This window comes from Urocitellus parryii, chromosome 5 (genome assembly GCF_045843805.1).
Source record: "Urocitellus parryii isolate mUroPar1 chromosome 5, mUroPar1.hap1, whole genome shotgun sequence".
In the NCBI taxonomy this organism is placed as follows: domain Eukaryota; kingdom Metazoa; phylum Chordata; class Mammalia; order Rodentia; family Sciuridae; genus Urocitellus; species Urocitellus parryii.
The window spans coordinates 110,386,801-110,508,696 of record NC_135535.1 but is presented as its reverse complement, the minus strand read 5'-3'; the positions used below and the strand labels follow the sequence as shown (position 1 = coordinate 110,508,696).

Below are 121,896 nucleotides of genomic sequence, written 5' to 3'. Positions count from 1 at the left end.
GGCCAAAGTGGATTTTCAGGCATGGGGGTCCTGGGGCCAATCATAGTGACCTATCATATCCTGCTCCCCCAGGGTCACAGAACCCTTCAGGATCTGAATCCCTATGGTCGTGCCCAGAGTGAGGCTCTGCAGACAAAAGAGACACTGTGTCCATCTTAGAGCCCAGCAACAATGGGTGCTCAATATGGGAGAGGGCAAGAAGGCAGAAAAGGGCCTCAATGGAAGAGGAGGGGACAGCATCATCCCCTAGAGCCCGTCCCCGCCCAGGGTGGCTCTGGGGGTGCACATGATCTGAGGCCCCAGAATGGGGTGGGGAGAGACATCTCTGTCCTGATGCTGATGTCCACATGGGCATGAGATTCCCACCCCACCCTGTTTGAGAGTTCTCACTGTGGTGTCAACCTTATCATGGAAGTGTGCCTGAGCCTCTCTGCCAGGGGGCCTGGCTGTCACCTTGAAGCACGCCAGACTTCCGCACCAACTTGCAAATGTGCAGGGCTGCGAGGAATGGCTCTGTCCGACCTGAGAGGGGTGTCGGGGCTGCCGCTATCTTGCGAGGTCCCTGAAGGACACTTTGTACCTGAGTGCCAGGCTGACAGCTTGCTTCAGAGCCCGAGGACTATGGGATGCTGAGCAGAGGGGCCTGGGCTTCCTTGGGTCCACTTGGCGGAGGTCCATGACGACAGCCATCACCACAGACAGGCAGGGCCCCTGACGTGGCTGAGCCTTAATGGTCTCATTTGCAAAATGGGGAAATCAGTACCTCTCACTGGGGTCACTGCAAGGTCATGTATTTAATGGCAACTAACCCATTCTAAGTGCACCGGAGACCCTCAGTGAACATTCCTCAAGTGGCCATGCCAGAGGGACTCCTGGAGTCAGGGCTACAGTGAAGGGGAGGGAAGGAGAAAGACGCTCACTGGGGTAAACATCTCAACTCTCACCACGGCCAGGTTTCATTCCTTCCCCTCCCTGGTCATCCAGGGACTTGGGGATCTGCTCTGCTCTTTGTGTTGCCCTTGGGAGCTTAGGGCAGGGTGCTTAGTCTGCTCAAGGCAAGAATATGCCAACCCAAGCTTCAGGGACCCCAGGACACTTTGTGTCCCTGTCCCCTAGGACTGAGGATCTGATTTTCTGCAGGCATATTTTTCTCTCTTTCCAAGGAACTTGAGACTATGACAGCCTCCAAGCAAGAACAGGAGGAGGCATCTCAGGCATGGATCTGCATCCCTGTCAGAGGGAGGGGCACATCTGACCAAGGATCATAACCTGACAGCTCTGGATGGCAGCCGTCATGTGCCCTTAGGCAGAAGGTGCTGTATTCTGGGGCTCTGTTTCCTCTGACCCTGTCTCATGTCGACCCTGTGGGCATGAATAAGGAGGTCATGTTTCCCAAAAGCTCTGGGCTGTCCTCCACTCTGCAGCTCCAACCAGTCGTGCCCCCATCTGCACAGGATGGTGCCCAGGGAGGGAATCACAGCTGATCCTGTCCCCAGTAAGGTTGGCCTTACTTTGGGGCTAGGGGCCGATGAGTCAGGCTCTCCTGACCTGTGTCAGTGACAAGACTGTGCAAATGGTGCCCACTTGTCACCTTTGTCCCCATCTCCCTGAGAATTAAGGGAGCCCACAGGGGCAGATGGAGAAGGCCACAGAATATCCCTGCCCACGACCGTCTCCCCTGTGGTCCCTCTGCGGGAAGGACTGGTCCCAGTCCAGCACTCTTTTTCTCCACCCTCCCTCTGCAAGCCTGGGAGTCACCACAAGTTTTGATTATCTGCATGAGTCTCAGGAAGTTGGAGGGCAGCTAAGATAACCACCGCTTCTCTTGGCTGTGGTGCAGTCTGGGCTTGCTGGGAGAGCTTGTCTTCTTTTTATTGAATTTGCATCAGCAACCCCAGAGCCCTCTAGGCAGATGAGATAAACCAGCCCAGGCTGTGAGGAGCCCCTGGGGAATCTGGAGTGGAGAAAGCAATGTGCCCCCAGAGCCTGGTCTAAACTCTGTCCACATGGCTCCTTCCTGTTCTGAGGATGCAGTGTCTGAACCATTCAGGACTACATTGATGACAGCAGTGAGTGGCCCCTAGGGCACCCCTAAGTATAGAAGAGAATGTCCCTCCTCCAGGATGAGCCTGGGTCAGCAAGAGCTGTGCTCATCAGAATGAGGGCTGGATAGGGTGGGAGGGAAGGTGGTCTCCGCCTCAGTGTAACAAAGTGCCACCCCTTCTTGCTGGGGAAGTAGGAGGGTCCCCTAGGTGGGCAGAAGTGTAGGACCTTGGAAGGATGGAAACCAGGAGTGGGATTCTTATGTTATGAGCTGCCCAAGTAACAGTCATATGGGGCCCCGGGTGGTTCCCGATGGGGGTCTAGGAGTTGATACATACTCTACCCTATGTTTTCTAGAATCTTCTTTCTGGTCTCCCTTAGCATTTGGCAAAATTCTTCCTGAAAATTCCCTGACTCAATCATTGATGCACAAGAGAACCCAAGGAAGGGACTGTGTCTGCTCTGGGGCAGTAGAAAAGGAAGCAGAGTGAGGCTCTTGGAAAGAACAGGGTGATGACCATGTGGTCAGGGAGAGAGGGACTCAGGAAAAGTGGGGTCCAGGCAGGGTACCCCTCCTCAGAACTTCCCTTTTTCTGTGGCTCTGACTTTTTAGGCCTGATTTGGTCCACTTGGGGAGGGCTTTTAAATCCTCGGATGTTAGCAGCTAGATGGTTGAAAACCTGGCTTTTCTGACAATAAGCCTTGGAACAGGAGTTATGTGCATATTACTGGAGGCTGGAGCTTGGGGCCATGGTCTCCAGGGGGAATCTCTTCCACGAAGGAGGCGTGGCAGGGTTCAGGGCTCTTACTCCTTTCCTGGCAGCACTACCAGGTGGCCCACCTCAGGCCTCCCTTCCCAGCCCTGCAGGCAGCAATGCAGATAGGAGACAGTGTGGGGAACAGTCAGGCCAGGGACTGGCTAGTTTTACTAGGAGGCAGCCATTCCTAACTGCCCCACCAGGAGGTCCCTGGCATGAGCCAGATGCAGGCTGCTCAGCACCCAACGCAATGCAGGGGTCCCAGAGGGACCCAGATTCCAGCCTTCCTTCCAGGTTCCAGCTATAAGGGGACCAAGTGAAGAGCTCTCACCTTCCTACTGTCCTGGACACTCCATGCCTGGCAAGGGGCTCTGGCTATGTCCTGGCAGGATCATTCCTGCCCAGGATTCTGGCAGTGAATGCTCAGAAGTGCAGGGGTGGGGGCTGAGGGTCCCTGCCTAGGTGGGGAGAGCAGGAGTCACCATCCAGGCACTTGGTGGGCTCCCAGGCCTGGGCCCAGGGTAAAGGTAGTCCATGGCTCTAGTCAGGCCTGCTGATGGATGTGGAGATGTAGGCCCTTGTACTTGTGAGGGACAGCCAGAAGGGGACAGGGTTGACCATTAATAAAAGTGCCGCTGGAGCCTCCGGTGCAAGCAGCAGGTGAGAATCATCCCGCAGATCTGCCAGGAGGGAGAGAGCAGAGAGCAAAGGGAAATCAGAACCCCATGAGCTCACTGGCTGCGGTGCCCTGAGCAGGCTGCTCGGCTAGAGGGCATGACGGGATCCCAGGGCCCTTCTCCCTCTGCAGGCTTGGGGTGGGCCTGCGTTGCTCACCTGCTCCCAGGTGATGCTGGTGTGTAGGGGAGAACCGCACTCTGAGAACTACTGTCTAAGAGCATGTTTTTGACACTCTGATGGGCATGAATCACCTGGGGGCATATTACAACCCCAGCAGCCTGAGCGAGGGCCTGAGGACCTGCATCTCTCTAGTAAGTGCTCCCAGGAGATGTTGCTGGCACGAGATCCCAGGTCTGCTCTGGAGGCCTGATTTAATTAGCTACTCAGTGGTGATATTTCCATTCCCTCCTTAGAGCTGAAGTGTCTTTCTCTCTAGTCCACCTCAAGTCTGCTGCTCTTGGACTCCAGAGCATCATCCAGGCTTTGGCTGATATTCAGAAGCCACCAGGAAGCTGAGACTTTGGGAGGAGCACTGGTGTGTCCTGTCAATCATCTCGGGATGCAGACCCAGGGCCTAGGAGTCCTTCCTGACAGCCCCTCTGTGGGCAGGCACTCACCAAAGAGGAAGGGGCTACCACACCCCGCCTGGGGCACACGGAGTCTTAGGAAAGTCACCTCCCACCCCAGGTCTCAGGCTCCCCGTTTCCAAAATGTAGAGGACCTTTACTCTTCCTTTTTGCTCTTCATGGGGTCTCCTCCTCCCTCTTCCTCCTCCTCTCAACCAAGGATGCATTAAGGAGAAGGAGATGGGGATGTGTCAGACCAAGAAGCCCTGTGACGGTCGTCATAATTTTGATAATGAAAATGACATGTTGGATCTTGACTCTCTGTCCACAGGAGAGGGGCATTGTGCCTGAACAGCCCCATGATCGTCCCATAGCACAGAGGTGATGGTAGATTTCCTTATATACAGGAACAATGCTCTGAATTCCCCCAACTCCCCACCCCCATCCCTCTAATCTTGGCAATGCAGACCTGGGTGGCCACAGGGCTCCAGCCAGAGGGAGAAGGATTGGCTGATGAAGATGTGCATGGCCAGGTGCATGAACGAGCTGAGTTCCCTGGTACACACATCTGTGCAGGAGATGTGGGTTTCCCAGGACAGGCACAGTAAGGCAGAGGTGTGTGGGCCACACACTAATTGATGTGTGTCCACATGAACACACATGTGACATGCACACACATACATGCACACGCACCCACCCCGAATCATGCAGAGGGGTTAACAATGCTCTCATGAAGGTGTGTGTACACGAACACACACACACACACACACACGCACACACACTTCACACCCTGAATCATGCAAAGAGGTAAAGGATAATAACGAAAGGGGTACTGAACAAGCATCAGCGTCTCCCAGACACAGGACAAGCTGACTGCAGGAGCTGGACACGGCAGAGGGGAGGCTGGGCCAGGCCTGCGTGGGCACAGTGCTTTCTTCTGGGAGCGCCTGGGCAGAGCACTTGGCCACGTATAGGATATTTTTAACAAGCAGGCCATCATGCTCTCAGCCTTCTTGACATTTCCAAGCCAGCACCTCATTAGAGAGCTGGGAGGAAGGGCCAGGAAGATTCTGGGAGGTCATTTCCAAAGGACCTTTTGGTTTTCCTTCTCACGACCTATAGATCCCAACGTTGGCTGTCCTGTGAGTTTTCGGGGCTCTGGAACATGCCTGCGTCCAATCACGAGGAAAGTTGGGGTGCTAGAGGGCTGCATTCTATGTGGGGTAAGCACTGATGGGCTGTGTGACCTAGGGGGACATTTCCATCTCTCTCTGAGCCTTACATCTCACTCCATCAGTAAAAAAGCTCCCAGTCTGTTCACTGGTCCAGAGTAAGGTGCTTTAAAAACCAGGATGACAAAAATCAAACAAAAAACCCCAACAAAAAACTAGGACCCTCCTCACCCCTAAGCCAGACAGCATCCCTAACCTGGGCCCTGAGCATATCCCCCACCTCCGCCATCCAGCCAGGCCCATGCTGTTCCCTCACCTGGTTCTTTCCCCATTTCTGTTACTTTCTGTGAATAAGATGGGCCTAGGGGTTCTCTACCCCAAATGTACATTTGAATCAATGCGACACTAAAACATACCCATAGATGGGACTCCTCCCAGGCCAACAGGAGCAGGGTATTTAGAAATGTGCCATCAGAACTGACGGCAGTCAGCAGGGCCTTCTTTGGTCTGGGAGTCTATGATGTGGGGGCACCTCAAGAGCCTCATGGTCACTACCTGGTCTGACATGGCCTGCAGTATGGCAAGTTTCATGGTCAGGGTGGACAGAGGAGCCCGTGGGTCCTGCTGGAAGGATCAGGTGCCCTCCCAGTAGGCCTTGTCTTTGATAAAACACATTCTTCCATTTAGCATCCGCACTGGCCCCAACCTCTGTCCCAGCCGGCAGCCCCAGAGAACTCAGGGCTCTGCAAGGACCACTGTGGGCTAATTGCAGTTGTTAAAAAGGTCTCCAGTCTGTCTCCTTGTAAGTTCCACCTACAGCTCCTGCCCGTCTCCTGGAGCCACCTGGGAACAGTCTCCTCCCTCCCCCACATGACTGCTGTGGTTTAGAGACACCAGGAGGAGTGCCCTCTTCTGCCATCTCCTGACGCTGCCCACACCTGGCTTCCAGCCCACCTGTCCTCACTCTGGACCTGACTGTACTAAGGAACCACTCAGGAGCTTAGCGGACACACCGAGGCCTGGGGGCCAGTCTCAGACCATTTTATTTACTTGTGCTGGGGTGTGGTCTGGGCCTTGGGGGGTTTGAAAGCTTGCCAGGGGATCTGATGTGCAGGCAAGTTGGGGACCACCACCCTGGAGTCTCTGTAGAGGTCTCATCCCACTGGGAAGGTGGGGCTGGAACCAGAGCATAGGGCCTTGGTGTGGCTTGAGTTGGCACCTTAGCATCCTGGCTCTCTTGCTGATTTCTACCAGTGGCCCTCCAGGCTGCATCGGCATCAGACAACCCAGGCAGAATATCCCCCCGCTCTGTGTCGTAGGCTGGATGCAAAGCAAGGCAAGACTTAAATGTGAGGACTCGAACTCCCTTTCAGTCCGTCTCCTCCACCCACCGAGCTCTTTCTTCCCTGCTGGCTTTATCTCGGACAGACCGGCTCTCTCTGCAGATGTGGCCCATTATCAGAGTTGATCGGCAACCCTGGGCCATCCCTGAGATCATAGGAAAACTAGGAAGAGGTGGTCTGAGGCTGAAGGCCAGGCTGACACTGATCTCATTTCCCTCTCCCAGTGTGCTCATCCAGTGGTCACAATTTCTCCTAAACCCATAAGTGCCCCGTGTCTGGTCTGCAAGGCGACATTCACACGTGGCCCGATACCTGGCTGAAGTCAGGGCTGGCCACACTCCGTGAACTTTCTGCTTGGTTTCAGAGTGTTCACAAGTTATCTGCTTTAACATTCCTGCCTGTTGCAGGACATCCATCCCAAGGTAACTGGTTACTGAGAAGGGAATCTTACCCCCAAAAATCACACATTAGAGTCAGAAGGTTCCTGAGAGACGGATTGGGCCAGTGGTTTTTAAACTGCACCAGAAATCCCAAGAGTAGCTCAGGGTTATGAGAGAAGTGAGGGTGGCTGTCACGAAAGTCCTGTCTCCTGTGTCAATCCTAACAGCTGCTCTGCCGTCTGTGTTTAATGGAGAGTGGGGTCCTATGTGGAAACTCCATTAAAAAGTGGATGCTGGGGCTGGGATTATGGCTCAGTGGTAGAGCGCTCGCCTAGCACGGGCAAGACCCGGGTTCTATCCTCAGACCACATACAAATAAAGGCATTGTATTGTGTCCTAGGAAATAAATGCTTTTTAAAAAAAAAGAAAAAAGAAAAAGTGGATGCTGCGGCTTAATAAAGGCTAAAAAAATGTTCAATCCCTCCACTCTATATGGCTCAGAGAAGGAATGGAATGTCACACATGTAAATCACCAGAATTTTTGCCGAGCATATAACAGGTGTTCAGTCACACAGCAAGGTCACACAGCAAGGTCACACAGCAAGAGGGGGAGCTATGTGTAGAATCCAGGCCCTCTGACTCCCAAACATGATTTCCTCCAGTTCTGGGGACCAGGAAACATTGTGAAACCATCTTATGCTTGACATCCTGAAATGTGGGGGTCTCTAAAGTGCCATGATGAGTGTGTGAGGAAGATCCCTGGTGTCTGCTCTGGCTCTGAGGAGGATATGGGTCTGGGGAAGAGGCTTCAGCCCACTTAGAGGACTGGGGCAGCTTAGTGCCCAGCTCTGGCCAGCAGAGGGAGCTCTAACCTGAGCCTTGGTTACTGCAGGGTAGGCTCAGTGGCTTGCAGAGGGGAACACTGGGTAAGGGGTTGAGATCCACAGCCGCGGCCAGGTGAAACTCCCCCTCAGCCTTCCAGGTTGGGGGCTGTGAGTGGGAGGAAACTTCAGTGGGCTTGTGAAGCACTGCCCAGTAAAGTTCCACCTTGACCTGGGGCTTGAGGCATTTGCTGTCCCTACTCGACATCCCTGGTTTCTGTACCTTTGGCTATGGCTTCTCTGGACAGATGGATCATGAAGAAATGTGCAGAAGTACACCAGGCCTGGTCTGTATCCATATAGAGCAGGCCCCCCCAACTGCTGGAGTAACAGGTTTCTGAAAACCTCAGCTGAGCCAGGATCTGGAGCTCAGAGTAGCCCCTTCCCTGGGTTCCAGTGGTGACTCTTCTGGTTTCAGCAAATGGGACAGAAGGTCTGTGCTGGGGAGTGCACCAAAGTCCACCTGGGGCTCCCTGGGCCACGCAGGTAAATGGGCACATAGAGGCAGGCCGCTCTTGCCAGGGAACCACTGGAGATTTTTTTTTTTTGAAACAATGTGTCCATGTAGAAATCATGAAAATGATGAGCCTCATTTACTGAACACCTGTTATATGCTCGGCAATAATTCTGGTGATTTACATGCATATTGCTAATTCTCATGATCCCACCAAAGAGTAAGTACACCAGTTTACAAATGAGTAACTGGGGCTCAGAGGTGAAATAACTGGCCCTAGGACACATGATTTGTAGGTGGCAGAACCAAGAAGGGTCTTCCTCCAAATGCTGGGGACCTTCTTCTCAGCCTGAAAGACTGCAGCTGGGTCTTCGAGGTCCGCACACTGTTGTGTATGGATAGCACCTGTTCTGGAAGGATCCTACACCAGAAGTCTCCTGAAGCCAGGTGACATGGGCACTCTAAGTGTCCATAGACCTCTGTGTGGGGGTTAGGGGTTTGGGAAAGCAAAGAACCAAATCCAGGAGATCTCTGTGTCCGGTCAGGGTGTGACACCTTACTTACGTGGCCTCTCCAGATCTCATTCCTGATCTCCTCCCCACCTGGCTTGGGTCTCAGGTTATTGTGAGGCTCTGATGAAAGGAAGCCACTGAAAATATTCTAAAGTTCACAGGTAACTGGAGAAGACAGCTTCCACTTATGGAGGCCTTTGTAAGTGCCATGTGCCCTGAGTGGGTGACATGCAACCTGTAATTCTTATTTAGACTTTACGAGGTTGGAGAAATGACCCGCATTCTGCAGATGAAGTTGAAGGACAGCTTAAAAGCTTAACTCAAGATCCCACAGGAGCAGAGCCAGGACTGGATCAGGTGTTCTGACTCCAGAGCCCCTGGCCTTCCCTAGATGCTACTACGGCAGGACTGCAGGATGTGAAGCTCCCTCTAGAAGGACCTTCCATCAGGATACAAGTGCCAGGTGAGGGTGAGGTGGGGACCTAAGGGACCTGAGCTCACTGTATCTGCCCAGCCCCTAAGAGTCCCCTCCTGGCTCCTCTTCTTTGGGCCCTTGACTAGAGCAACTGATGTCAATGATGCCAGCTTCCTGGGTGGTGGCTGGGGGGTGGTGTGGAGGGAAGCGACAGGACCAAGGGTAATGCCCATCCTCGGGGAGAGAGCTGGGTGTACAAGAGGAGAACACGTGCACACACACACACACATCATGGGAGTGCTGGTACACATGCACACACACACATATATGCACAAGCACATCTCAGCACGTGTGCGGCACACATCCCAACCAGGCAGACCCAGGTGCATGCAGACGCTCAAGGACCCACAGCAGGCTGTACACACGCAGGGTGCACACACATACCTGAGCCCACACTCAGACTCCTCCCAGGTCCCTGTTCCTTCTAAGTTCAAGTTCAGTGTTCCCTGGGGAAGAGACTGACCTTGTGGTTCATCCTTGGTTGCAAAGGGAAGGGGAGAGAAGACAGGTAGGGCAGGGCAGGGCAGGGCAGGCTATGGGTGCATAAAGGGCCACTTATTTCGGTCAATGGGAGAGGGCCTCCAAGTGCTTCCACACAGCTCCTGTGCTGATTCCCACCGCAACTCACCTGCAGGCAGGCTACCCCGATGCCCACCGCCCCCATGAGCAGTAGGTGGTCAGCCAGGAACTGCTCCAGCTTCGTGATGCAGCCTCCCTGCAATGGAGCCAAGGGTTACATGAGCCTCGGCCCAGCAGGGGCGAGGCCGGGCTGGCTGTCCACTAGGTTCAGCGGAGGCTGAAGAAAGCCAGAGATTAGAGGGCCGGGATCCAGCCTTGGAATCACTCCCAGGCTTCTTGAGGGGCCCCAGGGTTCACGCCATGATTTCTGGGGTTCTCCCAGTAGGAGCTGCTTGTCTCAGGGCTCTGAGACCCTTGGAGGCCCCAAGCACCATTCCCATCTGCCTGAGATGGCCTTTCTGGCCCCCACCGTGCCCTAACTGGAGCTGGGCCACTCACCTCCACCTTGTAGATGTTGGAGGGGTGGACCCGCTGGCCGCAGCGTGTCACCACTGTCTTGCAGCAACTGTCGGGCACCCGGCGGCCCTCGGCCTCTCGAGACAGGATGTAGGAGCTGTGCTGCCAGTCAGCCGAGCTGTTGCTCCCACAGCACTTGAACTAGAGGGAGAGTGAGGCCGGAGGTGAGGGGGGCTTGGGTGGGCCCCATGGGCCCCCGGGTCACGGGGCTGCAGGGCTCGGGATTCCATAGATTCAACCCCTACATCCTCTCCCTGCCATCCTCCCCTTCCCCAGTTTCGAGCAGGAAACAGGTCCCTCTGGGGTCCTCTCCACAGGACACCTGTTTGTTACCTTGGGAAGCCACCCAGTCCTTTAAGAAGACTATGTTGGGGACTGTAGGGGTAGATAGCGGCTGGGGTCCTGGGAGGTTGGGGCTGTGGGCCACTGGGTGGCAAAGCCAGGACCCACTGAGGCAAAACAACAAGGGGGACATTTCCTGGTCATCTGTGAGGCAGGACCTGGGGACAGGCATCCATCCTTGCCAGAGGTTCCTGGGTCCCCATTCTGGCTTTGAAGTTATCAGAGTCCCCATACCCCAGGGGCACAGAGTGTCCCAGAGCCCACGCATAATATGGCAGCTCAGCATTGAGCACAGGGCTGCTGTGTGCCGAGCAGGACCTAGGTTGTTTTCAGTGCCCAGGGGACGGAAATGCCAGCCCAGGCTGAATGTGATTCAAAGAATGGACACGGATCACTTCTTATCCCTATGAGTCAAGGCACTGAGATGCTAAATCCTCTATAGGCTGGGGGACACGGCTGTGGTCTCTGCAGTATGGCATGGGTGGGTGGCAGGCAGGTACTTCATAGTTCAGGGAGTAAGAGTTTCTTAGGCACCTACTATGTGCCAGGAGTGAAGCTGGGGACTGAGCTCAAAGATAAGTCAGCTGGAGATCCTGCCCTGGGGGAGCTTCTCATTACTGTTATTTAGTAGGAGAGATAACAGAAGCCCGTGTGTGGCCCAGAGGAGGAAGGGGGCCAGGGACAGTGCAAGGGGGAGTCGCACAGGAGTTGTACATGGTGCGTCTCTGCATGTGTGTGTGTATGCCTGGCTATTCCTGCGCCACTTGTAAAATGGGGACAACAAAAGCCACCCAACAGGGCTGTTCTGAGCACACGTTGCAAGGTAAGCACTTAGGAAAGGGTCTGGGGAGAGCTAGCTATTAACAAGGGACTTGGAGTCACCATCTTCCTCGAGTGACCTGTAGTACAAGGGCACCTGTCATTTGCATACATGTGGTGCCGCTGAAGTGGCTCTGAAGCCACTACTGTCTTGGGGCTTGGTCTCTCTTGCCTGCCATGTGGGCTAGGGAGCCCTATCCTTGGTGAGTCTGAGGCCCACATCCACATGTCCTTGTCCACACAGATCCTGGTCAGCAACGTGGCATTTGCTCTCAGAGGGGCCCTTCCTCACACGTCCCCACCCTGACCTGCGGCTCCCCCTGTCCACTTAGGCCAACCCTGACCTGCTTCCTGGCTACCTCCAGTCAGTCTCCCCTATAAACCCCTCTCCCTTCCCCTCTAGTCCCAGGGAACCCCAGCCAAGCACCCAGCACGTCATCTGCTGTGTGCTGAGCTTCCAGAGTAAGTGCCTGGGGCAGGGATTCTGTCTCGCACAGTTCTTCCCCTGGGAGGCCCAGCAGGTGCACACTGAGCTCGGGACAGGGTGACCAGCAGCCTGTGCTGCCCACCCTGGTTCCTGGCTAAGTGTGTTGTGTGTGTGTCTGTGTGTATACCTGTGTCCCTGGTCCCTGTTTGAGAGAAGAGACTTCTCCCTGTGACCCTGACTGGGAGCTGAACCTGAGCCTTAGGGGAAGGAGGTGGGGAAGGGCTGAGCCATGGCACCTGGGCACTCAGGACCCACTGACTTCCTCTACTTGCCTGATGCTTATGGGTCCCAGAGCAAGGCCCTGGGCCTGGGTGGGGTGGCTGGATGGCAGAGGGACTGGGAGCATAGTGGTCACTTAGAGCTGCTTGGAATTTTCCATCATGGAACCAGTAGGACAGGGCTGTCCAATAGAATTGGGAAATATCCTACATCTGTGCCACTAGCCATGTGTGGTCATTGAGCCCTTGAATTGTGACAAGCATGAGACGAACTGAGTTTTGCATTTAAGTATAAAAGTGACCTATGACTAGTGGCCACCATTTTGGACAGCACAGGTCTGAGGTCACTTGCCCATTCCCGACCTCTGGCTGGGACTGTGGGATCAGCTGCATCTCTTTTGGGGAAGGAAAGATGCTCTCTGTTCTGTTCTGTGGCAGTTCTGTGGCCACCTCACTGAGAGCCTGTCACAGCTCTTTCTCCTGGCGTCTTGGCCCCCAGGTCCCCGAGGAAGGAGAAAAGGCAGCTCATGGATAGAAGGGCCTGGAGAGGAGCTTCTTACCTTTGTCCTAAGCAGATAGAGTTCTGCTGGCCTGGCCTGCTTCCTGCTCCAGGGGACCCAAGTGGGAAGTCAGCATGAGGGATTTGGGGGAAGAGGTCAGGGGAAGCTATGGAGAGGTCAAGGCAGAGGAGGATGAAGGAAAGGAACAGGGTTCAGAAAGCACGTTTCATGTGCTGGGTGTGGTCAGAGTTACAGCTCACATTCCCCATGAGGTTCATGGGGAACAACCTAGGCCAGCCTGGCCCTGCTTCCTGGCTACCTCCAGTCAGTCTCCCCTAGGGACGTGGCAATGGAAGCTCCGAAGGGTGAGGAACACGCCAGGGTCACACAGGTGGGAAAGAACAGAGTCAGGTTGTGAACCTGGGTCTGCCTGGCGCCTTACATCTTGCTGTAGACGGTCCACGGAGGCTGTGATCTCCACGGCCCTGGGCTGCCCATAGTTCTCAGTCAAGGTGCGATTCAGGTGCTGCTTCAGTTCATCACTCAGCTGAGGAGGGAGCAGCACAAGGCAGGTGTCAGGAGAACCCCAACTCCCACTCCAGGGCCCAGGTGTGCTCCGAAGTCCTGCCAGCTAAGTCCAGGACACTGTGGGTGAGGGCGCTGCCATGGTAGGGTCCCTCAGACAGTGTCAAAGGACCCTCCGCAGAGACAGCATTGAGGACGTGCACGGAGAGGATGCTGCAAAAATCAGGGTCACCGTGAGGGCCCTGGCATGATGGGCAGAGAGGAGCAGAGGTGGGGGAACAGACACCAAGGGTCACCAAGGGTCAGTCAGAGCTACGAGGCTAGCATCGGCTGCTTTCCAATAGCTGTGGATCTGAATTTGATTACAAGGTTATCTTCAAAGCATTACCAATTGCTACCCTGTGGGCACTGTGTGGACACTGGTTCAATTAACCAGCATGGTGGTACACCCTCTAGCAACCCCAAATCACCTTGCATGTGACCTCAAACCCCTGATTCCCAGGCCACAGCAGGGGAGAGGACCAGACTGATCACTTTACCTTGTTCATTCTGGGCAGGAAAAGCCTGAACTCATTTTTAAAAATTATTTTTTTTAGCTGCAGATGGACACAATATCTTTATTGATTCATTTATTTTTCACGTGGTGCTGAGGATCGAACCCAGTGCGTCACACATCTAAGGCAAGCGCTCTACCCCTGAGCCCCAGCCCCAGCCCCCAGAACTCCCTTTTATGGTCTTGCACGCCACCCTGCCCCAAGCCCTTCCCCTGGATGTCTTTGACAGATGGATTCAACCTCTAACTATCCTTGGAAGGGAGAGGGATGCCCAGCCTCCCACGGGGAACTCCCATCACCCCCAGCTCCCACGTGGCACCCATCAGCATCAGCAGAGAATGGCTGGAACCCAGAGAGGAAGATGGGATCCAGATGTGCAGAGGGTCCTTGGGCCTGGGAACCAGGACCACCCGTGTGGGACAGCCTCAGTGCCCCCTGGCTGTTGTTTCTTCAGGGCACTGGCAGAGAATGGGCCCTCGGATTCCACTTACCCTCTGGTAGTACACATGGGCCAGGACGCCTGCCACCAGCTCCACCAGGAAGATGACAAGCAACAGGCAGAAATACTAGGACCAAGGAGAGAGGACAGTCACCACCAGGGATCAGAGCATTCCTGGGACAAATGTCCCCCCCAAAACAAATAGGAGCAGTAGAGACACCAGCTGGGGACCGCCATCACCTACCATCCTCCTTCTCTTACCAGGAGGACGTCACGACCTCTGCTGGCACCAAGTGCCCCACTCACTCCTCCACCCATGGCCATTGCTCTGCTGTGATCCAGTCATCCGCACTGGATGCCCACCGGGGTCCAGGTGCCAGCTGTCATAATAAGGTGGTTATTGCCCTCAAAGTTTGTGGTAGGGGATAGACAAATAAGTGATGACAATGTCGTGCTATCAATACTACTGTAGGGAAAGCTCTAGAAACGGTGAGAGGATCCTGGTGGGGTGAGCAGCCAGAGAAGGCTTCCTGGAGGTGGCGATATCGGAGCAGCATCTCATTTTCAGGTGGAGGAGGAAGCAGGGGTAGAGCGTGTGCCTGAGGACTGAGAAAGTACTCAGGGAGTGGCCAGGGCCCAGGTGGCTAGAGAATGGGGGGCCATAAACCTTGACGTGGCTGTGTCCCCGTAGTATGCTGTTTTTAAGTCCTTTGGGTATAGTCCAAGGAGAGGAATAGCTGGTTCAAATGGTGGTTCCATTCCCAATTTTCCAAGGATCTCATACTGCTTTCCATATCGGCTGCACCATTTTGCAGTCCCACCAGCAGTGTTATGAGTGTACCTTTTCCCCGCATCCTCGCCAACACTTATTGTTGTTTGTATGCATAATAGCTGCCATTCTGACTGGAGTGAGATGAGATCTTAGAGTGGTTTTGATTTGCATTTCTCTAATTGCTACACTAATTGCTAGTGATGATGAACATTTTTTCATATATTTGCTGATTGTGTATCCTCTTCTGAGAAGTGTCTGTTCATGTCCTTGGCCCATTTATTGACTGGGTTATTTGTTTTTTTGATGCTTAGCTTTTTGAGTTCTTTATAGACCCTAGAGATAGCAGCACAATTCACAATAGCTAAACTGTGGAACCAACCTAGATGCCCTTCAATAGATGAATGGATTTAAAAAATGTGGCATATATACACAATGGAATTTTACTCAGCAATAAGACAGAATAAAATCATGGCATTTGCAGATAAATGGATGGCGTTGGAGAAGATAATGCTAAGTGAAGTGAGCCAATCCCAAAAAACCAAATGCCAAATGTTTTCTCTGATATAAGGAGGCTGATTCATAGTGGAGTAGGGAGGGGAAGCATGGGAGGAATAGATGAACTCTAGATAGGACAGAGGGGTGGGAGGGGTGGGAGGGGTGGGAGGTTATTAATGATGGTGGAATGTGATGGACATCATTATCCAAAGTACATGTATGAAGAGATGAATTGGTGTGAATATACTTTATATACAGAGATATGAAAAATTATGCTTTATATGTGTAATAGGAATTATAATACATTTTGCTGTCATGTATTTAAAAGATAAAATCAATTTAAAAAAGAGAATGGGGGGCCACAGGGGCAGGCTGGGCGGTGCAACCAAGACTCAGGAGAAGGCCCAGGCTGATGTCCAGGAGGCTCCTGGGCCCCTTCCTGCCCCATGCTGCCTCCCAGCCTTCGCAGCCCTGCGGTCTGTTCTTCCCGTCACCATGTCGACCTCCTCCAGGCCCAGGGCAGCTCTTCAGCTCCGCTCCTGCTGGGGCTTCCTGGCTGTGCACTGTGACCAGCAGGACAGGCCCGCCCTCCTCCCCTCCCACCAGGCCTTGCACTGTTAAGGAGCCTCTGGACACAGCTGGACCCTGGTGTGTTCTTATAGGAGTCAAGAAGGCAGGCCCACATGGGCTGGGAGGACCAGGGAGAGGGAGATAAAGAGGTGGGGGGTGAAGGGAGGAGGGGAGAGGAGGGCTGGGTTGGTGGAGCACAGGGTGCCGACCAGGGGTCCACATTCCAGTGGCTCCCCAGCTGCAGGGCAGACCCTTCGTGGAGGCTTAGGCCATCTGGACAGGAGATCCCAAGCTCCCGGGTACTGGGATGAGGATGGCAGAGGGAGGCAGGTTCCATGAGGGCATGTTCCCTGGGCCCCATGGTCTACAGATGGTTCTGAATGGGACCCCAGGGTAAGCTCAGGCAGGGAGCTGGCAGGTGGGTCTGTGGATGGTCCCCCTCTGCCTTCTGAACTCAAGCCCAAAAACCTGGTCTGAAAGGCTGGTGGCCAATCAACCAATGGGGCTTGAGTCCGGTGCCGCCACTCTCTGGCTCTGGTTGGGTGACCATGAATGCCTTACTGTAAATTAGGAAAATGTTCTCCAGTGAGAAGACTGTGGCTCAGTGGGAGCTGTTCAGGCTGGATTTCATCCTTGACTGGTCACCTTTGGAGGATGCAAGCTTTAGGGCCATGCATGGTGGCCCTGACTGTGGGACCGGCCTCCCTTTCCTCACCAGTGGATAATGGCTCTATGGCCTGCCCTGCCCACCCTGAGTGTTGGGAGGACTACAGGAGGGGAAATGTGCTTCATGATGCTCTTCCCTCCTCCTTCCCTCCCAGGGCTCACAGCCCAAAGCTGTGAGGTGAACAGTGCTTGAGAGCCAGAGGCAGCGCGGTCATCCCAGGCCATGTGTGGAGCTGCCCATCCCAACAGACAGTGTTGGAGTGTGGCTGCATCGTCACTCAGGGTCTTCCCTCTCCTCCACCTCATGTTCCTCAGGGCCCCTGGGTACTGGGTCCCTAAATTCTCTCTGATGTGGCTGTCCTTTCTGCTGGTTCCAAGTGCCCTCCTCTCCCTTGCCCTACCGTGGTTCTGAGGTCACACAGGACCTGTGGGCCCTGAGGGCTGGCTACCTCCAGGCCACCTGGTGCACACCTGTGTGCCCCCCAAGGTGGGAGGAAGGAGTGGAGGAGCCTGTAACTGTCAGGAAGAAGCCGCAGCTGCTGGCAGTGACAAGGGCAGCATCTGCCCCCCCCACCCCCCGCCTTCCCTCCATCAGTGCTGTCAGCTGTAACTGGCACACGGGTGATCGTCCTGAAGATGTGGACATGTCACGCTGCTCCCCTGGGGAAGCCACTGCTACGGTTGCTGCTGAAGACAGGTGGGGAAGAGAGGGGGGAAAGGGAGAGACAGGGACGCACACTGCTCGAATTAATGGCAGGCTAGCTCCCCAGAGACTTGTCCGGGGCATCCCACGGACTAGTAATCGACAGGCCGACAGTGGGAGGGGAGGGGCATCAGTGCTGAGCGGAGTGAGGGGCTCCAGAGTGTGAAGATGCCGTGGGAGGAAGGTGAGGGCCAGGCCTGGGGATCTGAGGGGAACGAAGCCAGGGTGCTTGGTGGGCATGCGCTCTGGCTCCAGGAAGCAGATTCCGTGCAGATTGGCTGCAGGTGTGTGACTCACCTGGGCAGGGGAGGCCCTGAGTCACAGCTCCCTGTGTGACAGCTCCCAGGAGGCAAAGGGTGGTACTCATTGAAATCCTCGGGCTCAAGGGTCCTGGCAGCCCTGCCCGTGGCTGGCTGAAGTCCCCTGGTAATGAGGCTAGGTCGCTGAGATTTTCACCTTGTGTGGTCATGGGTTCTAACAAACGCCTCACCTCTGCCCTTTCACTGAAGGGTGGCAGTCCTTCCAGACACCAAGTCCAGTGGACTTGTCTCAGGACTCCTAACTGCTGTCTGTGCAAATCTGAGAAGCATTCCTGATGTTCCTGAGTACAGTTCCCTTCAGTACAGGCCACACTGTCCAGCCTTGGAGGATTTGACCTCTCTGGTCCCCCTGTCTGGAATTCCAGTGCCTGCTGTCCTTCAATGCCCCAGCTAGTCCACTAAGCCATCCCTGGTTGGCAGTGCCAAGCTCCTGCCAATGCTCGCAGTGCTTCATCTGCCTGCTTCCTGTCCGACAAGCACTTTCTGCTTGCTCCTTCCCTCTGAACTGGGAGTCCCTGCCTGCCCGCCACGCTGCTCCCTGGGGTTGGCCTTCCCTGGTAGAAGCACACAATTGTACCCACTGCTTGGTCTCAGTTGATTTGGCTGCAGGTTTCAACCTCTGATGGCAGCTTCTGGGAAATGGGGCCACTCCCTAGATTCTTCTGGCTCCTCCACAGTGGCTAGAATGGTCTTGGGTCTAGACATCTGCTTAGGAAACACCCCCTGGTTTAGATGGAGAAGTATGTTGCTTACAAAGTATGCCTCTGAGATAGCAGGAGCTGGACAGAACCCACCAGAACAGCCTGGCATGGTTTTCCTCCTGGAGGCCATTCAGCAATGTCTGGAGACATTATTTTGTGGTCACATCTGGGAGAAGGCAGTACTACCGGCACGTAAAAGGTAGAGGCCAAGATGCTGTTGACCATCCAGTCGTGCACGGGGCACTTCCCACAATAGAGAATTATTTGATTGAAAAGGCCAACAGGGTCAAGGTTGAGAAAACCTGAGCTAGATATTTGCCTTCTAATTCTAAGGCTGATGCTGGGATCTGATTTGCATAAGTGTCTCTGTGCACTTTGGGAGGCACAAAAAGAAGATCTTGGAAACGTTCCCTAACTTCTGAGAAGCCAAGAACTGAACACAGAATCAATCCTCCTGCCTGGGAGGGCAGGAAGTTGCTCACCTTGACCCAAGCAAGGGCCAGGAAAGTCTAAACTGCTTCAGCTCACATCCCCAGAGGATCTGGAGGCTGGAGAGGGAGTTTCATGGGGCTAGGGACATTCCTCACACTGCTGAAGGGTTCCCCAGGGGCGAGTCTTCTCTTCTGAAATAGTTGTAGATCTCCCCAGTTGCTTTTAGTGAGCAGAGAAGGGATGTACTACCATTAAAGTTTGTGGAAGAGATTAACTCTAGGAAGCCTGAAGAAGGTTCTGGAGTCACTTCTTGTCTTCTTTTACATTTGGTTTGGTATTGGTTTTTGAATTATTAAACAAAAACCAATAAGGAACTTTCAGCTAATTTGTCATTTGGGTGAGTTCTATTTGAATGCAATTTAGTGTTTAACTTTTGCTGTCCTGCTTTCCTAGCTAGCCGTGCCAGGGAGAGCCCGCTGTTCTCTTGAGGGGGCCCCCAGAATTGTTGGCATATGGCTTAGGAGGTGTGTTGGCCATGCACGCGTAGGCACCGACAGAGGGCATGCAGTTTTACTTCAGTGGCGAGGCATCCCTTCCATTAAAAGAAAGAAAAAATTAACCTTTCCTAGGCAGAATCAGTGCCTTCTTCATCTGAGCAGCCCCTGAGTACCCCAGTGGGTGCTCTCCAGCAATCACAGCCAACCCTTTTGAGCTCTCCCCAGGTGCCAGCCCATCTCCACAGTGCTCCACGCCATCTCCCCGCCACCCTGGAATGAGTACTAGTGTTACTCATCTCACTGCCGCGTGAGCGTTAGTCTCAGGCTCATCTTATAGACCAGGACACGTGCTTGGAGGAGCTAAATAGCTTGTCTGAGGTCACACGGCAAGTCCATGGCTGAGCGAGGAAATGTAGGCAGGAGTTTTGGCACAGACCTCAGTCTCCCGGTGGCTGAGTGGTATTGTCCCCACTAAACAGCTGATGGGCACATGGATGAGCTCGTGTAGGGTGAATTCTGCATGTGGGGGGGGTTGGCTCTGGTGGACATGGGGGTGGCAGCAGATGAGAAAGTGGGTGGGTAAAGGTGGAGACACAAAAGAGGAAGTCCAGGAAGCCCTCCTCAGGCCCAGAGCACCCCTCTCTGCCCCACACTTAGTCCCCTGCCAGCTGCTCTGAGTGCCAGAGAGGTAGACCAAACGTGCTCCACGTGGTCCTCCCCTGGCTGGGCTGCCCTCCTCCCTGAGAGTAATGTTGCAAGAAAGTCCTCCACCTGCCCCTCCTGGGCTCCCATGCCTCTCTCTGCCCCCTCTGCCCTTCCCAGCCAGCTCATCTTGGAAGCCAGTAACTGTGGGGACAAATCTGTGTGCACACAAAGCCTGGACCCCAGGGAAACCTCCAGTTCTGAGCTTTTGCTCTTGCTGTCCCACTGCCTGGAATCCCCTGCCTGACTCCTGTTCTGCTCATTGGCAGCGGAGCCTCCGACACTCAGCTGTGGCATTGCCTCCACGCAGCCCGCCCTGAGCCGGAAGTTTCTGACCTGTGAGCTCCTTGCTGGTGTCACGTCTTGTCAGGCTCCTTGGGACTCTGTGGACTCGAGCCCTGCTTGCTCTCCTGGCTCTGATCTGTACCCAGTCCCTGTGAACCCAGGGGACACCTGAACCTGTCACTTCAACCTCCAGCCCAAAGTCCAGCTCCACTTGGACTTGGGTGACTGGCCTGCTTCTGCCGACTCAGGGTAGCCCTGAACTTTCCAGAAGTGATCACCTCTGTCTAGATCTGGGGAGACTGGTAACGAGAATTTCAAAGAAAGGTCATGTAGCATCTGTCCCCATGGCCTCCTTAAGAAACATCCCATTTCAAAACATGCCACACTGGTCCCAAACCATAAAAGGAACCAGTGTATGAAGCCCAGAGTGAGCCCCACACATTAATCCCTCCTCCTGCTTTATATATCAAAGTGTTTTTTTTCATTAATTCTTTAATGGAACAGTTTGAACTAGAAGCAGAATTGAATACTTTCTAAAATTATAGGTCCAAAAGGAAACCGGGGACAGTATAGCATTCTCTGGACCAGATCAGTACATTCTCTCAGAGGCTCTGCAGGAAATATGCAGAAATATTTCTCCTTGTGGCATTCAGGTGATTAATTAGGAATCCAGTCTTTGGATGGACTTACGCCACATGGGGGCAAGCTGAGCCCTGGTTAATTTCTGGGACAGATTTGCTGGGCATTCGACACGGGCCAGCTCAGCCTCAGCTGGTGCCATCTCTGTGGTTAAGTTTTAAGCACTTCATAAAATTGGAATTTCAGACTTTCTCCACTGGACAGATTTTGCCAAAAAGAAGGGAGCTTGGTGGAAGTGTCCCTCTGTTGTCTCTCCCACCGTTCTGCATGATCAGACAAAGAAACGGTGGTAAAGTTTCCTGCCAGGCCTCAACCTGACAATGAGGCTCCGTGTCCAGGTAGGCTTGGCTGGGCAGGAGGTACCGGCCTCTTCTCAGAACAGTGCCGTAGCACACAGAAGAATCCAGATAGGCCAAGGTTAAGTTGCAGGGAGAAGAGCCCACGAGGCTCCCAGCCGGCTGTGAGAGGATTACAGAAGCAGGCAGAGGGGGGGTCAGAGAGCTCAGAGCAGCCAAACAGGAAAAGATGGAGCCAGCTGTTTAAGCAGCAGTGACCTCGGGGCAAATTATTTTTCTGGCAATTAACCACAGGCTGGGGGCAGTCAGCTATTAGTGCAGAAGACAGAGGATGTGGACTGGGAAGCCTCAAGCCATTCTTGGATCGAGATGTCGCAGTTGGAAAGATGAAGGTGACCTCTCCCCATCCTGGCACCAGCCCAGGACTCACAGGCTGGGCTGCAGGGCCACGGCCACACTGGATGTTGGACCTCAGCCATTTCGCCTGGAGCTGCTCTACACTGAAGAGGCGAGGTGTGCCCCGGACACTGGCTGATCCTGACACCCAGTTCTGCTGAGTTCTGCTGGAAGCCGAGATGTGGACCAGGGCTGGGCCGACGACAGCTGGGAGAGGGCAGGGCAGGGACTGTCTGGGCCCTGGGGAGGCAGGAGGCATTCCAGAGGCACAAGAAGTTGTAGCAATGGCCATCCAAGTCCAAGCCAAACTGTTGGGGGTCCATGAGGACCACACTGCATGCCTGTGTTGGGGGTGGGGGATATGGAAGGAGAATATGGTTCCAGAAATTCAAACCACAGATAGATGTCCACTAGGGGGCTACTCAGAGTTCATCTGAATGGGCTGAGCAGGGTCCACAGTGGGTGGCAGGGCCTGGCTAGCTGACTGCTGGGGTGAGGACCAGGTTCTGCGTGGGGACACATGGCCCGGGGAACACAGAGGCTGCTGTTGCCCAGTGGACTCAGACATGGGGAAGGAACTGATCCCTGGAAGGGCCTAGCTTTCCCAATGGCTCTCTTCTCACAGGCCGGTGGGGAGGAGGTACGGCTATGGAACAGAGGGCCTGGGCAGAGGGCAGGGGCAGGGACCCCAGGAGAGGGTCCATGGCAGTGGCAATTCTAGGATGAGACTAACGACAGGAGGAAGGCTGAGGAGGAGAACTTCCAAACAAAACCTAGAGGCAGGAAACACCAGGCTCCAGGGAACAGGCAGCCGGGAGGTTAGGAAATGTCCTGGGCTTACGTCGGTCAGAGCTTCTGAGCAAGTCCAAGGATGAATTCAGACCACTTACAGGGCCTTTACCTTCCAGTACAGGCATCTTGTATTCCTCACTAGACTTCAGACAAGGACAGAGTCCCCGTCCCCTGTCCTCCCTCTGCTTCTCACCCTGCCAGTGCCCAGCAGAGCAGGACAGGCTGGGAGAATGTGCTGGAAACGCTTGTTGAGGTCGATGGATTAGGCAGCCCCATCCGTGGCATATGGAGCATTACACAGGAGGGGAGGTGATGGAGGAAGTTAATCGACTGTAAAAACTGCCCATATAGAGAATGCTGCGGCAGGTGGCAATGGCCAGGTGTATCCGCTGCAGCCCGAGGGCACAGAACAGTGCTGGTCAGGGAGAAGAGATGACACAGAAGGTACCCTGGCCAGCGAGTCTTGGATCAGCTTGCTTCTGTGTCAAGATGCTGTGTGACCAGGGCAAACCATTCACCCTTTCTGGGTCTTCTACATAAAATACAAGCTTAGATGGGAAGGATGTCTTGGTGCAGTACCTCCATCAGCCCCGAAGAGCCAGGACCAAGCCTCCTCCTTCCTGCTTCCTGTCTGCTGAGCAGGGATGTCTATGGAAACACCTGGGCTTCTCCCCAGTTCTTGTCTCCCTGCTGTTCCTCTCTGTTGGTGAGCAGGCTTTCTGCCTTTACTTTGGAGTCAGGGGATGCCACATGCCCTCCTGTCTGCCCTGCGGTGGGCTTAATGGGGCACACAAGCTTGTCTCAACCAGTGGTGGAGAGGTGCCAAAGTTTTTGGCTGCAGAAGGAAAGTCACACCCTCTAATTAGCTATAACAGTGATCCTTTGACCCCCATCTCTTTGGCTCCTGTGTCTTATATTCCAGACGATTCTATGTGCCTCTAAAACCTAAATGTGAAGTAAGGCACTGAGTGTCAATTTGGGGCACAGACTCCCCAAAGCTAGAGCCAGGACCTGGCATACAAAGGGGGAATCCAGACACTTCCACCACTAATCTATTCCCCACCCCGGGCTGGAGGGAGCTGGCGGCCCCAGGTCTTGCCATTGATGTACAGCAGACATGGGCGGGAGGTGTGGATCAGACACTCAGGAGGAAGGTGTGTCCTTCTCTCTCCTGGTGTCCCTGGCACAGGACAGGGATGCAGCCAACTCACACTCCCAGGTGAGGTGCAGTGGGGTGGGGATATGCAGTTCTTTAAATGACCACCTCGTGCCTGTTGACCCCTTTCTTCCGTCGGCCCCAGCAGAGTGGAATGGTCATGGGGCTCCAGACGGCCTCTCAGATGTTGATATGTCCGGATGGGACATTGTGATGATAGAGTTCTCACCCCAGATCAATAACCTCCAGATCTTCCTTTGCAGGTATGTGCTTGTAGAGTATGATCGGTTCCAACGTCAGCAGATGAAATGTCACTGGGAAGAAGGGAGGATCTGCATGTGCACGCAGGCTGCCAATCATTGGCTGAAGGATGGCTGTCATTCAGATCATCTTTCCTGGGGCTTCCCCTGCACACCAGCTCACTTGGCCAGTATGGGCCCTGACTGTGCCTAGGTAGGGGAGAGGGTCTGTCTTATGTCAGTTTCCAGAATCTGCCCAGGAAAGGAAACCAAATAATGGAAGGACAGTATAGAATCCCCAAATGTACTCTTGGATTTGGGATGCCCTCCTGACACAAACTCGTGTGTATGTGTGCACACGTGCGCATGCGCGGGCACACACATATACACACACAGAGTTTCTTTTTGACCTTCTTTTTTTAGCCTTGTTCTGAGATTTGCTTGGGGCCCTGCTGGGCTGGGGTGACAAGGAGCCCGGCTATAGGGATTATCCACGCACACATAACCGAGTTGACCTTTTCTAACTAGGCCAAACATCTCCTGTGGCTTCCTATCAGGAACGATTTCTGCCACACCTCCAGCATCCCAGAGCTTTGGACTGGATCAGGGGGCAGGCAGCCAGGAAACGGACCCCCAACCATCGGCTCCATGCTTCCTGTTTCATTCAGATAGAAACTGGGGTCCTGAGTGACGGACAGGCCTGTTCTCTGGGTGGGAGGCATTCAGGCAGAGCAGGTAGAGTCCACCAGGCATGGGCAGGGCTATGAGGGAGGCCCTGCAGGGAGCATTGCCACTTAAAAGGCTCTGTAAGCCCCTGGCTGTGTGTCCCCAGGGAAGAGTCTCTCTCTGGCCAAGGATGGGGTGGAGAGCCATCTCAAAGCATGCTTTTGCATGGCCCCCAAACTAAGCAAGGCCAATGCAAAGGAGCTGGTGGAAAAGTCTTGCAGAGAGGAGGGGTCATGTTCCACTAAGGAGCTGTATGGATGTGTCTCACATTGGAACCAATTTCAGCTCCAATTTCAGGCCTTTCCTGATGACCTCGACAGGCCGACTCCGTGGGTCTCTCTGCAGCCATCCTGAGGCCAGCATTTGGGACATTTGAACCCTCCTTCCCAAAGAACCTGAAGAGAGGTCGTCTTATCCATTTCCCTTCCTCCACTGAAGACACCTTGCTGGATGTCTCATTCTGTTAGAAAAGAACCACAGATTTCCAAATCCCTGGTTGTAGGATCTATCCCTTTGGGACTTAGGAGCAGCTGACTCAAAGATCAAAGTGCCATCAAACAGAGTAGGCAATGACCACCCTGTGGCCAGATGGTGAGTGGAACCAGACAATCTAATGAGACTTGGGGTGGACGCGAACTCCCAGGGCACAGGGACCGGGCTCTCTCCAAACTTCATCTCATCATCAGCTTCTTTGGGGAGGGTGGCCTTGCCCAGGATGTGGGTATCCTGGGAGAAGTGGCCCTAAGAATAACTCTGCTTATTTAGGTTTCTTCTCAAAGGAGGTTGGTCATGGTGATGGTGATGTAAATGTTAATTAGAGCTACCCTTTTATGATCTTTATATAATGTGGTGACTCGTTTCCTAAGACCTTAAAATGCTTTTTCATTATCCTCACACCTCATCCCATAGGAAGATGGAAATCCCAAGGTGGCAAGGACAGGCTGAGTGGCCTGCCTACCCAGGGTCCCAGAGGAACTTGGGTAAATAACAATAAAATCTGCTTTTGAGCCCCAGCCTGGATATCATTGCCCTGGATGGGAGACCTGACTCCCTGGCTCACCAAATCTTGGCATCCTGGATGGAAGCTTTGCCATGCTGGGTCCCCTCATTTTTAGAAATTGGTTTCTAGAACTTTTTCCTTTTTTCTTCATCCCCTAAAAATATAAGAGCTCCTGATGAAGACCCAGTTCAGTCTGAGACATCCATCTTGATCTTCACTGCACTGACGATATAAAAGTTTGCAGAACCCAGACTCTAAAAATAGCCTCCTCTTTTGATCTTGGTGGCATCGGTCCTGGTCATTGGCCTTAGGCTCAGATGGCCTGAATTATCTGTCCCTCTTGTGCAGTCTTGGCTAAAAATGAAGAGCTGGTGTGAATAATTTAAAGCCCATTCCCTTTCCCCCTCTGCAGATTTCCAATGCCAAGCCGATGGTTTCAGCACCCTCAGAGACACGCCATTCACATCCCCGATGAGCATCTCCTTCTTAGAAAGTGACTTTGATGGGCTGCAGTTGTCCTAGGATGAAGGGCTCAGCCTGGGACAGACAGTGTGCCTGCATGTGGGCCGGACAGCCCCTCCCTGTGAACTTGAGATGCTAGTCCTCCCCCTCCTCCCCTTCCAAGTTGGATGCCCATCATTCGGACGCCCAGTCTTTTCATCTTTCCCTTTTCTCTTTGGGGATCACTTTGTGTAGAGCCGGACGCCCTGCTTCTCCCTTTCAGTTTCCCTCAGCCTTCCACCGATTAAAGATTTCAAAAGGAATTTGACGTGGGGGCGGGGGAGGAGATGAAACCAAGAAGGAGGCTCCAGGAACCACATTGCTTGGTCTAAACAGGAGTCTGGGTTCTAAGAACTTCTGTTTGTGTTAGCCCACGAGGGGCTGATGGGGACTTTCTCTGTTTAAACAATCCTGAGCCCAATAATTCATTGCTGGGGGTGGGGCCAGGATGTGGCTTACTCAGGACCCTCTACTTGCCCCTTTGTCTGTCCTTGGACCAGCTGTGTCACTGCTTCTTTGGGGGTGGGGGATGGGAGGCAAAGCAGAGAAAGAAGGTTCTAGGCTGTGGGGTGTGCTGTTTATTAGCTTGTTGCCAGAGATGCATGATCCCACTGTCCTATACAAGTTCCTGTGTGTGTGTGTGTGTGTGTATGCAAATGTGTACACACACACACACACACACACACACACACTTATTCCTGGAGATTAATGTCCTATCTGAAGTGCAGGTGGTAAAGATTTTCTTCCATTCGGAAGGCTCTCTCTTCATGTTCTTGATATTTCCTTTGCTGTAAAAAAAGCTTTTTAGTTTGATATCATCCCATTTATTGATTCTTGATTTCACTTCTTGCACTTTAGGAGTCTTGTTGAGGAAATTTGGTTCCTAAGCCAACATGATGGAGAGTTGGGCCTATATATTTCTTCTATTAGGCGCAGGATCTCTGGGTCTAATGCCTAGGTCCTTGATCCACTTAGTTGAGTTTTGTGCAGGGTGAGAGATAGGGGTTTAATTTCATTTTGCTATATATGGGTTTCCAGTTTTCCCAGCACCATTTGTTGAAGAGGCTCTCTTTTCTCCAATGAATGTTCATGGCATCTTGGTCTAGGATGAGATGACTGTATTGATGTGGGTTTGTCACTGTGTCTTCTATCTTGTTCCTGACCTCAGTTTCAAGCTGTTGCTTCCTCATATGGATGTTCAGTGACACTGAGCCAGAGAGGTCATCCGTGCTAGGTGGGGTGTGCATGGACATAAGCATATCTCTTCAGAAGAAGCAGAACTAAGAAGGAAGTATCTCAAACCAGATTGTCCAACAGCCACTGTGCCCCAGTCCTGCCTCAAGCCTCAGAGGGATGGCATAGCTCTCTCCACTTTTCAACCCTTGAGTTCAGAAGGTGAGCTAAGGACAAGCAGAGGCCCTGACCTTCCCCTACGTCTCATCTTTCCTGCACTGTCCTGGGCACACAGAGCTTGGTGCCCTCTGAACAGTCCATGCAGACCAAGGGAGAGGCTGTGCCCAGGGAGGCTGGAGACAAATTTCATCATGGATCAGCCAGGATGGCTGGACAGATGGTGGACTGTGTAAGAACTGAGTGAGGAGGGAGGGGCCATGAAGGTGTGGGGAGCAAGGCAAGGGCAGGAGCTGCCCAAGGGAAGAGCGATTATGATGAGCCTTCTCACAAAAGCCAGCAGTTTGGAGTATGCCCTGGTAGTGCCTGGGCAAGCTCACCCCTACAGGGTCCTGCAACCTGGAATCTCTGGGTGGGTGTTGGACTCCATGGCCCTCAAGTTCCCCTCCAAACTGAGCCAGCTGTGACCCTGGTGTGCTGTTATCTCCTTACTCTAATGGAGGCAAGGAAGCCCATGGATATTCAGGTGTCCAGGTCCTACTGCCAGGCTCCTGGTCTCCCCGCTACGTCTGGGGTTGGGCCCTGTCCCAGGTTCTCCTCTGCCTCCAACCAGATCTCTGGGTGCCCCAGATCTGCACTGCCCTCCACAGGATGGGGAACGCCATGTGCCGACATTGACATCCTCCCCACTCAGCTCCCGTGCCTCCATCTTCCATTGGTATCCCCAGGGCAAGTGCATGCTTGGAGGGGATTCTGAAGGCTGGGTTTTTAGTCCAGCTCTGCATCTCTGAGCCTCGTCTCCTCATCTGTAAAGTGGGGTGAAAATACCTCTCTGGAGGCCAGGAGGTGTGGTAGGTCACATGGTCTTGGGTGATGGACAGCATGCCCCTCACCCCGCAGCATGTGTTGTCAGTTTAAATACTTGGTATTTTCTCCCACTGCCTATACCGTTTTATGTATATAAGGGCTTTGAGCATCTGCGGATTCCATGGGGGTCCTGGAACCATCCCCCACCAATACCAAAGGACGACCGTACTCACTCCAGGCCACGTGAGGGAGACCCAGGCTGCTCAAAGCACCCCGTCTCCACTACTGAAAGGAGCTCAAAACCCACGTCCTGGAGGCCGGGGTACCATAGGGTTTCACCCCCTACAGCACTTCACTGTGCACCTGCCAGCACTCTGGCTCTGGGCTATTCCTCAGAATAAAATGAAGGAATTCTTCAAAACAGGGGCGAGCCCTCCAGCTGGGTGTGCATGCAGCAGCTTTTATATCCAGGGCGAGAAACTAGGTCGCTGCTGGTGAGAGGGCTGCAGGGCCACCCTCGGGCTCCCGGGCAGCACCCCTCCCCTGCTGACTCCCCGGAACCATGTGCAAGACAGAGTTGCAAAGCCCACAGTGGATTCTGGGTAGCAGGCGTGGGGACCGCAAGGGCCCTCCAGGCCCCTTGCTGAGGCCTGGTTTCTCTTTGAGACCTGGGCCAGTTCCTTGCTCATTCGGACTGTTTTTTAGCCTCCTTGTCCTTTCCTCCTCTGCACATTGGCCTTGGCCCCCAGGAAGAGTTGTAGGATGAGGAGGATCCCCCACTTGAGATCCTCCCGGGCCACAGGAGCCAGCCACTGCCAAGCAGTTCAAGGGTGCCAAGGAGCTGGGTCCGCCCGAGTCCTGAGCTGGACTCCAGGCCTCTGGCTCTCCTGCAAGTTCCCCACCTGGCCCTTTTTCCTGACTCTGAGCAGGTGTGGATATTCTTCCCAGCTTCCCAGGAGAAGTCTGTCAAGGAGCCCACGGTGCCTATGAACAGCAGCCATGAAGCACCGCAGCCACACAACCAAATTAATTAGACCTGATTGAGCTCATGGATGGAGATCATGTAAAACAACATCACAGGGATGTAACCGGAAAATCCAGAAACTTTACAGGACAAACGACCTCTTTCCTTGAACCCATAGATTGAGAGAGACAGAGATTGAAATTGGTGGTGGAGCCCAGGGACCAAAAGAGACTTAGGAAGCAAATCAACCAGTTTTAACACATGGACCTAGTTTAGATGTGACTCAAACTTAAAAAGAAAGAAGTTTCCCGGTCAGTTGGGGTAATCTGAAACCATCTGGTTGTTTCACGATATTGAAGAATGAATTGTTTTAAGATATGATAATAGTAATATTGTTATGCCTCCTAAAAAAAAAAAAAAGGATCCTTAAGTTTGAGAGCCACATGATGAAATATGTGCAGATGACATGATGGGGTCATGGCCTTCAAAATGCCACCGGGAGAGAGGAGAGGGCAGTCATGGTGCGCAGGAGCGGAGGTCAGCTAGGGAGGACAGCCCGTGAGCCGGTGAGGATCCTGGAGTTGTATGAGCATACTCCTTATCTTTCCAAAGGGGGAAGAGGAAAAAGAGGGAAGAGGGAGAGGAAGGGAAGGAGAAGGGGAAATAGAGGAGGAGAAAAGGGAAAGAAGGAGAAAGAGAAGAGGAAGGGGGGAGGAGGAGGGGAAAGGGGAGCAGACGCAGAAGGCCACAGCATGGCTGCCCTGGGGGTCCTAGGACCCAGGCGAACGTGGCCGATCTGGACCCTGGAGGGCCTCCCTGTCCCTGTCCCTTCCGGCCCCAGCACCTTTCTTGTCCAGGGCTGAGACCACTGTCACAGGTGGCAGTGCAGGACCTGTCCCCAACCCAGGCACTCACCGTGGACAGGCAGCTCTTCTGCTCCCGGATGATGGCGCCGAAGCCCAGGAAGCCAGTCACCACGACGAGGGCACCAGCGAAGATGAGGATGTAGGCCGAGGTGGCGAAGGTGCTGGAGGCCAGGACGCTGAGGTAGCCGCTCTTCTCCACCAGGGTCCACACGCCCACGGCCATGACGGCAGCCCCGCCCACCTGTGGGGGACTCGGGTGAGAGCAGGTGGTGACAGGTGGGGGGGGGCAGAGGCCATTTATCCAGTGCCCACCTCATACCCACTGCATAATAAAATATGAATATGATGTTCACATTATATTATCTTAAACTGATAATAGACTCCTGTGACCTTTTATGTTAATATGAAATCATACTGTAGCATCTAAATTAATAATAGCCCTACTGTGACCTTTAAACTAAATAGTATACATACCAGGGCATCTAAAACAAATGGGATCATCGTCCCAATGCCTATAATGCTAGTATGATATCAAGAGTGGAGCATATAAAACATATAATACGCTTTAAACGCACCATCTTACTTAGCCTCCCAAGAGCCTGAGAGAATAGTCTGGGTGCCAGGTTTTATAGATAGGGAATGGAGGGCAGAGAGATTAGGAGGCTTGTGGGGTGTAGAGGCAGATTCTGAATCCCAGTGTGACCCCCAATTCCATGCTTCTTAGTCGGATGCCGATGGTGCCCCTATCCTGAGGCAGGAGAACTGTGGGAAGGATCAGAACGTCCCGGAGCTGTTCCTCCCCATCACTCCCACCCTGGGCTTTCTTCCCCTCGGGGTGCGCCTCTGCTCTTGTCCACATGTCCCCTTGGGGCACTTATAAACATTGCCTTCCAGTTCAGTTCCTACAGCTGGGCCACTAGTCCCTGAAGAAACAGGACCACAGAGGAAAGGCAAATGGCCTGAGGTCACCCCTAGGTAGGGGCAGAGCCCAGATGAGCACACAGCCAGGGCCTGCCCACTCCATCACACCGCCTCCAGCCCGGGAAGGCCACCGTGCTCCACGCACTCCTCTCAGGAGGACGGAGGAGGAGAGATTTCTTTGCAACTGTCTCATTCCCTTTTGGTCCCGAGAAGGGGGTAGGGAAAGGACACTGGCAGTGTGGAGGTCTGGGAGTGGCCTCCTCAGAAGGAGCACCTGGGAATACCCCTGGGGCGGCTCAACTTGCCTGGTTAAAGAGGCTGAATAACCAGTTCTGTGTCACACCAGCAGAGCAGATGGGTGTGCATTTGCACACACGTGTACAGGCATGAGTGTTCTCAGGTGCCAGATGTGGCATTTTAGGGTGTTGGTCCAGGACCCCTGAGATCTCTGGTTATCTCTACCATCTGTTCCTGGGAAGGTGGACTCCTCCTTGGGCTCCCTGTCCTCTATCTAAGGATGAGTGGTTCTTCCTCAAGGGGTCCTGGGTGTGGAAAGAAATGGCTTTCTCCCTGCTCCGTCCACTCCTCAGGACCTATCCCTGAGAAGGGTTCCCCAGGTGCCCAGAGTGACTCTCTGTAACCACCCCCCCCCACCGTCATTTCTCCACTCTCTGTTCTGGATGGTCACAGACCTCAGCTGAGTGGGTAGGAGTTAATACCCTCTAGGTACCTACGCAGCTCAATTTTCACAGCTCTGCCATTTTCTCTTCTGAGCATCCCAGTTGCTCTGTGAGGATGAGGAAGGGTATATTATCTCCGTTTTGCAGATGAAGAAACTGAGGCTTGCCAATAATAAGAACATTCCCAGGATACCACCATTAGGGAGCATTTCAGAATTGAAACCCAAAGCCAAGTCTTCAGAGGGCAAATTCAGGATTTTGTCCTGGGATCCTGTGGAGTGGGCGGGCCTGTTCTTACACTTGTGCTTTTTAAATAGATGCAATTTCTTCCAAGTGCCATTTAATCTCCTTGGCACCTTCACCAGGTAAGAGAACTTGGTGGAAGGACATTATACAAGGGCTGCAGCTATACGACTCCATTTCTTCCATTCTATGATGCACATAATTTTTTTCTCTCTAAAATTGGGATGCATCTTATGATTTATGGTATCTTACACTTATACTTGGCAGCACTTTTTCTTAGTGGTTCAACAAACAGTGGTGCATCTTACAATTGTTGATATCCTAGAGTCAATGAAATCCTGGATTACGATGGGATTTTTAAATTTGTTGTGGGTGTGGGTTATCTTGGCCCATACAATCTCCATGACAAGAGAAGGATTTTCTGAGTCTGGGTGAATGGACTTGAGCAATGGATGAGAATGACCAATGGAAACTCCCATCGGTTAACCTCTACGACTAAAAAAATCCCACACATAATGCCCTTTGTCACCTAGGGCATTTCTGGAAGGTTTAGGTGAAGCTTTCAACTTGGTATAACTTGCTATGTGACCTCAAGAGAGTTCTTTAACCTCTCTGGTCCTCAGTTTCTTCATCTCTCAAATGATTGAGTTATATTAATTAGATCAGTGGTTTGCAATCTATAACCACTAAGGACCCCTTTGATTACTTTTTCCAACATTATGTTTTGAGGGCTTTTGCCTACCAAACATAGTGCATTAATTAAGTAATAATTCATTTCTCATTTTTTATTAATCAAAGGCATATCATAGTGCCAGGAAGAGATTCTGAACAGCATGAGATAGTCAACATGACCATGCTGAGTTGATCTCACTCCAGCAAAAAAGATGAGAAACTTGGCTTTTAATGGGTACAGTCCCTTTATAGATATATACACATTATCCATTTCCCATTAATCTAGTTAACCCCGTCTCTTCCAAACCAGAGTGTGGGCTGAGCATCTGAATCTGGGACCACCAAAAGGGTATGCTTAGGATGGCCTGGGGACAATTAATGTACTGGGGTACATGGAACCCACTGTGAATCTGTGGTCTAGAGAAATGATCATTTACGTAGAACAATTCTCAGATTCTCAGATTTATGTCTGTAGTCCATTCTTGTACCACATAATGAGCCCTGGCCTAGATGGTCTCCTTCTCTATGTCCTCCTATTCCTGGCTGCACAATCACCTGGAGAGCTGTGAAAAACCAAGGCCATGACCTGAGCCAATCAGCATGTCCAAGAGGGGGACCCAGGCATGAATACTTTATAAAGTTTCCAGTGGTCTCCTTAAGAACTGCTGCCTAGTTTTCATAATTAGTAGGGGACCTAGGTGTTCCTTCCACTTTTTCCCAGAAGGTGGCGCTGTGCTGGGTATCATAGAACACACCAGGCTCCCGGGTCATGTTGGGGACTGTGGTGTCTGGAGGCTCTGGACCCCTGGGCTAGGAGCATTTGCCTGGAATGCTGTTGGTATTTATTTGGGATTTAATGCTATCCTTTCCCTCCATCTTTGGGTATGATGTGTGATAATGAGGAGCAGGATTATCCACCAACAAAACAAAGCCTGGGCTCCCAGGAGGAGAGGTGGGGGCCAGGAGAGATGCAGCCCCAGGAGAGGAGCACAGTTGGTTCCATTTGTGGAGCTCTGCCCTTTATCAGAGCACTTGAGAATTTGCAAAGCAGGCTGAACCCCCAGGCCTACCAGGTGACAGCTGGATCCCCAGCCACGGGGCAGAGTCTGGGAGGCATCTGGAGGGACATGCTACCCTGATCAAGGCCTAGAAAAAAGCATGTAATTCTTCTGTCCAGAGGAAATCAGGACATGAGTCTGAGTCCACGGGGCCTCCACCCCTCCCCGGAGTCTTCATCTGTGGCTTCTGAAGGGAAAACAACGTGTGATCAGCCACAGGGAGTGGAAGGGTTTCAGTTCCTTTGGGGGAATCTCCTACTTGGGACTTGGCCAGCTCTTCAGAAAAACACCTTTCCTCTGGACAGAAGTAAAATTGCTAAATGTTGGAATGGGTCCCCAGAGGGTGTCACAGAGGGTAGAAGTTAGCGGGCCTGCATCTAGTTCTGCTGTGGCCCCCACGAGCCATGTCATACCCAGCCTGTCTAAACCTCCATTTCTTCATCTGTAAATCAGGGCACTGGATAAAGATATCTCTGCGGTTCCTTTCATGTGGGCAAAATTTCCCTGTTAGTACTAGGGGGACAACCTTCTGCCAACGCCTCCAGCAAGATGCTCGGACCAGTGGCTCATGGCTGTCACTCAGCCATCTGGAAACTGTCTAAGTCAGTGGAAGAGGTACCCAGAGGAGAACTGCTAGGCTGGGGGAGCTCCATGAACAGTTTCAATAGCCATTTACATAGAGTTGATTCAACAGTGTTTGGTTCCTTAAGGAAACTGGGCTGGTTTTCTGTGGAGTATTAGCTGCCTTTTAGAAAGCCATGGCCTATGGCCAATGAGTGACCCAGAAAACCTCCAGTGCTGGGTGTGGCTGCACCTGCCTGCAATTGCAGCTACTCAGGAGTCTGAGGGGGGGATATGGCAGCCTGGGCAATTTAGCGAGACCATCTTAAAATAAAATAAAAAGGGCTGGGTTGAGTTCCTCTATGGTAGAGCACTTTAGGTTCAATTCTCAGTACCAAGAAAAAGAAATAATAAAAAAAAAAACCCTGCAGAGGGCAAAGCTGGACCATGAGGACACAGCTCGCAGCAAGCCAGGAGGGGCAGAGCAGGTCACTCATGCTGTGTAATTTTAGGAACTGCCTGTTCAGAGAAAAAAAAAAAATATATTGCCAAAATGTCCTCCTGTCACCATGGGGCCCGGGATTAACCACGCATGACTGGGACTGTTACATAGAAGCAGGCAGACCTGAAGGAAGCAGGCAGAGGATACAAAAGCAATTGTAGGATTTTTCATTGTTGGGTGACAGTAGGGCTTCTGTGCTGGGGGAAGGACAGGGACAGAGCAGGGGCCAGGACCATGGGGCTCCCAGTCAGGGAGGATCCCTGGGCTGGAGGGTTCTCTGCCTTTAGTACCAGCAGCCCATGGTGGTGGTGGCAGAAAATCACAGGGTGACAAGGGCAGTTCACTTGTTGGCTGGCTGCCTACCCTGTGCAAAGCACCATGCTGGTCTGGAAAGGTCTGGGGCTGGATAGAAAGGTTCACCTATTAGGAGCACACTTGTCATCACCTACCCACCCCAGACCAGACCCAACGTCTCTTCCCTCCTCAGTGACAGACACATGGGATCCCCATCTGCTCCCAGACTCACCCTGCTTCTCCTCATCACATTGTCCAGCGTGGCCCCCCACCATGGGGTCAGCCCTCAGCTCCTGGTCCACTCCATGCTGAGAAATCTCCACTGGCTCCCCACACCCAGAGCACCAAGCCCACACTCTTTGGCCTGGCCCCAAGGCTCCAAAAGGTCTGTCCTGACCTGGTTTGGGGCTTTATCTGCTGCTACCTCCCTTTCTCCATACCTGGGCTTTAATCAAGATGGCCTACACAGTTGCTTTTCTTGAACGGACCGTAGATGCCCTCTAACTAAGGCCATGCCCACAGAGTGAGTGGTTGAGAGGGTGAACTTGGCAAAGGGCTGGTGGCTGAGGTCGAGTTCCTCAGTTGACTGACTCTGTGAGTCTGGACAAATTCACGCAGCCTCGGCAGGCCTCGGGCTTCTCATCTCTTGTTCTTCTCCACCATTCTTACATTGTTCTCTCTGCCCTTTTTCTTCCTCTGCTGAACGCCTATACGCCTTTCTAGGCCCTTCGCTCAGATCTCTGGGCAGGTGAGCTCCCTTCTGCACTTCAGTGGCACTTGGATCACTCCTTCCCAGCCACACCTCACTCTCCTCGGAGCCCTCGGGCCCAGCATGGCCTGGTGTGCGGGAGCCCCCACAGTGGGCCTGAGACTTGCATTTGGGACTTGGGTCGGGGGCTTTGGAAATAACATCTGCTCCCCACACCTGCCTGTCTGCTGAATTCCTGGGTGGAAAGGGAGCATTTCTTGTCCTTACTTTAGAGAAATTTTAATTTTTAGGGGGACAGTGCATTCCCAGAAATGATTGGTCTTTTCTCCAGGTCATTAGGAAGCCCCCTGGAAAGGCCCGAGCCGGCACCCGGGAGGTCTTCCTGTCACAGTTCATTATTCTCTCTCTCTTTCAGCCAACATCCATCATGCACCGACTGTGGCAATGCAGGCTCTGGTGCTGTGGTGGGGCCCAGGCCTGCCCCAGCCCCTGCCCTCATGCTGCCACTTACTAGCTAGAGAAACCCTGGCTCCACATTGGTGCAGAAACCACCAGGCTGATTCTCTTGCAAAGGAGAAGGTGAATGGGTCAATTTTTTGGGGGGCGGGTGATATAACCTAGGGGCTCAGGGAGAGGACTGGGAGGCTGGATGTGAGCCAAGCCTGGCTCATTCCCACCAGAGTTCCTTTTAAAGAGTGGTTCTCCATTTCCCAACCTGCAAAGGTAGCTGAACTCCAGGCTGCAGCCATGACAGCACATCCCTGCAGCCAATGCACACTTTTGGGGTCAATGGCACCCCCATCCCACACCTGAGCCTGTGTGCTCTCTAGGAGGACACGAGGCAGTTGGCATCATGTGCTGCTATTCACCCTGTTGATGGGCATCTCCTCTCTGAGTGCCAGAGAAGCTTCTCCTCAGCTCCATCCCATGCTCCTGCTGGCTTCGCACCTGTTCTGCATGAGCAGATCTTTTCGGTGTCATGCTAAGGGTCATTTTCCACGGGGAGGCCTTCTTTTCATGGCTCTTTGGTTTGAAAGAGCCTTTGATAAAAACAATTCAGAATACTCCTTCCTCCTGTTCTCATTCCTAATCTCTTCTACACTTAAAACAAGACCAAAATTTCATGGGATATGCTGAGCCTGAGAGCTGGGAGGGCGGGGAAGGTCACCTGTGCATCTTTTGAACCCAGCTCAGAACTCAGAAGAAACCTTGCTTGGAGCTGCCCCTGCCCCACATCCAGCAAATTCTTGTGTCCTCCACGATAAGTCCACGTCTTGTACTTGTCTCTATAGTTACAAGCATTGCAGGCTATTTCTTTTATTTGCTACCTCCTGTGTTTCCCCTTTTAGCCTCTTGATTAAGCCTCATTCATCTTAGTATCCCCAGGAGAGTGCCCCATGTGGGAGATGTCCGTGACTCCACAGGGAGGGAAGGAGGAGGAAGCAAAGAAGGGAGGGAGGGAGGAAAATGCCTGAGTCCATCTCTTTTATATTCTAGATGGAGAAACTAAGGCCCAGAGAGTAGTGACATCTCCAAGGTCACAATAGCTCATCAGTGGAAGAGTGGGGCAAGAATTCAAGAACCTTGACGTTATATTTCGTGCTCATTTTATCAACTGAGCCACTGACCAGACACAGCTGCACACAAGAAGCAGGCCATTGGCATTAGGGTCGGGGGACAGCCAAGCCCATGTCCTGTGCTGCAGGACTGTTAGCACAGGCTTCATCCTGACAGGCATCACTGCCACAGCCCTGCACAGACAAAACATGCACCCACCTCAGCTGACCCCTGAGGCCATGTTCAATGGGGGATGGCACAGGAAGTGAAGGGCTTTCCAGCCTCAGCTTTCAATCAAGCAGAGGCTTTTCCCTCCTGGACTCTCCCTGCATCCGGAGGTGATGCCCTCGAGCCCTTCCCACTGCTCTGGCCAGGATTCAAGTCCTCCATCTTTTCCACCACCTGTCTTAGCTCCACATCGCCTTGAAGTGGCCCCCGGGATTCCCATGTGAAGGGCCAAGCTCAGCCGTCGCTCAGGGCAGGACCGGGCTTCGAGGCAGAGCTGTAGCCTGGCAGAGCTCCTGGGAGGCTGGGGAAGTTTTGATTATTAACACAGCCAAGCAGCTGATTAAAATAATAAATTAGAGAACAACATTGCAGAGGTGACGGGAGCTATAGGGAGCTGTGTAGGAAAAAGGAGAGGAGGAAAATTATTTCCCAGGCAGTCATGCAGGAAAGCCTGGGCAATTGGCTTTTTAGGGTCATGAAGGAAGCAGGATAGTAGTGACATTTTTGGTTCCTGATCCAAAGGGGCTTCAGGGATGGGGTAAAAGGAAGAGCTGTCACCCAAGTCCTGACCAGGTTGGGTGGAGGGGGCACTGCTCTGGGCTTTTTGAACTTTGGAATGTGACCCATTAGGGTTGTGAAATTAATATAACGTGCACTTAATAGTAATCATGAAAAGACCAGAGAAAATCTCAGAGTCCTTCACACACTGTGAGGGGAAGTTTAGTTCTGTGATTAGCATTTCTTATGCTTCCTCGTGTCTCTTGATGCTGGAAGTCTTAGAGATAGTTCTATGGATGGAGAAAGCTGTGGAAGAGACGAGGCATCTTATCAAAACAGTCAGCATAACAGCTAAGCACTGAGTATGTGCTTAATGTTTTCCTGAATTTGAAACCCTGATTCTTAAAGTATCGCCTTTCTTATTTCATGTATGAAAAAAGTGAGGCCCAGTGAGATGAAGTTGTTTGCCCGATGTCTCAGCCTGTCTTCCTGGGCTGTCATAACAAAATGCTGTAGACAACAGAACTTGATGTCACAGTTTGAAGGCTGGAAGTTCAAGAACAAGGTCCCATTGATTGAGTTCCTGGTGCAGGCTCCCTTCCTGGCTTGATGGCTTCTTGCCCTGTCCTCATTTAGTGTTTGCATTTGGAGCTCTGCTCCTTAAAGGGCCACCATCCCTATTGGATGAAGACCCTCTCATTATGACCTAAAAGCCTCATTTCCAAATATGGTCACATTGGGTATTAGGGCTTTAGCATATGGATTTGGAGAAGACCTAATCCAGTTCTTTACACTGAACATCCCATGGCAAATAAATAATGCAATCTGAATTTGATCCAGCACTACAGCCTGGGACTTCCCAGCATGCTCTGCTGCCTTGATAATCCACGTGTGCCCCAAAGACAGTGGGGGGGGGGTAGTGCAGGACTCAGGGCTGGGCGTCACAGTGCATAGTGGCTCAGCACACTCAGGCTTAGGGTCAGGGAGAGCAGACTCCAGCTGTGGGACTTTGGAAAATTTGCTTGACACTCTCTAAAATGGGACTCTAATAGAGCTGTTCACAGTCTCAAAGGGGGGCTGGGAGTTTTGAATAGGGTGATGCAGGTGGAAAGGCAAGCACAGAGGAAGCCCACGACAGGAAGTTCCAGGAAAACTGAGAACCCTGTCCCATGATGTGGACTTAGAACTGTGCTTCACACTCAGTAGGTACTTATTACAGGTTGTGGAATGAGTTTTTAAATGGTCATGATTATTTCTGACCTGGTATGAGAATACCTAGGTATCACTTGCCTCTCTAGACAATGCCCTCCCACTAGGAGGGAGGGGCTGGGTTATGGTAGGTTCTCAGGGACCTGGGTACCGTAAAGTCGTGCTCTGCCTTGAGGCAGCAAGACAGGAGATGGGACATGTCTGTCTGCCCCTGTCTACTTCTGAGGACTGTGCAGCAGGTCTAGGGGAGCCTTGCCAGAACTTTCTAAAGACCACCACCCCCACAAGAGGGGCAAGACTCAGCTGACAAGCCCCTGGAAACTGGTCCATGGCCAGCCAGGCCCCCAGGCAGGGCTATTTTTAACTCAAAACTGGGAGAGCTGTGTGGGGGTGGCTCCCCTCATTGGTAGCTGCTCTGGGGACATGCTTGCTGCCCATCTGCCCGTGCTGCCTCCCACATGTCTTTTTCTTTACCACCCCCAAAGTAACACAAACACAGATGGACGCTGAGTCCACTCTGGCTTGGTGGGGCCCCTGGGGGCGGTCACCATGTCTACTGCCCACCGCTTCCTCTGGGACCTCAGCACAATCAGGATGCACAAGGCCCCAGTTGTTTCACAAATATTTTGGGTTGAGCATCCCACAATAACCCTAGGTACCAAAGGACCAGCAGGCCCCTCACCCCGCGGCCACTGCCTCCTCTCTTCTCAGTGGGAAGCTGTCGACACGGAGTTCCACTCTTTCCACCCCGACTCTCCACAAAGCAGTTCCCACATTTGCTGCTCTCTGTTGCTAAACCCCCTGGCCTTTCCTAGGCCTGAGGATGCTCCATGTTTCCGGAACCTTCCACACTGATGGCTTTGCCCAGTCTCCACCCTCTCTGATCTGGGTTTTTCCTGGCTTCATGACCCCCTCTTTGGCTGTTCCTCTGCAGCTTCCGTGGTGGACCCCCTTCTTCTGGTTGCTCAAGGGTGACTGCTCATCCCAATTTGCCTGGAGCTTTCCTGGTTTCAGCACTAACAGCCCCCCACCTCAGGAGCTCCCTCAGTTCAGGCCGACCAGGACCTCTGGTTGCCCAGACTCAGCCCTGGCCCCTGGAGAGTCCCCAGGCCTCATTCTTCCTTCCCCTCCCTTCCTAGTCCCTGTCCACTCTGTTCTCATCTATTTTCATGGCTGCAATTGCTCTCCAGGTGGGGATGTCCCTAAGTCTGCGGCATTGGCCTGGCTGGTTCCTGAGTTTTGGAGCCATGAACTAACTTCCCACTGTGTGTCTCCACTTAGATGTCTCCTGGCAACACAAACTCACATGCCGACCTCTGACCTCACCACCCCACCCCAAACTGCTTCTCTTTCTGGTCCCCTGCACAAATGCAGAGCCCCACCATCCACTGAGGAGCTACCTTCCCCAGAGCCCTCTTCTTTCTCAGCCCATCTGGTAATAGCCCAATCTTGTCAATTTTACCTTTCCAACCCCTTAACTCTCCCCAAATATTTCTATTCCCACCGTCACTCCCAGAGTACAGGTCACCACCATCTCGCGCCTTGACCCATGCAAAGTCAGGAGGAAGTGTGAACAGTGAATGTTTCTGGGATGGCAGGCAGCACGAACTGAATCGTACCCTGCACCCTGGAAGACATAGTGGAATTCTCACTGCCAGGTTCCTGTGAAGGGGCTCTTATTGGGAAATAGGGTCTTGGCAGACGCAGTGAAGTAAGATGAGGTCATTAGGGTGACCTGTATCCAATATGCCCCTCGTCCTCATAAGAAGAGGGAAATGTCACATGGAGACTGGCACGTGACTGCCAGCAGTGAGGACAGAGGCGGGACAGGGCAGCAGCTGTGATGCCAAGGAGGACAAGCATTTCCAGCAGCTTTTGGAAGCAAGGAAAGGGTCTACCCAGCGTCTCGGAGGGAGCACGCACGGCCTTGCCGACACCTTGATTTTGGACTTCTAGTGTCCACAATTGTGAGAAAAAAATATTTCTGTTGTTTAATGCTACCCCATTTGCCGTAATTTGTGAGAGCAAACCAAGACAGGGAGATGTGGGTAAGTTTTTTTATGTTTTTCAATTTTTTAGGATTATCTGTAGTGAGCACATAAAACTTGGATGATGAGGAAAAACATTCTTAAAAAGAAAAGCCTGCTCTGTAAGCATCTTAAACACCCGGCTGGATTTACCTTTAAGAACTGAAACCTTCTACACCCACATGGTTTACAGTCTCCAGCTCCTCAGCTTTATTATCCCATCATCTTTATCACCACACCCTCACTGTTCCAGGAAACTCCTGCCCGGGGAGACAAAAGCTGCAAATAATTTTATTGTGTATTTCAGGAACTTTGCAAAACACATTTAAATAAACATTAGATTGTTCAGCTTTTGAATAGATAGCATCAAACTGACGGTCTGTTCTCCAAGACTCTTCAAGACTCTGGCCTGTCTGTGTCCATCCATCCTACACTACTCTGTCATGATTCTTCCCAATCTTAATCAGGCTCTTGCAGGAAAGGGCCTGAAAGCTAAGACATGGTCCACCTTTATGTGCATTTCTGAGATTCTCCTAAGACTCTGTCAAAGAGAGCTCTCTTACCCGGGGTAGCAAGAAACCTAGCTCTGGCTGGACGTGGAGGTGCATGCCTATAATTCCAGTGGCTTAGGAGGCTGAGGCAGGAGGATCCTGAGTTCAAAGCCAGCCTCAGCAACTTAGTGAGACCCTAAGTAATTCAGTGAGACCCTGTCTCTAAAATACATACATACATATATATATATATATATATATAAAAGACTGGGGTTGTGGCTCAGTGGTTAAGCACTCTTGGGTTCAATCCTCAGTACCAAAAGAAAAAAAAAAGAAAAGAAAAGAAAAAAGAAAACCCAAAACCAAACTTAGCTCTTCCTAATCAGTAAGTTTCTTGTTGCTTTGATGGTATTTTCAGACATATGCATTCAATATCTTCAAAACATTGTATTTGTTGAATGTAACCCTAAGAATCTAGAAATAATCCCCAAATTGTAGCTGGGGAAACAGACTCATCCAACTTAAGTGGCCTAGGCCACACCATTGCTAGATAGCACAGCCTAGGTCTGGCTGAGCAAAGCCTGCTCTCTTTAGTGTCACCTGCCTTTCCAGAATTAGTGAGCTGGAATATAAAATACAAACATTCAGGCTATTTGGGGGCAACTGATGGGATTCTGCTCTCAAGTAACCAGATAATGGCGCCTAGTGGATAGCCTTTACTCTGTTCTGGAAAGTCTCAAGCAGGCAGGTTTCTGGGGGGAGTCACTATAGAGAGGCAGTCCTGGGTCCCCAAGGCATCCGTATGTTTGCCCAGGGTCTGAAGAACCATATGAACCACGGCAGGCAAATGGGCTTTGGTGGAAACCAGCCTTATTTCAGGCAGTTGTGTTTCCCATAGGGCATTGTACCAGTGACAGGGAGGAGAGCCCCTGACCCTCTGCAGGGGGAGGGGGGCCGGCACACATGGTGCTTTGTTACGCTTTTCTCTAGTCAGATGCGTGTGGCCGACCCCAGGCCAGCCTGCAGAGGGAAACATACATGCTTGCTTTAAAGTCAGCAGAACTTGCACCTCGGGGGCCTTTCATTTGGAAGAAAGTGATGACTCACAAAAAACCAAGGTAGCTTGACTCATTCGGTGCTTGGAAAGGGGATGCGCGTTCAGAGTTCACTTACCCAGAAGAAGAAGTTGAACAAGAAGAGCAAATACTTCAGGTAGACGATGAGCCAGTCCTCCTGCTCCGTCTTGTAATGGGCCATGGTTGCTGGACCTGCAAAGGACACACACATGCTGGGCCCCAGGAGGACATAGGGACCTGCCTCATCCTCCCAGAGCAGAGCTGCTTGACAAGGCCCCCTTCAAGGTCCCCTTTAAGGTCCCTTTCAAGGTCCCCTGTGTGACCAGGAGGGTTTGAGGCTGTGAGTGTGCAACATGGAGCAAAAATTAGGGAGACACAAAGGCCATTGGACACCTAATGGAGGTCAATCTGGGTGGAATTTTCTAGACCTCTGGATCTTGGCTCCCCCCCCCCCATGACCACAGGTCTAACCTAAAGGCCTTTACAAATTTCACATGGGCTTAGTGCTATTTGTACTTTCCTCCCATCTCATCACAATCACAGGGCACCTGTTTTCCTGTCCCCTACCCCATGCAGGTGCTCACTCTGTTGGCATGGCCACACTGCCTTGGAAAGCTGAACTAGGCACCATTTGAAGATCTCTGTGTGCACCTGCATCACAGAAGCTCCGTCAGAACACCCATGATGGAGTTGGCCTTTGGGATCTCCCAGTCTACCCCGCCTGTTCCCAGCACCTTGACCTTCCAGATGAGGAGGCAGGTGCAGATGGGCCTAGTGGTTTGGCAGCAAGAAATACAAGAGACTCTGAAGTCAGCCTCCTGGGTTCATGCTCTGATCTGGTACACGACGTGTTGGGCAAGTCCACAACCTCCCATCCCTCAGAATCCTTATGTGTAAATGCAGTTAATGATGATACCCACATCATAGAGTGGTTTGGAACATTAGATGGGATCATCCATGTGAAGGGCTTAGCATAGTCCTTGGCACAAAGCAAGTGCTCAATAAACGTCAGCTATTATTATTCCATGTCACCGAGCTTTGGCAAGAAACCAAGACTCCTGTCCTAAAATAGCCAGTCTTTAGCACCAAGCTTTCTCTCTTGTTCTGACACATTGATGGACACCTGGGAGCTGTGACATCATTGGTGGTGACCAAAGTAGAGAAGGCCCAGTGTGCCTGCTACTCCTGTTTGCTTCTCAGCTAGATTGGACCTCAGCAAGCCTGAAGCCTCCACGGTTCCTCCTTCTCCTCTGGCTACATGGCCCACGTTCACGGAGTGGGTGCTCCTTCAGAAATGGTTCCCTTCCAGGGAACCTCTTTTTGTTTCAGAACCACAAGCCATGAGCCCATTTCCATGTCGCCCTCCATCACTCCCGGTCCCAGCCAGGCCCTGCTCTTGTCCCTCCCTCATCTCCTGGGCCAGTGCTGGGCCCAGGCCAGGCTTCTTCCTCCTGAGCATGGCTCTGTCTCTTACTTCAAAGCTCTGAGGCTCCTGGAGACAGAGAGAGGGAGAGAGGGAGATAAAATAGGTGGCTGTCTTCTCCGGGATTTCTATTTGCAGATCTTGAAGAAGGTAATTTAAGACTTTTAGCCTTTGTGTCAAAAAGAAGACAAAACCCATTTTTCTCCAATTAGTCTGAGAGGCAGTGGAAGAAATACTGAAAGAGACAGAGAGGAAAAAGGAAGCTTGTGAACATGGTGATGGATGGGGTGGCCAGGACCCGAGTAGGAGCTATACCTTGGTGCTCTGCATCCGCCCTGATGTGAGACTGTGTCTGAGGACCTGCTGAACCCCACGGGCCCGTAGTGACCGCACAGAGCTTGTGGGGCCTGGCCTCTCCCAGCTGCTGACTGTTCTCTCCCTGCAGTGGACCCTTCCCAGCCAGGGTCCACTGGACCCATCACAGACATTTCTCTAGACTCACAGAAAAGGAACCTGAGAAACTCACTCCAAGTCAGGGATCAGGACCCAGGTAAGGAAGGTTGCATTTTTAAAAAGGACTTCAGATAGGCTGGGCAGGTGGTGCAGAGACTCGAGAGGCTGAGGCAGGAGGATCATGAGTTCAAAGCCAGCCTCAGCAATTGCTAAGCCACTCAGTAAGACCCTGTCTGTAAATAAAATACAAAATAGGGCTGGGGATGTGGCTCAGTAGTCGAGTGCCCTAAGTTCAATCCCCAGTACTGAACCCCAGGAAAGTGTTTGGCCAGGCAGTCCTGAGTTGAGATGCACATTTCATAAAGAGTCCCCTGTGGAGGAAGAAAAGGGACAGGCCCTCTGGGCACAGGGAGGACTGTTAGGAAGTTGGCAATCAAGTCCAAGAAAGAGGTGGAGTTCTGAAGGGTGAGCAGGGACAGACTCCTGCTGCACAGAAGGAGGTCCCCTGGGCGGGCAGTCTGGGCAAGCAAGAAGCAGGTGGGGCTCTCGAGAGCCCTGACTCACGGGAAAGGAGCAAAAAGAGGAGAGAGGAGTGAGGAGGAAGCTTATTGCGATGGGTGAGAGGAGACCTGGGAGTGTGGGGTCCCAGAAGCCAGGGGAGAGGGGGCGTCCACAGCGGCAGATCTGCCAAGAGGTCCCAGCCAAGTGAGGACTAGCAAAGCTACCCTTCACCAGGGCAAGGCTGGTGGGAGCCTGTGGTGGGTTAGGGATGCCTATGGGAGGGCGGAGTCAGTGGAGACCTGGAGTAGACATTATCCAATGAGAACACTAGGGAAGCATCCAGAAGGCCGAGGCCCAAGGAACACTTGTGTGCTATAAAAACGGGAGGTTCAGGAAGGCTTAGCTCCCTGGGAAAGGAGCCAAGGGTCCACAGCCCCTGTTGGCTGCCTTCAGTGAAAGGGGCAGGCTGGAGGGGCGAGCGGGCAATACTCCCACTGTCCTAAGGGGATCCCTGGTTTTCCTGTGGCCAGAGGACAATTCATGGAGAGCAGGTCTGTCTGTCGCAGCTCCCGGAGGGGAGAAAGCAAACACAGCCCCCCAAGTGGTCTTATCTCCCCGCCAGTGAATGAAAAGCAGGGCTTTGGGTAATCCACCTGAGCCATTTTCTCTGAACTCTGAGGAGAGCCTTCTGACTTCTGGGAAGCAGATTGCCTTCCTAAGTGGAGTTTATTTCTGTTCATAGAACTGGACTTGGACTTCCTGAGCCAATGGGAGGAAGTGTCCCTAGTGGGTAAGAGCTGGGCAGTGGGGTCAGGCGAGACAGAGACACCCACCTGGGATGGTGATCGACACCTGCTGGTCCAGCCTGAGCACAGAGAGGAGGTGACTGCTCCCCCCAGGGCCCCCGCTGCGGCTGTCTCCTTGGGCCTCCTGGAGGCCGTGCTGTGTCCTCTGGGCTTTTGCTCACACTGCCCTGAGTCTGAATTGCCTGCCTGCCTTCCTTCCTTCCTTGAAATATTTTCTCAGGTATATTCTTTTTAAAAATACTTGTTCTTGGCTGGGGTTGTGGCTCGGTGGTAGAGCACTTGCCTCACATGTGCGAGACCCTGGGTTTGATCCTCAGCACCACATAGAAATAAATGAGTGAAGTATTGTGTCCAACTAAAAATAAACAAATATTTTTTAAAAACACTTGTTCTTTTTGGATGTACATGACAGTAGAGTGGTTTTTTTTTAATTCTTATTTTTTTTTTTTTAGTTATACATGGCAGTAGAGTGAAGTTGGACGCATCATACATACATGGAGAACACTTCCCATTCTTGTCCTTGTACACAATGTGGAGTTTCACTGTTTGTGTATTCATATATGAACATAGGAAAGTTATGTCCAACTCATTCTATTGTATTTCCTATTCCCATCCCCCTCTCCTTTCCCTTCACCCCCCTTTGTCTAAACCTAAGCACTTTTATTCTTCCCACCACCAGCATTGTGTGTTAGCATCCACTTATCAGAGGGAACGGAGCCTTTGGTTTCTTGGGGCTGACTTATTTCACTTAGCATGGTAGTCTCCCGTTCCATCCATTTACCAGCAAATGCCATAATTTCATTCTTCTTTATGTGAAATTCCTTTATTTTCTGCTTATCCAAATGCACCAAGGCTCAGAGGAATCCTACCCTCTTGGAAGCTGGCAGTCCCCATCTTGCCTGACCCCATGGTAAGGCCCAGTGGCCCTGGACTATGGCAGTTGATGGGGGTATTTCAGTACCTTAGTTACTGATCTACGTTCACAGGCTGATTCCTGCTTGGGAACTCTGCTCTGAGCCTGAGGACTGAGTGGGGCAGCTGAGCTGCACAGTGGAGTCAGGCCCTGCTTCTGGCTCTGCCCTCTAATTGCCACCCAAGGATTTAGGCAAGTAGCACCTGCCATGTTTCTTCATCCTGAGGGAGGCCATGTTCTCTTGGGCATGCATTGCATTGGAATTATCCGGACAGTTCATTAAAACAGGTTTCCAGACTTTATCCCTGGGGCTTCTGATTCATCAGGTTTAGAGTGAGAATTTGAAGAAAACTTGGAGAATTTGTTCCCAACCAGGTTGACCAGATTGGCCCAGGACAGAGGGATTTCTTTAAATGTGGCACTTTGCTAAATCTGGGTCATCCCAGGCAAACCAGGGTGGTGGTCACCTACTCCCAGATATTTCCATGGAATCAGTGCCCATTAAAGTCCAGGGCCCTGCAATATAAGTGTCCTCTATTCTGCCATAGACGTGAGAGAGAGGTGGGGTGGGCACCAGGGCGTGTCTTCTCACACAAAATTCACAGTTAAGACACAGTTCTCATTGAGATGCCTGAGATTTCCCAGAAAGCAGCAGCCTCGGGCGCTCCCCCTCCAGGCCATGGTTCTGACAGTAGAACAAAGCTTGGATTCAGGGGCAGCTGTCAGGCCCGGGGCTGGTAATACCAAATTCAGGCTCCACTCCCTAGAATCTTTCAGAGAAGCAACCGCACATGCCTGGGTGGTGAAGTGATGCACTTTGGTGACTTTCATCAGGGACAGATGTGTAACATCATGGACTTGGGGATTTCATCTTTTCTACTATAAGCCCTGCCCCCGCCCCAAGGGAATGAGTTTTAAAGTGCAGAGAAGACAACAGACCTGTACAAACCACCCAGAGGTATCTGAAGTCCTTGTGCCAGGCAAGGTTCCAGCCAGGGCCAGCGCCCAGGAGCAGAAGGATCACACAGGACTGCTGGATGGGGGGCAGAGCTGAGTCCTTTAATGTGGATGAGCAGCGGGGGTGGGTAGTGCCTAGAGCTGGCTCTGTAGACGGCACAGGCCCTGGGTCTGTGCACCCTTCACTGATTCACCCTGGCACACTGGCCTTACTCTTCAAGGAGTCTGGGCAACTGTGGAAGGTGGATGCAGGCACAGAAATAACCTCCTGACGTTCTGGATCGAGTTCTCAGAGATGCTGGCCAAGCCCAGTGGTGGCTCAGAGGAAATGACATTCATCTACCAGGTTGGGCGAGGGTGGGAAAAGGAAGGGTTATTTAATCTGGTCCTTGAGGACAGGCAGGGTTTCTGTAGGCTCTGCAGGAGGGAAGGGTACTCAGGAGGGAGACAGTATGAGCAAAGTCCTAGAGGTGGCCAGGAGGGTGGGCCTGGGCTTCAAGAAGGACTGGGAAATCAGCCTGGGCCCCTGTGCAGTCAAAGCGTTGGCCACACTTAGTTGTGACTCTCCCGCTTCCCCACCTACTTGACTCCAAAGATCTCACCAGTGTATGTGTGCTTACATTAGCAAGAGCTCAGGCTGGGGGTGCTCTGACTCTAGTCTATGAAAGGAGAGCACTCCATTCCTAGGGGAGGGCTTCAGGGACCGTGGCAGTTCTAAAATGAAAACACACAATGTCCTCCAGGTTCATCCATGTTATTGCAAACAATGGACTCATCCTTTTTTATGGTTGACTTATTCATCACGTCTGCTCACCCTATTTTCTTTATCCATTCATCTGTTGATGGACACTTAGGTTGCTCCCATTTTTCAGCTATTGTGAATAGTGCTACAAGGGACATGGGATTGCAGATGTCCCTTGGACGTCCTGCTTTCATCTCCTTTGGACATGTCCCTGAGAGTGGCCTGTGTTAAGTGACATAAGCCAGGCACAGGAGAATCAATACTGCATGAGCTTACTCTTCGGTGGAATCCACAAAGGTTGGACTTCCAGAAGTAGAGAGTACAGTGGTGGTTTCTGGGGCCGGGGGATTAGGGAGACATGGGCCAAAGGACATAAAATTTCAGTTAGCGACGAAGACTGAGTTTAGGAGATCTATTGCTAAGAGAGTGGATGTAAAGTGATGTCACCACAGAAATGATAACTTTGTGAGGTTATGCAAGTTCTACTTAGATTTAGATATTCCAATACACTTCAAAACACAGTGTGGTACGTGGCCGACCTACACAACTCTCTCTGTCAGTTAAACCAAGACCATCTTGCGTGTGTTTGCTCTGGGAAAACCTAGGTCCTGCCCCATCCCTACTCCTTCACTTAAGTGCCAGTTTCCAGTTCTGAGTTCTTGGCCAGCAAGAGGCCTTGCAGCATAATGGCCAAACACAGTGGGACAGGAAAAAACAACCTCAGTGGTTTAATTTATAACTTCGTTTCGGCTTCTAATGAAACTTGGTTACCGTCCCCACGTGGTGCATTTCCTCTGCACTCAGACGTTTGCTCTTGCCTTCCTCTGACTTTATTTTGTTTCCTGCAGTGTTGGGGATCCGACCCAGGGCCTTGCACATGCTAGGCGAGTGTTCTGTCACTGAGCCACCCTGCTCCCAGCTCCTTTTCTCTTATCTAATTTCCATTTGTGTGGCCCATTCCTGGTAGGTGGACAATGTGACTATCCTTCTGAAGTGGTCAGAAAAATGGGACTTCCTCTGACCCTCTGAGTGTGACACCTGGGGAAGCCAAAGAGATCCTGGCGGAGCCCTTTTGTTTGAGAACAAAGGAAGCCAAGTCCTGGGTGGCAGGGGGAAGCCAGGTCATGCTACAGTCCCTGGTATCCTGTCTCCCAGGCCAGTCTTCTCTCCATGGCCACCAGCGAGATTGTGGTTGGTTGATATATACTAATAACACCACAAACCTTTACTAGATGCTAAGTGCATGCTGAGCTCTAAGTGCTATATGTGCATTAATAGATTTATTACTTAATCCCATGGTGGGATTATTATCCCCTTTTACAGAAGAGAAAACGGAGGCACTGAACAATAAGTGGAGAGCCAGATACATGAGATCTGCAGGGCAGTGTGCAGAGGCCTGGCTTTGCCTAGCTGGTCTAGCTTGGTTTCTTGGAGAGTCTTTTGGCTTGGTGGTTTCTGGTGGAAGCTAAGAATGATAAGATTATCCTGGGCAAAGACCCCAGCTGGGGGTTATAGAAGGCAGAAGGACCTGGGGTCAGGGGTCCCACGATGACCAGCACTACAGAGATACCAATTTCCTGGGGGGCCTTCAGGAGGGAACCATGCCCTTCCCCTGGTCATCTGTCTCCTTGACTGTGAGGCCTGGGATCCAGCGGCTGTGAGTCTCTGGACACCTACTGGCTTTTTCTTTTATATCAGCATTATTTGTAGCAGGCAGGTAGATGAATGCAGGCAGCTCTTTAGGGCCAAATCTAGGGTTTGATTGCTAACTAGAGAGTCATGTGGATGGAGCTGTAGGCAGACCTTGAATTGAATTCCAGCACCAAGAATTCACAGTTTCTATGCCCTGAGAGACCTGTTTTCCAAAGTAAATGACTATTTTTCACTTATTTGCAAGTAACCAACATGCATTGTGTGTATTGTCAGGACTCTGCTCCCATCTTGAGGCAAGTCCTTGGCCTTTCCCTTGTCCCACATCTGTTTACACATACGCAGAGCCCAGTAGCTCTGCCTCTAGGCAGTGACCACCTTTTGCTACGTTTTTTCCTGGTTCCCTTTTTTTCAAATTACAGTTTGACCTATGAAATGAGGATTTCCCAGTGCATATGACAAGAATCAGTGAACAAGCAGACAAAATAACAGCACGGGTTAGCAGGACAGAACATCTGGGTGTGGAGACCACCTGTCACTGATATCACAGTGACCCTTGGCAAGTCAGGGCCCCAGTTTCCTGCTCTGTCAAATGGGGAGAATGCTGAGCTGACTGCTTCTCTCCCTTGCAGGGTGATTGTGAAAGTCCAATGGATGGAGAATTTGCAAGAATCCTTTGTATTGTAATGTTAAAGGAGCAATTAAACCCAGCTCTCTAAGATCTTCCTGTCACTGTGACAAGATGCCTGAGATAAATCAACTTCAGGGAGGAAAGGTGTATTTTGGCTCACCGGTTATAGAGGTTTCAGACCCTGATTGCTTGGCTCTGTCACTTTGGGCCTGTTAGGGGCAAAACACAGAGTGGGAGAGTGTCTACTCACCTCATGGAGGTCAGGAAGAAGAGGGAGAGAGGAAGGGGTCAGGGTTCTAACGTTTCTTCAAGGGCACCCCCCCCATGACCTGAGTTCCTTCCCCTGGGCCCCACCTCCTAAAGGCTCCACCACCAACCAACAGAGCCACCCTGGGGACCAAGCCTTCAACACATGGGCCTTTAGGGGACTTTCCAGATCAAACTAGAGCAGGCAGGTGATCCTAAATAATACATCAGTGCAGGCCCTGCCTCACACAGCTGGGGTTGCAGCCTCAGGGCCTCTTACTTCAGCCCACTCTGCCTGCTAGCGGACACTACCCAGATGTCCATTACAGGAGACCCTGTCTTCAGGTGGCCATGAAGAAGCCACTTGTGCAAAATCAGGATCTTAATTTGTGAGAGTAGTGGGTGCCGACAGGAAGCTCACTTGGAAGGAAGGGGAGAAAGGGCAACGGAGACGTGGGCGTGGAGCGCCTCACCTCTGTTCTCAACATGGCAGCAGGCAGCGTGCTGCACACAGGGAGCGCCTCCCCCCAGGGGTGGAGGAAGTGCTCAAAGGCAGGGCCGCAGCCTGGGTGCCTGTGTTTGGGGCTCCTGCAGGCAGCACCCACATGGCCTCTGCCATCCCAGCAACATAATGATGTCCTTAAGTCTAGATGGTGACACCTGCCTCGGTGCTTGGGTGACACCCTCCCGTGACTTAAGGAAGGCTGGGTTGACACCCCAAGACCTGGGTTCTGGTCCCACTTCTGTTTCCAGCTTGCTCTGTGACCTTGGGCCTCAGTTCTTCCCATCTATGAGAGTGGAGCTACGATCTTCCTTAGTGGGCTGGGTAAAAACGAAACCCCATTCCAAGTCTGACGGCCACATGGTGATTTCTGACCATTTCTGTGTCGCTGAAGGCTCCATCCTGTGCCTAGTAATAGCAAAGGCTGTGTTTATCACCTATGATGTAGGCCTGGGCATCGTCCCCATGTCACAGATGCAGAAAGGGAGACAGAAGTTGTAGAGCTCATCCGTGGTCTCGCTGTTTGTAAGCAGCGGGTGGGAGTCGGGTGGACTGGCTTCAAGGTGAACCCTCAGCAGGGTGACTACCTGTTCTGCTGCACCCACACGATGCCCCAGTTTAAACCTATCATTTTGACATAATTATTAGTTGTGTTCCTTTCACTTAAAAATTGTCCCAGATGGATGTTCAAGCCTGGCCCTTCACCACTGTGGCATGCCATCTGTCTAGAATAGTCAATACTCCTCAAGCTTGGGATCTTTCTAAGCCATTCCCCCAGCTCTGGAGGTTTCTCCAACCCACTCCCTGTTCTTACATCCCAAGATCACCAACTCCCATTAATGGAAGCCCCACGTGTGCCCCTGAGCTCCATCAATGGCTAAACTCTGAGCTCACTTCAGAGTCCTGAACATGCACAGAGCATGCCTGAGCCATGCATGTCACGGATTTGAAGGAAGGAAGGGAGGAACAAGTGTATTAAAGCATCACCTGGAAGCTCTGAACTCTTGTAGAGTTACATAAATATTTCTCACTGTGCTCAAGCTCTCAGTAAATCTAAGCCAAAGATGAAAGGAGAGAAGCAAAGCTCACTCCAGGGCTGTGGTGGCCTGTGCCTGTGCATTTCTGGGTAGCTGGGTTAGCACAGGCGACGGCCATTCTTCTCAGCAGGGCCTGTGGGAAGAGTCTTGCGCGAGCCGTTGCAGCGGGTTCCCCTGGTCCTTTTCTCTCTGAGCTTTCTCTGCTCTCCCTGTAGTGTCCTCTTTTCCCCTGGGTTTTCAATTTCAGCCTCAGATAAGAAACACAGACCTGAGTCCATCACACATCAAGGCAAAAAGTCCTTTGAAAATCAGCCTGACAAGGCACAAATGAGAATGGGACACCTCCATGGATGGGAAACACCTGTGAGGATAATCAGGCACTTCCCAGAGGGGCTAGAGTGCAGAAGGAAGCCCAGCAGGAGTGGGCGGCTTTGACGGATCAAGAGAATGGGTGTGCAGTCTGCCCCGCCTCCCAGCCACCCCACCCTCTTTTTGTTGCTGTTGCTCCAGCCCTTAAAACTGGATCCAGGGCAGCCCCTGAGGCCTTCCACAGGTGGGGTTTTAGCACTGACGGATGTGAGCTCCCTTCCCCTATTCCTGCGGAGTTTGCAGAGGCAGCAGAGCTGAGAGATGGAGCACGCACGAGAGAGAGAGAGAGAGAGAGAGAGAGAGAGAGAGAGAGAGAGAGAGAGAGAGAGAGAGAGAGAGAGAGAGACACGAAAGTAGCTTGTTAAATACACAAACACCAGGAAGGCAGGTCACTTTGCCTCTGTTTCCAGGATGGGGATCATACATTACTGAAATGAAGTGTTCTAGGGCCCTAAGGAACCACCTCTGGCCCCCAGCAGCTCCCAGACTCCCTGGTCAGGAGCTTGGATCCCTAGCCCCTACAGCATCAGCCATGGGGAGGGTCCTTCCCTGGTCCAGGGGTCTCATTCCATTGTCTCAACAAGCCCGAGGAGGAGCCGTTGCTTCTGTTCTATATACAAGTAGGCTGAGGCTCCTCCGGCCCACATGGGGATCAGGCCCTGGGGCTGGGAGGTTCCAGTCCAGCTCTCTCAGGTTGGGGGTTTCTGGGTTGCAAGGGGTGGCTTTGAGAAGCAAAGAAAACTTGCTCCCACCCAGAACTGGTTTCTCTAAGTTTGGTCTGAGAAGCACTGAGCTCCCTTCCGAGAAGACACTCAGGGCAAGGATGGAGGTTTCAGAGGTGGCTCATTCAGGGTGAGCTCAAGGCTGGCTCTGTAAGGTTCAGAGCAGCAACCTCAGGAAGGCCCTTCCGAGAAGACACTCAGGGCAAGGATGGAGGTTTCAGAGGTGGCTCATTCAGGGTGAGCTCAAGGCTGGCTCTGTAAGGTTCAGAGCAGCAACCTCAGGAAGGCCCAAGAGCCCGGGGTGTTGGGGTTCAGGAGGGAAGTGGGACCTGGGGATGAGACAAAGACAGGTGGCTCTGTCCTCCAACTCCAGGGGGAGCTCCACATCATGGTCCATGTGAATGGTTACTCCTAGAACCGTGTGGGGTGCCATCTGCACAGCTGTGCATAGCTGCTCGGGTGCTAAACTGCTTATCTTTCTTCTAGCCTCATTTCCAGTAAATCAGCACTCCCCCTTGCTTCCCACCCTTCCCTGCCCAGCCTGGGTACCCGCCTTCTGATGCAACCAGCTGGATGAAATCCTGACCTTTGCTGGAAGTTGCTAAGCCGGGATTAGCAACTATATATAGTACCATATCTAATGGGCTGAGCAGGTAAGGCAGGTGTCTAAGGTCTGGGCTGCCCAAGCCCCGTGAGGGAAACAGACATTTGGGGGCTGGTACGTGAGATTAAAAAACAATGGATCCTTAAACAGAGGATCCATCTGTATCCTTGATTTCCATCTGTACGTAGACATCCTCTGCTGTCTTGCAGGGGATGGGTGGTAGCAGCATTAAACTTACTTAATTAAGTTTGATCCATAAGGTAGGCAAGACTGCTGGTGATCTAAAAAAAATTGTCCCCTTGTGTTATAATGGAGTGGTAGCTGGGTACATGGGTACTCAACTTCCCCCTCCAAGCTAAAAGATCTGGCTATACAGAAATCCTTAACAATGAAGCATTATGTGGAAGTGTCCCTTCACGCCTGGGTCTTAAAGCACTGCTCTGACACATCTCCACCATCTTTCCCCTTCCCAACAGCTGGAACACAGATGAGTCTGAAGCCCATCGACCATGCAGACAATGGTTCTCAAACTCAAGGTGCCTTAGAATCACCTCGAATGCTCTCAAAAGCACAGGGATCTGGTTCCCACCCCTGGAGATTCTGATTCAGGAAGTCTGGGGTGGGGCCTGAACCCCTGCATTTCTAAGTGTCCAGAGGCTGCTGCTGCTGCTGGTTTGGGGACCTCATTTTGAGAATGCATGCTGCTTTTGGGATGGAGGAGAAATAAGACAGCAGGAACCTGGATCCTTCCATGCAGCATGGAGCAGAACCGTGCTCACCCTGGACTTCATGAGAGAAAAAGAAACTTCTTTATACGTTAAGCCACTGAACTGTTGAGTCTCTGACAAAGCAGCTCAGTCTTTTCTCTAACTGGATTGTATCTCTGGGAATTAGAAATAATGCCCCTTTCAAAAAAGAAGGAAAAAAATCCTACTCCAGTTCCACTTCTAGAAGCAACAATTTGGTTCTTAATGATTTAGGACACAGAGCCAGGGTGCAGCGTCAGGTGTAAGATTCCAAGGCGCCATCTCATCATAATGCATGCTAGTTCTCAAACTTCCCACGTGTGCCTCCGTTCCCTGTCCCTCTTAAGTCCTGGCCTGATCTTTCTTCTTCTCTTCACACCAAGGTCTGAAGCTTCAGCCCCCGTCCAGTCGTTCCTCACCCATGGCTGTCTGACTTCCACCCCTTCTCTCGTCCCTAATCACGCCTTGCCCAAGACAAAGGTGGCTTTTCAACCTCCTTCAGCTTCACCTCTGTTGAACATGAAATGTTGGACACATTTGTTTTTCGGTACTAGGGACGGACCCAAGGCCTCTTGCATGCTAGAGAAGGGCTCTACCACTGAGCTACACCCCTGCCCCTGATCACCCCTTCTTTTTGAAGCTCCCTTTCAGGCTTTACTTCTCAGTGCCACTATCTCTTGATTCTTCTGGGTCTCCAGTGGGCCTTAATCTGAATGCCATGTTTGAACATGACCCCCAAATCAAAGTTCCTGTGTTAGAAGGTTAATCCCCACTGCAACAGTTGAGATCCTCAATCTCAACCGTGTTGAGAGGTGGAGGCTAACAGGAGGCACTCAGTCACGAGGGCTCTGTCCTCGCCAATGGGTTAATGTCATTACCAGGAGAGGAGGTTTATTTTAAAAGCAAGTTTGGGCCCCTCTTGTTCCTTTGCTCTCTTGCCCTTCTGTCCACTGCCCTGAGATGACCTAGAACAAAGGCCCTTGACAGATGCCAACACCATGCTCTTGGACTTCTAACTTCCAGAACCTCGAGCCAAATAAATTTCTGTTCATTATAAATGACCCAGTTTGTGATATTCTGTCACAGCAGCATAAAATAGACCAAGACACCGAATCTCAGAACCGCCAAAGCCTATAGCTTGGTCTTCTCTGCCTGTCTTGTCAGTTGGACCCTCCTCTGGGCTCAGCCCTTTAAGCCTGGCTCCCTGCAGGGTAAGGTGGGGAATGAGCCGAGGACCTGATGACCAGGGGCCAGGGAGCTAGCTCTAGGCTCCCTCACGTGGTTCCAGGTCCTTAACCTTCAGCATGTCCCAACTGGGTTTCTCCTGCAGCCCCCCCATCCCACGGTCCTCAACTCAGCAAGTGACTCTCCATCCTTTGTCCAGGGCTCATCCCTTTTTCTCAGTCACCAGCTCCCACCAGACCTGTAGTACTTTACCAAGACACGCCCGCCCTTCTGCAGCCTCCCGAATCAACATCATTGAGTCTGCCCAATGGCTACTGCCTCCCTATGGCCCCCTCCCCAGGTCTGGTCAGTTGTTTGCCCTCTGAGAGGAACTAACTGATCACTCTATTAACTCATTGAACACCTGAGGTCTCATATGTGGCACACAATGTCCTAGGAGCTGGAGATTAAAAATAAAGATGGAGAGAAGAATGAATGAAACAGTCCCTAACCTTAAAGAGGTCAAGGCTGGGGAGACAGATCAACATCACTCTCACACAATATATGAAGTTCAAGGAGAAAAATAAAGATGCTTATAGGAGTGTTGAAGAGGGAACAAGAGTTAGAGAGGATGAGCAGGAATTGGCACAACAGCTAACGAGAAAGGTATAGACCGGACTCCAGAGCTTGGATTTTACTTTGTAAGCAACGGGAAACCAGGAGACCTTCTGACCCAGGGCATCAGAATCAGAGTCCGCAGTTATGAGGTTAAATTAAATAATGCTAATGGTTTAGCAGGTTATGGCACCAGAGTCTGGGACTGGGGATTGAGCATTCATTTAGATGAATTCTAAAAATACACCCAGGAGCCCAGTTATCTGTTGTGAGAATCAGGCGCATGTTAATTGATTTCCTGTGGCTCTGTGCGACATGGCAGGGACCCTGTTCTCTAGGACCATCAAATCTAGCCCAGGTACTGTCAGTCCCCTGTAACTGTTCCTGAGTCTGCCTAAGCACAGGAGTGGACCCAGGTAAGAGAGCAGAGGGCTGATGTGAGAAGTGAAACCCCAGGAAGAAGGACCACTGTCTCAGAACTAAGAGCTCACGGGGATTTCATCTTGACACACCAGTTCTCCGTAGCGCCCTTCAAAAAGCTCGGCACATTGCAGAGAGACTCAGCACTCCTTCTAACACCAGACTGATTTTAAGAAGGAATAGAGTCTATGCTTTTTCCCTACACTCAGAGAAGATCTTTATCACAATCTCCCTGACCCTCTTGAATGAACACATCTATGATTTCCTCAAGGAAAAAGCTGCTTTTTTCTTTGCCCTGGTGGGGACACAGAGAGGGTCCTGTCCCCATGGGAGCTTCTGGCTCATTACCCAGGGGGTGGGCTGGTGCTTGGCAGGGGAATTTGGCTGGGGACAGCCTGTGTTCCTGGAGAGGGCCCCCTGGGTGAGGGAAGTCCTCGCTTCCCATCCCATGGTTACCCAAAAAAGGAGACTTGCCAAAGAGATGTGGTGGATGTCCCCTGACAGGTGCATGGGGCATCCGTGAAGGCGGCAGTGCATGGTGGGGTGGGGTTTGGGGAGGTCAAGCAGAGGTCAGAGTGTTGGCAGGCATCTAGATTCAGGAGATCGCTCGGTTTGGGCAAGTCAGTGTCCGTCTTGGGACCTTAGTTTCTTTACCTGTACGATGAGACGGTTGGTACTCTGGCTGTATGCTTTTTCACAGTTTCATGTTGCCCTCAGTCTTGACAGTGTTAGATAAAGCAGAGCTTCTCTGGTGGAAGGGGCATGTGAAGTCCCTCCCCTCTATTTAAGTCCCTCTGATCACCGTCTTCCTCTCTCACCCACCCTAAAGCTGAGGTAAAACAAACAAACAAAAAACCAACCCGCTCTATCACTCGGAGATCCATGTGTAGACATCAGCTTTTTTATTCTACAATTGGATATCATCACTCCACACTTGCCCATGGTCAAAATGACCCAGGGAGGAGCTGGGACTCTGTTCCAGACCCACAAAGTATTTTTAGAACCAAAAGCGACCTCTGAGGTCATCTGAGAAGCCCTTCATTTTATAGGCACTTAGTCTTTGGCTGACCCCCACCTGGCCCCGACCCCACTTCATGTTTTCTTTTCCTTTTTATTCTGACAAAATACACACAACATTGAATCTGCCACTGGAACCATTTTCAAGCGTGCAATTAAGTGGCATCAAGTACGTTCATAATGTCGTGCAACTATCGCCATGTCCAGGTCCAGAAATTCTCATCACCCCCGAGGGAAACCTCATGAAGCAGTCCTACCTCACTCCTCTCCCCCCAGCTTCTAGAAACCACTAACCTGCTTTCCATCTCTGTAGATTTCCCTAGTCTTACTATATCAATGGAATCATGCCATCTATGATCTTTCGTGTCTGGCTTCTCTCACTTAACATGTTTTCAAAGCTCATTCACATCTGTGGCATGTATGGGTACTTCACTCCTTTCCACAGCTGGGGAGCATCCTGTTGCACACACATGCCACCCTTTGCTCATCCATTCATCTCTTGATGGGCATTTGGGTTGTTTCTACCCTTGGCTCTTGTGGAACAGAGCTGCCAAGAACAGTACAAGTTCACGTACAGGTTTGGACGCCTGTTTTTAACTCCTTTGGGTGATACTCCAGAGTGGAATTGCTAGGTCATATAGTAACTCTATGTTTAATTTACTGAGCCAAACTGTATCCCATAGGTTCATCCCATTTGTTGAGTATGGTTTCTGCCCTGGCCCAGTGGGTCCCCCTATCAGGCAGTGGCAGGAGATCTTGTGAGCTGGGCAAGGGAGCCAGTGAGTTTCTTTCCTCCAGGCTGTAGCTTGCTGGTTACTTCATAAATGGGAATAATAATAATAGCATCTGGGTAGTTCTCACAGTCATTAAGAGGTAAATCCTCTTGGGATCCCCCTAAACATATGAGGAAACCTACTCAAGGGCATGCAGCACTGTCTGAAATGGAAACCCACCCTCTGACCCATTCTGTGCACTGCTCAGGAGGAGCCTGGCTTGGAGACAGTCTGCCCAGGCTCCTGGTGCTGCCTCCCAGGAACACGTCCTTGTCTGGGTGCTGAGGGTGGGCTGTTTTCCAGTTTCTGTCATTGCATTCGGCTTCTCTGATGGAGCCCAGCTCTCATTTGATGCAGAGAACTACCTCTGCCCAGGAAGCTTCTGGCACAGCCAGCCCTGCTCTGCATCCTCAGCTTGGGCGCCGGTGACAATGGGTGAGGAATTGATCCTAGCTCACTTCCTTCTTATCAAGGCAACTTCTGGACATCTAGACTCATGCTACTGTCATGGCTTTCTGGACCCCATACTCAGTCCAGCAACTCTGAGTCTAGACCTGCTGTTTGAGCCTTGGGATCTGACTTCATGTCACCATGACCAGGCAGATCTCACTGACAGTTACAGGTGGGTCCAGAGCAGGATGCCCTTTCCACTTGGTTCTGCTGTACCCCAGCAGGTGAAGAGTCAGGACAGGAGCATCAGAAGCAGTTCTGCCCTGCTGTCCACCCTCAGCTGGTGCTACTGCCTTGCAGAAATCCAAGAGGGGCAAAAGGGCTCAGTGACTGTGACCCTGAGAGCCAACATCCATACTCCCCCAGGAAGCCAGGCCTAAACAGATGACACTTCATGCCCAGGGGCCTTCCCAAGTTTGGGTTTAGAGTCAGACTGGGGCTTGAGGACACAGGGCATCTCTGCTTGTGGAGGTCAGAAGAGGCATAAGATATGGCTCCTAGGAGCAACTCTAGAACATGTGGGAACCACTCCAGATCCCAAATCAATGATGTCACAGCTCTTAGACTCCATCCCAACTCAGGGCTTACCACCAGACTTGACTCAGGGTCCACAACAACTCTGCTACCCCCAAGGTCAGGATCCTAGAAGCCACCCTCTTCCCAGCTCCATGGCTAAGCCACTATTTGAATGACCTGGATTTATGAGAGTTGGGTAGGAAATGTCACTGGTTGGAGACTGCAGAGGATATCTACCAGCTTCAGGGAAGAATTTCTCCTGTCTGGTGAGCTTACATGTAGCCGGAGGACAGACAGGAGGGGGGCTTTCCCTCCTCCTCCATCCTGCTCATTAACATGAGCCTGGTTCTCTGATGTTTGGTTGGGGGGTCACATACATGGAGGATAAGTTAATGTCATCCTCGCTGGCTGCTAGAACTTCAGTAGTTCATCTAACCTACTTGAGCCAATGTCCTTCTCTGCCCAGCAGGGATAAGAGGGTGAGGGTCACCCAGACACCATGGCCCAAGCCTGTACCTGAATTCCTGCTATATACCTGCCCCTTCCCATGGCAGCAGCAGCAAGAGGGATGATGGCAGTTTGTAGTTCTGTGGCTCTGGTAGGGACGAGCCAGGCTGGAGGAGGGTTTGCTCTGGAGTGGAGGGAGGGGCTTTCCCTGCAAAGCCCTCATAATGGTGCACATCATTTCATGCTTAAGGATAGGCACACCTTGTCTGCTGGGATCAGGGAGGCATAGATACTCCCTTCTAGGTGGTGGGTAATGAAAAAAAAAAAAAGAAGAAAAGAAAAAGCAGTGTCCAAATGACATAAAAACTCATTTCCTTTCCAAGACAGCAGGATTTGTACAATTTCTCATTTGCTTTCAAAATAGTGCCCATCTTCTCTTTGGAACAAGATACCATGGCTTAGCTGTAAGCCTAAAAGACCTTTTCTTCCCTAGAACTTGGTAACTTGGGGGGCCCTGGAAATTGTGTAAAAAGATTTTACCAGTGATGTGCTAGGGTTTCATAGGTGGGATTCTTAGAGAGGTTTGTGACTCCTTCACTCTGATGGTAAAACATCTATTTTGGGGTAGCCACAAACACATCTTGGACTATCAACTCCCAAGAGAAAGGCCATGATCTGGGGGTTGAAGGCCCAGTGGGCCCAGGGATGCTACCAGAGGTGGAGGCAGAGCTGGAGGCAGAGCTGGAGCCACATACGCCACATGTCCAGACTCCCGGCTTGTCTTGCAGTCTGCCCCGCCACAAGGACTGATCAGTCCGTGTGCCTGTGTGTGCCAAGGTGAGGGAGAGAACACTCATGCATTTACATTTAAATTCCAATGTTCACTTTGGGATTTGGATGTAAATCTGTTAGGTCTTAAGTCTAGAAGGTGATGTGATTCATTGCAGAAAGCTTGGAAGCTGTTAAACTCCCTGATAAATAAGTCATGTTTCTTCATTTCAGGTCAATGAACACATATTTTTAGCGACTTAATAACCCTTTTGCAAAGCATGAGAATCTTCTCACAGGTGGGCTAAAGCATATAAGATGCCTGTCTTTTAAAAAGATATCTTACCTTTTGGGGCAAGGAAATCTTATACTCACATGGCAACTAGCCAACAACCCGCACACTGTTACACTATTTCTGTCAAAAGAAGAGGAAGAACGTTAGTTCTATGAGTCCATCCTTCCTTCTTTCCTTCCTTTCTTTCTTTTCTCTTATCTATTTATTTATTTTTTTTGGTCCCAGGGATTGAACCCAGGGCTGCTTAATCACTGAGCCACATCCCCAGCCCTTTTTTATTTTTTATTTCGAGACAGGTTCTCACTAAGTTGCTCAGGGCCCTCCCAGGTTGGCTGAGGCTGGCTTTGAACTTGCAATCTTCCTGCCTCAGCTTCCTGAGCCTCTGGGATTATATATATGCACCGCGGTGCCAGGCTGGTTCCATGAGTTTTGGAGGGAGGATGTTAAAGAAATGATTTGGCTTCAGAACACCCTATGTATTGCCCAAATTGGTTTCCTAATCCTGTACTAATTGCATCATTACTGCCATTATCACTAGCCATTGTTTCCAAGGTTTGGAAAGCCCTCTGCATGTCCCAGTTGAAGAAAGAACCTTAGACATCAGTCCATACCCCTATTTTGGCTAAAGAAATCCTGAAGGTGGAAGCTGTTTCTGCCTTCTCAAGTTGATCACATCAGAGGCGACCTGGGATTTGAACACGCATCTCTGATTCTCAGTCCAGTGCTACTGGTGTGGAGGGACTTCAGACTCCACAGTGCTGCCCACAACCATCCTGGATTCTAATTTCCCACTGCCTCTGTTGTAAGCCAAGGGCTAGGACATCAGGAGCTATGAATGTACAGTGCTTTGGAGACGTGAAGACCTCTTAAGATCTCATTATTAATGGGAAAGGTAGTATTGTTTAACCAGGGGTGCTTTACCACTGAGCTACATTCCTAACCCTTTTTATTATGAGACAGAATCTCACTAAGTTTCTTAGGGCCTTGCTAAGTTGCTGAGGCTGGTCTTCAACTTATGATCATCCTGCCTCAGCCTCCTGAGTTGCTGGGATTGCAAGCATGTGCCATTGCACGTGGCTCAAGATGGAATCTTTATCTCTGGCTGTCCCATGTGCCTCTGGTCCTTGAATTCTTTCTAAGAAGGGCACACCAGCAATCCAAAAGAAGCAATCCAAACTTTGTATGGTCCTCAACAGTCACAACTATAAAATGGGGATGATAACACTGACTTTGTAGGGCTGTGACAACTATATGTTAAAACCTCACGCAGTGCCTGGGACACCGTAGACATTCTAGACCTTCTTATTCTTATTATATTCTTATAAATCCTCCACCTCTCCTCTACCGTGTTGGAGGGCTGGAAATTAGGAAGAAGTATCCCGTGGGAATCTGTCCTTCCCCAAGTGGGAGGACAGAATTCCTCCATCAGCTGAGAGGTGAAAGCTAACAGTCCAACTCCACTTCCCAGCCACGTATAATATCTGTTTAAATTATTTCAATGTAGTTCAGAAGTTGCATGTAAATCCCTACATTTGCCCAAAGTGGTACTTCTAATCAGTTAATGCAGTTAATATATTAAAAGATTAAGATACAGGTGGCAATGAAAATAGAGCCCAAAGTTAAAATTATTCTAAATGACTGTTTTGGGGAAGGAATTCATTATAGCTGTGGTTGGTGGTGTTACTTTGTCCAAGTTCTGGTTCCTGCAGCCTGCGTCACCTCCCAGGGCCCCAGTTACGCGTAAGACAGTAGTCTCAGTAATCTCCAGGTATAGACCTGAGGCCTTGAACTTTCACTTCCTTCCTCTCCTCCAGACTGACCCATCTGTGGGTGTGTCTTCATCAACTGGTTTAGGTTTGAAAGACCAAGCCTCTGAATAGTGTTTTTGGACTTGACTGTGTATGCAGAATGTAAATCCCGAGATTTTTCTGTTTTTCTTTTTCTTTCCTCTTACCTTCCTCCTCCTCTCCTTCTTCCCTCTTTCTCTCCTTTTCTTTCTTTCTCCGCACCTTCCATTCTCTTCCCTTCCTCACCCTCCTGCCCTTCCTGCCTTTCACAGTATTAAACATGTCTGACAAGCTGGGCAATGAGGATGCTGCTGGTCCCCAGCCTCATACTGGGGACCACAGCCTCAGGGCAGTGCCATTCAACATTAGATGCACCCTGGAACCTCTGAGAATTGAAAACAACCCAATTCCCTGGCTGCGCCCCACGTGAGTTAAATTGTGATCTCGGAAGGTGATACCCAGAGAGACCATCTTGACTCTGCTATCATCCCAGGCTGAGCTGGATAGATTAGAAGTCAGAAAACCTTTTTCTCTTTTTTTTGTAAAGGACTAGTTAATATAGGATTTGGGGGCCACCCACATCCTCTGCTACATTTTCTTTAGTTTCTTTCAGTCTTTTAAATATGCAAAACTCATTTTCAGCTTGCAGGTTGTCAGAACAGTGCACAGACCCCTGGGGAACTTATATCAACCAGCCATGCATCTACCCATTTAATGATAGAAACAGCTACTCAAAACCAGCAGGTTTTACACAATAAATTAAAACCAAGGTAGAATGTGGACCAACTAAAGGAATCAGAAGGACAGCGTCAATGTGGCTTCTCCTTGACAAATTTTTACAGTTGTGATCTGTCACTGCTCTTTCTAACTTGATCTTTCTACATTAAAAGGAGAGAAGTGTTTACTTTCATCTCTTGCTCTCTTCCCCGTTTTCTACACTAGTACTCGCTTCCCAGAACTTGCTTGGAACTTGAGGTTTCCCGCCGAGTTAAAAGCCTTAGCTACCTGTTCAGAGGAGTCCTAAGGTGCTAACTGCCCCCTTAGTGTCTCCCTTCTCTCCCAGTGCTTCTGGATCTCACTTCCTGTCTCCCCCTTTCTTCTCAGACAGAGGAGTTCCTATCTTCTGGAAGATGTGGCTGCCCTCGGCCTCTGTGTGCAAAAAGCACCCTCAACCGTGGAGGGCACTTTCACATGCCCTCTTCCCTGTGTCTGTCTTCTCTCTAACCCAAAGAACATTCCTTTGATAACTGTTATGGTTTGGATCTAGGAATCAGTAAAAGTCATGTCAAAAGCTCACGTGTTAGGAAATGCACATGTTCAGAGGGGAAAAGACTGGATTATGAGAAGTGTAACCTCATCAGTGGATTAATTCATTTAGTGGATTAATAACGTGAATGGACTATTGGGTGGTACCTATAGGCAGGTGAGGCTGGCTAGAGGAGGTGGGTCACTGAGGGCATGCTCTTGGGCACTATGTCTTGTCCCTGGCTCCTCTCTGTCTCTCTCTGCTTCCTGGCTGCCATAAGCTGAATAGCTTTCCTCTGCCACACCCTTCCACCATGATATTCTGCTTCACTGGGGCTCATAGCAACAGAGTCGGCTGACCATTGCCTGAAACTCTGAGCCCCAGTAAACTTTTCCTCCTCTACCCTATTGCCGGAAATTTTGGCCACAAGCAATAAGAAGCTGACTAACACAATAACTAAATCACTCTCTTTCTCATCCCCACTTTCTGCTCAGCTTTGATATAAAAATGATCAGGGCTAGCTAGGACAGCGTGGGAACATCTTTGAACAGGCCTAAGGACTCTTGGAAGATTTTTGCTTTTCAATCTGTCGCAAACCTCAGACAAAATGGACAATGATCATCTCCATTCCTACCCTTTGTTCTTTTCTTCTGAATCTTTTAAACAGACTAGAAACAACCAGGCTATTTTTCCAATATATAAATGATGGAATCAGAGGAGTGGAAACCCAGGGGAAGAAATGGAAGTTTCCATTGTCTTACAAAGATATAGACAACTAACTGGAATCCCAGGGTTCTAACACACTGACAGGATTTGTTCTGCCCTGACTGGGTCACCATTCAAAAATGTAGCCAGACAGGGAGGCCATGGGTTGAAGCCATGTGGTCTTCATGGCTCCGAGGACCTCAAGTTCAGGAGGGTCCTGAAGCTTGGTTTTAATGCTCTGCCCATTGGCATTTTGAACTAATTTTAACTTTGAATTGTGTTTTATAAGTAAAGTCCAGTGGACCAGTGGGATATATATGTGAGCAGAGGAGATATTCTCCACATAGGCGTCCACTTTTCTATGCTGTTCTATTTGCATATAGTTTCATGCTCCCCTTAAACACAGGATTCCATGGAATCCATGATGCACAGAAACTCAGAGAGAGTCTCTAAGCGAGTACTGGAGCCTGGGGGTGGAGCGCAGTGGTAGAGTGCTTGCCTAGCATATGCGAGGCTCTGAGTTCTATTCCCTACATCTGCAAACAAACAAAAAAAGATAGTGCTAGGTAAGATGTTTCATCTGTGACAGAGTAAATGGGTCATGACAGCCCTGAGAAGCCACAGTCTACCTTGGAAGCAGAGCTCGGTTCAAATGCAAAAGGCAAGTTATGCATTCTGAGAAACAGCTGATGATAGCCTGTCCTTTCTTATGTGTGTCACTTCCTGCATTAGCCAACTACTGGCACTGAAAATGCAGCTGACATAGAAGGAAAGAAAAGGCAGGCTGGTGGAGAGGTCCACAGTTCCTTTCTTCCCTTCCCCCTTCCTTCTCATTAGCTGAAGGCAGAGTGCTGATGGAATATGTGTGTAGCAGGAAGGGAACCAAAAGCAGCCAAGTTAGTTTCATGCATTGTTTCTGGTAACGATCATGAAATATGAATTGTGTAATTTTGGTGATTCCACATATGAATTAAATGCTTCTGTATTTGCCTTTGAAGCTGGAATTTTTCTTTACCTAGAATGCTATTAAACATTAGCAGATAAAAACAGTGTGTCAAGTCAAGAGAGACCAGGGAAGAAAGGAAAAGGCTTTATTTTTCAGTACTTTTATTTGTATCTCCTCTTGATTTTTGAAGTAGATTGTTTGGGTTGTTTCTAGTCATTTTTTTTTATGCTGTACTGGGTCTGCAAATTATGTAGCTGGCTCTGGTAGGGGAACTTTCCTAAGACACAATCTCAGTGATGACTGATGAGCTCCTTCTTGAAATGTCCATTCAGTGAGAATTTATTGAATGCATACTGTGTGCCAAGCTTTGTGTGAGTTGTTAGGGATAAAAACTTAACAAATATAATTCTATCCTCAAGTAGTGGCAATGAATATTCTTCTAGAAACCAGGACAGTCGTCTCCAAATGTCAGAAGTCTAGTGGCTATCTATAAAAGGCAGAATCTCAATTTCTTTCTTGAGAGTTAAATCTCTTTATAATATTTCAGGAATACTTATAGAAACTTGGACCTTTAGCCAGGCATAGTGGTGCATATCTGTAATCCTAGCTACTCAGGAGGCTGAGCCAAGAGAACCCCAAGTTGGAGGCCAGCCTGGGCAACCAAAGTGAGACCTTGTCTCAAAATAAAAAATAAAAAAAGGACTGGGAATGCATCTCAGTAGTAAAGCACCCCTGGATTCAATCCCCAGTACATGAAAGAAAGAAGGAAGGAAGGAAGGAAGGAAGGAAGGAAGGAAGGAAGGAAGGAAGGAAAGAAAGAAAGAGAGAGAAACTTAGATCTTTACTGACCAGGAAGGCTTGATAGTCTACTACCATACCAGCAACACAATTAAATAGAATGATTTCATTTTTTTTGTTTGTTTTTGCCATGTGTTCCCAATTTCAGACAAAATGGACAACATGGCCCACTTCTGTCCTTTGTTCTTTTTTTTCCTTCTGAGCCTTTTAAACACACTATAATCTGTTAGTAAATGATACGAAGCAGAAAGGTGGACTGTGGAGAGTAAAGTCAGTGGTTTTTTATTATTTTGCTTAAGATAAACAAAAATTTCATGAGTGTTGATGTGATGTTGGCAGGCAAACCTCTTTCAAAACATGAAATCCATATGAGAGAGAGAGGGTGGGGGAAGAGAGAGGGAATCCCTGAGTTGGGATGAGATTGAACCACTGAGGGGTGGTCCCACATCCTCACCAAAGAGGGACCCCTACTCGACCATCAAAGCTATTTTCCATAACCTTTCCTGAACCTCTGTAAAGTGTCTAATTCTTGGTATTTTATAGCAAGGACCCTGAAGCCTTTCAGTAAGGCCATCTGCTTACTTAGGGGACAGTGGAAAAGTCAGAGCCAGGCCGACTGCTGCTGCATCCCCCCAAGCCCTGCCAGGTGTGTGGAGAGAGGGCATGGCCCAGTTGGAAAGGGACCTGAAGGGAGACAAGGGGTGCTTGGCTGGCCTGGGCGTCCAGCAGGAGGCCACAGGCTCCCTGAGGACTGACAGGGGAGATTGACACAATGGAGAGCAGTCTCCTCCTCAGCACGATCCCTTTTTCAAGCTGTTCCAGGGTGTCAGTGTCATACTTCGGGGCTTATCGCCCCTCTGCTGAGTGGAGCTTTCCGGGCTGAACCCGGGCATTTACACACCCCGCCAAGAGTTAGAGATCATTTCCTCGGTTTACAATGAGGAAACTGAAGCTTAGCAGGTCACATACCACATGGAAGGTCACATGGAGAGGAAGGGGCAGAGCCAGGATGCAAGCTGGGGCTGAGGGCGCCCAGTGCAGGCCTCCGTGTGGGCTCTGCTGGCCGGCTGCTTGCTTTCTTGGCCTGCACCCGCCCTTTGCTTCTCTGAGCTCCAGCTGTGGCTTGGGTGTGTGCCATGCAGTCTGCACCCTGCTGTGTTCTCATCTCTTCCTGGGATTGAGTTTAATTTCAACAATTAGAGCTTGGAGGGCAGGCACTGGGTCCTATGAATTATTTCTCAGGAACCTGGAAGTTCAAGGCTCACTGCAGGCACTCGGTGAATACCTGCACATTGTATATGGTCAGCCCACTGTCCAACTCTGTCTGCACTGTGGTGTGCTCTCTTGTAAGTCTAAATCGTTTGAACCTGGGAACCTACAAGAGTCAACCAGAGCAGAGACAGGGGCAAAAAGCACAGGCAGCTGGGCACAGTGGCACATACCTGTGATTCCAGTGGCTCGGGAGGCTGAGGCAGGAAGATTTCAAAACCAGCCTCAGCAACTTAGCAAGGCCCTAAGCAACTTAGTGAGACCCTGTTTTTAAGTAAAATATAAAAAGGGCTGGGGATGTGGCTCAGTGGTTAAATGCCCCTGGGTTCAATCCTCAGTACAAAAACCAAACAAAAACAACAACAAAAACAAACAGGACTCTGAGAAATTTACAGAAGAGTCCAGATCTCTACTTCTGTCATGTCAACCCTTCTATAGCAAACTAAGTGAAATAATGAAACCTTTTTCTCCCTTGTGGGGATGGTAATTCCAACTCCTCTGAAGGGGTTAAGGAAAAGCAGTGCTAACCCTATATACATTGGCCAAAACCTCGGGCATAGGTTAGACCCAGCAGTTATGCTTCCATTTGCAACTGTATTGATAGAAAGAGAGACTGTCTTACATGGAGGTCAACTTGGAAATGCCCAAAGTGTGGCTGCTATAAGTACAGGTCAGGGCTATTCCATTGAGTGGGGCTCCCTTCTATGCTCAGTAATCTCTGAGAAAATGCTTCCCTTCCATCACCAACTCCTCAGGAAAATGATGGGCATACTCTGAGGACAAGGCACATCTGGCAGTCTGCCTGGGAACACACCCAAGGAAGACAATGGCAGATACAGTCACCCTAAGTAGATAGCTCTCAAATAACCATGTGTGGGTTATCCACCTTGTGCACATTCAGTGTTTCCTGATTGTCTAGTGTCTGTCTTACACATGGACCAGAGTTCCTACATGCTGTGTTATATGCAAAGGCATTTTGATATTGACCTTGACCAAAAATTCAGAATATTAAATCAGTTGCATACAACTATAGGTTGAATTCTATGACCAAGCAGAAATGATTTGTGGAATAACTACTTTGGGCATCAGAATCGCTGTTCTTCATGGGGGGCCAAGAAGGTATTATTTCCAGTTGAAGTACTATCATTTCAGATTAGGGATGAAAAGATGCCTGTGGGTCTTATGGTGCAGTGATTTTCTAGTTTGGTCTTAGTAGGAGAACACTTTTGTCAAAGGAAATCCTCCCCAGAAGCCAACATGTAACTTGGATGAACTGTGAACCCTTGGTGCCCTGCCTGTGGGGCTTGCTCTTCCACTTGAAATTCCTCGGAGCATGATTAGGAAAGCACGAAGGCATCTCCCTTATCGACTTAAGTCACTCTCCCTCTTGCACAACAGTAGTTTTTGAGCCCCTCTTTGAACTAGGTGATGGGGAGCCAGCAGGATTCAGGATAAAGGTGGTCCCTGCTTTCACTCAGCTCACACTGTGTGGGATAGAGCAAAGCCAAGTTCAGAAGATAGTCAGTGCTCTGAAGAGAACAGATCAGGATGCTGTGATCTAGCTTTAGATAGAGCAGTGGTCAGGAAAGGCTTCAAGGGAACACGCATGAGCTGAGATCAGAAAGATAATCTTGGAGGTGTCCTGATTTTGACCAATGAGGAAGCAGACCCAAAGAGGTGAAGGGACTTTCCCCAGGACACAGTGGGCAGGGAACCCAGCCAGCACTTGACCTGGGGTTTCCAGGACCCTGTGCCCAGGGCTTTTCCTTCCACAAACATTGACTAAACACTATTCCATGCAAAAAGGTCTCTGGGATAGGTGACATTCATGGTGGACAAGCCATCCAACCATGTCCTGGTGTTGGGGGTGCTGCCTATGTGTTAATATCCTTCTGCCTCTCCTCATCTGGGACGGGGACTGGCCCTGGATCTAAAGTCTCTGTACCCTAAAAGACTGAACCCTGACATTGACATCTGGACCCATGACCTTGGTTGAGAAAGCTGCTGCTTCTCCTGTCTCCCAGGCTGCAAACTGTGGGGAGTGCTTCATTTGGTGAGTGAAAGATAAAAGCAAGATGAAGAGTGTAAAGTCCCCTGGGTTCATGTAGAAAGTCAAGGTGCTGGGAGCAACTGGAAGGTTTTCCTCAAGGCCACCAGTTTTCCTCTAGTGCTGCAGATGGCATTTGCACAAAAACTACAGGAAACCACACAGGCTTGCACATAGTTTCCACAACAAAAGTACAAAAAGGGGCTCTAGGCAGACACGACTGTTATGCTGAGTGTTTAGGAAGCAAGATGCAAATGGATCCCTCCACCACCCACAGACTAAACAACTCCAGACCACCAAAGGACTCCCCAAAGCACCAACTTGGCATCTGGGAACCCAGCAGTGCCCCTCATCCTAGGAGCCTTACTATGGCCAAATCACTTTCTCCGGCCCTGCTAATGTGTGACTCCAGCTGCCTTGGAGATAGGAAGGACCGTGATTATTGGTCCCCACTCTACAAAGCAACCGAGCCCCAGAGACCTGCCTAGGGAACAGTGCTATGATGTAGGGATGAACACTAAGATCTGATTCAAACCTAGGTCTCTAGACTCCAACGGCTGCTTTTCATTACAATCCAGCTGCCCACTAATTAAACACAGGCCTGCCTAATACCACCCTCATTCTCCCCCCCATCCCTCGGCTTCCACCCTATATCCTCTAGTGTATGCTTAGGAGTTTTCCAGAAGCTGCTCCCTTCTTCCAACATCTCCCTTCCCCAATAGGTGCCATGTGCTAGAGACCTCTGGACACTTTTTCCTGCGCTGGCAGCAGTCATGCCATGTGCTAGAGACCTCTGGACACTTTTTCCTGCGCTGGCAGCAGTCTAGACCCAAGTTAAGATGCTTTCCTGCCCACCCCAACTGGGCCCTCCTTCCTTTCTTATTTTCCAGCCAATTCACACATGTGAAGGCTGCACATACTGTGGGTGAAAACCACACATCTCAGAGCGTTCTCTGCTCTTCCTTCTTTCCATAGAGCCACCCAGTTGCAGGCAGGAGGATGGGCATGCACACCCAGGTGACAGAACCTGCAGAGCCATGCACCCACAAATACACAGGCATGCCCAGGAAGGGAGACAGACTGCTGAGAACAATCCTGTGTCTGTGCCAGACCCAGCAGCTGCCAGCATTTAGCAGACCCTGTTTTGCCTGGGGTACTGCAGCCAAGGACTGTACACTTCTAGCTAAGATGACTCTGGGCCTGTCGCCTCAGCTAACACAGAAGAGGCAGCTACTGTCATTAAGAGTGGACAAAGAGAGTGACATTTTGAGGAGGGACAGTCATGCACGGGGAACCCTGGACTACACAAGGCCCTCGGAGGCCCAGGCTTCCCCCTAAAGACAAGTGCAGAAAGGCAGACAGACTCGGAGCACAGTTATAGACCCCAGTGCTGCGCACCCCTACAGACACCAATGTGGGCACGCATCCACCGTGAGTGCCCGGAGGATTCCTGCCCCCTTTTCTCATCCACAGCCACCTTAAACCCTTGCCGCCAGCCCCCACCCTGGTCCCGGCAGCGGTCCCGCTCTGGAGCCACAGGGGCGCCTCTCCAGGGTACCCCCTCCCCAGCCCCTGCAGGGCGCGCTTCTCCAGCAGCCACCTGCACTTACCAGGCCCCAGGGCGCAGGGTTCTCAACGCCGCGAGGGAGCGCGAGCCTACAGGGACCAAGAGCGCGGTTGCCAGCGCCCGCCCGCCCACCGCCCGTCGGCTCCGCTCTCCTTCCCTGCCACCTGGAGCCGGCTGCGTGCGGGTCCCCGCTCTGCTCTGTGCTCCGCGCCGCTGCCTGCAGCTCCTCGCCCCGCTCGGCTCTGCTCCCAGGCGCCCCTCTCTCCTCCACTGGCCGGCGGGACGCGCCCAGAACCCGGGGGGCGGGGGCCTCTCTTTGTTCGGGAGTTTGCCTTTCTACATTCAGAGCACACAGAGCAACGGAGTGGGATGGGGCAGCTGTGCTGTTGCCTGGGGGAAGCTTACGGGGTGGGCGTGGGGCAGGGGGAAGAGATTGGGGATGTGTGTGCAAGTCTCCCTGCCCCCGCAGCCCCCACCCTGCTCCCTTTCTTGGCTCTCACTCCCAGGTCCTCTTCTTAGGTCAGGCCCCCTGGTGGAGTGAGGAAATCCACCGTCCTGGGAGAAGTTGGTTCTTGGGGTTCCCTGGGCATCCTAGGGATAAGCCTCTTTAATCACAAATGGAGCCTCTCTACTCCCCCCACCCCAGACACACAAAAGACTCCACCACGGACTGCCCTGTCCCTCTCAGAGTCCTGTGGACCATCCTCTTTATACTTCCTGGCCTGGGGATAATCAAGATCTCTTCCTAGAGTGCAAGGAAAAGGAAGGGCACCCAGCAGAGTTCCTGGTCCCCTGCCAGGTGGAGGTGCAGAGGGAGCTTTCTAGCCGTGGGGCATGCGTCTTGTGTCATTTCCCAAGTGAACCAGGGCCTGGTGAGGACCTAGCCCTGCTCTTTGGAAATGTAACTGCAGTGGGCTAGGGTACTCATTCCCCAGCTTGCTAGGTCAGGGAAGCCACTGGAGGCAGGGAACTTTGAGAGAGCCACTGGCTACTGCAGTACCCGTGTCCTAAATACCCCAGCTAGCTGCCCAGAGAGGCTGACCACGTAGTGTTAGGCGGATGCTCTGGTCTGTCCTCTCTGAAAATTACATTGTACTTTGGCCCCTGTGTGACTTGTTGAGGAGTGGTGGCACCTTTGGAGGTGTTTGTATCATGAGGGCTCTAATGCTGCTTCCATGGAGCTGAGCTAATTTTCTGGAAACATTTTTGTTCTTACAGGATGGGATCAGTTACCTTGGAGAGAAAGTTGTTGTAAAGCACAGCACCTCCATGTCTCCTGAGGGCAATGTTTTCCTTTTCCCCTTTCCTGCTGTGACATGGCATGAAGCCCTGCCATGGCTGATCATTCTTGGACTTCTCAAGTCTCCAGCACTATGAGCCAAACAAACTTTATAAACTGCTTGTCTCAGGTATTTTGTTACAGCAACAGAAAATGGACTAAGACAATGTGAATCTCAGAGGAGATGATTGCAATAACTCCCGAGTGATGAAGATCTGAACAGGGGGATGGAAGCTCAAGACGCAGTGGCGGGAGTCTGCAGACCTCTCTAAGTATGCTGTGGAAGGAGGGCTGGCGAGGAGGTGTCTCAGGAAGGGGGCCATGGTGGTGCTGTAACCCCGGGGAGTCTGAGGAGGGCCTGGTTGGCCTGAAGCTGAGTTTGGCGGTGGCTACTTGAGTTGGAGAAGCAGGTGATTCTGGAGATCTTAAAAGAGGGGCTGAGGCAAGAGGTGGAGATTTTGGAATCATCTGAGATGGAGCTGAGCTGATGAGAGAAGGTGAGATGAGTGGAATGTGGAAAAGGAAGAGAAGACAGGGACTGAAAATAGGACCTAGGTCTAAGGAAGAAACGAAGTCAATAAAAGAGTTGAATCCTTCAGGAGAGAGGATGAAGGAGGCTCAGGACTAGGGGAGGCCACAGAACTCAAGAGAAGAAGGGGTGTTCAACAGGAGCCCACACTGCAGGAGCACCAAGGAGCAGGGGGCTCATGAAAATGGGGTTAGATTTAGAAATGAGAAGACCCTTGCAGACTTTCCAAATAATGGCTTAGTGGTGGGTTGCATTAGCCAGACAGCCACTGGTTATGGTTTAAATCTTACGTGTTCTACAAAGGCCATACGTGGGAGGCTCGGTTGCAGCCAGTGGTGCTGCAGGGAAGTGGTTCAACCATTAGGAGGCAGGGCATAGTGGAAGGACGTCAGGTTGCTGGGAGCATGTCCTATAAGGGGGCATTGGGACCCCAGCCCCTCCCTCCCTCCCTCCCTCTCCCTCCCTCCCTCTCCCTCCCTCCCTCTCTCTCCCTCCTTCCCGGATGCCTTGTGTGAACAGCTGGGCTCCACCATGGACTCCCCACCATGATATTCTGCCCCACCACAGGTCCAGAGCTATGGAGCCAAGGGATCGTGGACTGAAACCTCGAAATCTGTGAGCCAAAAATAAATCTTTCCCTCATCAATGATTTATCTCAGAGATTTTCTCACAGTGATGGAAAGTGACTAACTCGCCACTCCTTGGAGGGATATCTGGATTCTGGATCCTGGATCCATGTGGTTGATGCAGGGATAAAAATGTACATCTACTTGCTTCAGTTTCAAAGGACTCTGAAGGGTCACCCCAACCCCACAGCTTCCCAAAGGATGTGTCGAGGCCTGTGTGGAAACCTCATCTCAGTTCAAGTTCATTCTCTGTCTGATCTTGTTTTCCTCTCTCTGAAGATGTTAGGCCCAAAAGTACCCTTCAGTAGACCTCCTGCCTACTGGCCTCCTGCCCATGCAGAGTCCCTGTCCTACAAACTCAACCTGAGGATAGGGTCACTGAGAGAGGGGAGGGGCACAAAGAAAAACAGTAGGATAGCAGTAAGAACAGAGGTGAAGTGACCCTAGCATGAGCACCAGGGAGTGAAGGCCAGACAAACCCCTGGGCTGGGGGCTCTTCCCCTTGATGAAACTGTAATGAAGCCGTTTCAGGAGACAAGGGTTGTTAAAAAAGATCAAGGAAGGCAGTGTTACAAGAAAAGACTGAGAAATGGGCAGCATAGAGGGTGTTATTTGCAGTAGGCTATGGGTGATCAGAAGCCAGGCGGAGAAGGTAGTAGGCTTGTGCAGGGGAAGAACGCTGGGGTGGAGCAAGGATGAGGGTACATTGGTATTCCTTAAAGTTAATAATTTAAAAATAGCAATTGAGGGGCTGGGGTTGTGGCTCAGTGGTGGAGCGCTTGCCTAGCATGCACGAGGCACTGGGTTCAATCCTCAGCACCACATAAATGTAAAATAAAGATATTGTGTCCAACTAAAAACTTAATATATATATATATATATATATATATATATATATATATATATATTTTTTTTTTTTTTTTTAAAAGAAAGAAAATAGCAATTGGGAAAGAGAGAGTTGGAAGACGACCCATAGGGACTTTTTTTGTCATATGAGAGAGCAAATGAAAAATGAACTTTTGGGCCATAATATTCCCTCTCCAGTACTATCCCTAGTAACATTATACATCTAGAGTAGTGAACCAGTAGAAATATAATGTGTAACTAAAATTTACCCAGGAGTCATGCTTTAAAATGTGAAAATAGAAGTTGGGGGGAGTGGAGAGATGATAATCGGAGGGTACAAAGCCTCAGGAGGAAGACATTGAAATTTTTAAAAGATGTGTTGCACAGTGTAATGAGTACAGCTAATGTCTTAGTTTTCTGTTACTATCACAGAATACCTGAGACTGGATAATTTATAAAGAGGTTTATTTTGCTTATAGTCCTTAGAGGCAGGAAGCCCAAGACTGAGTGGCCACCTTGGCTTGGTTTCTGGTGAGATGCTGCTTCAATTCATGGTGGAGCACAAAAGGCAATTCGAGCATGTGAAAAAGAGAGTGAACAAACAGGGCCAGACACTCAATCACAACTCACTCTCTCAAGTCCATTCCAGAAGAACTAATCTCACCTCTTAAGAAAGACCTTCACCCCTTTTAGAAGCTTCATCTGCCAACCTTTACATTGGCAACCATATTTCAACCTGACTTTTGTTGAAAGTCAACTATATTCAAACCATAGCAGCAAATAGTTGAGCACTGAACATTTCAGTGTTACTAAGGGTAAAGCTTGAATGTTCTCATCACAAAAAGTCAAATATATAAGATACAGGGTAGGTTAATTAGCTTTATTTAATCATTCCATGCTATATTAAAAATCATAACATCACTGTACCCCATAAATATACGCAATTACAATTTGTCAATATGACAGAAAGAAACACAATGTAAAAAAGTGAGATTGATTTAAATAGTGTATTTAAAATATTATCATTTTGATAGGTGCCCAAATAAAAAATGAAGAATGAGATATTTTACACTTTTTTCCCCCCTACCTAAGTCTTTTAACTCTGGTGAGTGTTTTACATTAACAACTCATCTAAGACGATACACTGAATTTTCACTGGGAATACCAGATCTGTATTTAAATTTTATAACATTTAGAGACAAGAAGTAGAATTACAAACCTACTAAATTGTTAAGTTGCTCCAGACATATTTGAGTTTTTTAATAACTAAATTGAATGATCAGTGTTTGAATTTAAATTCCAGTTAATTTAAATTGAATGAAAATTTCCATATTTTATAGGAAAATAAAATATAGCATTATAGCTGTACATAACGATGGGATTGGTTGTTACATATTTGCACATGTACACAAGGCCACAGTATAATTTGGTCAGTATCCCTCTTCCGCACTTCCCCTTCCCTTCCTTTCTCCCATCCCTAGGTCCCTTCCCTCTACTGATCTCCCTTGGATTTTTATGAAACCAACCCATCCTTCTTTACCTTTTCCCTCTCTCGCTTCTGCATATCAGAGAAAACATATGACCCTTGACCTTATGAATCTGACTTATTTGGCTTAACATAGTTCCTGCAGATTAACACAATTTCATTTTTCTTTGTGACCGAATAAAACTCCATGGTGCCTATAAACCATGATTTCTTTATCCATTCATCTGTTGGTGGACACCTAGCTGGTTCCATAGTCAAGCTGAATGAAATTTAAAACTTTAGTCCCTCACTTGCACTTAGCACATCTCCAGTGCTCAGTGGACCCCTGCGACTTGTGGTTACCGTAACGGAGCAGGGCAGGTCTAGACCATTAATTCCTAGACTTCGGGTTTGGTCATGGCTCTGTCTTCACCTTTCCTGGAGGAATGGGCCTCCACTCCCCCAGAACAAGAACCTAACCTGTGCCATGTCATTTCACAAACACGCTTGAAGAAGAGGAGGGAGAAGATTGAGAATCTGACATCTATGAAAGGGGAATAGAGGGTTTGACCCAGACTAGAAGAGTGAGGAAAATGAGATGAATTGGAAGAATTTCATTTTGATTGTTAGTGTTTGTATGAGGACCATGGTTTCTTTGTCAGGTTGGGCACTCCAGAGATTGAATGAATAGGGCACTGTAATAATACACAGGACCCTCTTGCTTATGCGACCTCCCTTTTAATAGTGTCTCTTGAGCTCTGAGCCTTGACTGGGTTGCAAACATGGGGATGTAGCTGTTTAATTTGGACCTGGTTTGCTGCATATGCAAAAGAGGGAGCATAGTCTGTGTGTGTGTGTGTGTGTGTGTGTGTGTGTCCAATGAAATTCCAAATATGAAGATACAGAAAAGGAGAAATATTCACCCCATATTTGGAGACCCATAGCCCATCTTCCACCACTGACTTGGTGCCTGCAATTTTTGCTTTCAGTCAACTCTCTGGTATCACATGCCTTTTTTTTTTTTTTTAAAAAAAGACGGTTTTAGTTGTTGATGGACCTGTATTTAATTTATTTATTTATATGTGGTGCTAAGAATTGAACCCAGTGCTTTACACATGCCAGGCAAGCGCTCTACTACTGAGTCACAACCCCAGCCTGTGTATCCCATGCCTTTTTAAAATATCAGCCAGGGATGTACTGTGTTGGTCAGCTTTCTGTAGCTATGACAAAATGCCTGAGATAGTCAACTTAAAAGGGGGAAATTTGTTTTGGCTCATAGTTTCAGATGTTTCATTGGCTGGTTCCATTGCTTTTGTATATGTGGTGGGGAAGAACATTGCAATGGGTTGTTCATGGTGGAGCAGAGTTGTTCGCTTCATGGCAATCAGGAATAAGTAGAGAAAAGAAGGAGCTAGGAGTGCAATATCCCCTTCAAGGGCAGGCCTGCAGTGACCTGACTTCTTCTCACTGGGCCCTACCTCCTAAAGTTTCACCACCTCCCACTAGTGCCATCAGATGGGGACCAAGCCTTCAGCACATGGGCCTTTGTGGGACATTTAAGATTCAAACCTTAACATCTGCCACGGGATGTGGGAATATTGGATTGCAGAGCCTCTTTTAGGGATGAAATAATAATCATTCTTAGACTTCCTTCCTTTATCTAAAGTGGCCCACATCTATTGCTACTTGGAGGCACAAGGCAGATTGTGTGGGACCCCTCCGTATCTACACAGGGGCTGATATCCTTTCTCCCCAGCCATGTCATCTATATCCGTTCTAGAGACAGAGTCACAGAAAGGACTATAGTAGTGTTGCTTTTGTTTTGTGCATGGTTACACATACATGGGACACTGAGGACTGTGATCTCTTGTTGTTGAAGCCCAGGATACATAGCCTGCTAGCATTCAGGTTGTACTATGAGCCCTCCCAGGTCAGGAGCAGGATTCTCTCTCTGGGTCATAAGCCTGTGTTTCAGAACGATTTCCAGTCACTCTCTAGGAGAGTTGCAAGGCAATGCAGGTTCCCTTGGCAACCTCAACTCCTGCCTGCCAGCCCTGTTTGGTTAAGCTGCTGTCTTGACGTGGCCCAGGGAGACTCTTTGTATAGACTCTCCATTGAGCCATTCTAGGAAAAATCGTCACATTCTAGGAGACGGAAACACCCAGGTAGCCCTCTCCGTTGGATACACATCATCAGAGACAGCTTGTCCGACTCGACTGGTTTATTCATCTTTAAAGTGGGGGAGAAATGCCTCCCAAGATTGTTTCTGCCCTTGTGCAGAGACGAGACTGGCCTTGGCTTCATCATGCATCTTAGAAATATGGGTAGATAGCCTCTGGCTGGCACCTTTTCTTCTTCTGGAAGGACTGAGAAATTACCAGATATTAAATATTGATCAGTGACGACTAGCTTCAATTTTCAACCTGTATTTAACCATGAACTTGATGGCCAAGGCTGCTTGTTTTTGCAAGGTGATTAAAAGGAAAGAACTGATTGTGGAATCACAATCTCAGTCTCATTCCCAGGAGACAGCTGTTACACCAGAAGCAAGAGTTTTTCAGCTGCTCCGAGGCACACTTCCAATGACACCAAGAACATTAGTTACACTAATTAGTGCTTGAAATAATTATTGATCTTATCAGCAGTGTCGAAAGCCTTGCTCAAATGTCCCATTGCTTGCCAGGCTCTCTTGACATTCTGTGTGAAGGACTTCACAGCCTGGTTCTTTCCCAGGAGAACTTTATTTAAGGCAAAACACAGAAAAACACATTTAGGATACAGCAAACAAATACAGACAGCTAAGCAAATATATAAATAACGTGAAAATAGATGCTTCAATACGTGCAGCTGGAAAATTTGGGTTCATGTAAAACATTCGGCTAATCCTCTCTGATTTTCTTTAGAAAGTTTTTACAGCCTGTTTCTAGAACTGGGGCTGGGGGCAGGCTCTCTGCACCCTTGTGCACGGCTTCAAAATGTGCAAAGCAAAAATGACAGCACAAGTAAGTCAAAAACGCCAAGGACTTAGAGGGGCACTGTCCAATACAGTAGTCACTACTGCCCAGCATGACCATTAGTCACAGGGTTATGCACCACTTCAAATAGAGCTAGTCCAAACTGAGATGTGCTATAAGGGAAAACATACATTGATTTTCAAAGAATTGGTGCAAAAATATAAAACATTTCATTAATATTTTAAAACATCGATTACATGTTGAAAAGATCTTATTTTAGATATGATATAAAATCTATTAAAATTAATCTCACCCCTTTGTTTTTACAGTCCTTATTGTAACGTGGCTACTAGAAAATTTCAAATAACACATGGTTTATGCTATATTTTTAATGGACGATGCTAAAGAGGGTTTAAATTACTATGAACTATAAATTAAATTATTACAAATATGAACCAAATAAAATAGGGACTATATAGAATATGGACTATATAAAAGAAACATTTTGACTTTAAATTCTTTTTAACTATTTGAGTTTACATTCTTTTCAGTCATGCAATATTTATAATTGATCAGTTATCTGATCATAGAAAGACCTCAAAAATGTCTATTTTACAGGCTGCTATCTAAGCATAATTTTTTTCTTTCTTTCTTTTTTTTTTTGGTAGCAGGGTTGAAATCAGGGGCACTTGACCCACATCCCCAGCCCTATTTTGCATTTTATTTAGAGACAGGGTCTCACTGAGTTGCTTAGTGCCTCACTTTTGCTGAGGCTGGCTTTGAACTTGTGATCCTCCTGCCTCAGCCTTCCAGGCAGCTAGGATTATAGGCATGCACCACAACACCTGGCTTAAGCACAATTTTTTTTTTTTTTTTTTGCAGCTCAAATGGAAATAATCACCTATTCTAATTACTGCTGCCCTCCCTAGTGGCAGCAGGGAGGTCCCTGTGCAGGGCAAAATCTGTGGGTAGCATGAACTTCATGATAGGGACTCTATCTCTCTTGGGGCACAAGTTATCTGAGGGTCTGCACTGCTTCGTAGTCCCAGCTCACAAGATTTGACCAGTTAGAATTCCCCTTTTGGAAAGCAGTGCTAATAGCTTTGGCTTTGGAGGGAATCCCTTGCCTCCAGATTTCTCTGTGTGTATGGGACTAGGAGGGTCAGGCCTGACGACTGGCCTGGCTGCTCTGAATTATTTTATATTACTGAGGTCCTGAGCTTTCTTCTCCACACAAACTTCACCATTTTGAACTCAGGGGTGCTCTGAAACTATTCTTACCCTGTATAGTTTATCCTACTCATTTTGGCTCGAGTTTTATTTGTTTTTCCTCTCTTTTCTTCATCTATTGAATCCCACTTAAAACAATCATCCTTAATATTTCTAGTCTTCAAATAGCATCCTTCCTTGATTTCCAGCAACATTATTAATTTATCCTTTTTTTTTAACAATAAAATTTCTTCTATTTAAGGGTGAGGATGTATGGTATCTTGTCTGACATCTTGGTCCATCATCAGATGTCAAGTTGTGTATATTTATTTTATAACCAGTGACCTTACTAACAACACTTTTCATATGGTGATGAACATTGATATATCATTAAGAAGAAAGGATAGGTGTGTATTTTTTTTAAAGACTTAGGAACTCAAACAAATTGTGTGGTTGTGGGAGGTTGCTAGGCCACAGACCCTTTTTGTTATTAGGGATATTTTGAGGACAAATTTTTGTAGCTAAAAAAACGGGGGTTGGGGAGGATTTTGACTGCTTTGAATTGATCTCTCAACCTCTCTCTCTGACCCAAATAAATAAATCCCATTCCAATAGAGATGAGATGTTCTAGTAAAGCCTCCTGGGTCCCTTAACTTCAGGCAGTGCTGGCTTCCCAGCTGTGCATCCTGTGCAGTCCCACAGGGACCTACCCACAGGTGGGTCTGGCACTCCACTGAACACTTTTCTGTTGCCATCTTGAAATTCCTAATGATTTTTGAACAAAAAGAGGCTCCATCTTTTCCTTTTTCACTGAGTAACTACTCTGAATGTGGTTTGTTCAGCAGATCCTGGTCTTGACATTGCTTAAAAATTCTTGGTTAGTGTTACGCCTTTCCCACTCCAGTTAAAAGAATGAGACGTGCAGCAATCCCTCACAGGCAACCCAGGACAGCTCTGCGGTGCGTGCCGCTGCACACTCTGGCCTTTTCCTCAGGGCGGGTGGGGCAAGGGGATGGATTTGGGGGAAGGAGATGATGAGAGCCAGTCTTGCCAGTGTTCTTTTGTGAGCTGGCTTCTCTCTCACCTCTTGACGCTCTTTCCACTTCCTCTTCAGTCCACACCACAGCTTGCCATTCGATATGTAAAGCCTGTTCTTTTTTCTGCACATTCGTCCAATTGGCTCTGGGGGCTTGCGATGCCCTTCCCCCCAACTCCTACTCCACTGCAAAATTTGCTTCAGTTATCACCTCGTTTGGAAGCTTTTCTTGGCCTCTCTAGGTAGCTCTTGGAATCTCACATCTCCAAGAAGAACTTAATTGTGGAGTGGAAATTATTTTATACACCCCCTTTCCACGAGATGGATGGTTCCCAATCTTTTTTGTATATGTTTACTTTAATCTTTTTTTTTGTGGCACACTCAAAGGCCTTAAAATACTAAAAACACATTAAACAAGTCAGGAATAATTACAATGCAATTACTGCCGCAGTGTAACGGGGTCTCACGGTGACTATAAAGTATCGTGGTTGCTGTGCTATGCCTTGTTCTCCCTTTAACACTGGTTTTCTGTTCCGAATATGTGCTCTGGTATATCTCACGTGTTCCATTTTGTTATATTCCAATAAACACCAAGTCGGCCAGTTATTATATTTCTAATATCCTCTCATAGCCAGTGTGCCTGTTCTCCACTGTCAGGTGACTCATTTGGGTCTGTGCTGCTTTGCACTGACATTAACTAACATGCATATTCTATTAGAAAAATAAATATATACTAGGCTTGGATTGAAATTTGGCAGCCCACTGTGATCACCAAGATCAGTTGCACAGATTGTTAACTGTACTATGGTGCTCAGCTAAAGGGGAAGGGAAATCAGTGCTTGCTAGACTGTGTGCCCCCAGGACTGCATCTGATCAGAAAGGATACATTTTCCTAATTTGCACAACAGGTTTCATTTGGGCTAATGATGCTCTGATTCTGGGCATCCTAGGGTGCTGTAGCAGGTCTGTTGGGAATTGCTGGAGAGCAAGGAATGGATTCTAGCCATCTCTACTTCCTGTACTTGGTCCAGTGCTGAACAATATCAGATCTTAATAAATGTGGAATAAATTATGAAATAATCAAGAGGCTCTATAGGTGGTGTGCAACACAATTTGGGGCTGGTCTATAAAGTTGTTAACATAAATGTTCCAATCTGGTCTGCTGTTTTTTGTTTGTTTGTTTGTTTTTGGTACTGGAGATTGAACTCAGGGGCCCTCGACCACTGAGCCACATTCCCAGCCCTATTTTGTATTTTATTTAGAGACAGGGTCTCACTGAGTTGCTTAGTGCCTTGCCATTGCTGAGGCTGGCTTTGAACTCTCGATCCTCCTGCCTCAGCCTCCTGAGCAGCTGAGACTGCCAGTCTGCACCACCGTGCCTGGTATGGTCTGCTGGTTCTTAAATGTCCTGTGGGATATAATGTGGTAAAATTATAGCTGACCTGCCTACCCCACCCCAATCATTCAGAGCCCTGGATCCTGCATATCTGTGCTGAAGTTCACACAACTCCTGGGGAATGTGCCAGGCTCCAGGAGTCATTCATCCAGTGGCTACCAAGGAAAGAGGACTTTGGGCACCACTGCTGCCATGTGCCTCCTGCTTGTCCGCCCTGGTTTCCTTCCTGGTGCATGAGAGATGAGCACAGTTTCAGAAACCAGCCCCCACGGAGAATCTGAAGTCCTCCGGCTGGATGTTGGCCTAGAGGCCACCTCGTCTAATCCCATCAACGATCAGGAGATGGAGACCTGGAGGGGAAGTGACGTCACAGATGAGTCATTGGCAGAATGGCAGCCAGATCCCCAGGCAAGGCCGCTCCCTCCTGGGATCTTGTTCCGCCTTTCGTCCCTCCTTTCATTCTGGCCCACAGCAGTTTCCCTCCCCAGCCTCCCTGTGAGCTGCTCTCTGTGGTTTCCCAACCCTACTCTCAGATGGCAGAGCCACACCCCAGCAGAGGGGGACAGCGCATGGCCATGTGCTTGGTCTCCTCCCCAGCCTGCAGAGCCGAGTGCCAGATGGAGCCTCTGTCTGGTGACATCACGGAGTGTTGCTGGGTTTTGTGAGCACTCTTGGCCAGATTCTCCCCAGGAGGGAGGCTGGGTGAGAGGACTGCCACGGAGGGGGAGCCACCAACATCTGGCTGTGGGTCAAGTGCAGCATCAGAAGCAAACCCCCCCACAGTCTCCACCACACACCCCACGGTCTCAGAAATGTTGCTTCTGAAGACTTGAAGGGGACCGGGTGGGGCCAGCAGGCAGGCTGGGAAGCCTGCGCATGGGGTCTGGCCCTGTCCCAGCTCAGGGCCTGGGGGCATCGATGAGACTGAGGGGTTTCAGTCACACTCCCAGGCTGGCGGGGGGTCTGCTGGCCTGCCGTGGGACCCTCCAAGGACATCTGGGCAGCAGAGTCAATCTCTGGTGGCTCATCTGGGGACTCCAGGGACTGTGTGCTTCCTTCTACTTGGTAGATGGATGAAGCTGAGCCTTCTGGAAAGAGGAAATGATTCCCCAACACTTTCCATAAAAGCAGTGGACCCTGGGTGAGAACCGGACAGGGATTCTGTGCTGTCTCTGGCTTCCATCTCTTCTTTCATTGAAGATGCTGGCGCTTGGGGTTATCTGCTTGCACGTGCAGGGGACAGAATGTAGGACTCGTCTTGAAGGTCACGGGATGAGAGAGAGGCAAGACAATGAGTCCCTAGGCTTCCCTTGAAGAGAGATGGGAGGGGAGAAAGAGGTGGGAGGACATTTTAGTCAGCTTTTTCACTGCTGTGATTCAAAGACCTGACAAGAGCCATTGTAGAGGAGGGACAGTTCATTTGGGAGCTCCTGGTATCAGAGGTCTAGGTCCATAGACAGCAGGCTCCATTCCTCAGGGCCCAGGGAGGCAGAACTTCATGGCAGAAGAGTGGGGCGGGGGAAGTGGCTCACATGATGATCAGGAAGCAGAGAGAGAGATTCAGAGTTTGTCAGATACAAAATATATACCCCAAAGGCATGTCCCCAATTCCCACCTCCCCCAGCCACACCCTACCTGTCTTCAGTCACCATTCAGTTAATCCCATCAGGGGATGATTGGGTTAAGGCTCCCATGACCCAATGCCAGGCAAATGCTTTACCACTGAGCTATATCTTCAGGCCTTTTTCTTTTCTTTTCTTTTCTTTTTTTCCCTCCCTTCCTTCCTTCCTTCCTTCCTTCCTTCCTTCCTTCCTTCCTTCCTTCCTTCCTTCCTTCCTTCCTTCCTTCCTTTCTTTCTCACAGGATCTCACTATGTTGTCTGGACTGGCCTTGAACATGTAATCCCCCTGTCTCGGCCTCCCAAGTAGCTAGTGTTTCAGGTGTGCACCACTGCGCTCAGCTACTTATTACAATTTTTATCTGCAATTTCTTAGGATGTTTTTTCTTATTTAATGTCTTTCCAGGCCACTGGATTATAAAGTTCATAAATGCTGGAAAAACTGGCTTTCATTTGCCCCAGGACCCAGCAAGGCCTGACCTACAACAGGCACTCAGCAAAGATTTGTTGAAAAAGATGTTTATTTTTAACATTTGTAATTCAGTTTGGACGATGATCTGAACCAAAATATCACTGACCATTAAATAGCTGCAGTTTGCCTTTGAGTACTCATCCTCAGGTGCAAGTTCACACCAAATGTAAGTTACACAAACAATTTTTATTGATCACCTGTGATTCTTCTTCCAATGCTGAGCCAGATCACCAAAGGGTCAAAATGCTTTTTGAGGGATGCGAGTTAATGGAAAGAACAAGACGATCTTAGATCTTACTATTTTTCATATTTACTATAGTAATTACTACATTATTAGTGATCAAATTTGGGACACAGTGATTTGTCATTTGCCTTCCCTTTTTGTAGAAAAATGATGGTAAAGGTGTTTTCATCTTGCTTCTTTGATATGAACATAGACGGGTTGTCAGTGATTGCGACAGGGACCAGACAAGCAGGCCCACTGGGCACAGCTTCAGAGGACGCTGTTCCTCCCTGGGTTCCTACAGGGGCCCCTTGCAGTGCCATCCTGGGGAGGACCCAGGGGGTTTGCTGTTTGATGGTGATAGGGCCGTGGACCACCAGCATTGCTGGACAACTCATCTCCCTGTTTTTATTGTCGATCTTTTTGGTTCCTTCTGCAGAATCCAGAATGATCTTTTCAAAGCTTATGTGAGAGCATGACATATTTCACTGAGCTATCGTCTCCTTAAAACCCACTGTTGACCTCTAACTGCTGAGAACCAAAATGAAACCCCCCTGTCCTGGCTCAGGGGCTGGCCCCCTGGGATCTGCCCTTGGCCTGCGTCTCCCACCTGTGGCTTCTCCACCCCTGGCCCCTGGGCTCAGGCCCCAGGCATCTCCTCCTGTCCCTCCTGCAGCCGACCTTCCACCTGACTGGGGGGCTTTGGACCTGTGGTGTTCTCTGCCTGGTCCCGTCTTCCTGCATGGATTCCTGTCTTCGACTCCCCTTTCCCACTTTCTTATCATCCTTCGGGTCTCCACTTAAATGCCACCCTGACCTGGTTCTGAAGTCCACGCCACCCTAAGGTCCCTAGCTGATGTCTGCCATGTCATATCTCTACATTTCTTCACCTCTCATCTGTCTGCTCCACTGGACAAGAGGCTCCGTGAAAGCTGGGCATTATCATTAGAGCCCTTGGTTGCAGTTTGGTTCTCAGAATGGAGCTAGGCCCCTGGCGAGCACCCCAAGGATACGGGTTAAATGGACAGACCAGGAGGGGTGGCTTCCCAGCCTGGCTTGCCGGGTGACTGGAAGTGTCCATCTGAGCACCAAAAACCAGCTGAAGACTGTGGTGAGCAAAACAGCCATGGCCCAGAAGCCAGGGGCACTGAGTCCTAGTACTTTGCTGGCTGTGGTCATTAGCCTCTCTCTCATCTCCATTCCCCAACTGTGCCGAGAGGGGACTGGATTGGGTGTCTCTCAGGTCAGATTCCAGGACACACTGCCCTTCAGCTGCATAGAAGAGGCCAGCTTCCATCTGAGGACCAGAGGTTCTGGGGCAACAGTGTCTGTAGCTCCTCTATTTATTTGCATGGTCACTATGACAACCTTTCTATGGGATCCTGATGTTGGAGGAGATGCCTGTTTTTTAAAATTTTTTTCTCCTGGCCTAAAACTGAGAGTCAAACAGAAAGCAGGACTTCTGGAAATGATGGGTATTGGCAGCACCAGACAGGCCTGGGTTTGTGTCTCAGTCCCTTGCTTACCAGCAGGATGACGGGGAACAGTTTCCTAATTTCTCTTAGCTATAGCTTTGGCCAGTTGGACTGCTTAGCTTCTATAAGGACCACAAGTTTGCAGTGACGATGCCCTGAATTTATTTATATATATATATATATATATATATATATATATATATATATATATAAAACAAAATAGCTGTTGGCTCCCCTCCTGTTATCTTAGAAAGCTCAGGCATGCCCTCAGGAATGTGCCCAATGCCTGGGTCACAGGTGCCAGCCTGCGGATTGTTCCCCCTGAAGCCACCAGGGGCTGTCGGCTGTGTCTACCCCAGAGCTGAAGTAGGAGACAGGCTTAGTGGTGGTGGAAGGAAACCAAAAGAACCCATTTGTGAGAAAAGCAAAGCAGTTTGTGTACTCATTTTGCACCAGAATCTTCTGGTGCATAAGCCCACAGAAGTGGCTGTGCGGAGCTGGAAGGGAGAGAAGTGTGTTTATCACTCTTTCCTGGGGAAAGCTAATTTGCATTCCTGTAGCATGTTGATTGCACTGCTCCAAGAAGAGAAGTTGTTTGGTGGGCTGGTTTACCTCATCCCCAACACAAACCACTTGGATTTTTGTTTGTGTGTGGAGTTACAGGGCTCTTCTTTGTGGATCTTCTGCCACATGCCAGAGAGAGTGCTAGTTATTGTAAATACTGTGGCAGAAGCCATAGGTTGGCTCATTTACCATCCAACAGCCTCTTTCTCTCTTGCCTCCCCTCCCTTCTCTCTCCCTCTCTTCCAGGACTAGGCACCAAACCCAGGGCAAGCTCCCAACCACTGAGTTACACCCACAGCCCTACTTTTCTCTTTTATAGACCCTGGAAATCTATTCAATCAACTTTCCCAGCACTCTGCAGATGGCCATATGACACAGTTCTGGCCAATAGTATAAAAGTGAAGGCGTATTAGTCTAACTACAAAGACCAAATTTTAACTGAAGAAAACCCTTTGTCTCCTTCCTACTTCTCTCTTTCTCCTGCCTGTAAAATAGATGCAATGCTTGAAGATGCAGCAGCCATTTTGCAACAATGAGGCAAGGCATGAGGATAAGGCAAAGCATCCACCAGCCTAAGGACAGAGGATATATAAGAGTCTAGCCCCTAATATCTTGTTGTTTTTCATTGGAAACACAATGTTGTATGATAAACCATTTTTAAAGTATCATTAGGAAATAAAAAAATGCCACTGATTAAACTACAACTTGATGTTTGTAATACACATATAGAATGTTAAAATGTGAAAAAAAATGGGGGTTTTAGAATCCATAAGAAATGAATAGGTGTCTGAACCCTGGAAGAGCTATCTTTGAATTTTGTAACAACAACAAACTCCTAATTCTTTAAGACATAGTTTTTGGGTTTTCTATTACTTGCATAAAAACACATTCCTAACCGTGATTTGCCACATCCTGTCCTGAGATGGGTATTAATGTCTCTGTTTGGAGCAAATGGAGGCACAGAAGAATTGTGCAGGTCAGAAATGTGAGCTGAGCCCACAGTTAAGACTCAGGAGCCCCAAATCTAGTGTTCTTGACCCTGTACCTTTATGCTCCCTTGCATTTCCTGTGTCTGGTGACCTTCACAGCGTGGTTGTGAGGAGTGATGAGCAAGTCCATAGCCACGCTGTTGCCCCTGTCCCCCTGCTCGGGAGGATACTTTGCTGGTGACTCACCAGGACAAGAGAGTCAATCCTGTGGGCCCAGAGCCTAGAGGTTCAACAACCACTCACTCTGGCCCCAGGCGTCTTGGTCGTTTGGGTAGTTGGTCCTGCTTCTTCCTCTCCTCTCTGTGCCCTTCCCTAGCCCCTGGGGAGCAAACCACAAGAGAAGAGAAGAATCCGTTTCCATGTGGAAGGAGAATATAGTCATGCTGATTTCCCATAATCCAACAGCTCTCAGATCGAGGGCCACTAAGTTAGAAGTTTGCAGAAAAGGAATCCCAGGTCAAGTGTCTCTTGCCAATGAGTCGACTTTCCTTTGCCCTGGAGCCTGGACTTTGAGGACAGTCTCCAAGAGACCAAGGGATGGGGCAGTGTTGGCATCTGCAGCTTAAGGGAGGTGTCCCGTCCAACTCTGAAGTGGAAGGAGGCCATAAACTTGTTAAATGGATGTTAGTGTTGGGTGAGGAGGAATGGGCTGTTCCAAATCCCTGTTCTCTAATTGGTTAAAGAAATTGAAACTAGCCAGACCGCCGGTGGCACATGCCCATAATCCCAGACGCCAGGGAGGCTGAGGCAGAAGGATCCTGAGTTCAAAGCCAGCCTCAGCAAAAGAGGCACTAAGCAACTCAGTGAGACCCTGTCTCTAAATAAAATACAAAATAGGGCTGGGGATGTGGCTCAGTGGTTCAGTGCCCCTGAGTTCAATCCCTGGTATCTCCCCACCTCCACTCCGGCCAAAAAAAAAGAAAAAAGAAGTTGAGAACAGTAGGGCAGACCTGGTGGAATATTGGTTGAACTAATTTGTGACATTATTTCTGCGTGTGCTTATAGAACCACCTGAAATGCCTGCACAGCGGTGTGACTCATATAAATTGGTCCCCATGCAAAAGCCAGGGTGAGCCAGGTATGGCAGCCTTCTGGGGTTGAGGACTAGGGGTGATGGCTTTGCCTAAGGGGTGCTGGGCAGGAGAAGTGGGGTGCAGGGCAGGGAGGGGGCTCTGAGCCCTCTCTTCTGCCTCCCATCAGAGACAGTTGTGGAGAAACAGAAAAGTCAGTCCCCGCCCGCCCCAGGGCATCTCTTTCTCTGATACAAGAGGAATGCGTGCACATGGTCATTTTCTGAGAAAACCCATTGAGAGCAGTTCCCCCACTCCTGCCCCCACAGTTCTCAAATCCAGCTCATTGGCTGAAGAGCTGACCTTTAAAACCCTTGTTTATGTATGACCACGACTTCAGTCCAACTCCAGCTTGGCCTGGCCTCCCAAGGCAAATGTTTCCCGTAAGAAATGTTATTAAGGGCCTGCGTACCTCACAGGAAGCCTTCAGATTGCAAACACATGTCCAAACCGCTGACTCGGAGTAACTGGATCAAATTACTCAGTCTGTGTTGGAGAGGCCCCTTCGGCACCAGGGAGGGGCGGGGGCTTGCAATTTGAATGCATGCCAGGTTGAATGGAACCTCTGGCTTCGGATAGGTTCTGGCTGCAAGAGGTTTCTTTTGTGGATCAGCTTGCCTGGTAATTTCTTTCTTTTCTTCTCCCTGCAAGTGAAATATCAATGCACAATTATCTTGACCCATGTGGGCTGTTGGCTTTTCCCCTCTCGTTCCTCTGTAGGGCCTGTTCTTGTCTCTGTTTCTTAAGTCCATACCATACTCCTACAGGCTTCAGGTGCAACAGACTTGTGGACTACACACTGTGCAAAATTTTTTAAATTAAACTTTTTTTTTTGTACTGGGGTTTGAATTCAGGGACACGCAACCACTGAGCCACATCCCCAGCCCTATTTTGTATTTTATTTAAAGACAGGGTCTCACTGAGTTGCTTAGTGCCTCACTTTTGATGAGGCTGGTTTTGAACTCCTGATCTTCCTGCCTCAGCCTCCTGAGTTGCTAGGATTACAGGCATGCACTGCTGTGCCTGGCTCAATTTAACTTATGAGTTTTAATTTAATTTAATTATGAGTTTAAATTTAAATTCATTTGCACCTGTAAGAAATGATACAGGGAGATTCCATGCATACTTTATCCAATTTCCCTCAATGATAACAGCTTACAAAACTAGCACAAAATATCACAAACAGGATAATGACATTGGTATATTTAAGATAAAGAACACTTTCATTACAAAGATCCTTAATGTTGCCTTTTTATAGCCATGCCCACTTCCCACCCTCCTACTGCCCTCCTCCATTACCCTTGGCAACCATTATCTATTCTTTTTTTTTTTAAATGCTATAATTTCAAGAAAGCTCTCTCTCTCTCTCTCTCTCTCTCTCTCTCTCTCTCTCTATATATATATATATATATATATATATATATATATGTCAGCTTTCTGCCACTATAATGAAATACCTGAGGTAATTAACTTAAAAAGCAAAAAGTTTATCCTTACTCATAGTTTTGGAGTTTCCAATCCAATCAGCTGGCCCCATTACTTTGGGCCTGTGGTAAGGCAGGCCCAAAGTATGGGTGGAGTGTGTGACTGAGAAAAACCATTTACCTTGTGGCCAGGAAGCAAAAGAGAGATGAAGAGGGAGGGACCAGGGTCCCATTATCTTCTTTAGGAGCATGAGCTCAGTGACCTAAGGACATCTCACTAGGCTCTACCTCTTAAAGGTACTACCACCTCAGTAGCGCCACCTTGGGGGCCAAGCTTTTACTACAAGGGCCTCTGGAGGACGTTCAAGATCCAAACTATGGCACAATACAAATGGAATCATCTAGTAAAATATACAACCTTCTGGGACTGAATCTTGTTTATGTGCGTGTCACTCGGCGTAATTCCCTTGAGATTTATCAAATTGTTGTACGTATCAATAATTTCTTTCTGTTGTTGAGTAGCATTCCATGGCATGGTATGGTTTAAGTCTTCACTCACTGAAGGACATTAGGGCTAGCTCCAGCTCTGGGCTTTCATGGAAATAGCTGTGAAGAACTGTGGTGTACAGGTTTTGTGTGAACATGCATTTTCATTTCTTCAGGATAAATGCCCAGGGGTACAGTTGCTGGGTCATATGGTAATTGCACACTTGATTTTTAAAGAAGCCAAACTGTTTTCCCAAGTGGCAGGACCATTTTACAATCCCCTCGGGAATGTGTGAGGGATCCAGTTTCTCTATCTCCTTACCTGCATTTGTGCATTATTCTTTATTTCAGTCAATCTGCTAAGTGTGTATGATATCTTGATGGCTTAAATTTGCACTTCCTTAGTCATTAGTGTTATTGAAGGTCTTTTCACGTTCTTATTTGCCGTTTATAGATCTTCTTTGCGGTCATGTTTGTTTGTATACTTTGTAAATATTTTCTCCTTCTTTGTTTTTGCTTTTGCTGTGCTGGAGATGGAACCCAGAGCCTCATACGTGCTTTTCTGTTTTATCATCTTTTAAATGGAGTCTTTCACAGAGCATAAGCAATTTTTGCTTTCCTAGATTATGCTTTTGGTCTCAAGCCTAAAGACTCTTTACCCAACTCTAGGTTGTGAAGATTTTCTCTTGCATTTTTTAAAAATTGTTTTACCATTGTGCACCAGTCCATGATACATTTTGAGTTAATTTCTGCATGCCAAGTGATTTTTCTCTACCCTGTGAATGTCCAATTGCTCCAGAGCTGTTTGTTAAAGAGGCTATCTTCCTCTGTTGAATTGCTTTTGCACCTGTTTCAAAAATCACTCATGCATATTTTGTGCAGGTCTATTTCTGGATTCTCCATTATGTTCTAGGGATCTGTGTGTCTGTTCCTCCATCAATACCATCCAGTCTTGATTACGGTAGCTGTATATTTTGATATCATATCTTAAAATTGGGCCGACTGATTCCTCCCACTTCATTCTTTCATTTCAAAATTGTTTGAGTTATTTCAGTTTGTTTGCCTTTCCATATAAATTTTAAAATAAGACTTGTCTATATTTATTAAAAGTTTGCTTGAATTTTTGATAGACTTATATTCAACCTGTATATACAGTAGAGGGATGATTAACATTTTTCCTCTGCTGAGTCTCCCAAACCAGGAACACAGTATGTCTCTCCACTTATTTAGATCTTTGGTTTCTTTCAACAGTGTTTTTTAACTATAGGTTCTGAATGTTTGTGTTTCATGGTGGAAATCTTCTCTCCTAAGGTGATGGTATCAGGAGGTGGGGCTTCTGGGAGGTGGTCAGGCTGTAAGGGTGGAGGCCTCACTAGTGGGATTGGTGTCCTTATGGAAGAGGCCTGAGGGCAGCAGTCCCCAGGCTGGCTAGCTCAGACCTTAGTGACGTCACAGCTCTGGGTGCCCCATGACTCTCTTGGCTTCCCCTCATGGCTGCAGGTTGACTGATGAGACTCCAAGTGTCACACAGAGGCAGGAAGTAGAAGGTCCACCCCTTTTTCTTAATCATGAGGAAAATCTCTCAGACATTCTTATTAGTCAAATTAGGCCCACTCCTAAGCTAAGCCAAAGGCAAGGGGAAGAATGATTTAGGAAGGCACTTCTCAGTAGGGGTGCGTTTGGCATTTTGGATGAGAAGCTTTTGCTACAGCAGTGTTGTCCTGCTGGATGCAGGACACTTGGCATCTCTGCCCTCTCTGATTCAGAGCCAGTGGAGTCCTCTAGTCGGGGTGACAACTTCTTTCCAAGTTCCCCTGGGGAGCATTGCCACTTCCCACGGAGAGCCATCCATGTAGACCCATCATGGTACTGCTCCAGGGGATGGGCCCGTTTTAGCCTTGGGAGATCTCCAGGAAGAAGGATGACCTGGCTCTGGGTGGACAGCCAGCAGCGTTAGCTCCTGGAGGGGAAGAAGCCTATTCCCAGGGAGCCTGAAACACAACGAGATCCAGGAGACACCAGCATTCTCGGCAGGTCCTCGGAATCCAGTGGTTCTCACTTTTCTGCCGCTGGGTAGCTCCAGGGGGCGATGTGGACCCAGACTTCCCACCAACTCCAGCCTCGTGGTGAGCAAGATGACCAGGGGAGAGGGCGGTGTCTTCCCCAGGCTGCCTTCTCTCTCTGTTAGATCTTGTTCTAACACTGAACAAGCTTAGACTGGAAGGGTCCTTGGCGATCAGGAAGATTAACTTAGAGATGAGACACTGAAGCCCAGAACAGCGAGGCTATCTGCCCATGGATGGCCAGTGCGGTGATGAGACAGGGCCTGCTCAGTGAGGTTGGGCTCCCAGCCATGGGCTCTTGTTTATCTTGTCTCAGTGATATCCAATATTGGGGGAGGGGGCTTACTATGAGACACGCCATGCTCATTGATTGATATTCTTTATAATTTCAATTCTTATGACAACTTTATGAGACAGTTCATCTATTGTCCCCATATTGCAGAGTAAGATCTAAGACTAAGGATGGTCCTCCCGGTTGAATTTCACCATCAGCAAAATTGGCGGCTGCACTGTACTGATTATCGAATAAAATAAGCCTTGATTGTCTTTTTCTGCCATTTGTTGTAGGTGGTAGCAAGGCCTTCGGCAGAGGGCAGGGGCCTCCACCTAGCTGGGTCCTGTCCTTCCCGCTGCCTCCCAGCCCAATGGAGGAACCGCAGTGGAAGATGAGTAAATCTGCTCCAGTTCTCCACGACTGAGAAGGGGTAAGAGATGAAAAGCGTGACTCAGCCATATTATTTTGCTTTTTCTTTTTTTCAAGAAAACTCATTATTAGATCAACAGTTTAACTATTAGGCTATGTCTTAATTATAACCTAGGCTTTGCAGTTCTGAAGAAAAGATATGATTAGGGCAAAATTAAAATATGGCAACGAGTATAAGTTGTCTCTCTCAAGCACTGTTTTCAACGGCTCCGTCTCTGAGCTTTGGCTTTCCTTGCTCTTTTATGTTTTCTAGTGATTCCAGACGTTGTGATGCTCTTTTGAATGGGCCAGGCTTCCAGGAACCAAAACAGCCCCTAGTAGTTTGGGTGTAGGCTCATTCTGAGGAAGGCAATTCTCTCTGGGCATTTCTACATTGCCTGTATTTTGAGTCATTCGTAACCTCTCCATCCTTTCATCCGGTTGCTCTCTACCTGTCCTTCTGTCTGTCTGTCCACCCATCTATCCACTCATTCAACAATGATTCATTGACTTCTACTTACTACGTTTCACATGCCACACAGGGAGCAGAAAACACCTTGACCTCAAAGCGTGTTTTCAGTTTCAGAATGCTTTTCTCTGGTTCCTTCCTTGACTTGGACTTTGGTAGAGCAGAACAGGAAAATCTACAGAAAAGATCTTATTTCCAAGCACCTTCAGGTGCATGGCAATGTCATGCTGCCTTTGTGTCTCCAGGATGAACAGCGTCAGCAAACGTGCAGGCTCAGAATTGCTTGAGGGACAAAACCTGGTGTTCTTCTTCTAGAAAGTTCTGTGATTCTCTTTTGATTCAGAGGAGATTTATCTTGGTGATCACATGGCTAACACTGTATTCATCTGACTTCATCTTCTAAGTGGGACAGATTTTATAGGAAAGCGAAAAATGATTCCTTAGGTAACACCTTTCCCCTAAGATGCTTTTCATCCCAGGTGAAATTTTCCTGGTCCTTGGAGGTGCAGTTTAAATACCAAAAACTAGTGGCCTCTCCCCAACCTTCTCAAGTCTTCATGTGGAATCACTCTCTCTCTTTTTCCTCATATCGTCCTCTCCATTCTTTTATCTGCCCAATTATCCATCCATCCACTCAACTATTAGTTCATTAAAAAATGATTCAGTAAATATTTTCTTTTTTAGCTGAAGATGGACACAATACCTTATTTCATTCATTTATTTTATGTGGTGCTGAGGATCGAACCCAGGGCCTCACGGACGCATGCTAGGTGAGCGCTCTACCGCTGAGCCCCAGCCCCAGCCCTAGTGAATACTTACTTACTATGAATTTGTTATGCTGTTTAGTCATCTTTGCATCCCTGTGACCCAATGCCACTGAGAGGTGGGAAAGTTCATTTTGGTTCTTGGATTCAGAGGTTCAGTGCACAGTCAGCCAACTCCGTAGCTCAGGGCCTGAGGGGACAGAACATCATGGCGGAAGGCCAAGACAGAGGAAAGCAGCTCAAGACCTGGCAACCAGGAAGCAGAGAGAGAGTGAGAGGTCTACTGACCAGGGACAAAATAAAGAAACCCTCAAGGCACAGCTGCCCTCCGTGGCCTCCTTCCTCCGGCTAAACCCTACTTGCTTACAGTTTCCATGCAGTTAGTCCATGTCAGTGGATGAATCCACGGATGAGGGTACAGCTCTCATAATCTAATCATTTCACTATAATATCCGCTTTACTTGCCAAAAAATATTTAGCAAGGAGATCTCACTGATGGTTTGGCTTCCCGATTCTGTTTTCCCTCTAATAGTTTATGAAACCTTCCAGGAGGGAGAGAAAAGGGGTCTGATGGCTCCTTTTTGCATTCCAAGTGCCTGACACAGAGAAAGGAATTCTACCGGTGTTTACAGAGTTATGTTATGTTTCCAATAGGGTCTGTCTTCTCCTCCAGCCTTTTAAAACTATCATCACTTTTCTCCTTGAAAATGCCCTTGCCAGGATGGTTAAAAAGCACAGAGAGACAATAATTTCATCAGAGTATGACAGAGGATGCAATAAGAGAAAAATAAACCAGGATAGAGTTCATACGAATAATCAGAGGGTGTCAGTATCATGATCACCATAATGTGCAGGGATCGATCCCAACCCCTGTGAGAAACCTAATCTCTCATTATGCACTATCGTTGGCGTCATCCTCCCAGCACCCCCTTTTCTCCCTGGCTCTCCACACGTGGCTCTGATATCTCTTTTGCTTACAGATGGGAAAATGGAACCCCAGAACTGGTCTGTGGCTTGAGCCACCTTGTGTGTGTGGCATGACGGAAACCCAGATGTGGGGACCAGATGGGCATTGTTAGATTTTCATAATTTTGGTCACATCAAAATATCATCATCACCAGCATATCATATTTGCTAGTTATTGAACTATGTCAAAGATTTTCACATGTATTATCCTGCCCCTCAACTTTGCATTTTGAAAACATTTAAAAACTGCCAAAGGTTGCAAGATTGTATGAGGAAACCTCTGGTTTCACAATTTGCTGGTATTTCTCACACTGCATTTCTTAGACCTACTTTTCACATTTTTTCTTTCTTTCTCAGTGTGTGTGTGTGTGTGTGTGTGTGTGTCCGTTCCACAGAGTGGGTAATTAATAAAGAAAATTACATCCACTTCTCATAGTTGTGGAGGTGGGGAAGGCCAGGATCAAGGTACCCTCTAGAGAGTATCTTCTTGTTGTGTCACCCATGACAAGTGAGGGGTGGGACCAAGCTCATCCTTTTATCAGGACTCCACCCCTGCAGTACCTCAGCCACTCTGGGGATAATGGCAGTAATGATCTTACCACCTTTTCCAGTCCTGCCTCTCTCCATTGCTGCCTCAGGGACTGTTTCCAACAAATGAAGTTTAGAAGACAAATCCAAACAGAGCCATCCTTCCTGAAATTTCCCCCCTACTTTTCCAATAATCATCTTCCTTCCCACCTGCTGCCTCCTTCCTTCCTTCCTTCCTTCCTTCCTTCCTTCCTTCCTTCCTTCCTTCCTTCCTTTTCTTTCCTCCTTCACTCAGCCCCTCCCTCCCTCCTCCCTCCCTCTCCTTTTTCTTTCAACCCAGGATCTAATCAAGAATCACACTCTGCCTTCGATTTTCATAGCACACTGGTCTCCCTTAATTGGAACAGTTTCTCAGACTCTTTTACTTTTCCTCCTTTCGTTGACAGTTTTCAAAGAGTCTAAGTGAGTTGTTTTGCAAAATGCCCTCCATTTGGATTTGTGTGATGTTTCCTTGTGGAAAGATTCAAGTTAAATATTGCTGGCAAGAGAACTGCATGAGTGTCCTGTTCTTCCCAGTTCCTCCTGTCCGTGTGTCCCTCACTGAGGAGGCTTGGTGGCCTGGTGAGGTAGGGTTCCCGGGTTCCCACGTGGCTGAGGTACCCTTTTCCTTTGTCATTAATAAGTAGGGAAAGACAGGAAATTAATCTGAGTAACTTTCCTACGTACATATATGAATATGCCACAGAGAATCTCACCATTGCAGACATCCACATGAAATTAATTTAAAAAAACAACTATAAGTTTTATATATAATATTATATTTTTATATATAATATTACATATATATATATATATATATATATATATTCTCTACTCCACTGCTTTGTGCTATTTAAGTAAATAGCACAAAGCAGTGGAGTTGAGGAAAGGGAACAGGGAGAGGGAGGAGGTGAGGGGAAGGGAAGAAGGACTGGGGACTGAATTAGGACAAATTCTATTCCATGCTCTTATAATTATGTCAAAATGAATCCTATGGCTATGTAGGACTAAAAAGAACCAATAAAAAAAAAGAAGTAGCCCTTGTGGTGATGTCTTGGGGTTGTGTGGATCTACCCCACCTGTCTTTCGTCCCGTAAGTGTCAGTATCCACTGATGATAATCATGTATTATCTCTTTAGAGGCTCACCATAACCCTGTGAATTAGAGGCTGTGATTACCCACAGACAGCGTGTGTCCTGTGACCGGGCCACATTCTGAGCCATGCATGGCAGGCAATGACATCATCGTGGGAACACGGTAGAGGAAACTCAAACAGACCGGGATGGCTCTGCCATCGCTCAGTGACACCCTCTCATGGGACCCCGTCAGGTACTCAGTCAGTGGTTAACTGAGAGGACACAGTCTCAGAGAAAGGAAACTTGATCAGGGCCACACTGCTCCTCAGGGACGGGGCTGTGCGTCCTCCCAGGTCTGGCCTCCTCTAGCGCCTGTCCTCTTTAGTACTTACTGCACCCGAGTATCTGGAGGTAGAGTTTCTCATCTCTTTTGCTCCAGGCAAGACAAGAGAAATGTTGTCATTCAGATCACATAAGACACAATTTATTTCATCTTCTCCTTATTCCCTCAGCACTATATTTTTCCCCCTGAAGCCTAATGCGTCTCAATTCACCCCTATTACCTGAAACACAGTGAGTAAGTTATGCTTTTGCCCAATGGCTCCTGAGCTCAAGAGTCCTGCTTGGGTTTGATCCCACAGTGTCCAGGACCCTGCGCACTGGCCAGCGTCTTGTTGTGAGTGAGGTGATTACACTTGGCCATGGTCCGTTCAAGTAGGAGAAAGCCCACGATGTGACCCGTAGGTCTGATCACACTGAACTTTTTTTCTGGGTTCTTTCATAGAGGGGGACTTGGGGGGCCCCAGAGTTGGGGGCCGGGGAGATATTTTTCTAGTAGTATCTAATTTATCAGCCAAGAACTGGATCAACAAGTCAGAACCTATTAACACTGGAAAAGAGCTCACCAGAGCCCTACTCCCCAGGTGAAGAAACTGAGCCCTAGTATGTTAGGTGGACTGTCCAGGTCCTAGTTGGTGACCGGCAGACTTGGGAACCATGAACTCCACGATTATCATACTACAGAATCACTCAGGTGATGCTCGGGTCCAGCCCTTGCCCAGGTCCAAGCAAACCAACCCGCCCCTAGTCCTTCGGCTGCCCTGACCCACCCCTTCCCTGACCAGATTTGTTCTTTGAAGGCCTTGGCTCCTCCCTTCCCCTTTCCTTCCCTTTGCTGGTTCTTTATGACCAACATCTATTTTCCTCTGACTGTGTACCGAGCCCATGGTAGGCTCAGAGGTAGGAGGCAAAAGAAGACCCCTGGCTATTGACTTGGCTGGGTTCAAAGGTTTAGGGGTGAGTCAGAGCCTCCTCCAGGGCTGCCTGGGGCCCAGAGTGGCTTGTGCTTGGGGGCAGGGGCGGGAGCAGCGGGGAGAATGGAGAAGGCACAGAGAAGCCGGGACACGGCTGTCCTGGGGTGCTCATGGCAGCTCCGGACGTGGGAGGTCCTCTGATCTGCCTGCTGGCTGCTCAGCACCCTGCATAATGGACCTTAGTGACGGGATCTGAACTAGGCCCGAATCTTATTCCACACAGGGGAATAATCACATCACCAGCTGGTAGGAGGGAGTGCGCTGGGCTGATTAGACCAAGGCAGAAAAGTTCTGGCTGCTTTTATTCTGTGTCTGCTGTTGACCGATTACACAATTCAGACCAATCAGGGAACATCTGCTTACCTGTCAGTGAGCCCAAGTGATGACCTCACCCAGCATGGCTTTGGCCTCTGCTGACCTTCCGGGCGAGCTCTTCTCCTATCCTGACATCGGTGACAATCGAATGACATTTTGCTGTGCCAGACTATTTATGGATTACCCATTCAATCCTCACAGTGACCCAAATAATCAGGTGCTATGGAGATTCCTGTTTTGTGCAGAAAGAGACCAAAGCTCAGAGGACGCACGTCACTTGCCCAAGGTCACACAGTAATGAACAGTGGAACCAGGACTTCACCAGTTCATCGGTGTGATTTTTGAACCTGCATTCCTACTCATTAAGCAAAATTGTCTCTCGGTTTCAGGAGGATGTGGTTGAGACAGGAGATCTAGCATTTGTGACGATTCCTAATTATGTTGCTGATTCATTTCGTGGTCAATTTAGAATATAAACTCCATAAGGGCAGGGAGCCGGCCAGTCTTGTTCACCACTGAGATCCCAGAGCCTGGCGCCATCGTTGGCACATAGTAGGTGCTTCCTACATATTTTGGACTGAATGAGAAGCCATGGATCAGGCCATTTTGCCTGTTTAATAATTTGCTCATGAGAGAGAACCAATGAATACAGGCCATTCTCTGGATCTGTGTTCTCAGTTATGACAGCTCTCTGGGCTCTGGGGAGAGGGCTTTGGAGTGACTTACTGAGTTGTTCTTTTCTTTGCCCTGACTTGCATTTTATATAGCATGCACTCATTCTGTGATTTCTTTACTTGACAGACCTTTAATGAGTGCCTGTTATATGTCAGATGCTGTTCCAGGAATGTCAAGGCTGATACAGATGTCTTCTGACATGGGATTTGCAATCCAGTGGAAGAGCAAACAGTGAATGATAAGTAAGTAAATATATAATGCATACAAAATGCTAAGAAAGAGGGATATGAAGGGTATAGATGACCAGCGAATTATCAGTCTATTTTCTGTTACTATAATGAAATACCTGTGGCTGGCTAACTTATAAAAGGAAAGGGGTTTGTTTAGCTCACAGTTTTGGAGGCCAAAAGTTCAAATAGCTTGGCAGCAGCTCTGACAAGGACCTCAAGTGGGTAGCATCACAAAGTTTGGAGTTCATGGAAAGAGAGAGATCATGTAGCAAGACAGGAAGAAAGATAGGGGTCCCAAGAGAACTACATTTATACCTTCCCAGTGACCTGGTGATCTCTTATAAGGCTCCACCTCTTAACGGCCCCACTGCTTCTTTTTTTTTTTTTTTTTAAAGAGAGAGTGAGAGAGGAGAGAGAGAGAGAGAGAGAGAGAGAGAGAGAGAGAGAGAGAGAGAGAATTTTTAATATTTATTATTTTTTTTTTAGTTCTCGGCAGACACAACATCTTTGTTGGTATGTGGTGCTGAGGATCGAACCCGGGTCGCACGCATGCCAGGCGAGCGCGCTACCGCTTGAGCCACATCCCCAGCCCCCCACTGCTTCTTAACATCACTAAACTGGGGATCCATCTTCTAATACATGAACCCTTGGGGACACAGTTATGCCATAACTAAACCATAGCAGTGACATTTGATGAGACCAAAAGGAAATAAAAGGGCCAGTCATGCAGGTACCTGAGGAGGGAGCTGTCCAGGCAGATGGGATGGCCAGGCCCTGCGGCTGGGGGCAGAGCCATGCTGGAAGTTAGAGGAGCAGGGGAAGGTCAGAGGTCACCAGAGTGAGAAAAGAGAGTGACAAAGTGTCCGAGGAGTAACCAGAGCCAGGCTGTGGAAGGTCCTGTAGGCTTCCACTCAGAGAGAGGCAGGGAGCCACTGGGGGATTTTGGCAGAGGAGAAGGGACATGATCTGACTGTCTGCCCACAGGTCTGTGAGGTTCTCAAACCTGGTCCACGATGTGTTCCCAGGGCTGTATTCGGGATCCGGCGCAGGGGCGTGTCCACACATGCCTCTAATGTGACCGAACACAGGGAAAACGCAGGAATGGACACAAATTGAACAGGGTGCACATGTCAGCCCCTGAGGAAGGAGCTGTGAATTCCGAAATGAGGAATGTGTTTTATGGGAAAAGGTGACTTTTAATCTAGGCTCCGAAGAATGAGAGAGAGAGAGAGAGAGAAAGAGCAAAGAGCATTGAGACCGAGCAAGGAAGAGCACCACAGGGTTGGAGGCGTGAAGGTGCAGAGAAAACTAAGAAACCAAACAGGCAAATATGTTCCTGGGGGAGAGGAGGCCGGAACTCCAGACCAGGGCCAGGGCACAGGCGACTTGAAGGCCATGTAAAGAGTTTGGGTTTCATGCTACCGACTGTGGGAGCCACCGCAGGAGTCCTTAGGTATATTCATTTTGGAGGATGGGATTCGGCCCCTTTGGGCTGGGCTCAGTCAGTCCTGGCTTGTGGCCAACAAGGACAGCAGCGGGTGCCTAGAACGCTGCTGCTCAGGGGCAGGCTGGACCTCACCTGGTGGCCACGGTGCAGCCCCGAGCATCGTGCCGATTGTGTGTCTGGAAATAGTGTGGTGCATAGAAGGGAAGAGTCTGTCTATCAGTTCGTAGCACAAAGGGACTCTCCTCTGTGGAGCCCTCTGACGTGGCACTGTGAGAGATTCGGCAGCTTATGCTCAGGTGTCTTCCGGTGGACACCTGTGTCCTCCTCAGGAGCAGCCGTGATCTCATTACGCTGCTCACTTAGCCATACTGCCTAGACGTCAAGTCAATCTGCCAGGAGGCTCCTGGGTTTCTTCGATTTCTCCTCCTGAGCTGGAGGAGGCTGGCAGAGAGTTGGGACCTGCTCTGCTCTGTCCCCATGTAGCCTGGAGAGCCACTGCTACCTAGTCTGGAAGCCAGGGACTAGTCAGAGTGGCTTTAGGAGGCTTCCATGTCTCACTTGGTAGGATGAATGCAGGGGAGGCCGTGGGATAGGTCTTCCTGGTACTGTCCTGGTCCTAAGTATGTGGCCTGGGTGGTAGGGAAAGGCCTTTGGGAGGCCCTCCTAAATGGAGATGAGAGTCCATGTCTCATTGAGAGCTGGCAGCCAGGGGCTCATTCCCAGGCTGCAGCCTAAGGCTCCCACAGTCCTGCCCTGATGGCACCTCTCAGGCTGTCCTCCACCGTCACTGTCCACTCCAATGCAGACTGACTTAACCCACAGAGCTGACTGGCTCTCCCACCACACATCTCCTGCTCTGTATGGAGCAGACTTGAGCGCAGCTCACCCATGACATTTTTTAATTTTTGTTGTTTTGGAGGGTACCTGGGATTGAACTCAGAGGCACTTGACCACTGAGCCACATCCCCAGCCCTATTTTGTATTTTATTTAGAGACGGGACCTCACTGAATTGCTTAGCACCTCTCCTCTGTTGAGATGGGCTTTGAGCTCGGGATCCTCCTGCCTCAGCCTTGGGAGCCACTGGGACTCCTGGCCTGTGCCACCGCCCCCCATTCACCCATGAGATTTTGACCTAGGGTTACTGTCCCTGGAGAGAGAGCCTCCTTAGGCTTCCTGGGCCCACAGGACAGGTACAGAGGAACAATGCTTTAAATAGTGCATAGCTTTCAAGGGTGGGGAATGAGGCAGGTGCAGAATGGCTCAGAGCACCCCTGTGTCAAGCTTTCTGGGGGTTTAAGTAGTAACCAGGAACTAGGGGAGTGGAAGGAGAAAAAATTGGCTTCCTTCCAACTGAATTCAGGGAAGGCGAAGCAGTATTCCTCAGCTGCCATGTACTGAAATGACACAGTGGAAGGGAAAGGAGCCCCAGGGACACCATGACCATCTGGGGACAGAAAACCACAGGAGGAGCAGCGCTCTACCTGACATGCTCTCCTCGGACCAACCAAGGCCCTGGATCTTGCTCTCTCTCACACTAAAGTTAGGGACAACCGTGGCAGCACCTCCTGCCTTGCTGCCTGGGGAGGTGCCCTATGACCGTGGCTCACTGTCTCCAGGCAATCTGAGTCCTCGGGAGGTAAGCTTACCTGGCCCTTCCTATTTGTTCCTTCTAGAACCTTCAGTAGAACCTTTGCCATGAAGATTACGGTGAAGATTCTGAAGAAGACTTTTTATGAAGATCATGTGAAGATTAGCTACAGGGTTTAGGGGAGGGCACGGGCTAGACTGGACATGGGGGTCTGTTATGGTTTAGATGTGGTGTCCCCCAAAAGCTCACGTGTGAGACCATGCAGGAAGGTTCAGAGGAGAAATGGTTGGGTTGTGAGCGTCTTAACCCAGTGAATTATTCCCCTGATGGGGATGAACTGAGTGGTCACTGAAGAGCTAGGGTGTGGCTGGAGGAGGTGGGCAGGGGGTGATGGCTGGGGACACTTATTCCTGTATCTGGCCAGTGGGTCTCTGTGCTCCTTGATCACCATGTGAGCTGCTCCCCTCCAACACCCCTCCCACCACCATATTCAGTCTCACCTAGAGCCCCAGGAACGGAGCCAGCCTCCGGTGGACTAAGACCTCTGAAAACGGGAGCTATCAGATGAACTTTCCCTCCTCTGCCGTCGGGCTGGTCGGGCCTTTAGTCACAGAGTCTGAAGAGAGCGGATCTGACGGTCCTCCAGGGCCAGACAGGAAGATTCCCTGTGGTCTCCACTCTCCCATAAGGGTTGAGGGTGACGGTGCTAGGGTGGCCGTCACTTTTAGAGCCTTTAAAAATAATCATGACTTTGACTTAATAATCCAAATAACCTAAGAATGTCTCCAAATTAGAGAGACCACAAGGATTTAAGAGAAGGATGTTTATCCTAGTCACATTCGTCATTAAAAAAAAATTATTATTTCAGAATGTCTGAGGCCATGAGAACACATTGACAATTTTTAAAATTTAAAAAATCATGAAATATTTTATGCAGACAATTGCAACAAATAACTATGTTCCCTCCAGCTGAATCTCATAAGTGATGGCATGCTGCCATATTTACTGGAATGTTTAAAAAAATAAAAAGTTTATAGACACAGTCGAGACATCTTTTGCAAACCTCCTTCTACTTCCCCAGAGATGACTATTTTAATAAGATTGGCATCTACCCTTCCTGTTCGGGAGTTATGCCTTTACTGCTTGCATAGGTAGGTCCATTTAAATAGGTAGTGTCTTTATAACTCACAAAAAATTCTAACCTCCTTCAGGGTTCTGTTTTCCTCCAACACACTTCCATTTTCATCTTGATATATGTAGATAACACTGTTTTGTTATATGTGGTATTCTAATTACACAAGTATGCTTAATAAACTTTAAAAAGGAATTATAGCAGTTTGATGAGTCATCTCTAAGAGAATACACCCACCTAATGACCGCCCAGGTCAAGAAATAGAACATTCTAGAACATTCATTACTTCACTCCAGAAACTCTCCCTCATGCCACTTCTGACAACTGCTTTTGTCCCCCTCTGTCACAATTTGTAATGACATCACTTTTCCCGTGTTTGAACATTATGCGGAAGGAATCATGCAGGGCTCTATATTTGCCAATTAGTTCATTTGTTCTGTTTTTTAGTTCTTCTCTTTCTTTTCTGATTTTATTGGATCCACTATTACATGTGTATTAAACTGTCCAACTAAGAACTTGGATTTGTTGTTTCTCTTAATTCTGTCAATTTTTTTTGGCCTTAAATATTTTAAAACTATGTTTTTGCATTCTTATACATTTAGAATTGTGGTAGGTCTTTGGTGAACTGATCTCTTTATGAAACATCTTTCTTTATCTTAAGTCTTGTTTTTGCTTTGCAGTCTGCTTTCTCTTCTATCTGGCTATCTACACCAATTTTCATTTGTTTAGTCTTTGGATATCTTCCATTCTGATACACACACACACACACACACACACACACACACACACACAAATGGAGTATGACTTCTCATTCTTCTGGTTGCACATGATGCAAGATTATACAGGTCATGTAATCACATATGCACATAGGTCATAATGTCCAATTCATTCTATCCTATCATTCATTCCTATCCCTATACCCCTTCCCCTCCCTTCACTTCCTTCTGTCTAATCCAAAGTGTTTTTATTCTTCCCTAGTCCTCTGACCTTATAGTGAATTAGCATCTGCATATCAGAGAAAACATTTGGCCTTTGGTTCTTTGGAATTTGCTTATTTTGCTTAGCATGATAGTCTCCAGCTCCATCCATTTACCAGCAAATGCCATGATTTCATTCTTCTTTAAGGCTGAGTAATATTCCACTGTGCATGTATTCCACATTTTCTTTATCCATTCATCTGTTGAACAGCACCTAGGTTGGTTTCATAGCTTAGTTATTGTGAATTGAGCTACTATAAACATTGATGTGGCTGTGTCACTATAGTATGCAGATTTTAAATCCTTTGGGTATAAATCAAGGAGTGGGATAGCTGGGTCAAATGGTGGTTCCATGGGGCTGGGGTTGTGGCTCAGTGGTAGAGCACTTGCCTAGCACATGTGAGGCACTGGGTTCAAATCTCAGCATTACATAAAAATGAAATAAAGATATTATGTCCACCTACAACTAAAATTAAAATAAATATATATTTTTTAAAAAATGGTGGTTCCATGAAATTTTCTGAGGAATCTCTATACTGCTTTCCATAGTGGTTGCACCAATTTGCAGTCCCACCAGCATGTAAGAGTGTGCCTTTCCCCCACATCCTCACCAACATTTATTGTTGCTTGTGTTATTGATAATTGCCATTCTGTCAGTCCTTATATTTAGAGTGCCTCTTATATGCAGTATATAGCTGGATCTTCAAAATCCACTTTCATAATCTTTGTAGATTTAATTTTATATTTAATATATATTTAGTGTTTTGTCCATTTACATTTATTGTAACTATTGTGGTCTTTGATTGCATATCTACCAATTGCCATATCCCCCCCACCCCACATTTGACCTGTTTGTTTTATCTACCTTTTCTTTTCTTTCATACCACTTTTTTTTTTTTTTTGGTATTGGAGATTGAACCACTGGGCCACATCCCCAGTCCTTTTTTGTATTTTACTTAGAGACAAGGTCTCACTGATTTGCTTACCACCTTGCTTTTGCTGAGGCTGGCTCTGAACTTGCTACCCTCCTGCCTCAGCCTCCTGAGCCGCTGGGATACAGGCGTGTACCACAGCGCCTGGTCATACCACCTTTTGGAGGAAAAAATATTTTGATTATTTTATTTTTACCCCTGTATTAATTTCATGGATATATGCTCTTTTACTGTTCTTTTAGTGATTACTTTGCACACTTGACTTCCTTATGCTCTAATACAAACTATGATGTTCACTAATCTCTGACTAATGCAAGACCTTAGAATATTTTATCTCCATTTTCTCCCTCCCAACCTTACTTCTTGTTGTCTACATGCATTTTAATTTTATATATATCTCAACCCCCACAATATGTTAATATCATGTTATTTCATAAAGTCAATTTTCATTTATATTTGCCAATGTTTTTACCTTTTCTGTTAGTCTTTCCTTCTTAAGGGTCTGTATTTCCACCTTAGACTGTTGTCCTTTTATCGAATAAATACCTTCCATGTTTCTTTTAAGGCAGGCCCAGCGGCCACAAACTCTGTTTTTGTTAGTCTGAAATGCCTGAATCTTGCTTTCATTTTTAAGGACTAGTTTTGATGTGCATGTATTTCTAGGTTGGAGAGTATGTCATTTTAGGACTTTAACAGTGAGTATTCCACTGTGTTGTGACTTCTGTCATCTCTGTGAGAAGTCACATATAAATCTTAGTGCCATTTTTAAGGGGGGGGGATTGAACTCAGGGGCACTTGACCACTGAGCCCCACCCCCAGCCCTATTTTGTATTTTACTTAGACACAGGGTCTCAATGAGTTGCTTTGCACCTAGCTGTTTCTGAGGCTGGCTTTGAACTTATGATTCTCCTGTCTCAGCCTCCCAGATCCTGGAATTACAGGCATACACCACTGCACCTGGCTTCTTAGTGCCATTTCTTTGAACATTTTTATTTTTTTGCTTTTTCTTTCAATACTTGTCCTGTCATGCACCTCATTGAGATTTTATGTATATTTCTATGTATAAGTGAACAAATATTCTTTATCCATTCTGGAAAATTCTTAGACATCTTCTTTTCCAAAATTGCTTTTTTTTTCTTTAATTTACCATGGGACTTCCTATAAGATAAATATTCTAACTATTCCTCTGGGTCTTTATGCTGTTTGGTGTGTATTTTTTCATTTAAAAATGATCTTGTTTGAACATTTTGCATTGGCTCTTCTGTGTTGAAATTGCTGGAAAAGGTTTGTTGAGTTACTGATGTCAGATACTGAGCTGATAACATCAGATGTTGGATTTTGGAGTTCTAGAATTTCTATCTGGTTCTTTAAAAATAGATTCCAGTTCTCAGTTGAAATTCTTTATGCTTTCGTTTGTCTCACCATCTTCCTTGTATTTCCTGAAAGATACCAATCAGACTTACATTATAGTTGGGCAGGTGGAGCGGGAGCTGATCAACTGAGTCATTCAGGTGTCGAGCTGAACCCTGACTGCTGCCGTCTGGCAAGGCTCTGTGTGCCTCTGGTTGGGTTTTTTCTTTCTTTCTTTCTTTTCTTCTTTTTTTAATACTGGGGCATAAAACTTCAGGTTTTTCCCCTCAAGTCTCTGGAAGGTTCACTGAGATCCCTTTCTCTGGCTGGTCCTAAATTCTAACATTTGTCTCCTCAGAACCCTAAACTGTCCCACATCCTCTGCTTGGAACTTTAGGTTTCTCTCTTGGATAGTTGCAGAATTTGGCGAATATACAGGGGCAAAACTCATCCATATTTTTCCCTTGGTTCCCGGTGCGTTCCAGGTGTTCACAGTGGTGGGACTGGCTGTTACATATTAGCACACGCACACGATAGACCCGAGTAATTTGGCCAGTGTGCCTCCCCTGCACATCCCCTCCTCCTTGTATCCACCCCCTCGTGCCCTGCCTCAGCTCTGCCGATCTCTCTCTGTTTTCTGTTTGATTAGCCTTTACCTTTTTCTTTTTTTCTTCTTTATACAACCCTTGACCCTCTGACTTTGGCTTATTTTACTTAACATAATGGTCTCAAGTTCCACCCATTTTCCTGCAGATGACATAACTGCCATTTTCTTTATGACCTCTCAGGTCTCCAGTTGTCACCCCATAAGCCTCATGAAACTTGTGAAGCTCTAACGGCCCCAGGCAGTGCCCCGTGGCCTGGGAAAAGCTCTGTGTTTTTTTTTTTTTTTTAATCTGTTCACAGAATTGACAGTGACCTCAAAACAAGCAGCTGCAGGTCATTCTCTGCGCAGTTTCACCTCCCCAGAATCCCATCCTCTGTGGTCCTCATTGTCTCTCAAGCTCTCCGTCCATGGTCCTCATTGTCTCTCAAGCTCTCCGTCCATCCATCCACAACTTCTGCATTTTATTTGGTTTTCTAATGGCATTCCTTGGGGACATTCAACTGTGACAACTATTCTGTTCAGTTGTGAAAGCCGAACATTGTGTTTGAAAAACTGTGGAGATGATGTGGGGTTCCAGTTGATGTTATCTTCCTCCCGGGAAGATTTAGGGGATTTGGGCTGGCTGTCAGCTAATGGGGGGGGTCACCCAAATTCAGTGAGGAATTGACCCATTAAAAGCTCGGCTTCAGTTTCTGTGAGATCCAGGGAGTTCTGGTAACTTGGGAAAAGCCCTTTGGGGTCCCGGTTGAAGACCTGGGGTGTGCACCAGGTTCCTCTTCCTTAATGGACCCTGGACTTCATCTGGGGTCCACCAGCCTCTCTCAAGGCTGCTGGTGCTCAGATTTCTCAGCCTCTTGAGTGCTGTTTTTGCTTATGGAGTCCAGCTGTGGCTTTGAGGGATAAAGAGGTCCACCATGGAATGAATTCTGGGTTCATTTTTCCTGATTTCTTTCCTCTTTCAGATCATAGCATCACAAAATTTCACTGCCTTGATAATCTTTTGGATATCTTCAAGAAGATCTTGTTATATATTGTCCAGCTTTTTCTAGTTCTCAGTTGGAGGGATGGCTCAAAAACAACCAAAAAAAAAAAATCAATACTGGAGGTGAGACTCAAAAATATGTGCATTTATTGCAGTTCTGAGGATCAAATGCGGGGCCTTCTATTGCTGATTGTGCATACTTTACTGCTGAGCCCGGCCCCCATCCTTCTACAAAATGTCTTTTTTAAATGAAAAAAGAAAGCAGGTTTTGAAGCAGTACACGTTGTATGGCACTGACTCAATTAAAAGTAAAAACAGGTAACTGTATGTGTTAGTCAGCTTTTTATTGCTGTGACCAAAATCCCTGACAAAGAACAACTTAGAGGAGGAAAAGTTTATTTTGGGCTTACAGTTTTAGAGGTGATGTCCATGGTCGGCTGGCTTTACTGTTCTGGGCCTGAAATGGGGTTGAATATCATGGTGGAAGGGCCTGGCTGAGGGAAGCTGCTCAGGTATGGGAACTGGGATGGGGAGGGAGTGTGGGAGGAGTGGGGGGGGACAGAGAGAGAGAGAGGCGCCTCAGGGACAAGATATAATCCCCAAGGGCACCCTCAGTGTCCTACTTTCCCCAGCCATGCCCCACCTCCCCACAGTTACCACCCAGTAGTCCTTTCAGATTATTAAATGTCGGATTTTTCCACTGATGAGGTCACAGCTCTCACAACCCTGTCTTTTCACCGTTGAACCTTGCTGCATTGCCTGACAGGAGCTTTGGGGGACATTCAGGATCCGAACCATAGCAATGTGTTTATGTATATGAACAGAAAGACCAGAAAAATATGCCAAGTTGTTCATGGTGGTTCTCTGTGAACGGTTGGATTGAGATTTTCTTATCATCTCCAGGCTTTCTGTATTTTTCAAAGTAAATATAATTTTTTTCACATTAAAAAAAAGTTTTTTAGAAAAAGACATCTGTCAGGAAATAGAAGAAGAGAGAAAACTGAAAAAAAAAAGATGATACCCCAGCAACTAAAACAACAACAAAATATATATATCTCTTCTGGAGCCTTAAGAGAGGGTAGTGGAGAGAAGTGGCCCCACAGAGAGACTGTAAAATATCATCTGAGGGCTGAAGGACTGGTTCAAATCCCTCACTGTCACTCGACAAATGAAGAAGCAGAGGCTCATAAAACAACATGGATTGTCTTCTAGTCAGTGGCTGCTCCGGGGCAGGAGCCAGGTCTCTCAATTCCCAGGCTTGCACTCTTTCCAGAAACAAACAAACAACAACAACAACAAAAAACTATCAATGTGGGCTGTCACAGGAGGTTCTCGTGCAGAGCTGGGAGTACAACTTAGGGCCAGAGCTAAAAGTGAAGCATCAGCCTGGCTGGGTCACCAACGTTTGGTAGGAGGCCCTGCCACCTCCCCCTTGCCCTGTTTCCATTTTGTTGGGGAGAGGTTGGTTCCCTCAGGGATGGCGCTGCCTACAGGTCACCTTGCTAGCCTGACATTCAAAGCCCTCCCCAGCCTGCCCAGGTCTCTGCATTGGGACATACATCTGGCCGCTTCCACACCTCCTCTCAACTCCCACAGCCCTATTCTGGTTATTTGGTGCTGAGTCATGAATCTACTGTCTCCAAATAAGTTTATGTCTCTGCTCCCTTGATCCCTTTCCAAAGCATCCTTCCTGTTCCTCTTGCTCCAGAATTCTATACACCCCTCAAGGTGCAACTGCTTCAAGCTAATGGAGTCTGTGGCTGTCACTGCTGTCATTTAGAAAGGATTCTCCGGGAGTTGCATCTACTTTGGAGAAAGCGTCTGGTCCCCTCCCAGAGACTCTAAGGTCTGGAAGGCAGGAATCCATTCTTCCACATTGCACCATGCTCCCGGGCACGGTAGACGATGTCTTGCACGAAATGCACTTTGTGACAAATGGGCTGAGTGGATGCTTGTGGAGAATGCTTGTGGAGAGACTGGGGGGCAGTTTGAAGGAGCCGTGCTTGGGAGAGGCGGAGGCCCATCCAGAAAGAACCGGCAAGAGAGGGGCGTGCAGCTCAGAGCTGGTTAAAGGAGACTGTCTGGGGTTCTCTGTGGCTATTTTTTTTTCCCCTTCCTCTTTTGATTCTAGTGTCAGTTTCAGAGAGACTGACAAGGACCCTGAGTCAGGAGGGAAAGGAGGAAAAGGAGTCGTGCCATTTGAGGTAGAGAGAATGCGGGGACAAAGCTGCATGAAGGAAAGCCCAGGTCTGGGGAGATGGAATCTGCCCCGAGAGAGGTGTGGCCCCTGTAGACCTGAGCACATTTTCTCAGGCATGGGGGGGGGGGGACTGGTCTCAGGAAAAAAAAAACAAAACTGGAACATGAGTTTGGGCAGAGAACAAACAGTCTGTGAGATTTTTAGTGGCAAATAATAATAAGCCAGTGTGCTTGGGGTTTTGAGAGGGTACTTCTAGTTCTTTACCAGAAGGAACCTGATCCAGGGAACTGTTGTATTGATCTGAAGCCAGAGTTTTCAGGTCTTTGATGACTTCCATTAGGTATTTGAGCAGAGGCGTGTCATTGAATGGAGAAGCCTAAAGGTTTATAATCCAAGGACGGACGTTTGAATGAGAGACCTGGAGTTCAGACATTTGGGTGGGACGGGGATCTCTTTACAGCACTGAGGTTTGTTTGGAGAAAAGGATCTGAAGCCTACCATGCTAGAACTGACTGTGTTAACAGTCAAATGTCAGACCTGGGGGGAGAGGCAGATTCTGGTCTTTTCTGTGGCTGGGGGTTTTGGCAGATTATCAGAGGCCAGGCTCGGAGGAGTTAACTTTCAGAAAAGCTGGTCACTCACCAGAAGCTGATTCAAGGGACTGAAGAGCTCCAGCTCTCCTGTTATTTACAAAAGAACAAGGACCCTGTGGGTTTTGCAAGTGGTTTTTAAAGGACATACAAAGGGTTTCATTTTTGTGATATAAATGTTTGGGGTGGGTGAGGGAAGAGAAGCCAGGGCAAGATGAACTTTATGTATCATTGAAGCAGCGTCGTACAATTTAAAGGGGGCTGGTGATTTGAACCCAGCTGAAAATAGGACCAAACTCCGGAGCCACAGTTCCTGAGATTTCAGCATCAGGTGTTCGTTTCATTTTGTGGCTCAGATCATACTTGAGTGAGGCTTATGGGATTCCTCTTCCCATTGTCCAAGGGGCTTAGAACAGCACCCAGAAAGAGAAGAGAGAGGTGGGAACAAGACAAAAATCCCATCCATGTGGCCTTACTTGATGCCACCACCTCCTGGTTTCAAAATGCAGTTTGCCTGCTTGCCAGCCTGTGGACTTGGGACCAGTCACTTAACCTCGTTGTACTTGGGTTTGCCCTTCTGTCAAATGAAAAATCATCTTTTCTGCTTCATAGGGCTGTTGTGAGCATTAAGCAAGTAAATTCATGTGAAAATACTTAGAATAGCTTCTGGTGCATAGCAAGTGCTCAGTAAACATTTTCTATCACTCTTATTAGCTTTCAGGGTGGTGGCACCTGCTGTTCTGAAAGCATTTCCCACCTCAGCCCCAGCCCAGTGCAGAGGAGCCGGCGGCTAGGGCTGGGCTCTGCCCTGCCTTGCTCAGCTGCAAACACTTTGAAAGTCTCTCCAGCCCTTGCCTTGGCCGCCTTCAAGGCTCACCTTAAACCCCGTGTTTAACCTCTTGGAAGGGACGGAGACAATTTTTGCTTTTAAAGAAAGAGGAGGTATGGACTGAGTGTGGCTAAGGCAAATGGTTCTGAGAGAACAGCACTGACCTCAGTCTTCCCTTGATGGGTTTCTGGTCCAAAAGAACTGGGACTCCAGGCTGGTCCAGCCCCACCCCTGAGGAGGCTAGGTCTCTAGCCAGGGACCGGAATGGCTCCAAACAGATTCAGAAGTTGGTACCCTGCGGCAATCTTCCCCCAATCCTGAGGCTCTATGCCTACAGTGTGTGGGTGGCCGGGGATCCTTCTGCTTGCTGCCTTGGACTCTAGCCCTTCACTGGGTCCTAACTTCTCCTCCCCTGCCCTGCCTGGGTCTCCCCAGGCTCCTGCCATGCTTTGCTGGTTTCCCTTTCAGGACGCGCCTAGAGCAGACCCAGCAAGGCCACACCTCTGGGGTGGGCTGGGCTGGGCTGGTTTCTTGAAGAGGACAGGGAGGAGGGTGTTCCAGGGAAACAGGTGAGGCAGGAATGGTGAAGTGGCATGGAAGATGGAGGATTTAAATGTTAAGGGGTGGGTAGAAAATGTACCAAGATATTTCGAGGGCTAAATTTGTTCTGGAAGTTAAATGCATAGAATACGATGAATCAGAAGAACAAGAGCCACTTAAGATTTTTAAAGCCGTTGGGTTGCCCAGGCGATATACAGTCGTTCCGTGGAGGGTCTGTTATTAGCAGTCAACATTTACACAGCACTTCACTTCCCCTCAACATTCATCCACAAAGCCCAGGAGGCCAAGGTCCAGGGAGGATTTGGTCAAGGTCACAAAAACAGTTTGCTTTTTGCGGGGGCCGACAGGAGATCCCAGGTCCCCTTGTCACCTTCAAAGAACTTTTGATTAATTAGCCCTTAAACACCCAGGGAGGAATGCTGAGGCTGACTGGCCACAGCCTTTAGGTAGAGGAACAGAGAGAGAATGACCCTCACTGACCCAGAGAAAGGCTGTCCTGAACCTTTCAGCTTTTGCCATAGTTTGGATCTAGAATGTCCTCCAAAGTCCCATGTGATCAAGGCTTCCATCCTGGCCTGCCTCAAGTGCTACTGAGAGGTGGGGGGGGCACATTTAGGGGTGGGGCCTAGTGGGAGGAAGTTAGGTCATTGGGGGTGTGCCCTTGAAGGGGATTGTGGGACCTGGTCTTTTCTCATCTTTCCTTCTTCTCTGCCACGAGGTGAGTGGCTTTGCTCTACCACCTGCGCCCCACCATGATATGCCACCACAGCCTCCAGAGCCAAGGGATTGCCTGGTCATGGACAGAACCTCCAAAATGGTGAGACAAAATCTAGCTTTTCTTTTTACAAATCAGTTCTCTTAGGTACTTTGTTATAGTAACAGAAGGCTGACAGACAGAGCTTATAGAGGTCCTTCCTGAGTCCCCAGCCTCCAAGACTTCTGCTTTCTATGACCTGCCCACCTACCAGCATTCCCTCTCCTGGAGAATGTCACCACTGCTCAAAAATCTTTGCCGGCTCCCACCCACCCTGTGTCAAATCAATCATCAGGACCTTTAATTCCATCAGCTTACTATTTAACTCCCTCCACTGTTCCTGGTCCCCACTGTGGCCACCTGTCTACCATGATTGCCTGCTCATTGGCCTCTTCATGCCTCCTCCTCATTCCAGCCTGTCCATTCTTCCCCTTACTAAAACTGGACTGGGTCACTCCTGCTGAAAACCCTTCCAAGGCTCCCCATGGCCTCTGGTTGAACAAATCCCAAATACTTTGTCACAGGCTCTTGCCTGGCTCTCTGGACTCATCTGTTGTTCTGCCTCATGCACCACTCACCAGGCAGAATGAAGTTCAGTCCCCTGACTTGGTGACACGGTAGGAACTTTGGTGATGGGACCAGAGGGGCTAAAAGAATTTTACAGGAATGGGGAGAGAGGGGGAGAGGAAAGAGAGGGAGGAAGGGAGAGAGAGGCTCAGAGCCCCTCCGTACAGAACTGTCCGCCTGCCCGCAAGGGCCCTTTCCTATGGGATATTCTCAGCCTGAGGAGCACCGGTTCTGCAAACTCATAGCTCTCTCTCTCCAGACAGTCCTGATGTGGTGGGTAAAGCGTGATGGCATTTCTTACCAGCTGTGTGATGCTGGGTGGGTCACTTAGTGTTATGAGGCTGTGAGCACTTTCAGTTTCCTCTTCTATGAGAAGGGAATAAAAGCTGACCTACTGTGTGGATGGCCTTCTGTTTGTGGGGATCCCCACTGTGTGTGCCTCCATGGTGGGGGAGGGGAGCACTGTCTCCTGCTGGGAAGCTGAAGGCAGGTGCTGTGAGGGTCCCTGGCCAGGAGGGTGAGCCGCCTGGGCTAGGGCCTTGGCATCTGAAGGGTAGAGCAGAGGGACGGGCACGTGGAGAATCATCTCCATAGACGCCATGGAGGCAACGGTGACAATGACAATGGTGGAGGTTACTCTGTCATCCAGATCAGACTCTCCCTGTAGCATGGACTTGGCTCCTTTCTTCCATTTTTCTGGTCCATTCTGGAAGTTGCTGGATTTCTTCCCAGTAGATTGTCTTTATGTTCTCAAGTCAATTGGCCAGAGTCAATTTCTGTGGGCAGAACCAAGGGTCTCGGCCCAAATACTCACCTACTTCCTAGGGCGGTGGGTTTAGAGCACGCCACGTAGATGGGACTTCAGAGAAGTCGGAGCGCAGCTCAGTGGGGGCGGGAAGGGAAGCCCTGGGTCCAGACCCTGTGTGCCATGCACACCTGTTTAAAATAAAGAGGAGACGATCATGGGCAAAGTGACCAAGTCAAACAGTCATGTTGAGTATCAGGTACCCCATGGTGAAGCTGAGATATTGTGAATATGCTTTGTCAGGGACAAGGAAAACGTAAGACGCCCTCCTTATCTTACCAATACAGAGCCCTCCCACTCCGCCTCCTCCTTGTCTTAAATTTAGCTTAAAAACATGACTGTTTCAACAAAACTGGGGTAAGGCACATGTCCATTTCCAGACTGCTGGCATCTAGGACCAGGTTTTTATTTCCTGCTCTCTGCTTTCTGGGCCCAGTGTCTGCAGCCTCTTGTGTCATCTTTGGTGGTCTGGAGGGACAGGGGGTCACTCCTCTGGTTGCCGTCCGGGTGTCCTCCAGGGGTGGAAACCTTCAAACCGTGAGGGTGGGTTTCCCCCTGAGGCAGCAGCCCCACGGGGACCGGCTCTGCAGCCCTGTCCCCCTGCTGGGATGTCCATGGCTCACATCTGCTGGGTGAGATCCTCAGGGCTCAGGACCCAGGTGCCAGGGCCAGCGTGAGGCCAGGCACCGGCCAGTTTTTCACATGGACGGGTCTGGGCTGGAGGTGATGGATGTGTTTTTCTCTCCCATTGCCCGGGTGCTCTTTCTTGCACTTCTGAAAATATTCAGGCCCAAGAGCCTGAAATGGGCCCCTGAGGATAGAAAGGACGTGCCGTCGAACCCTCCCTGACACCCGTTCCCCCTTCACTACCCTGTCTGGGAAGAAGGCACTCTGCAGATACAGTGTCGAATTCCAGTTTTTGATGGTTAAAGATTTTGAAAGAACAAGTTGTCAGGGCTGACTGATGTGGAAGCAGAGCCATTAACCCCCCGAAGAACTGAGTGCCCAAACCTGTGGACCACGCTGAGACTGTGGCTGTTGAGGGTCCATGAGGTGTCCGCATCTGCAGGGAACCATGTCTCTGTGTCCAAACTCTAGCGGTGATGTGTGTTCAGAGACACATGCTCCCTTCCCGTGTGGGATCTCAGAGGACAGCCTGTGGGGAGGCGTTCCTCTTTGTAGGGGGCCGTGGATGGAGTGGGGATGTGAGGAGGGAGAGGCCCGAGCTGGGGCACGGAGAGTGGTGCATGCCCACCCAGCGTTAGGCCTCGGTTTCCTCATCTGTAAAATGAGGAATAAAGACCCCGAGGCTCCCAAGTTTCTTTTTAACTCTGGCTTTTCGATGGTGGGTCTCTGTTTCCCACAAGCCTCTGTGAAGCCAGGCTGTCAGGCTGGGGCTCTGGGGTTTGGGCCATAGCTGCTCTTTCATCAGCCATTTCCACAGGCGTTTTCAAAGCTGCAGTCCTCACCAGGCCACTGGACAAATGTCCTGCTGCCTCGGGGGATCTGCCCTGCTGGAACCCTGAGAGAGTCTGAGTCATAAACAAGGGAAGCTGGTGGAGCGGCCCCCTGGTCTGCTATCTGGAAGTTAACTGGCCACCTGCTGTTATCCCAGCCCACTCTGATTAGGGCACCTGGGCACAGTTAGCCCGTCTCCGAATCCCAGATGTCGAACCATTGAAGTTAGGAAGGCAATTTGTTTGGGAGAAAAAAAAAAAAAAAGTCAAACAGACAAGAACAAAAAAAAACCCAGACCAGAACAGAAACAAAGACCTTAGAAACCATTAAAAAATATTTCATTTCAACCAAGTCAGTTTATTTGATCACACACAGAATACCATTGAATTTAAAGTATGAACGTTCATACATCTTCTTCCAAGTAGAGAAATAGACAATACAACACCTCTTGTTGGTGCCAGACTGGTTGTGGCTGTGAAGCAGAAGGAAGCCACGCCCACATTTGCCCTGATAGTGAGTAGCTCAACTTTAAAATCCGTCCCCTCAAACTGCACTTGGAGAGCGTCATCCTTGTCACCGTTGTGCACGTTGAGAAGGTGCTAAGGAGAAGGCATTGTTTTTGCCACCCGTCCAGCACTTCTTCCAGTGAACCAGAACCACAGGCTGCAGGGAGCCATGCACCTGCTGAGGCTTGTTCTCCCAATCACCCACTTTACCAATACTTCTAGCCCACCGTTTGCTGTCCCAGACTAGGGGTAATGAACCGGGGTGTCTCCCTTCGCTTCTGCCAGTGTCCCCCCCTCCTTTCACCTTGGTCAGAGAGTCCTTCCTAGCAGGGAGCAGAAATCTGACTCCCCATAATGCTCTAGAGTCCACAGAAGACAAATCCCTGAAATGACACCTTGGGTGTTCAGTCGTCCCTGACATCACCCTCTCCCTACCTTCTCTCATCTGCAAACCAACTGGAGCTAGAGCTCACAGCAGCCCATGCATCTGGGTCCATGCTCAGCATCCCCACTGGCAGGACCTCCGCAGCCGCCTTGCCACTGGCCCCTCTCCTCCTCCTCAGCCTCCAGCCTGCAGGGTTACCTGGGTGGTCTTTCAGGCTAATCTCCTGGAAGAAGCACAGATTTTGGAATACGACGGGGGCCTGAGGCTAATTTTTCTGTGCCATAATTGTGGACCTAGAAAACCAAGATATTGATTCCAGAGTATTTTTACCAAGGTTAAATGAGAGAACATTTTTTAAAAAAATGCCTACTAAGGAGCCATAAGTGCTACCCAATAAATAGTAGGTCCCTTTCCCTTACCTCGTCCTCCTCCCCCTTTAAATTTGTCAAGTGACATAAAGTCACTTAATGGCCCTGTTTGACATCATCTAAACCTTTCCAGTTTGGTGCCAAGAATTCACTAACCATAATACAGTATTCTCTAGGCAAAGTTTGCCCCCATGGTAGAACATTCATTCATTCATTCATTCATCCATCCACCCATTTATCCCACCACCATTTCCAGATCCATCACCAAGGACCCAGCACTACGCAAGTGGCTAGAAACACAGAAGAAAAAACATGGAGTGTGTATCCTAGGGGGGAGACAGTGCAGTTCAGCAGTGTTGGTGAGCAGTGAGCCCAGGGGTCCTCGTGGGGCCCTGGGAAGAGATCCTCTCCAGAGGTAGGGGTGATGCGGGGAAGGTGCCCTGGGGCTGGGGCTCGACACTCCAGAGATCAGTTAGCTAGAGAGGCCTGAAGGCTTTCCAGACAAGGGGTGTCCAGATCCTACAGGGCCCTGGGTGCCATGCTAAGGACTTTACGATTCTGGAGTCATCGGGTAGCCTGAAACAGAAGAGCTGGCACAGATTTTTGTTCTAGAAAACTCTACTTGCCCGCATTTTAGCGGGTGGCTTGGGGAAAAGAGAAACCAGGCAGTGACAGCAGATAGGTTACATCAGTGGCTGGAGTTGAAAATCATGAGGTCCTGGTCAAAAGCAGTGACAGTAGGCCTGGAGGGAGGGGGCCAACCTCAGAGACGGGAGGAAGGTGGAACTTCTAGTCCCTGGTGGCCATCTTGATGTGGGGCTGGAGGCAGAATCAAGACTCGGCAAGACCTCCAGAAGGCAGAGGCTCTGGGTCTGGATGACAGGTGATGTCACCATGAGGTCACCATGAGGGAGAGCTTGGGACATTAAGAACAAGAAGTCAGAGGGGGAAGGGCCGAGCTGGGGACTTGGGAAACACTCATGTTTAAGGGGTGACCAGTGGGAGGGCCCTGGAGTGGGTTCAGACCCCCTAGGGAATGGCGTCCCGGAAACCAAGGAGAGACTGAGTTTCGAGAAGGAGAAGTACAATGTCAAGCTAAGGGAGGAGGACCTGGGCCTGCACCGTTTCCCCGGAGAGCCTGGGTGGGGCTCAGTGGGCAGATGGAGGTGAGCAAGTGGGGCGGGGGTGTGCAGTCTGCACCTCTCAAGAGAAAGCTAGCACTCGGGGGAGCGGGCCGAGGCTGGGCCCATTCCAGGACTGTGGAGGAACCAGGAGAAGCCGCTGCCCAGTGAGCACAAGGTTGCTGGCTGGCAGCCCCCAGGAGCGGGAGAATGCTCCCGGCAGAACGCGAGGCCACGAGAGGGGCAGGGATTTCTACAGAGACAGTGGAGTCTGGCACAGGCCACAGAGTTTTAAGAAGACCGACGCTGCTCTGGGGATGAGTGCCAGTCGGCAGAGTCCTGAGACACGGTGGTGGCATCCCTAGGATGTTAGAGGAGGCCCAGGTTGAGGGGGACTTTGGGCAGGGGACATGATGGTGGTGGCAGGGGTAGGGTGGCCACCCAGGAGGGCTGCTCAGCACAAGTCTCACTATCAGAGGGGGCTCCTGGCCTCCCCCCCCCCCGCCCCGTTTCCCTGTCTGTCTTGGAGAAGGCATAAGTTGGCCCAGCAGTGCAGCCTGCTAAGAAGTTTTGGGACAGTGGCTCTGGTACCCAGTGTCATGGCTGACTACAGAGGAAGGGACACCCTTGAGGAACCTACCCATTTGCCTGTGTAGAGTGGAGTCCTTTGAAACCAAGATTCAGAGAAATCTGACAGGCAGAGACAAATAGGGTTGAAAAGCAGAGGGAATTACCTGCGAGGCCCGCAATCCCAAGGCCGTCGTGGACCCTAGAGATTCCTGGAAGGGAAAACTGGCAGCCTTAGGCAGGCAGCGCGGCTCAGGAGGTACGAAACTGCTTAGGAGACTGACATGGCTTGAGAAAGCAAAGGAGAAGAAGAGAAAGAGTCCTCAGGGTCTGCCCGTCTTGGCACCTACCTGGTCTTCCCTTCCTGGCTCTCGTCTGTACAGCTGGGTGATAGGATCCAGGTTCAGGACATGACCTGTCCTCTTTTTATTTTATTTTTTTGAAGCAATGCAGCCACTTGGGACTTGACACATAAAGCAAGATGGTGGAAGTGTGCAGATGGATTAAAAACAGAGCAGACACCTTGAATCAGCAGGTGGAAGGAACCATCTCACTCCCAGAAGAAATGGCTAACCAACAGAGATGCTGGCGGGCCCTGGATCCCCAAACCAACTTGAGGGTGTAGGAAAAGCCAGAGGGAGGCCGGTGCGTCCAAGGAGCTTAGGGGGAGACTGGGAAATTGGTTTCTCAGCTGGAAGGAAAAGTGGGAAATGGCAGGTAGAAAGGAGGTAGACCAGATGCCACTGATGGGCGTGGGTTGAGGGAAGGAGGGGCTTTGCCATGAGGCTTGTCCTCTCCGTGCTGTTGCCCTGGGTGATCTGCACAAGGTGGGAAAACTGCAGACTCCCTGACTGTTCCCTCCCGACCCTGCAGCCCCAGGACCCTAGAGGGTGGGCCGTGGGGCTGGGTAATCACAGACACCAGAAGGAGCAACTCTTCCCGTGCCCAACAGGGAGATTCTCCCGGCTGGGCTGCAGAGTGCAAAGCCAGCCAGGGGGTCCTGCTGGATGGGGGCTCTTTTGGCCCTCCTCCTTCAAGTTCATTGTCAAAGGCACAGCTGGGGCCCCGACCTCACTCCTTTCCCAAGTGTCTATCACTTGCCAAAGCAGAATGATCATTAGAGGAAAAACTGTGAGGAGCTGAGCAAACTAAGTTAGGCAGCGGGATGCATCAAGTGAGCAAGAACCTTATAAATATCCTCACGGACATAGGAGGAAATAGGATAGGATGTTGGGAGCCTGAGGCAGAAATGAGCCGTTATCAATACCCAACTGCAATGCCTGAGCTTAAAATGTATATAACACTTGACAAAGCGCTCAGCACGCAGGTTGAGTAGCAGAATGATTGCACCCGAAGATCAAATCAACTAACTTGAAGGTGGAGTCTGGGAAGTCTCAAAACAGGATCCAGGAGGACAGACGAGGAAAGCCTAGGAGACAGGGGGACTGGAAGAGGAATAAATGTCAAGATCCAT

The 121,896-nt window shown here is 49.3% G+C and overlaps 1 protein-coding gene across 1 annotated transcript; it reads right to left on the bottom strand.

Annotated features, from left to right (window-relative positions):
• Positions 1 to 3,190: 3,190 nt before the first annotated feature.
• Positions 3,191 to 72,041, bottom strand: Tspan11 (tetraspanin 11). Its single transcript, XM_077799249.1, has 8 exons — positions 71,958 to 72,041; positions 42,880 to 42,974; positions 30,106 to 30,297; positions 14,234 to 14,308; positions 13,106 to 13,210; positions 10,280 to 10,438; positions 9,891 to 9,977; positions 3,191 to 3,481 (listed from the first exon to the last, which is right to left on the bottom strand). Exons 2-8 carry the CDS (start codon positions 42,961 to 42,963, stop codon positions 3,422 to 3,424), a joined length of 762 nt encoding a protein of 253 aa, XP_077655375.1. The 5' UTR covers positions 42,964 to 42,974; positions 71,958 to 72,041; the 3' UTR covers positions 3,191 to 3,421.
• Between the last annotated feature and the right edge of the window lie 49,855 nt (positions 72,042 to 121,896).

What these genes read in the sequence shown, in the direction of transcription:
- Tspan11 (XM_077799249.1), bottom strand. Translation starts at nt 42,963, where the DNA reads ATGGCCCATTACAAGACGGAGCAGGAGGACTGGCTCATCGTCTACCTG. An exon ending in TGTTCAACTTCTTCTTCTGG is followed by an intron (nt 30,298 to 42,879) that starts GTAAGTGAACTC and finishes AGTCCCCCACAG; the next exon opens with GTGGGCGGGGCTGCCGTCAT. An exon ending in TCGGGGTAGCCTGCCTGCAG is followed by an intron (nt 3,482 to 9,890) that starts GTGAGTTGCGGT and finishes CCCTCCTGGCAG; the next exon opens with ATCTGCGGGATGATTCTCAC.